The 115178-nt window shown below is 40.6% G+C and overlaps 5 protein-coding genes across 6 annotated transcripts in view; 3 read left to right on the top strand and 2 right to left on the bottom strand.

The window, feature by feature from the left end:
• Nucleotides 1-11699, top strand: part of ptprc (protein tyrosine phosphatase receptor type C) — a 24369-nt gene extending 12670 nt beyond the window's left edge. Inside the window, exons 13-32 of the mRNA XM_073476096.1 lie at nucleotides 117-325; nucleotides 431-491; nucleotides 652-760; nucleotides 1022-1059; nucleotides 1340-1449; nucleotides 1598-1688; nucleotides 2116-2192; nucleotides 2623-2659; nucleotides 2765-2862; nucleotides 3621-3746; nucleotides 3903-4060; nucleotides 4305-4440; nucleotides 6829-6978; nucleotides 7255-7345; nucleotides 7475-7611; nucleotides 7894-8028; nucleotides 8831-8950; nucleotides 9078-9238; nucleotides 9588-9723; nucleotides 10856-11699. Of these exons, the coding sequence (XP_073332197.1) occupies nucleotides 117-325; nucleotides 431-491; nucleotides 652-760; nucleotides 1022-1059; nucleotides 1340-1449; nucleotides 1598-1688; nucleotides 2116-2192; nucleotides 2623-2659; nucleotides 2765-2862; nucleotides 3621-3746; nucleotides 3903-4060; nucleotides 4305-4440; nucleotides 6829-6978; nucleotides 7255-7345; nucleotides 7475-7611; nucleotides 7894-8028; nucleotides 8831-8950; nucleotides 9078-9238; nucleotides 9588-9723; nucleotides 10856-11176 (2501 nt within the window). The 3' untranslated portion in view covers nucleotides 11177-11699. The remainder of the gene's footprint in view (nucleotides 1-116; nucleotides 326-430; nucleotides 492-651; nucleotides 761-1021; nucleotides 1060-1339; nucleotides 1450-1597; nucleotides 1689-2115; nucleotides 2193-2622; nucleotides 2660-2764; nucleotides 2863-3620; nucleotides 3747-3902; nucleotides 4061-4304; nucleotides 4441-6828; nucleotides 6979-7254; nucleotides 7346-7474; nucleotides 7612-7893; nucleotides 8029-8830; nucleotides 8951-9077; nucleotides 9239-9587; nucleotides 9724-10855) is intronic.
• Nucleotides 11700-15575: 3876 nt separating this feature from the next.
• On the bottom strand, nucleotides 15576-19492 carry abhd8b (abhydrolase domain containing 8b). The gene is made up of 4 exons (XM_073476481.1): nucleotides 18696-19492; nucleotides 18079-18249; nucleotides 17033-17249; nucleotides 15576-15836 (listed from the first exon to the last, which is right to left on the bottom strand). The coding sequence occupies exons 1-4, from the start codon at nucleotides 19490-19492 to the stop codon at nucleotides 15576-15578; spliced, it is 1446 nt and encodes a 481-aa protein (XP_073332582.1).
• A 16503-nt stretch (nucleotides 19493-35995) lies between these two features.
• On the top strand, nucleotides 35996-39996 carry dda1 (DET1 and DDB1 associated 1). Its single transcript, XM_073477311.1, has 5 exons — nucleotides 35996-36341; nucleotides 36968-37048; nucleotides 37526-37577; nucleotides 37790-37851; nucleotides 37999-39996. The coding sequence occupies exons 1-5, from the start codon at nucleotides 36333-36335 to the stop codon at nucleotides 38101-38103; spliced, it is 309 nt and encodes a 102-aa protein (XP_073333412.1). The 5' UTR covers nucleotides 35996-36332; the 3' UTR covers nucleotides 38104-39996.
• Nucleotides 39997-40569: 573 nt separating this feature from the next.
• Nucleotides 40570-89009, bottom strand: ano8b (anoctamin 8b). Its single transcript, XM_073475821.1, has 19 exons — nucleotides 88669-89009; nucleotides 65091-65201; nucleotides 62850-62982; nucleotides 56463-56601; nucleotides 56204-56300; nucleotides 55837-55953; nucleotides 55548-55675; nucleotides 55281-55442; nucleotides 55051-55203; nucleotides 53621-53747; nucleotides 53381-53436; nucleotides 53197-53271; nucleotides 49307-49554; nucleotides 48822-48981; nucleotides 48291-48695; nucleotides 47056-47247; nucleotides 46662-46793; nucleotides 44908-45018; nucleotides 40570-44460 (listed from the first exon to the last, which is right to left on the bottom strand). The coding sequence occupies exons 1-19, from the start codon at nucleotides 88823-88825 to the stop codon at nucleotides 43726-43728; spliced, it is 3438 nt and encodes a 1145-aa protein (XP_073331922.1). The 5' UTR covers nucleotides 88826-89009; the 3' UTR covers nucleotides 40570-43725.
• Nucleotides 89010-92680: 3671 nt separating this feature from the next.
• On the top strand, nucleotides 92681-114822 carry gtpbp3 (GTP binding protein 3, mitochondrial). Of its 2 annotated transcripts, none has more exons than XM_073477258.1 (11): nucleotides 92681-92987; nucleotides 93568-93836; nucleotides 94864-94950; nucleotides 95731-95813; nucleotides 96826-96945; nucleotides 102939-103011; nucleotides 104303-104446; nucleotides 107792-107957; nucleotides 110180-110310; nucleotides 111795-111969; nucleotides 112300-114822. In XM_073477258.1, the coding sequence occupies exons 1-11, from the start codon at nucleotides 92926-92928 to the stop codon at nucleotides 112529-112531; spliced, it is 1542 nt and encodes a 513-aa protein (XP_073333359.1). In that variant the 5' UTR covers nucleotides 92681-92925; the 3' UTR covers nucleotides 112532-114822. The 2 variants fall into 2 exon arrangements, with proteins under 2 accessions (XP_073333359.1, XP_073333358.1); XM_073477257.1 differs by having other exon boundaries at nucleotides 93565-93836.
• The last annotated feature ends 356 nt before the right edge of the window (nucleotides 114823-115178 follow it).

Here is a 115178-nt window from a genome sequence, read left to right as displayed (position 1 = left end):
AACACACTAAACACTGTTAAAACTTCTGTTTAAATGAAACTATAATATCACTTTAACTGTGAGTAAGCACACAGCGCTGTATCTAAAGGTAAATATGTTTTTTTTCTCTCTTACAGTACCAGATGCTGTTACTTCACTGTCGCTGTCTATTCCAGAGAATAATGAGATTAAAGTAATCTGTGTTCCTGGAGGAAGTTTTAATGGACCTCACAGGAAATACCGTGCACGTCTTTATCCTGGTGGTGACTCTAAGGAGCCGCTTGAAAGAAACAAATGTGATTTTGAATTCAAAGATCTGAGCTATTTTACCACCTACACAGTGAAGGTTTGTATAATCCAAATTTTTGGTGAAACAAAATGATCCCATCTTTATTCCTCTTCTGTCTTCAAATGCTTTAATCCCTGATAAACAGATTTTCTCTCTTTTCAGGTGACTGCTTTCAATGGAAAATATGAGAGCAGCCCAATCACAGAGATTGTTCACACAAAGTGTACGTGCAGTTTTAATTAATGCCACAAATTGTCGCACATCGTTCTGTTAAATCATTTCACACATTTGGTTCTGACCTGCAGTACACACTAACTTTTCTTTATATTGTATCTTAAACATATATGCCACCACTTTAATATTATTTTCTCATCACTTTATAGACAATGACAAAGCACTGATTGGGTTTCTGGTCTTCCTCATCATCGTCACGACTATTGCTCTGCTTGTTGTCATCTACAAGATTTACATTCTGAAGCGCAGGAAGTCCCAGTAAGGATCAGTCTGCATCTTATCTCCTGCATCAGCATGACTGTCACTTCTAGTTTTTGTTTTTCCTTGTGTTTTTGTTTTGGTCTATATACATATGCAGGTTTTGTTCTACTAATGAGGCAAATCTTCTCATTTACACTTCATGAATATATTAATTTGCATTTTACACAAAAGCATCAGTAATGTTATAAAACTCTTTTTCCATTTTGTGTTCCTCATAAGTTACATTCTTTGAAGCCAATCTTCTCTATTTTCATGCAGTGATTTGAGTGAAAACATGATGCTTATTTCGGCAGGAAGTGAGTAGACTTCATATTCATTGTTTTCTTTTTCTGGATTTAGACTTGAAATGCATGATTATTATCTTTAAACAGGCAATGATTGACAATCATGTGTTGCAGCAAATGGTATTTGTAATAATTAGAATATCCAGATGAATTTGTTTGTTTCTACAAATATTTTAAGAGAAATAATGAATAAAATCAGAGAAATATATTGAGATATTTACTCTACTGTAATTTGGGGTAATGCATAGTAACATATCAGTATTATTACAGTAATATGTTGTGTCTGTTGTAGATGATGAGGAGAACCTGCTGCCTGTTGAGCCAATCGCAGCAGAGGTCCTGCTGGAAGCCTACAAGAGAAAGCTCGCTGATGAGGGGAGACTTTTCCTGGCTGAGTTTCAGGTAAAGTTAATATGTGTTCTTTTGGGGGAATTGAACCAAGCAGGTTGGATGTGCTTCCTAGGGGCATTGGCTAATTCTACAACGAGTGTGAATGGTGATGTAGAATTGCTGTTTACTGGTAAATGACATGATTTTTCTCTGCTTTCAGAGCATCCCAAGAATTTTCTCAAGGTACTCTGTGAAAGAGGCCAAAAAGCCCTGCAATGTACCCAAGAACCGCTACGTGGACATCCTGCCATGTGAGTCGGAGCCTGTCCAACAACACATGAGGCTTTCTAGATCATAGAGATACTTACCAAAAGTGTGATGTGTATACTGTTTTGTCTAAAATCTTCAAACTAGGCTTGTACAGCCTCATAGAATATGTATGAGGGTGTACAGTAGCTGGCAGCTTATTCATCAATCTTTCTAGATGTATTAAACCATTGTGAGAATACGTTGCAAATCAATATTGCAGTATCAGCACTATTGGATTCACAGAATCTTTACATCAATGTGGAGCATTTGGCTCTTAAATTTCAGGTTATATATCCATAAACCGCTTCGTCATTGAATTTAGAGAACGTTTACTCAAACTTGTTCATTAAAGGTGTTTTAGGATTGTTAAGGTCTCCTCTGTGATGCACTTACTTGTTATTCATTCATTTGTTTTCTGTCTTGAAACAGATGATTACAACCGAGTCCAGCTGACCACCGGGAATGGAGAGACAGGATGTGACTACATCAATGCCAGCTTCATTGATGTATGAAAAACACCCACATCATACAACTAGGGCTACAACTAATGATTGTTTTCATTATCGATTTATCTGCTGATTGTCTAGAAAATGTCATAAAAGTGTGAAGAAATGCTCATCACAGTTTCCCAGACCCCAAAGTGACATCTTCTGATTGCTTATTTTGTCCAAACAACAGTCCAAAACCCGAAGACTGGGTTTTTTACATTTACTGTCATAAATAACAAAGAAATATGGCAAATCTGAGAAGCAACCGTGATTTGAAAATGATTGAAATGGTTAATCAATTACGTAACAAAATAGTTGGTAGCAAATTTTCTCATAAAGGGCTACATTTTTGCCAAACAGCAGAACTTTCCAGAGCTAAATAAACACAAAGTTCATGACCTCTTTCCGACAACATACCTTATTGAATCTGTTTATTTACCTCCTGCAGGGGTACAAGGAATCCAAAAAGTACATTGCAGCTCAAGGTAAAGCTCTCATTTTCATCACACACTCAGTCAGTGCACTAGCATTGTGTTTCTGGTTGATACTAAGTGTATCAGTACAAAATGGGTATTTTTTGTGTGTTGTAGGGCCAAAGGATGAAACTGTGAGTGACTTCTGGAGGATGGTCTGGGAGCAGCAGTCCTCTATCATTGTCATGGTAACACGCTGTGAAGAGGGAAACAGGGTGAGAAAAGGAGTCTTAACTTTTTGTCATCTTTGGTTATGACATGGCATATTATAGAGTGTTGTAAGGATGAACTGTTTTTGTAGTCTAACCCGGATTTTAGCATCGCCCTGGCTCAACGATAAAAAGCCTATGGGATTTTTGAAATGAGTCTATGATCTAGTCTAAGACACAAGTCTTCACGCACGAACACCACTTTTGTGATTTTCGAAGCGTAAATTAAATCTCTTGAAGGAAAAAGCTAATGTTAGGCTATAAACAGACTATATCACGGTCACATGACTTAAACGTCACCACCACTAAGCTTCTTACTACACAATTATTATACACTTTTTCTATAAATAAATCTACAAGTTGTAAAGTAAGAGTTAGAGAAGTCAACCTGTGAAGACGGACTAGTGAGTAGATGAGTCTCTGTGTTCAGTGTGATGATGTTTAATGTCTGTGACAACCTCTGTAACCTCTGTACCTCTGTGGTAACCACAGACCTTATTTCAGGCCTTTTAATCGAAAACCAATTCAAAAAAACCCATTGAGTTTGAAACGAGGGAGCCTGAAGTGCTAACTGATATGGGTTTTAGGACTCATTACTACAGCACTCTGTCATAGTGGAATTACTCTTTAAACCATCTCCTCTATGTGACAGCAAAAATAATTATTTTCCCCATAACTGACTGACATAAGTCCGTCTTTATCAACATCAACTGCATCTCTAACTTTTGGGTTTAGGTGTTCAATCTGAAGTGTTGCTGTTGCAGGTCAAGTGTGCGCAGTACTGGCCGTCACCACAGCGAGAGACGGAGATCTTTGAGGAGTTTATTGTGAAGCTGAACTCAGAGGACTACTGCCCGGATTACACCATCCGACATCTCAGCCTAAGTAATGTGAGTCTAAAATAGTGAAACTGTATGTGTGTCTGTGTGTAAGTGAAGGCCAGTATATCTGTCCATCTTTATCACAATAAATATTCATAATTAACTATTAATATATCTGTTTATGTGTTTGTGCATGTTTGTATAACCATCTGTGTTTGTGTGCAGAAGAGGGACAAGAACTCAGAGAGGGAGGTGACCCACATCCAGTTCATGAGTTGGCCAGACCACGGCGTCCCAGACGAGCCACATCTCCTGCTGAAACTGAGACGGCGTGTCAATGCTTTCAAGAATTTCTTCAGTGGCCCCATCGTCGTTCACTGCAGGTAAGTTTCAGTTCCCTTTCTCAGACAGCTAACATCTGCTTCTGTTTGTTCCATATGTCAAAATGAACATTTGTGTTGGCACAGAGTAAAAATCATATGTTTAATTAATGATTAACTAAAGCATGAATCATGATAATGCATTTCTTTTGCTCACCATTAACGAATGTTGAATGTCTCTAAAGTGATGCTTGTCTTCACACTTTCTCGTCACTGATTATTAACACAATGTTTTTATCTCGTGCAGCGCTGGAGTCGGCAGGACAGGCACCTACATTGGCATCGATGCCATGATGGAGGGTCTGGAGGCGGAGGGCAGAGTGGACATCTACGGCTACGTGGTCAGACTCCGCAGACAGAGATGTCTAATGGTTCAAGTTGAGGTAAAATATCTTATTATCACATTTTAGAGAGCGTGTGTGCCTGTGTGTGTGTGTGTGTGTGTGTGTGTGTGTGCGTGCGTGCATGCGTGCGTGCGTGCGTGTGTGTGTGTGTGTCATTAGAGTTAGAGTTAAGTTATTGGCTGAGTGTGTTAACACATACAAGAAATTTGTCACCACTTCTCAGTATTTGTCAGTGTGAAAAAAACAACGTACAGGAAGTAAAGCAACATGAACATGCAGATTAGAAAAGATACTAATGTGAGATAAGGACGCACAAGCATGGCTATTATGTACTAGAGATAAGCAGAAGAATGAAATAAAAATGACTAACAATCATGCCTGTATATATAAAAAAAGATTAAATTGTTACTTTGTCACCGCACAGAAGATTGTGATCTGGTTGATAACTATACAGCACAAACAGAGCGAGAATAGATTCAAGGACATTTGATTCAATACTGTTTGGAAGTGCAATAAATTACAATAGTAATAGTTAGTAATAGATATACTAGTAAGTGAAGTAACAAAAAGTGAAGTTTAAAGAAGGTTTACTACTACATAGTTAACTAAAACTAAACTAAGACTATCCTGTGAAAAAAAAACACGTTTTAGTTATTGAAATACAAATAAAAACTGCACTTTACAAAAAGAAAAACTAACAAACATTATTGTGTAATGTGACGAAAATAAAACATGAACAGGAAGTGGCTTTAGAGTTAGTTCTTGTCAATTCAGTCAGCCAACACAACAAGCATGAGGAGGCATTGGTGTAAAAGTACTGTACAGTGAGACTGGGATCTACATGACTGCCTTCACAAAGTGTTGTGTGTATTTTCATACCTATTCTGAATATCTTAATTCTTGCCCCTCACCAATATTATAATCAAAAGGATAATAAATCTAATGAATGGATGGATGGATAGATAGATAGATACTTTATTGATCCTGAGGGAAATTTTGACATCCAGCAGCTTATACAACACGTACAAAACACAAATGCAAAAATAATAAAGACCATAAAAAGAATGTAAGAGTAAAAACAGAATATAAGGATAAAAAAACACAGCAATGAACTGAGTCTGCCCACCAGAACCACTAACTGTCTTACTAGAGTATGTGCAAACTAAGAAAGCTTAACTGTAACAGGATATAACAGTGTATGCATTGCAGTTTAAAGTGATTAAAGTTTTTTGTTTAAATAAAGTTTTTGTTTAAATGTGCGAGAATAAACTAATACTGCTGATGATGGAATTTAAATGCAGATTGAGATATAAATATTAACAGAAACAAAAGCAATTTCATACTGAAATTAATAACAAAACAATAAAAACTGAACTGAAACGAACAAACCCAGTCCTGAAACTAACTGAAACTCCACTGAACTGAAAAACACAATAAAAAAAACAAACTTGACCTTTAATGATTCAGTTTTTTCCTCTTAATTCTGAGTTTATTCATGTATTATATGAAGGCAAATGTTATTGATGAATTTACAACACCTTTTTATTCATTTATGAATATACTGATATACTGCTTTATCTCTTATCAAAACGCAGCTGTCACACAACAACTTGAATGAATTACACTGCGCTATGATATAATTATTCAGGGTAACACTTTCTAATAACCAACATTAATAAATGGTAATTTTATAGTTGATTAAAGTTGAGTTAATAGTTATTTGACTGGAACAATAAATGCTTTATAAACAATTTATCAAGCAATTTTTTATTGTTAAGTTATAACTGATGTTTATGACACTTTGTAAATACTGTGTAGTTCATCTATAAACATTATTTGGATGGACATTATTAAGTTGCAAATAATGTTTATAAACCTTCACAATTTCTTAATGAATAAAGCATTAACATTGTTGAGCAGTTATATAGTGTGACCGTATACGATGTATAATACAAGAACACTGCAGGGTTGTTTTACAGAAACTGTCCTGAGACCTCACATGGCTGGTTTCACTGCTCATGAGTGTGATAGCATGTGGCAGTGTTCCTGTGTGTGGTTGTTCTGGTGCTCAGAGCGCCCACCAGAGGGCAGAAACTGAAACAGTTTGTGCACAGTGTGTGTATGACTACATGCATACATGTAGGTGTTTTGAACACTGCCGTTTATTTGTACACTGAGTGAACAGCATTTGTAGAATACTAACTCTTTTCATGAAGAATGTTAAGACGGCACAAACCAGGCAATGTTGTTCATAAAGACAACACCAATCACACATGAGGAGGCAGAGATAACAAGTTGTGGATCAGTTAAACAGAGATTTGTGACCCTGGAGAAATCTGTGTTGTGGATTGTGTGGCTTCATACCAGCTCCATCCTCAAACTGTATATCCTTTACTTATTAAGATATGTACATTTGTCCTCATGCAGGCCCAGTACATCCTGATCCACCAGGCGCTGCTGGAGCACAATCAGTTCGGAGAGACTGAGTTCAACCTGCCTGAGCTTCACAGCACACTGAGCACGCTAAAAGGGAAGAGCTCAGGCAATGAGCCCACCTTAATGGAGGATGAGTTTGAGGTAAGACACTTAATGATTTATCTATTACTTACTGAAATCAAAGGATTGTGGGGGATCGGAAGGAGCCACTGTTCTATATGTGACTGTGACGTGACGTAACATTTTGAAATGGGCTCGCTGACATAAACTAACGACCGGCTTCCAGCACAACACAGAAGTACCACAGAGCCCTTTCAAACATCACTAAAAAGAAACGAGTCTCTGATCACTTTAAAATGTATCTTAGTATCATTAAAAATTCCCTAATAACTAAAAAGTCTTCGTCTTGCAATTCAGAGACTCCCCACCTATAAAAACTGGAGGACATTCAACACTGGGATTACAGAAGACAACAAGAAAAAGAATCGCTCTTCATCCGTCATCCCATGTGAGTATCAGCTCAACAAAGGGACAAGTAACAGCTTTAGTATATAAATGTATGTGCAGGACGTTTATAGCCTACACACATTCATATGAATAAGCAAATATGCATACATAACAAACCTGCCACCCTCAGATGACTACAACCGAGTGTTGCTGAAGGTCGATGAAGGACACAGTCGGGAGAGTGACCCTGATGAGGATGAGGAGGAAGAGTCATCAGATGAGGAGGATGAGGAGTCCACTAAGTACATCAATGCCTCCCACCTAAATGTATGTTATTTTCAACGTATTTACTAACCTGCTCCTGCATAAAACTGATATAAACCTGGATGCCAGGGCAGAGAAAAACAGCGGGGATATGTTTAACAATGACAAACTGTGTTCCTGTTACCATCTCTGCTGTTGTAGCAGGTGTTATCTCATTAACTCTGAATGAATTCCCATCTTTCATGCAGCCTGCTGAATTTTAAAACAAGTGTAATTAAATTCATCACATCCTATTTGTTTGGACTGTGTACAACAATAGACGAATGTGTTTTCCTTCCCACGCAGGGTTACTGGGGCCCACGCGCCTTCATCGCATCACAAACTCCGCTGCCAGACACCATGGCTGACTTCTGGTCGATGGTTTACCAGAAGAAAGCGTCTACTATTGTCATGCTCTCAGACTGCAGTGAAGGAGATAGGGTACTTTGTAGTATCATGCACATATAATGATGTATAATGATCATATATGTACAAGGGATGAGCGAGTACGACATTAACTGTATCTGTTCAACCAATGAAATTATCTGTATACATACTTGGAAAGGGTGGGGCTTAAACCAGAAGAGGTTGGGACTAACCAGAGGTTGTTCAGTAAAGCAGCAAGGACGACGTATTGTTGGAGTTTATCAAATATCTTGGTTCCCTTGGATTTTAGATTATAGCAGAAAATAATCTCTGCAGCAAACACAAGTTTATGTTAAGATAACCTTCACAGATGAACACCACTTTCATGTTTTTTGAAGTGTAAATGCAATCACTAGAAGCTAACGTTAGGCTATAAACAGACTATAAGATGCAAAAGGCCGAACATCTGTACTGGATTGTTCAGATGATTTCATGGTGTATTATTAACACAATATTTTATTTGCTAATATCACGGTTATCGTCAATATCGAGATATTGTGACACCCCTAGCTGCTATATTATTTATTAGAAAACCATTTACAGAACAGCATCAGAACTGAGCTTCAGATCCATTTTTTAACACAAGAGTAAGAGAACTATTTAAGGAACAAGGTTTTAATAAACTTCAGTCAGCTCCCCAATGAGGAGTACAGAGGTAGACACATTTTACTAAGATGATACTCGTAAAAAGTACATTATCTGTACTGGATACTTGTTGCAACTGAGTGCTCACTCAACCCTACATATAAATTACACTTTACATGCTCTTGGAACATATATTATGTTACATAATATACATATATGTCTTTTCGTTCAGTCTGACTCTGTCTACTGGGACAAAGAAAAGAAAACGTTTGGTGAAATTGAGGTGGAGGTGGCGAGCACAGACACCTCCCCAACTCTCATCACCCGCAACATGCTGATCCGTCACGTCAAGGTAACACTACAGCAACCAACTCTGTAACAAAGTCTGACTGTTATTTCATATTTACCAGTATCGGCCTGGGATGTGACTGGTCATTTCAATGTCACAAGCTTGTTTCGCACCACTTTTCTGTCCACAGAGGAAAGAGAGTCGGCCTGTGAAACACTTCGAGTTCCTGAAGTGGTCGAGCGGAGAGCTGCCGGAGAAACCTCAGGATCTGACAGACATGATCAAGGACATCAAGCAGAGCTGTGGCAGCAGCAAATCACAGAGGAGCATTCCTGTCGTGGTCCACTGCAAGTAAGGAAACCTCACAGAAAATGTCCTCTGGAATCTTAATAGGGGCGAAAGCATGTGACCAGGGTTGGGTAGTAATGGATAACATGTAATTGGGAGAATGTGATCAGATTAAAAAGCAAAGTAACTATAATTAGTCCAAATATTCATTATATACAAGTAGGTATGAATAAGAAAATGGAAACAAGTCAAAAGTTAAGTAAAAAGTGTCACTTTTAACTGCATGATAAATACATGCTTGGATATGCTACAGCCCACTGTGACCTGGAAAAGGTGTAGTAAAAGGGATTTATTGAGAAAATGATGTGCTGTAATATCTAAACCTTTCCGTGTGTGTGCTCCCTCTCCTCAGTGATGGCTCGTCCCGTTCAGGGATCTTCTGTGCTCTGTGGAACGTGCTGGACAGCGCCGACAATGAGAAGCTGATTGATGTTTTCCAGGTGGCCAAAACTCTTCGCAAGGAGAGGCAGGGCATGGTCTCCAGCCTGGTAAGAAAGAGGAACTGAATCTGTCAGCACACAGTTTGTCAGATTTAACTTCTGATAGCGCAGAGTGAAAAGTCTGGCACTTGGCTGGTCAATTATGTTTTTATAAACCTTCTGTTTATACGTCTGCTGTGCACAACACTTAAAACTAGTTCTAACTCAGTTTTAAATGCTGCGGAAACTAATATCTTCCCTTCATTTCAGCTTCTTTGCTCACAATGTTGTTGTGTTATTGTCAAAAATCCCATGACAAGACCGAAACCAATAATGTACTAAATCAGCTGGGCATTGTAGTTTTCTGTAAACGTTGCTCAAACAGCAGTAAATAGCGCAATTGTGCTTTAGTGATCATTTACAGCAGCACAACTCCATCAACATATTTGAAATTTCCCTGAAATTACCACAGTGATTTCTTCAAAATATATTGAAAATTACCTCATCATGATTTAATAATAATATTCTGCTATTTTCCAATAAGCAGGTAGCAAATAGCTGGTACTTTCTTTAATACATTTATTTATTTTCCAACTAGTTTCTGTGTAACTTCCCCTCAGCAGGCCTCTAAATTGAAGTAAGTTGTTGCAGCTTAAGTTGAAGAAAAAAAACTTAGAGAGAAGAAGAAGTCTCTCTAAAAGGTTAGGGAGAAACTAGTTCAAAATTCAGATGGCATGATCAGTAGAGGTTAGGCAGAAACCAGTTGGAGGTTTCCTGGAAATAGCAGAATGTTATTATTAAATCATGTTGGGGTAATTTTCAACTAATTTTGAGGCAGTTATTGTGGTAACTTGGCGGTAGTTTCAAAGAAATTTAAAAATATGGTCTTTGGTAATTACCACCTTCCATCACCTAGTTTCTGGAAAACACTTGAGGTTTATGGCACAGAGGAAGCAACTGTAGTATTATGCTTTAGAAATACAGGCAATACTTGTTAACAGGATCAATTCAGTGTTGGTTTTGGTCCTTTCATGGAAGTTGTTGACAACAAGAAAAATATAGAACATCACCAGATGTATTATTTATTATTTAAACCTGTTTTCTAGTGCTCTTACTTGTGTTGTGTTGTCTACAAAGAACAGTTCAGTTTTAACAGTGATAGTTTTTAGCATCCTCTCAAATCTGCTTTTATCTCTGACAGGAACAGTACCAGTTCTTGTATGACGCACTGGAGGGGGTCTTCCCTGTCCAGAACGGGGAAGTGAAAGCACCACAGGCCTCTGCAGCCATCGAGATTGTCAATGAAACCAAAGCAGCAGAGCAGCCAGCTGAGGAGAAGGAAGAGCAGCCAGCCAGCACTACCAGCAACAGCCAGCAGGGGGCAGCAGAGAGCGCTCCTCTTGTGGCTGATGGAGAGAAGGAAGTCCAAAAAAAGGAGCCTGAAGAGTTTTCCAGCACTCCCACTGAGACTACACCACTGGAGGACACCAGCAATGGTCCCACTGTCACTGCGGAGGTCTGAGAGGGCTGATGGAGGCATGACTGTGCCTTTTATTTTGTGGAAATAAATGCTTAGCTGAATGCTTTCTTTTAATATACGTCCTGAATGTATAAACATTGTAAAGCTTTAACACAGTGTAGTTTTGAATGAGATTTGTTTAAGAATTTGATCATATGTTTTAATGTCAATTTCCAAAAAAAAAAATGATCTGAACTAAGTTATACATATTTTTATAGTATTTTTACACAAATGATAATTTCTGTGAGCAAAGTTTACTGGATGCTGCCGTCAAACTAGGGCCCTCAGATTTACTGTATAGTGAGAGACATCTAAGAGCTTCATTTTTATTATACAGGAGACAAGATGTTGTTTTATACCCCTTTATTCCTGGGTTTGTTCATGTATTAATTTCCTCGCTAAGTAAACAGATGCTATTGTCTACATTTATACATATCTGGTATAGCTGAATAATTTAGTCGTTAAGTTCAAAATTTGTTTTGTGACACTGTAACATTTCATTAAAAGAGACTTACAAAGAGAAAGACTTATGCAGAGTACTTGCTTATTAATGTTTTCATTTTTACAGCAACATTGTGCAAGTTTTTCACCTTAAAACAACAGCTTCAAAATCATTCTGATGGTACAGTGTCTTGAAACAGGGTGAATTGTGTCCACTCTGCCCCCCACCACTTGTTTCTGCACTGTGTAACTTCAGTGAGAGGGTAGGATCACAGCGTTACATACATGTTTACTTGAAGATACAAGTTTTTAACACATAACACTGTTATGATGTAATGAGTTTTGTTTGTAGTTAGCACCTACATTTCATCTGACAAACTGTTACAGACCTGGGATTAGTATCACAGTGGTGTTGCACTCAGAAACTGTAGAGGGCGCCAAATCATACAAATTTCTACATAATGTTGCTTCAAGTTTTTCATCACAGACTCCCTTTATTAGGCTGGATTTATTGAATCCATAGTTTCTTTAAATGCCCCCCCCCCCCCCCCCCCCAAAAAAAAAAATTTCTAAAGCAGCCTCTTAGTCTCCTCTCACTGGTTTGAACTGTGCACTGTGTCACGTGATATTTCCAGTCACTATTATATGATTAAGCAATATTTAAGCTAAAACCTGATGACGGTTGAGAGGCCTTTAGCTAAGTGTTACTCTAAATAAAAGACGTGGCAGGTTGCAAAACACTGCCCTAAAGGTTAAAGAGAACGATGAAGGTTGCCAGTCTGGTTCAACTCTACTGGTGGATTCTGAAAGTACCCCCATGTCCAAAAAAACATCGCAAAAGTGACCTCTTGGATGCCCCTATGGTAGATAAAACATTATAACGTGCCCTCTGGGATGCTCTTCCAGTGGACAAAACGTGGTGAAGTGCCTTCTAACATGCCCTTCCAGTTCCTTAATGCACCTTGGTGCCCCAGAGCATACAACTGGTGCCACCTTTTCTTTTCACCACTGCCCCTCAAACATCTTGAGTCTGCCACTGCTGAACACCCAGGAAACTAGCACTGAACTTTACACCAGACTGCTTTATAGACTGTGGTGCGACCGGGCAGCTCCCAGGTGTGTTAGGTGTAACTGTGTGAATGTCAAGGAAGCTGTTTCTAAATAAATGTTTAAACAAAAAGGCACAAAAGTCACTGAAAAGGACTATAAGTTAAAATAGTATGATATATAATACAAAGGACAGAGGTCAAACTGTTGAAAACTCACAATAATTTACTTTTTTAACATTTTCAAATCAGCAGTTTGTGTAGTTATTGTCAAAGGCAGTTACAAACAGTTACAAAATTTAAGACACAACAGATAAAACAAAGTCTCCATTTTCATAATTAGGACAATCATGTAAACCATCAATACAAACTGATCAAAGCTGCTACAGTTTCTGTTAAATCTCTAAATATCCATCACAAATAAAAGTGTATAAAAAAGAATAATCTATGTATAAAAACCATCAAATACTGGAGGATCAGAGAGGAGGTTTGTGCTTCTTTCACACCTTCAACAAATCAAACTTCTGATCCTTCTGTGTTGGAGGCTCAGAGAAGATTTGTGAAGGTTATACATACTGAACTACTGCAGCACTGAGAGCATGTCGGCCAATGTATGTAATGACATACGGACATTATTGTAGAAAAATGAGGATTCAACAGCTTCCTCATACTGACTGTCTGGTGTGTGGAGCTACAGCACAGATTAAGAGTTAATTGAGTTAACTGTTGGCTTTTATGTGCATTCATCAGACTCAACAATACTTGGAGACTCAAAAAACAGCTTTTGTACTAACATACATAACATATATATAACATAACAGAGCTTTACTTTACTTCTCCAGGTAAAAAAAAAAACAGCAGTATTGCAGAATAGCATAGTTTTGGTGAGAAAAAAATGCCAAATATTTATTGAACAACAAATTAATTCTAGCACAGATGGGCTTTAAAATTAAAGATGGGTTTATAAAAGGTTTATGAAATATTCAGCAGCTGCACACATGTTGCTTTTGTTGCAGGATATAGAGGAACCATTCGAACAAGTGCTTTCCAATGTCTTTTCAAATGACATCAAACATTTAGTGTAGTAAACACCACTTTTACATCTCAATACAAGCCTTCTTACTATTGTTGAGCTGCATGATTGATCGATTAATCAATTAATCTGTCAACTAATTTAAAAAACAAGTAATCGGACAAAATTCTCCAATTCCAGCTTCTTAAAGGGGCACTATGTAGTTTTGGAGAAGAGATTAAAACTCAGAATTAGATAGAAATATGTATTTTTTCTATAAGTGAATAAACAAGCTGTTCTCAGAGGAAAATAAGGTCCAGAACACTGTTTGAAGCTAGAAAGGTGGCAGGGTCCGCCACATATAAACAAAGTAAAACAGTATGAAACTGTGTTGTCCTTTAAGGTCAGTTTGTTTATTCAGTTCATTCAGTCATAAAAACAAAGAGAGTTTGGTTATTTAGTTTGTTTAGGCATTAAAAAAAATCAGCCCATATAGATCTTTCTCTTCTGATTAAAATGTAATTTCCAAAACTACAAAGTGCACCTTTAAATGCGAATATTTCAGTTTTGTTATTTACTATTCTATGACAGCAAACTGATTATCTTTGGGTTGTGGACAAAACAAGACATTTGAGGACGTCATCTTGAGGTTTTGGAAATCCTGATCGACTTTTTTACCGTTTTCTGACATTTTATATCCCAAACACAATCGGTTAACTGAGAAAATAATCAACAGATCGATCAACAATGAAAATAATTGTTAGCTGCAGCTCTACACTATTGATTTAACATCTCATTATGTACATGAGATTTGTGCAAAATCTTCGGCCCGTTCTGACCACACAAGGTTATGATTCATTGCTGAGCCTCAGCTATTGCTAGATTAAGCAGACACACTTGACTGAACACACATTTCCCTGAATTTTAAGAAGCAGCAAACTAACTTTCATTTCTGCTTTGATCAGCACTTGATCCTTCTTCACTTGTTCAGCATCACAAGTCACAACTCACTCACTCATAAAACACATTTTTCTGAAATACCAGAAGCAGCATAACTAGGGTGAGTATTAGCTGAGGCTACTTCTAAGCTTCCAAACCTCTAATGCATTGATAATACTGTGGATCACCTCTTAGAGGCGCCGAAGAACGAAGAAAATGGCCAAAATACCAAATGTACATTTAAAATCAAGAAATGCCTTCTCACCTCACCTCTACAAGAGGTGAGATTTGAAATTTATCATAGTGTGTAAAAAAAAATCCAGCTACAAACATCTCCTGATATCTACACAGATACATCAATACCTACCTCATACGTTTGGAAAATGTACCATGTAGCTGTCTGCTGTTGTTTTAAGCAGGGCAGCGTAACACAACCAGGAGCATGTTTCATGCAAACCATTTATTTTGCTTTTCTTCTCCACATTCTAGGAATGGCAAAAGTCCGACCAGTCAATGAAGTGTTATTCTCTCTAAAATGCAGCTTACAATACAGCAGGTGACACTTATAGATTTGTTTGCAAAAGTCAAAAGTTGTCACTTTTTCTGCTCGAGAATGGTTCATTTTCCCCTTTGTCCTTACCGTCATTGCTCCTTCTACCCTGGCATCGTCATCACCCTCCGCTTAAAGGCACAGCTGTATCTTCCCCAGCTCTATGATGAGGACAGGGAGCTTTAAGCATCATCCAGTACTGGAGCTCCTCTGTCACATCACATTTTCTCTTGTCCAACCTGTAACTGGACCATTTCACAAAGACTGGCTCTTTTGGCTCAGCATCAGGGTCAACAGCTGAAACCAGCTCAGATTATCAGGACCCACAAAGTGTGAGGTCATCCATGACGTACTGTGACAACCACTGGAAGCAGCAGCTTTAATCTTCAGTCATTGCTTGTCCGTGCTGTTTGCCTACTCCCCTGTGCCACCGTTTGATGAGGTTTGCCTAGCAGTCGCAGGTCGGACCTTGGAGGGCTCAGATGTAGCCTTGGTGCTGTCAGATTGGGCCTTGGCAGTCTCTGGACGTGTTTTGTTCTCTTTCTTTGGCGGCGGCGGTGCGGCCGGCTCCCAGAGGAAGAACTCATGCAGGAGTGTGTTGACAGCCTCAGGACACTCCATCATGATCATATGACTACCGTCCTGCAGGACCTTCAGGAAGCCCATGAGGAGGATCTACAGAGAGTTAAAAGCAAGATTTTGGAATCATCACGAAAACAGCACCAATGAATATTCTGTGCCAAAGTAGCGGCCTGGTTTCAGACCTCTGAATTATGGCACACATGTTTCTCCGTGATCAGTTTTGGTGTGAGACAGACAACCATGTTACACAGTTGAGACCCCTTAAAGGGTTTAAACCCCTTAAAGGGTAACTCCACCAATTTTACACATAAAAATGTGTTCACTTGTAGAGTCCTTCTTACTAGCCTTTTGTGGCTCCAGAGGAAGCTGCATGTAATCTGATTAATTGCCTCCAGTGATGTCACTCTGTGGCTACGTTGCATTGTGGGTAATGTGGGCAGGAGGATTTGAAAAGTAGTCCACTGGTCTAACATTGTCCTATAACACTGTCAGACTCATGGACAGATTAAAAACAAATCAACACAGCAGAACCAGAGATATCGTCTTTTTGTTCTTCCTTTTCAAAACCTGGTGCCTACATTACCCATAATGCAATTTTGGTCTGAGCGACATCACTGGAGGTAATTTATCAGATTACATGCAGCTTCCTCTGTTGACCATTGTTGACTAATGCAAAGCTTAATCCTGCAATAATTTTGGCAACTTGGTGGCTGCAGCAACAAGCTGTTAACACAACATTGATAAATGGTGAACTTGTGAGCAAACATTTGCCTATTTCCATAATCCTTCCGACATGGAGGAACATTAACATTCATTTGGATTCATTTTTCTGGCCACCTGGCGTCCAGTCGCTCTCCTTTTAGCTCAGTTTTGGTCTCCACCAACTCCTAAAGGAAACATCTGGTTCTTTATCAGCTAAAGCTCCACCATATTTACCAGGTAGTCAGTAAGTCTGTCTCCCTGCTGTCCTGATCACAGCTTGTTTGGTGAAAACAGCAGCCTGCTATACCTGGATTCAACATTGATCCTCAAGCCATGGGAGTGATCCAAAACAAAATCTAAACAAAAAACTGATCTGACAGATGCTTAACTGCTCCATCTAGCTGAGGTGAACTGCAGAGTAAGGTGATCATTTCCTATGGTAGTTATGTGATTCATTTTTAATATGAAAATATAAATTAGAGCTTTTTTCCATTAGTTTGATTATGGTACAAAAACTATAAACACACTGTGACACAATAGTGTTTGGTAGAGACAGTTTCCGAGTTTGAATCCTGGCCTCCTCTCACCTCTGCCATGCGCTGGTCCTCTTCAATCGGAACAAACTTGTCGTGCATGCCATGAACCAGCAGGATGGGCACTGTGAGTTCAGCGTGGTAGACCTCGTCCCCCTCAGGCCAGTACTGCCCACTCATCATGGCGCGCAGCACAAAGGACGACACATTGAAGGCATTGTTGTCTTTCAGTAGCTGCTTCTCCTTGGCACCCTGCCGTGCAAAGCCAGCCCTGTAGGGAGCAGAGCGGGGCAGATTTACCTGAATTACCAATGGCTTAAAAACAATAGGATTCTGCTGACATTAAACTGTGGGTGAACTGAACACACACAGTGCCACATGAAGGCAGAATTAGCATTAATATCACATAAGAACATAGCCAGCAAAATAAATATTTGAGTATCTCAGTTCTTGTTTATTTGATTAAAGTTTGGGAGGTTAGGATCAGATTGTCACTGTCTTCTGGCATGTTTAATGTGTCCTCATTGTGTTTGTTCATTTTTGTGCACCAAATGCAATTATTTATTTTCATATGAACTAATCCTACAATCATACAAGCTAGTGAGGAGTTTTCAGTTGCAGTTTGTCCTGCAACCTTGGCACTAGTCAGCCACTGTCGACAGCTTTTCGGGCAATTGAGCACACTGATTCGGCGTTGAAGCCTGTCCTTAAAAGAAATAACCCTGATTGGCTGTCCAGCTAAACAAAGTTAGTGCAAATTAGTTGGTGCCTTGTTATTCGCCCCTGCCTCTATGCAACTTTGTATCAGACATCAGTGGCTATATTATGTTGCCACTTATGGTGTGGAAAAAACGCTGCTTAATCGTAACAACAGCTTGTGTATCCAAAGTCCTGAGTTATGTGGTTTCCCTTTTTGAATGATGAATGCACCGGTGTCTGGGACCAGACTCTGCACATGAAATAGCATACAGTACTGATTATGCTTTTAGGAAAAAATGCATAGTAATTCATATAGGCTGGAAAAAGGGGTTTGTCATTTTCAGTCAACTGTAGACAGATCACTTTCGTCTTTGTTACTGTGGTGTTGCTCTCTGTCTTACTTGAGAAAGCTCCACGCCAGCAGCGGGGAGAGGCAGTGAAGCACACAGGTGGGCAGGTTGAAGATGGAGCAGAGACTCGGCTCCAGAGCGGTGGGACCACCTCCGTTGATCATCACCATCTTGTGGATCTGTTCCGGATACTCGTGGGCCAGGAAGGTACAGAACGACACACTAGGCAATGAGAGCAGAGGGCGTACACTTATTCTTCAGAACAAATCAAAGCACCATTACAGCACACCATAATACTGAACAGCTGCTACAGAAATAAATAAGTATTTCAGTACAGTAAGTAGCACATCTGTCAATTACTTATCACATTAATCATAAAATTCTCCACGCAAATATAACATCAAAAATGTATCAGTTCCACATTAATATCTACAGTATCTTAAGTTTGCCAGCTCAAACTAACGTTGTCCCAGATCAAGTACAGCTCTAATGGCAAAGCATTTTAATGCTTATGAGTTTAACTTTTCACTTGTAAGAGGGGGATTGTGTTATGTCTACTTTTAAACCTTACATAGTTTGACTTTGAGAAATTATATATAAAATCATATAAACTCAAAAAGCTGGACTTCATACTTCAATTCATCTGTGTGTTGTGTTCATAAATTTACCCATAAGAATGTCCTATGAGAATATTCCTCTTGCGTGCATATCTCTTGAAGATAAGTCTCATATCCTCAGCCAGAGCGTAGAAAGTGTATGCAGCAGCTATTTGTGGTGCTGAGCTGGCTCCATGACCCGCCAGGTCCACAGCAATCACCTCATAGCCCAGCCTGGAGAAGAAATCCAACTGGCTTCCCCAGATGTCCAATGAGCCTCCCACTCCATGAATGAAGAACAGAGCCACGTCTTGATGAGTCCCTTTACAGGCTGTTATCTTCCTCTCACAGTCGATCACCACAGTGCGCTTGGGTCTCCGCCTGCGCTTTCTGGGCTGCTGCGACTGGTCAGTCTGTCCACCAGCCGGTGCCTCTCCTCCTGCTCCTGCTTCAGCTGCCTCGTCTTTTCCAGCCGTGACGGACTCACGCCTGGACTCTGGGATGCTGACGGCCGGTGAGGAGTTACCACAGTCTGTCAGTTCAACCTCTACAGTGCTGTTGGGTTCTGTATCTCCATTTTGGCAGTTTTTCAGCTCTGCACTTGCCCTGTCTCCCAAGTTCTCAATGAATAGCTGCCCGTTACGATATACTGTGATCTTTCGTTTGCAGCTGACACTCCCACCCAGCCCAGTGGGCTCCTCCAACACTGGCCGGTCAGGGATGATATGTCGAACCCGCAGGACGCGGCCTGGTTTCACCTCCACAAACTCGTAGCCATCAGCTGGTTCTGAGGTTTCTACAGGAACCACAACGTTGGCTGACTTTGAGCTCAGGCAGCAGAGAAGACCCTCCATAAAGCTGGTCAGCATGGCTGCCAGTCTGTAGGGACTACAAAACATACATAAATCCAAATGTGAGTGAAACAAGGTCACAGAAAACCAAAGGCACATAGATTAGTAAAGCAACCATGTTTACAAGCAAGTTCTACTTAACATAAAAGTTAATTATATGAGATTTTGAACATGAATATAGAAGCAAACAGTGATTTGCTAAAGAAATGGCAGAGAATGAAGTCACACTCTCTCTGAATATGCTGAGATCTGAGCTTATCTGTTCTTTGTTTTCAAGTGTGCATGTGAGTCTGTCCTCCCTGCATCTGTTGTGTTAACATGGCAGCCTGGTCAGAAACTTTCTCATATTATAGCCAAACAGTACACAAAAATATGTTTCTAAAAAATGTGTGGAGCAAGAAGTGGACTAAGCAGTAACAGAAACTTAATTCATGTTTGATCAACACAGCCTAGTGTGAGAGTTTCATCTGAGTTTGCTGATTCCAATTTAAAGTTAAACACAAAACCACAAAACCCTTTTGTTTTTATGGCTAAAGGCTTCACTAAAATATAGTTCTGAAAACATTTCAAGTGAGAAAACAGGCTGTTAAGGGATCTTGACTCATATTTGCTCAGCACTGCCTAATTTCACAGTTTGATCTGAGTTGTTTTTCTATTTATTATCAACTTTGAATCTCTTTGAATCATCAACACCTTCATCCCATCAACATCCTCCAGTGATGAAGTCTATTTATTGTCTAGTGGAGCTCCACTAACTGATTTATGAGCCACTGCTGTCACACATAAAAATATAAAAATGTTTTTATTTAATACTACTGATGTTAGAATGTATATATTAAAAAACAAACACACACCATATAAACCATAAAAAAAATAGAGAACGGTGGATATTAAAAAACACATCAGCAATATACTGTATAGCATAATTTGTGAAATACACAGATGATGATGGAATCTGGCTATGACACTTTTAAAGTTCATATTTGTGCATATCTTCGTTGTAATTCTTTGATCACACAACTGGGGAGATTTTTAATCTGAGTCCTAAAAGATGCACAATCATGTGTACTGTATGCACTTATTTAAAAATAGAATATCTCTTACATTATTATCAAATGTTCTCCTAAATATCAGTGTGAGCATCAGCCCCCCAATCACTCCATTATCGCTCTATTGCTGTATTACATCATGCCATTACAAAAAACAAACTATAACAACATGTAATTATTCTTATTGATCTGCAGAACAACTTGAAATCTCAACATCAAATGAGCATCTGGGAGGCGTTCAAAGAGGTAAACAAGTCAGAAGAGCCTTTACAATCTGGCATCTAATTACAACTGAAACCCTTGAGACTTTCTGTCAGACGTAACTGAGCAGCATCCTCCCTCAGCAGCGCAGACTGTGCTGGTATTAATAGACAGGGACAGTAATAGCTCCCTGGGTTAAAGCTGTCCACCATGTGACCATTCTGCACCGGGACACGCTGCCATACTCTCTGTCAAAACCAACAAACAACAAACAGTAATGAATTGATGTTATTTTTTTGAAGAATGGCTCAGTAAATATTAATCATATTTATGAACAAAGGAGAGTTAGATTCATCTAAATTAGATTAATAGTTTGAACAAGTTACCATCAGAGAAGTTAATATCAGAAGAATGAATGAGACTAATACACACTACAGGTACAGTATATGTTAGGTTGTCAGCTGATTATCAACCATGGCAACTTATAGCCACCAAGCAGGGTCTGCAAGTCTCTCTGCTGGTGACATTATCCTAGTTTCCTGCTGCTCCCCTCCCTGCTAGAGGGGATTATACTCTCTGTCTCTCTGTCTAAGTCCACACAGCACAATCTGTCTATCTCCTCAACAGATGAAAACAGTGTGGCACCAGTGTGTGGCAACAATCTTCCCCTCTGTGTGATTTGTTGCATCTTTTTCTCCACTTTCAACCCACCAGCTACTGCTTTTCATCTGGGGATTATGGAAACAATGTAATAGGGCATTCCTGCTTTGCTGGCTATTCCCGTGCCCTTTTTCTGCTTATACTTGCACATCTTTTATCCAAACAGCAGTGTTGTACAGTGATGTGTGTGAACCGACAGGAGGAGGCAGAGCAGGCCATGCTGATATCACTGAGGGTCACATTCACCTCTAAATGTATCTTTTACTACCATAGACCAAACCAATACAAAAACCTTTTCTACTTGGCAGACGTAAGCACTCCCATCCATTCATATTTGGTTTGTGATATAACCAAATATTACACAAATAATCAGAATAATACCTCAATCGAAACAGACTGGTCAAATCTGGTCCGATCTGAATGAACTTTCAATCAGATTGAGGGGGGTGGTGTAAACCTTTGATAATCTGTTCAAGAAGAAAATATAAGTGCAAAATAACCATGTAAACGCTTCATCTGATTGTTTATCTCTGATTGGTATGAATATATTCTATCTGTGCTTGTTTGCCTTACATGGGGGCTACATTAGGTGACGCTGCGTCCTGGAAGGACAGAAAGAAGAAGAAAGAGAAATTCAGTTTTCCACTCTGTTGTTTTTTCTTTTACATACACAGGCCTGAAATGCACACACGCGCACAAACAGGGCCTGTACACATGTCAGAGTGAGGGAGCTGTCCATGTGCTTGGAGCAGTTAGGCATTCGGTGCTGTGCTCAAAGGGCACCTCGGCAGTGCTCAGGAGGTGAACCAGCACCTCTCCAGCTACCAGTCCACACTCCATATCAACTAATGTCTAGTCTACTAGACTAGACTAGACCCAGTTTATTGGAGATGTTAACATTTAAGGATCGTTGAGTGCTTCAATAAAAGTTATTCAAACAACTTTTTGAAAACATGAACTGAACCAGAAACACAAATATTGTCGGTCCATTTTGAAAATTGCATTAGCAGGCAGAGCTGATGAATGAATGAATGAATGAATGAATGAATGAATGAATGAATGAATGAATGAATGAAAGCTTCTTATCTTCTTCTGTTCTTCTTCTTGACATATTTCTGGCAGATTAGATGCTTCACAGCAGAACCACACTGTGCATGTCATAAAAGTTATATCCTGATCTTATCAAATCACTTAATTAAGTGTCCACGTAAACAGATAAGATGAAATCCCTTCTTCCCTTACCATTCTTATCCAGTCTATATACATAATTCAATGTGTAGAGCATAGACGTTGTTTGTTTTTGCATAAGGAAAAACTAGTATCATTATAAGGAGTTTAGAGGGAAAACATCAATGATGAGCAAATAACTGAGCAAAAGACTCTTCAACATGGAAATAAAGTCTGTCCAATCCATCTCTGAAGTGAGGCTGTTTAGTCTGCACTGTGCTTCATACAAGTGAATGTTATATCATGCTGCAGATTCATCACACTTCATTCAGTTTAGTGGAAAACACAGCCCTTCTTTAAACATGTCTGTGATGGTTGTGATTAGGCCTTATTTGGTGCAGCATTAAGGCACTCCATAGACAGGAGAACGCTGCCTGAGGTCTTTACAAGTCAAGTCAGTTCTATTTATAATGCCTAATATCACAAATCACAAATCACAAATTTGCCTCTCACTTTACAATCTGTACAGCATACAACACTCTCTATCCTTAGATCCTTGTATCAGATAAGCAAAAACTCGGGACAAAACGGGAAGCAACCTCAGGAATGACACTTGCCTGCCCAGTACCGCCACTGTTTCATCTGCTGGCCACTGGAGCAGTCAGGTGTTAAAGGGTAACTCCACCAATTTTACTCATCAAAGTTTGATTCCAAGTGTTGGGGAGTACTACTGCATATGTGGAAAAAGTAAGCCTTTTGTGGCTCCAGAGGAAGCTGCATATAATCTGATAAAGTGCCTCCAGTGATGTCACTCAGTGGCTCAGTTGCATTGTAGGTAATGTAGGTGCCAGGTTTGGAAAAGGAAGAAGATTGCGTGGAATAAATAAAGGTGAAATCTCTTGTCGATTTTGATCCTTTTTTTAAAAAAACTGTCCATAATGAGTCCAACAATGTAGCTTGCTTTTCAAAACCTGGCACCTACATTACCCACAATGCAACTGAGCCACTGAGTTGTCATAGTTTGAGTTTGTGGTTTTGTTATATCCTGTTTTATTTTGAAGTTCTGCCCTCATGTGTCATGTTTTGCTTTTTATTTCCTCCATTTGTGTGTTTTCCACCCTTTTTCTGTATTCACCTGTGTCCTATTAGTGCATCAGCCCTTAGTGTGTGTGCTCCCTTTCTTTGTTAGTTTGTCTGTTCAGTTTTCCGTCCTGTTCCGCTTTGTTCCTGTGTCTCCCGGTTTCATCTCTCCGTCGTGTCTCTCTGGTTTTTATTCCCCATGTCAGTCCTGGCTTGTACATTTGCCTTTTGATTTGACACTTTGCTTTTGGTTGGTATTTGCACTTTGTTTAGCTTTGGTGGTTTGCCTTTGTGTTTTGTATTTTGTACTTTCTTGGATCTGGACTTAAGATTTATTCTAAAGCTCGCTTTTTGTTCCTCACCTGCCGGTTTGTGTGTCTTGCATTTTGGTCCCAGTTCTGTGTAACCTGACATGAGTGACATCACTGGAGGTAATTTATCAGATAGCATGCAGCTTCCTCTGGAGCCACAAAAGGCTTTATACTATTTATATGCAGTAGTACTCCCCAAGACCTGTAAACACACTTTAATGCATAAAAATGGCGACGTAAGACTTTAACAGCTTTGTTAAAGGGTAACTCATGACAGTGATGAGGGAAAGGAAGTGGCTGCAATTACATTTTCTTATGCCACAGTTATTAGAGATGTTCTGATGCCAGTTTTTCTTTCCATATACCAGCTCATATGCTTGAACTTTGTGCATCAGCCAATACCAAGTATCAATCCTATATCACTGCATTGGAAATATATAAACATTATAAATACATATGACACTGTGTAGTCACCTAACTGCTTGCTCAGATTTTAAAAAAGCATTATGTCATGTGTAGAGAAAGCACTGCTCTCTTCAGTATAATCCTTGTGCTGTGATTCATTATCATACAGGTCGGCCTCCCTTTGCTTGATGTCTTCTGTTTGGACATCATTCTGTATAATGAAGCACTGCAGTGGGTTTGACGCCTCCTGCAGTCACTGCTGTAAGTGGCTTCTGTTGTGGCTACAGGAGGCTGTTATATAACGATTCACACAGGTCACACACAAGCACAGTGTGGACAGATGCCAAGAAAAGAGCTGATACTGTCATGGGGATTCAAAACAACTACAGGAGATTCACTGTTGATGGATCCTGGCCTGTCAAACTGTGTGTCAACGAACAATGAATCCTGATCCTTGCACTTGCTTGCTGTTGTGTATCATAATTTAACCAATATTGCTATTTATCTGTCTTTTGGAGACTTCACGGTAACACTGAAAGCACTACATTAGATTACTGTGGATTACACACCTCCAGACAAACATACTATCACCGCCTGCAGGTAAACACGACTAAAACTCTATAACCTTCGAAAGGGCATCCAACCACAAGTTGGTTAAGAAACACTGGACTTCTCAACAAAGTGGAATTTGTTCAAAAGCTTTTCAAATTGTATGATTATGGACATTCAGCAAAAACTTCAAGCTTATTTTAACTGTTTGAACAGTAAGAAAATAAAATGTTCAAACAGGAAACAATCTCAGGGCTTTACTGCACACTAAAGTAGCTTTGCTGCTGATGTTATTAAAATGAAGCGTATTTTACCTGTTTGTTTGTTGAGCTTACTGTCTATTGTCTGTTGAAAGGCCACTCACTCCAGTCTGATACAGCAAATGAGGCAGGTTCCAGAATATTTCACCCTCTGTAGTCTACTCTATTTGCTAAATATATTATAATTTCATAATTTTATCACATGTATTAACCCGTTTGTCTTTGTCAGCAGACACGCAACTTGGTATCGACCTAGTTGTTGCCTGTGTCCAACAATCTGAATTATAAACAATGACATAACACTATAAATAACAAAGTCAGAACAGAAATAGGCGGCAAGAAAGAAAAGTGCTTACCTTTCTTTTCTTTCTTCGTGCAATATGATCAGATTGATGTGGTTTTCTTATGAAGTATCGAGGAGGTAGGAGAGCTATAATCTGGTGCAGTCAATCCAATAATCTAATTTATCTGGATTCTGTTGTCCGGTAGGCAGCCTCCACATGGCGGACAGTAGTACAGTATCAGCATTGACAGCATATCTTCCTGTGCTTCACAGGTAAATACACATATGTGCGTCTTCCAGCTCTCCAGTTCCATGTTGGAATATCGGTGACGGCGCTTGGAGACGCGCCGGAGCTCAGCTGCATGTCAGGCCGGTTTTTAATCCATCAGCTGTAGCAGCGAGTGAAACTCAGCGACGTCCTGGTTCAGTTTGTGGATGTGGTGAGCTGCCCCCTGCTGCTGTGTGACGCCAGACAACCAGTGGATGTATTCTGATGGACAAAAACAACTTCTGAGCAGGCCCACAGCATAACAGAAGATGCAAAATGTAGCACAAGTGAATTTAGAATTGATAGATTGATTTTTTTATTTTATTTATTTATTAATTTTTTTGAAAGGCAACAATGGGAAAGCAGCTTTTGTCTTATTATTCACTAGTGCCTATTCAAATGATGACAAAATCCTCAAAAGGTCATCCACATGTTGCAGGTTCCAGACAGTCATACTAACTGTTAATTATTTTATTGGCTTTTCACAATGCAAAGTGTGTAAATCAGGGGCAGATCTAGAGAAATATTCACGGGGTGGCAGAAATACACTACTCAGAATCAGTTAGGGATATTTTAGTGTTTCACTTGACTGTTTATTCTGTGACACATCTGAATTTTAATTTTGTGTTCTGTGAATATTTTTGGTCCCCAAAAATAATGCGACACATTTCATTTGACTTTTACTGCATATCCATGCGCATGCACATATACACCCATATCCCAATATCCCTAACCCATTTTGAGTAGTGTATATAGGCTACTGTATATGCTTATTCAATCCCAAACAGTCACATACATGGATGCAGGAGCCCCTCAGCAACCCCTAAAACTTAGCTATAAGGTATGCCGAGTTTACAAGCAGGCCCAAATGACAAAAAAAATTGTCATTGACAGCGTTTCCCACGGTTTATAAAGTTTCTTCTAACTCAACAACTCAGAGAATCAAGCAATTTTGTCTCCCTGTTCATCTCCTTGCTGTTGTTGACTGTAGTTGGTGTGGCTGCTTTGACTTATAATATGTTGGTGTTCAAATTTGCCGCCTGCTGTAGTGCAAAGACTGTATCCCTGTCACACATATCAATAATTGCTTGGGAAAGCTCCCAAATAAAGATATTTTAACTCAAAAACATGACATTATTGTGGCACATGAGTACAGCATTGAAGAGAAATCAATCAGTTGTTTAATTGTCAGACATTTTTCCAGATGCATGACTTTTTGTTGAACATAAGTCCATCTGTCCCAGCCTGAAATGTGACAGGGCATTTTTAGCCACCCCATTAGGTCTGCAGATGGTGTAGATGTGTTACCTGATTAGCTGACATGTGGCTCGAGTTTGTGGGATGTGACACTCAGGGGTCTGGATGATCTGGCCTCCATCAGGGCCACAACCAACCTGAGGAGGACAAGTTGCATCATGTGTCCTTAATGACTGGAATTGTTCCTTTGACTGTTCATTTACTAAGTTTGAAGCATTTTGTAAATTGTCATTATTTTAAATTTTTATATTTGTAATATTGTCATATCTGTTTTTACACAAACCTCCTCAAGTTATCATGTAAACATTTTCCACACTAGCAACGAATATTCCCTCCATCTTATGAGCATCTCCATTCTCCAGCATCATAAGGAGCTGTTGCTGTGGCGGTTGCCATGGCTGTTGTTGTTCAGTTTAATTAATAAGATTCAGATAAAAAGTTAAAATCAGTTAAAAAAGGATGTGATGTGTTTAATTTCATATATTTCATGATGCTTCATTTGAGTAAGTTAAAAATAAGTGAGTCAAATGGCAGTACCGCCATCTACTGGCCGATTTTGGTTCAGCGGCTAGGCTTTGTCAATTTTGAATAAAACCTTTATACAGGAAGTGACAGAAAAGCAACAACAAAGAAGTTCAGAGCAGCACATTTGTCAGCTTCTAGCTATGACTAGCCACTCCAGCATACATCTTCGAGTTGCATCGTCGGTACGTGTTGTTTACATGTTAATTTACGGTTATATGCTTGAGCCTTATGTGGCAGAATATTACCGGTGCATTGTGTACTTATTTGTGTTATGTGTTTACATGTATTTAGCCTACTTTGAGTGAGCTATTTAGTTAGTCATGCTAGGCTTTGGTAAATGTTTATTTTATGGTTTATGCATCTCCATAAATGCAATATTCATGACTGTATTATTTTGTCTATCTCTTTTAGTTTCACACTTTACTTCATTAATAAAACTGGCAAAAGGAATACCCAGTGTGTTGTTTGGAGTGAAGAGTTTAGCTGCCTGTCAACACATGCATGCTACGCATTGAGGACAGAACAGTGAAACGACGGCATCTCAGCGAACAAGGTAACGCTGAGCAGGCTATCAACGGACACTTCCAAGACGCCACAACGCATCAGCTAAGCACGGCTACCACGGCAGTGTCTCACCAGAAGCTATCAACGCCATCATGTCTGCTAAATCATATAATACAAGATCTCAGGCCTCATGTTCTTCTACTGGTTCAGCAGCAGCCAAGGCAAGAGCAAGAGCGGAGGCAGCAAAGACTCGTCTAACCTTTGCTCAGAAAGAAGTAACTCTAAAACTAGAGAAGGCTCAGTTAGAGGCATCCATTGAACTCCTCCAATGTGAGAAAGAGGCAGCTACGGCCACAGCAGAAGCAGAAGTCTTAGAAGCTGCTGTTAAATCACAAAAAGATGAACAAAGCATTGGACATGTTTTAGATGATCTGCCTTCTCTCGAAAGTTCACACCGGACTGAAAAGTATATCATGGGTCAAGCCCAGTTTGTAAAGAATGAAACAACTGAAATACAAGAGCCCCCATCATTTGATAAACCTCCAGCTAATATAGTTGACCCCCCTGGTGGTACTCATCCCTCACACACCAACCCAGCAGACTGTGAACCCTCACCAGAAACAAAAATTCTTTCCAAACAACCTGTGTATAGGCACCACCTTCCAGCTCCATCTCTCTTGCCCCCCCATCCACCTCCAGATGACCGTAATAGAAAACACAATTGGACACAACAAAAATCAGGTCACAACTATGATCCCACCTGCAACTCCAGGCATTCAGGCCACGATGATGGAAACATCAGTGAATTTGTCAGATACTTTGCTCGTCGGGAAATTGTAGCAACGGGTCTCCTTCACTTCAACGATGAACCACAGAATTACAGAGCCTGGAAACGCTCTTTTGAGAACACAGTAAGGGGCTTGGATTTAACAGCAAGTGAGGAGATGGATCTGTTGTTTAAGTGGCTCGGTAAGGAATCCGCTGAGCATGTTGAACAAATCAGAGCCATACACATCAACCGTCCAGATGCTGGGATAAAGATGATCTGGGAGAGACTTGACCAATGTTATGGCTCAGCAGAGGTAGTTGAAGATGCTCTGTTTAAACGAATTGACAATTTTCCAAAGATCACAAACAGAGACTATGTGAAGCTGAGGAAATTCAGTGACATACTCATGGAGCTCCAGAGTGCCAAGGAGGAGGGAGACCTCCCTGGCCTCTCTTTCCTGGACTCTGCAAGGGGTTTGAACCCAATTGTTCAAAAACTCCCCTTCTACCTGCAAGATAAGTGGGTTTCAGTCGGTGCAAGTTACAAACGTGAATATCAGGTCTCTTTCCCCCCATTTCATGTTTTTGTAGATTTTGTTAGTCAAGAGGCCATTGTTAAAAATGACCCAAGCTTTAACTTTGCCACTCACCTTGACCCTGCACCCAGACCTGAGAAACCCTCCTGGAAATTTAACAGACAGAGAGAAGTGTCAGTGCATAAAACAGAGGTGTTTCCAAATCCCAGTCACGAGTCATATGGGAATTCAAAGAATAGAGATGACTGTAACGAACTATGCCCAGTGCACAAAAAACCTCATGCCCTCCTGAAATGCAGAGCCTTTCGTGAGAAGTCCATCGGAGAACGCAAAACGTTTCTGAAAGAGAACAATATTTGTTTTAGATGTTGTGCCTCTTCTACACATTTTGCTAAACATTGTAAGGCCAAAGTGCAATGTTCTGAATGTGGCAATGCGAATCACAACACAGCTCTTCACCCAGGCACAGCTCCCTGGAGCAAAGAAACTGACCCCGATGTAGAGCACGGCGGGGAGCAGGGTGCCGCCCTGCCGAGTGAAATCACTTCCAAATGCACTCAAGTTTGTGGTGAGAACCTCGTTGGCAGGTCATGCTCTAAAATCTGCCTTGTGAAGGTATACCCAGCAAGCCATCCAGACAAGGCGATCAAACTGTATGCAATCCATGATGAACAGAGTAACCGTTCTCTCGTCCGTTCAGAGTTTTTCGAAGTGTTCGGTGAAAACGGCCCCAGCTCTCCCTACTCACTGAGAACGTGTGCAGGCCTTAAAGAGACTATGGGAAGAAGAGCCACTGGTTATGTAGTAGAGACTCTAGATGAGACAGTCCACATCCCCCTGCCCAGTCTGATTGAGTGTAATGACATCCCCAACAACAGGGAGGAGATACCAACGCCCAGCGCCGCATGCCATCATCCCCATCTAAAGAATGTCTCACACCTCATCCCAGAACTCGACCCCAACGCCCACATACTGATGCTGCTTGGACGGGACATCGTCAGGGTTCACAAAGTCCATAAACAGATAAGTGGCCCCAACGACGCACCCTACGCACAAAAATTAGACTTGGGGTGGGTTGTAGTGGGAAATGTGTGTCTAGGTGGTGTTCATAAAACAATCACTGTGAATGCCTTCTACACAAACACAACAGAGAGAGGACGGCCTACACTTTTTCAGCCCTGCCCTAATCTGTTCAACATAAAAGAAACATCCTGTGGGATCCAAATTCCCTACCACAACACACCACAACAAAGCGACAGATCTAGTTGTGAATCAGACCACCTTGGATGTTGTGTGTTTGAACAAACCAAAAATGACAATCAAGTCTCACCTTCCATTCAAGACAATGCCTTCATGAAAATAATGGAAGAAGGAATGACAAAAAACACAAACAATCACTGGACAGCTCCGTTACCATTCAAATCACCACGTCAAAGGCTGCCCGACAACAGGCCACAGGCTATGAGTCGGCTCATGTCCCTGATCCGCCACTTTGACAGAAAACCAGAGATGAGGGACCATTTCATAGCTTTCATGGAAAAGATTTTCCAAAATGGCCACGCTGAGATCGCCCCTCCTTTAAAGGAAAATGAGGAGAGATGGTATTTGCCTCTGTTCGGGGTTTATCACCCCAAAAAGCCGAAACAAATCAGAGTTGTGTTCGACAGCAGTGCTCAGTACAATGGACTGTCACTTAATGATGTCTTACTAAAGGGCCCAGACCTCAACAACTCACTCCTTGGCGTCCTCATGCGCTTCAGGAAAGAAGCAGTAGCTTTCACAGCGGACATCGAGCAGATGTTTTACTGTTTCTACGTGCGGGAAGAGGACAGGAACTTTCTCCGTTTTTTGTGGTTCCGTGACAACAACCTCTGCAATGACATCACAGAGTATCGGATGAGAGTCCACGTTTTTGGTAACAGTCCCTCTCCGGCAGTAGCAATATTTGGCCTACATCAGTCTGTCCAGTGCTCTGAGGTGGACTTCGACGCTGACGTCAAGCAGTTTGTGACACGTGATTTTTACGTAGATGACGGCCTTAAATCTCTTCCCACTGTAGAAATGGCCGTGACTCTCCTGCGGAAGACACGAGATATCCTCGCCAAGTCGAACTTGAGGTTGCACAAGATCGCAGCTAACAGAAAAGAGATCCTGGAAGCTTTTCCATCTCAAGACCACGCAAAAGATCTCAAAGACTTAGATCTTGAAGCAGAAGCACTGCCCATGCAACGGAGCCTGGGTCTCCTTTGGGACCTCAAGAAAGACTGTTTCACCTTCAATGTGGCTGATGAGACAAAAGCCTTCACACGACGTGGTGTCTTATCCACCATAAACAGTCTCTATGACCCGCTAGGCTTTGTAGCGCCCGTCACAATCCACGGCAAATCCATCCTCAGAGAGCTCACTGCAGATAATGGTGACTGGGACGCTCCGCTGCCCCAAGGGATGGAGGAGTCATGGGTTCTCTGGAGAGAGTCACTGAGTGCGCTGTCTAATATCTCGATCACCAGAACATACACTAACATCTCACCTTCAGAAGCGACGTGCAGAGAATTGTGCATCTTCTGTGATGCATCAACCAAAGCCATTGCAGCAGTGGTTTATGTGAAGGTAACTGATGCAGACGGGAACTGTGAAATTGGCTTTGTCATGGGGAAAGCAAAGCTGACGCCACGTCCTGATCAAACTATCCCCAGACTAGAACTGTGTGCTGCTGTGCTAGCAGTTGAGGTCGCTGATCTGGTCTCAGGAGAGCTGGACATTCAGCTGAACAACACACATTTCTTCACAGACAGTAAAGTTGTTCTGGGATATATTTGCAACGAGACCAGACGCTTTTATGTCTATGTTAGCAATCGGGTGACTCGGATTAGGAGGTCTTCACAAGCAAGTCAGTGGCATTACGTGCCTACTAACCAGAACCCCGCGGATCTTGCAACACGGTCTGTTCCTGCACATCAGCTCATGCACACTAACTGGTTCACTGGCCCCAAATTCCTGCTCAAAGACAATCAAAGCTCCATCCACGACACTTATGACCTTGTTGAACCCAGTTCAGACACTGACATCAGACCACAGGTCTCCGTCCTGAAAACTACAGCCAGTGTGAAGCTGCTTGGTTCTGAAAGATTCACCAAGTTTTCCCACTGGAGCTCCCTGCTGCGTGCCATTGCTCGTCTGTTGCATGTTGTTCACGCCTTCAAACAAACCACCAATAGAGACAGTTCTTGTAAGGGCTGGCACTATTGTGAAATGGGAGTCACAGTGGAAGAGTTTGAGCAAGCTAAAAACATTGTCATCCGATCAGTACAAGAGGAAGTGTACGCTGGAGAGATCAAGTGCATTAAAGAGCAACAGGAAATTCATAAGAGCAGTCCAATCAAAAATCTGGATCCCTTCTTAGACAACTATGGTCTGCTTAGGGTGGGCGGACGCATCAGCGAGGCAGATCTAAGTCAAACAGAAAAGAACCCACTCATTGTTCCTGGCCAACATCACATTGCAGGCCTCATCGTGAAACATCACCATGAACAGACGCGCCATCAAGGTCGGCTGTTCACAGAAGGAGCTGTTCGGACAGCAGGTTGGTGGATGGTTGGTGGCAAAAAGAAGGTCAGCTGTATTATCCATCATTGTGTAAGATGTAGAAGGTTGAGAGCTCCCCTCAGTGTTCAAAAAATGGCCAGTCTCCCAGCACAACGTCTCTCAACTGACCCCCCATTTACAAACGTGGGCTTAGATGTGTTTGGCCCCTGGAGTGTTTCTGCTCAACGCACAAGAGGAGGCATTATACACAACAAAAGATGGGCTGTCATCTTCACGTGTTTGAGCATGAGGGCAGTTCATATCGAAGTGATCGAGTCACTTGACACGTCGAGTTTCATCAACTCACTCAGACGGTTCTTGGCTATCAGGGGTCCGGTGAAGAGTATCCATTCAGATCGTGGCACTAATTTTGTTGGTGCTTGCAAAGAACTCCAGATACCCTCAAACATAAACAATACAGCAGTCAAAACTTACCTGTCAGAACAAGGATGTTCATGGACTTTCAATCCCCCACACGCCTCTCATTTTGGCGGTGCGTGGGAGAGGATGGTGGGCTTGGCCAGGAGAATTCTTGACACCATGTTCTTTGAGCTCAAAACCACAAAACTCACTCACGAGGTTCTCGTCACCCTCATGGCGGAGGTGTCAGCTATAATAAATGCACGCCCCCTCATTCCAGTGTCGACGGACCCTACTGACCCTTTCATATTGTCTCCTGCCGTTCTCCTCACACAGAAAGTCTACCCTCTCTCAGCTCCAGCCGGTGACTTTGCTGTCTCTGATCTCTATAGACACCAGTGGCGTGCAGTCCAACATCTTGCTAATGTTTTCTGGGACAAGTGGAGACGTCAGTTTCTCTCAACACTTCAAACTCGGCGCAAATGGCAGTCTAGTCATCCAAATGTGAACCCAGGGACTGTTGTTGTTCTGAAAGACATTCAGCTTCCAAGAAATGAGTGGCCGCTTGGACTCGTGACCAAGGTGTTTCCCAGCACCGATGGCAAGGTGCGCTCTGTGGAGATAAAGGTGGCTGGGCCACAGGGAACCAAGCTCTTTACCAGGCCCATCTCACAAATAGCAGTTCTTGTTCCCCCAGAGCCATAAAAATGAATAAGAATGTTGTTTTATGTGTCATTAGAGAGTGGCGTTAATTAACGCCAGGCGGGGAGTGTTCAGTTTAATTAATAAGATTCAGATAAAAAGTTAAAATCAGTTAAAAAAGGATGTGATGTGTTTAATTTCATATATTTCATGATGCTTCATTTGAGTAAGTTAAAAATAAGTGAGTCAAATGGCAGTACCGCCATCTACTGGCCGATTTTGGTTCAGCGGCTAGGCTTTGTCAATTTTGAATAAAACCTTTATACAGGAAGTGACAGAAAAGCAACAACAAAGAAGTTCAGAGCAGCACATTTGTCAGCTTCTAGCTATGACTAGCCACTCCAGCATACATCTTCGAGTTGCATCGTCGGTACGTGTTGTTTACATGTTAATTTACGGTTATATGCTTGAGCCTTATGTGGCAGAATATTACCGGTGCATTGTGTACTTATTTGTGTTATGTGTTTACATGTATTTAGCCTACTTTGAGTGAGCTATTTAGTTAGTCATGCTAGGCTTTGGTAAATGTTTATTTTATGGTTTATGCATCTCCATAAATGCAATATTCATGACTGTATTATTTTGTCTATCTCTTTTAGTTTCACACTTTACTTCATTAATAAAACTGGCAAAAGGAATACCCAGTGTGTTGTTTGGAGTGAAGAGTTTAGCTGCCTGTCAACACATGCATGCTACGCATTGAGGACAGAACAGTTGTTGCTAGGAGTCCAGGAGGCAGGTGCCAGTGAGGTGAGACAGGACCACAGAAACCAAGACCCAGTAAACACACCAAATGAACCAGTAGGAATTTAAGTTAATTCAAAGTTTATTTGTTGTGATGGTCATAAAACAGGATATATTGATGTAAGTAATATTATATTATATTCTATACTATACTATATTATATATATATTGTGTTATAGAATGGGATAGGTGTGAAGAGCAAATATTCTTAAACTCACTTTTATAGCCTTGCTTTTATGTGAAGTCACCCTTTTAAACTGATTTTTCACCTTTCTATCTTTTTATTCCTTTTACTGCTCTTAGTCTATTTATCTGTTTTTAGTGCCTCTCATGTGATGTCTTTTTTCTTACCGTCCTTTACCGCTTTTATTTGTTTATCTTTAGTGTTTTTATTATCCTTTATTCTTTTTACTGCTCTTAATCTTTTTATCTGTTCTTAATTCCTCTGATGTGATGTCGTCTTCTTATCGTCCTTTATTGATTTTATTCATGTATTTATCTCTACTTTTCCTCTCTCTTTCCTTTTCTGTGGTTTTGCCTGTTTTATGGCTTTTATTCCTTTTTACTTGGAATGACTCATATTGTCTATTTGGGTTTTACATTTGGTCTGCCTTCTTATTTTAACTCACTGTAGACTCGGCTTCCTTGTGTTTGGCTCGACTGTTGAGTGTTTATTCTGTAATATTGTCTTCCTGAGTTTCCTGCTTTTGCTTGTTTGTCAAAGCGCTTTGTAAACTCTGCTTTTAAATGTGCTATATAAATAAAGTTTCGTTTTTGACTGTCATGCTCCCTCACAAGATGTCCCACACCCATTTTAAGATAACATATGTCTTAATGTGGAGAAACAGGAGATGTCATTACTTAATTATGATAAAGAAGCCCAAAATTGTATTCAACTCCAGTTTTGACAGAACAGAATAATATAATCTAATATTTGTATATCCTAGTTGTGAGACTGTGTTGTATACTCTGGTCCTGAGATAAATTACATTTCATTCATCATAGGCTATTTTATAGCTGACAAACAAACTTAGACTAGAAAAAGCCCTGTTAACTTTCTGATGAGTGTACAGATAAATATCAGTTCATACAGGAAGCATTAGCACTGAATGCTTTTCAGCCTGTTGTGTCAGTAGATGGGGATGTTTCTAATAATCAAGCTCATCATGTGGGAGAGCCACAGTGCAGAGCCAATGTTTTAGGGAGGGGTTAAGACATTTTACGTCTACTGATTGGCTGTCAGAGCAAGCTTCTAACACGTGGGAGTGCGGCTCGGCCAATGGGCGCTATTGGGGGGCGTGGCCAAAGAAGCGTCGCTACCATCGAGCCATCATGCTAGCTGAAGAATTCCTGTGTAACTAGCTTTGCTAACTCGTGCAATGACAAATTGGATTGTTTTTTCTTAGTGTAGTATCGTTTTTTCATGGACACTTGGATCTAGGATGAAAACAACGACTTGTGTGTGAAGGTCGTTGTTTTCCGTGCCAAGAAGACACGAAAAGACCGCTGTCTCGGATAAGTAGCCACCAAGCTAGCGCGGCTAGTCGTAACATACTCACACTGCCTGCCATCACTAGCAGCACAACAGACAGCAAGCTCAGTCCACAAGTCGGCGTGGCGACGTTGGAAATTCATAGCATTATCATGGAGAAGGTAATTATCCCACATGACCTAGACTTATAACGTTAGCTGCTTTACAGTTGTCAGAGGGCATATGGTAATACCGAGCTAGCTAACTGTGGGTAACAGATAGCTGCTAGCCACACCTGCTTCTCTTGTTGGCATTCATTCACCAAGGCCAAGCCGGCATCGTTTAGTGCTCTGAGCTGCTCAGCTCTGACGTGCTCATTTGAAACCACTTGCTGTACATTCTGCTGTACACTATCTGATATCATCGCCTCAAGGTGGGAGGTTACAGAGAGAGCAGCAGGCCCGGTAGCGTGCACGGGTTGTTGAGATGAGGGAACGCCCAGCACTGACTCAGTGACTGGTATCCTGTATCTTCAGTCATTTGCAGAGACTCCTCATCGGTGCTTTTCGCCGCCATCCACCTGTCTAACACCTGTACTTGATAACCCTTCACACGTACACTGTTACCAGTTGGTAATTAGGAGCTATGAAATGCCACAGGTGAATAAGTCTGCTTGCTTAAAATAGATGGAAAGATATATTGGGGCTTGCTGTGTTGGGGTCGGATTAAATGCAGGATGAAAGAAAATACATGCACTTAACCCGAGCTTTCTATGGCTTATAATCATCACCTCACTCTCTTCCCACAGGCTGATTTCTTGAAAGGACTTCCTGTCTACAATAAGAGCAACTTCAGCAGGTTTCATGCAGACTCTGTTTGTAAAGCATCTGTAAGTCCTCTATGATGATATTTATCACCTCATTATAATGCCTAATGAATATTTATCTGCAATTTATCAGTTGTCTAAAATATTTGCTCATACACAAAACAAGTCATATAGAAACAAAACTTCTGCTTCTGCTTCAACGTATCATTATGAAGTAAATGTTGAATGCACAATGTAATGGTTATAGAATAATGAAACCATCTGCATTTAAATTGATTACCTATAAAATTCCTGATCACTATACAGTATTGTCTGCCACCAGGCATATGGTCACCTGGGAAAAGGAAGGTTAACTGGCGATACATTTATTCTAGACTAGATGATTGAATAAATCCAGTTTTTGTCCTGTGCTGTTATTTGCGACTGAGGAAAACGGATAAGATCCAGTTGTCTGTTGCCATTTTATGTTAGTGATATGCAACAATGTATAATGAGAATGCTTATCTGTAATTTATGACCTCTTTCTGTCCTGTCTTACAGAATCGGAGGCCCTCTGTGTACCTCCCAACACGTGAATACCCCTCTGAACAGAGTACGTACCAAACCTACACTGTAGAGCTCAAGGTCAAAACTGAGGGGAGAAAAAAGTCTTACGCTTAAAAATTTATATAAATTATACACAAGTGTAAGAAATTATTGTTGTTGTAGTTTATCATTGACGTGTTTTCACTGAATGCTTGTTAACCAAGAATAAAATTACGTCATTTTGCTGTCAGTAATATGCTGACTGTGTTTACCCCACAGTTATTGTAACAGAGAAAACCAACATCCTCCTGCGCTACCTCCATCAGCAGTGGGACAAAAAGGTGAGCATGTGCAGGTCTTTCAGGTTAAATTCCTAAACCTGAATTCATCCATTGACGGTAATTTTCTGAGTCTCTGGCAGCTGGATTGTTATGAAAAAGAAACTGTGTGGTTTTACTGACTGCTGTATAATCCTTTGTGTCACACAGAACGCAGCAAAGAAAAGGGAACAGGAACAAGGTGAGGGTGACAGCCCAGCACCCCCGAGGAAGATTGCCAGGACAGACAGCCAAGAGATGAATGAGGACTCATAAGAGTGTGTGTTTACTTGTGCGTGAAAGAGTGTGTGAGTGTTTGTGTATACTGGGTATAGCCAGTGTAAACGAACAACAAACACAACAGAGAATAATCCTGACTGAATAAAGACTCATGGTCATTCTGCGCTGTGGCAGAGCAAGATGACTTTCATGGCATGAAATTGAGAATTTACCATAGAGAAGCAGCCATTTATAATGTGGTGTAAAGAAGAGCGTGAAAATGATGTCACCAGAAAAGATCTCAACGTGACTCTTAGTCACTGACTGAACAGAGTTGTTGTCAGGAGGGAACTTTATACTGGTGTTTCTTTTTATTTATGTTGGCTATTCCCTGTGTGAGTTAGTAGACGTGTAAATGTTTGTATGCATGCTGAGCTGTGAGTGTGTATTGTGCTGTACTGTATGTGTGAGGTGAGTGAATGGTTGAAAAAGTGTCAGATTAGATTCAAGATCAGAGATGGACTTGACAGATGAAGTCAGACACTACCCTTAAAAACAGTCTCATAACTGGTACATTACTTGTGTAGCCTTCAGTCACCTGGAGAGACTGTCCTGATTTGTGCAAAGACAACATTTTGTTACTGTTTTAATTTTATTATAAGTATTATTGTTTATGTATGGCAATGAGCTTCCTGCCAGCCACAGTGCCCACCCTCTCAGTTTCACTGCCCACTCTGCAACCACATGGGGGCACTGCGACATTTCTCCCCACTGTTTGAATCAACAGAACCAAGAATGCACTGTGAAGAACAGCACAAAGTAGGAGCAACTCTTCCAGAATCTCCCTTAGATGTGTGTTTATGGTGAATATGCATATCTTCATTCTATTCTGGGACTTGTGCTCGTAGGATAAATGTTGTGTTGGTGTTTCTGAGAAATATTTTTACATCTAGCACCACCTTCTGGCTAATGGATTCTAGTAAAAATGGCGTTTTTCTCTGAGTTTTAGCTGTAATCCCATTCAAGGATTTAAAAGAAAAAGAAGTAAGAAGTAAATTGTAACATCAGATTTTCTGTTGCACAACAAAGTAACAGCACAGATGGTGAAGAAACTCTGTATAGGAATGTCTGGAAAAGGGAAAAAGAATACATTAAGATGTGTGTAAATAATTGCCAGTACCACAATTCGTTTATCCAATGGAGTATCTTTGTGTCTGCCTTTTGTAAAATAAAACATGCCCATGGATATGATAGAAAATGACCCTTGTGAAAGTAAGGAACCCCTGTGTCCAGTGAATGTTGCCACGCCTTGCATGTTGATGGCTGGGTATTCCTGGAGCAGTAATAAAACATAAGGGGTGTTGGAGTTGCGGTGTTATCTTGTGTGACTGTGGAAGGTATTAGCCTATAGGCCTTACAAAATGTCATCATGGTTTGGACCCTCTTCTAACCCCCCGGCTCAGTGCTGTCCCTTTTGCTCTGTCTTTGTGACAACCCTGGATGTTTTCTGTCTGAGAGCTGGGGGTGTGTTTAAAGAGGAGTTATATTTTCAGCCATAGAATGCACAATAAGCATGCACAGCAGAGTGCAGTCGCCATCCTGCCTTGTTCCTGAGATTCAGTTTGTATTGGTGTCCCATACTGTACAACACTGAATAAAGCTTCATCTTTTTTCTTTTAAATGTTCTTATCACTGCCCAGCAGAGTCGCATCGAAGCCTCCTGTCCTTCCTGTCTGTTTTTTCAGTCGATGCTGCAGTGTGGGTTGACAGTGTGATCAGTCATCTCCCTACCTACAGTGTACATACCGTCTGTTTCTGAAGTGTAAAACCACGTTATGCTTCTGCTCAAATAGACTGTTCTACAACACCCTAAGCCTTGCCCCATCTCATGTGTGTTAGGTCAGATATGTTTCTTTTTAGCTTTGCTGAAATAAAACTGGATTGAAACTGGGTATTCGTCATGTGGTGCTTTGAATAGATTGTTAGAAGTCCTTGATTTAAAGGGAAACGCCACCAATTTTACCCATTATAGTGTGTTTACAGGTCTTGTGGAGCACTCCTGCATACAATACAGTGACTGCATGTGGAAAAAGTAGTTTAGAGTAAAAAAGTTTAAAGGCTACAGAAGAAGCTACACATAATCCGATAAATTGCCTCTTGACTGTAGCTAATGTTAGCTTTTTAGCTCAGTTAGCCGTGCAGCTATCCAGACAACCAGGCAACTGTTGGTGTTTGCATTACTAACAGAGAAGCTTTGGACTGCTGGTTTTCAGGCCTGGGGCTAGCTGGTTAGCATGCTAACTTCAGTGGATATATTTTCAATAGATGTCTTTAACATAAGGTCAGAATTGTTATTTCTTTACATTCTGTTGATAATTCTTATATATTGCACCTTTCATGTGTAAAATTGGTGAAGTTACCCTTTAAGGAGATTCTGATTCCCGCAACTGAAATAAACATTTGTGAGGAAAAAATGTTGATTGTCATGATTTTGTAGAAACAAGTTTGTCACAACACATGAAATGCATTTGAAATAGTTTTATTAACTATTTTTCAGGTCTTACAAAAATATGACAAAATAAATTAAAAGAAATAAATAATCCCATTTCCCAGTATTTCTCTTTAAAAGATCTTTTTTTTTTGTACAGTGGTACATTGGAAGAGCATATGATGTTCAGTAAGTGAGGCTTCCATGAAGATGTCTTATCTAAAACTCTGAGGTTAGAGTCAAATTTTAATGTAGCTGTGGTGAGAATCTCACCTGTTCAAATCCATTCTTAAAATCCAGAAGACAGAACATTTACTAAATTCAGTCCTTCCCTACTGGTTTCACATTAGACTGACGGTGCTTGTAAAGTCGAGAATAAGCCCAAATCCTTAAAAGAACCGCTGTTGCTTTGATAGTACAGACAGCTGATGAGTCTTGGCTGTCTGAGCTGCTGTCCTCATGCGAGGGACGCCTGTGCTTGGCCCGAGAAAACAGTGATGGAGCTGTTTCTGGCATGGGATGCCTCTTGATGAAGCTTTCAGTGATACCTCAAAAAACTGTCCAAGATCTGTTATCAATGCTTATTTAAAGACCTCCAAAAAAACCACATGCAGAATTTGATGCTGCTGCCAAGAGTGCAAGGATGAAAGAAGTGATAAGTTGGTTAATGCTATCAATTTCTATTACAAGAAGTTCTACTGTGAGTTTTCCCTGAAAAAGGAGGAACTACATATACGTAGGCATGACCTAAACTCCACTGTGATGCAAATGCCCTTATCACCGCCTCTCACTTGGGTCACCTCCGCCCTCAAAACTGGCTTCTTATTTTCACACAAACTTTCACAGACTTTCAAATGATGAAATATGGACTCTATTGCATCATCCCTGAAATCCAAATGCTGCAAGAACAAAGGTTTTGATGAGACTGTGCTCAGCTACGCTTCCCACCCTGATCTCTATCATCCAGCCTGTGAGACTGACACATATTACATTTCTCTCTTCCTTGCACTTGTCATTTTACATTTATGATGAACATTAACTTCCAAATATAAAAAGAACAAACTGTAGATTGACAATAAAATGATTCTGTGACCACACAAATTGACCTCCTGTCTATTTCCTTATTGCATTTAATGTTAGTAAGATCTTTTTCGCCCGTCAGCAGGAAGTACATTTTTGTATTTTCTTCTGGCGTGTGACTTAACGGTGGACTATACTTATTGTAAAGTTGTTACAGACACACTAAATGGCGTCAAGCTATGTCATCATTTCCTGGACAAATTCTGTAACCACAAAGCAGAAGATGGATGAGATTATTGTTATTAGTTTGAGCCGGCTCTCACACTCAATATGAGAAAGGAGGGAGCTGAGAGCTGACTGTGACAGTTGAGGGCTCACAAAGGAAAGATGCATAGAGTCTGGTTGGGGATGGTGCAGTAGGGCAGGTGCTTACATGTAACTCTCCCACAGCTCAGTGTTATTGCAAATAACCATGCCAGAGGTGACGACGTGAAAATGCATAGTTAATGTTTCAGTCTCTCAGCCTACTGTGTGATGGCACTCAGGAACTTTTTCTCAGCGTGTACCTCATCTGATGTCAATACATATTTCTCACAAAGTGCTCTTAAACTGCAGCCTGACACCCCTGCTGTACGCTGACGACTAAAGAAGTCCATAGTGATTCAGTTTGCAACGCGAATATACTCTGGCACCACCTCCTGGAGACCTCGCAGAAGTGAAATACCGTTTAATGGTAGGTGATGGGCATGCTTACTGTACTCAAGGACGTGTATCATAAACCGTGTTGATGTTAACAGAACATACAGTACATACATCTCGGGTGAACAGTATAATCCGAAAAATACCGCTTTGGTTAAAAAAGTAAAATTCCCATCATCAGTGCTGCAATAAAGCAATGCAGCAAATGCATATAAAAAAGATACAGAGCTCAACGTAAATTGGAGCAACTATTGTAAAAAAAAAATCTGAATATTTAGGGAGCAGGGACAGGTGAGTAGATAGCATGTACTGTGTGAGAGAAGGAAATCAAAAACGATCCAGCTTTTGCATAATGTTGTGAGGCAGGCTGGTGTTGGTCCTCTCCTGCAGAGGGAGAGGCGGGTTCTATGCAGGGCGTAGGGGTTTTAGTGCAAATGTTACTTCTTTAACTCTGCGCTCGTTTGCCAAGTCTGGTTAGATTGTGTGGAATGGAGTACCATCTGTGTTTACAAGGCGCTCTACGGGCTTGGACGGAGAACAGCACGCAACAGGCTTCCATGCTCCATTTTCTCAAAATCACCTTCGTCTACCTCTGCGTTTTTTTCATGTTTTTCTCTTCCTCTTGCTCTCTTGGGGAAAATACTGGTGTGTGACAGCTCGACTCACTCAAGTCTTTTCTCCCTTTTCAAACAAATCAGCTCCTGTCACAGGATGGGAAGAAGTGTACAAAGCTCGGCGACCACCTATGCTTTGAAAATAAAGCTGGTGATACATCAGGGATGCTTATTAAGGGAGGGTTTTCTGTGATAATCGATAAGAATTATTAAAACACTGATTGATATTGCTTTTCCATTTTTCCACTTCAATATAAAAGTCAAGGGCCCACAAATTCCTCACAGTTCAAAATGAGACGATATCTAATGATCACTTGTGTTGTGACAGCTAAAATCACCCTCAGTAGTTATTTGATGTACAATCTGTGATCCTTTCATACCACTGTATACGTTTTTTAATCTTTGTCCTCCACAACAGGCTCTTTTGTCCGACTGGGAGATGTTTACAATTTATGACTAGAAGAAATCAAGAAACACAGCTCTCTGCTTTAAAGGCTTAAAAATATTAGAAACGCAGCTCATGCATTTCTTTATGTATTGCAGACAAGGAAGGATTTTTATGTTTGTGTGTGTGTGTGTGTGTGTGTGCGTGCGTGTGTGTGTGTGTGTGTGTGTGTTTATTCTTCATGATAGGAGAGCTTATGTCTTTCTTCTAAAGCCTGTTTTTTTGTCTCTCAGCCAAAAAACCAAACAAGAAGTCATCTCTCATCAGTTTCACCTTTTCCTCTCTCTCTGCTTCAAGTACCTCTGCACAGAGCCTGTGACGACACAGAAGGCAGGTCAGGCCTTTCCTCACAGTAAACACATCACTTCTTCAGTTGAGATGTAACCAACGACTATTTGTTCCCATCGGAGCTACTAGACTTTAGAGCCAGCCGGGTCCAAGTCTGTTGAATGTCCGTTCTCTGACCCTTCCCCTCCAGGCGAGGGGATTTCATCTGGAACGCCGTTCAAGTCAGACCTGGATGCTTGTCTTTCTGAGGCCTGCGAGGATGATCCTTCCCCTGATCTGGGCAGCGGAGCCCCGTTCACACATGTCCCCCCGTCAGATTTCCCAAAATTAAACAGTTTCCCAGGGTTGAAGGCTTTGCTGGGTGACTGAGAACGCTCCTGAGAGCTGCTACCTGATGATGACGATGATGATGATGATGCTGTCGATGTGGCGTTAGTTGTCGTGGTGGCGGCCGCAGAAGCCACACCTTCCTTCTTATTCTCAGGTGACTTGAGGAATTTGAAGCTCAGGAAACCGGGCAGCTTTGGCTCATTCCCAGTGGGTGACTGAGGGGAGCGGGCACCACCCGAGGAGAACTTACTCTGCAGTGGGATGATCTGTTTCAGCTTCATCACGTTATTGTTGGCTAACAGAGAGCTGGGCCTCTTGGGCTTGTCCGACCCGCTGCCGCCTCCACTCCCGGGACGTGATTTGCTGCCGTGACTTTTGTCGTGGTGGTGATCCCCAGAGGAGTCACCTTTGCTCTCGTCCCGCTCCCTTTCCCTGCGGGCCATGTGCTCCGCCTGCCTCTGCCTCTCCTCCTCCTCCCTCTTCCTCCTCTGCAGCTGCTGGTAATGCTGCTGCGCCTGACGCTCATGCTTCTGCAGAGGAAGGGAAACATTCCCACAATGTATTTACTAGAATCAGCACTATGCCAGCTAACCATTACAATACTGCAGTGATACCCATCGAACAAGTGCCTTGCTAGGAGTCCTGAGTTATGCAGGGGCCACTACAGCCTATGTTATACAAATTGTTTTCCTCAGAAGTACCGTTGCTAAAATATCACAAGAAGTTTAAAACAAGCAAATTATCTCCAAAAAGAAAGCTGCAGTGCTGCAGTACAGCATTCTTGCAGCAGAAACTTTGGCTCCTGTGGTGGCTACAGCTACAGATCTTTATTATATTACAGTACTCTGCACATAAGGAGGAAGCCTTTTCAGAGCTTGTTCAAAGGGCCTGAAAAATTCTTGACTTAACCGTCTCCTGCAACTTTTCAACAAGACATAAAACGTCTTGTGCTGTCTCATCATTTTAAATTCATTCACCTTAAAGGCCTCCCTGCGCTGATAATCCAGTTTAGCCATCTCCTCTCGGACCCATGTAGGAATGTCAGGTATGGCCACATGGATGACGTACTTCAGGAGGATGGCAAAGTGCTGCAGGGACAAACAAACAAAAAAAGAATTACATGAAAGCACAATCCGGTTTAGGGCACAATCCTTGCGAATATTCTTTGAGGGCATGTTACTTGAACTAATTCTTGCACAACATCATCTGGGCCGTGAAATTCTCCTCCTGATAGGCATGACTTCTTTATCAGGCCAAGACAGAGCTGCAGGCTGTTTACCTTGTTCCAAATTTAGGCAGTGACAGAGTGCAGAGCGAAGTATGTTACAAGTAAGAGGAGAAACATGAAGAGAACTTCAATTCATCTGGTCATGCAACGATTAGCTTGTTGGAAACCCAGGAAACTCACTTTATAGAGCATTTATATCATGCTTCTTTCAGTCACTTAGGATAAGACATTATTGTTGTGAGACACCTTCTTATAATACATGTGATATATGCAGGGCCGGGGATGTCTGAGGCTCAGAGAGCGAGCGAGCAAGCAAGATGCGTTGTCTGCTCAATTTGATTATGTACTAGTAGGGTCGAAATTTAAATGTATATCTCAGAAGGCTGTCTGCCACAGGTGGGTAAATATTTGTACCAAAGTTGTCATCTAATAAAAATCTATGCTAAGAGTCTCTGCCGCATTTTGGTGTCATTTCTGGGTGAGCTGTCTCTCTCTTTTGCTGGCTGTGTTGGAGTTTGACACAAACACACACACACACACACACACACAGGGACTTCAGAATTTAATGGTGCATTCAGGTGCACCTCGTAAACTCTGAAATCGATGCTTCATTGGCCATGAAGGTTGTTAAAAAGGGAAAGTTTAACTATTTATTTTAAGAAACTATTTTTTTTCTTATTTTCATTTGTTGAAATACATACATATATGTTGCCATTACTTTCTTGTTCTTTCAATACAAAATTAATTAATTAATTATTTTTAATATTTAGATGTTTAGATATTCTTGCACAACAAGTACCTCTTTGACAGTGTATTGATATATTTTCTTTGCGATATGAGAATGTAAATCATCTCACTCTCGTTATGTCTTGGTTTTAAAGGCTGCATTACAGTGATCGTACTAGACTGTTCTACTTGTTCTCATACTTGTCTTTATCCACTTAGTCATCATATCCACATTACTGATGATTATGTATCAAAACTCTTATTGTGTTAATATTTTGTCTATTATCAATAGTCATCACTCCAATATTGTCGCAATGTTGATATCCAGGTATTTGGTCAAAAATATTGTGATTTTGTCGACCAGTCATAGCATATTTTATGAAGTGCTTTTGAGGAGATTTCGAGATATTTATTGTGTATCATGATAAAGCCTAAAAATATTGGTATATTATTTTGAGGCCATACCTCCCAGCCCTACTCTGTGATGATTTCCCAGTTGTTTTACTGCACCATAATTAAATACTTAAGTCATACCCAATATGCATTATGGAGGGTATTCTGTGTGAGTTAGACATCTACATCAACATACTGAATAGTCTCTGCAGGTAAAAAAACAATCACTCAGTAGTAAACCTTTTTGCAGCCTAACTACCTGGCACATTTTCTGATTAGCATACAGTTTGTTCCCGGTCACAAACTGCTGCTGCCCTGAGAAAAAGTTTGAAAAAGCACTACTCTAAGCACTCCAGCGACACTAGCTGGATCGCGCTGTGGTACCTCGAGGATGACGATGGAGATGATGGCCATCTCAGGGCTGAGCCACGGGAAGAGTCGCTGCAGCTGACCGCACTGACCAATCAGGTAACAGTTCACGATGATGGCAATCAGGCCCATGGCTTCCATCGCAGTCTGTGAAGGAGAAAAAATGAAATCACTTTGCTGTCGACTTTGTTTAATTTAGCTTAGTTCTGTTCTGTTCAGTTATTCCAGCCACACAGTGGTAACTGATCAGTAGCTACACAGTTATATTTACATGAAAGTCAACTTCCAAAATGGATATGAAGCCAGTGTTTATCACACATGGCAACATCACTGTAATTGTCTTAATCCCCACTGTGTTTTGGTGAAACCTCCTGTGTCTGTGTTAACTTTCACATGGTGTATTTCTGACCTGCCACTGGCCGATGCTCTCCACTCTGATTCCAAAGGGTCTCTGCAGACCGGTGCAGAGCTTAAAGGCATCGCTGCGGATCTCAATGATGTTGTTGATGAGAGCGCACATGGCCGCCAGAGGGAAGGCCGAGGAGAAGAGCACCACGTAGCCAAACTGGACGAACATCTCTTGGTAGTCCTGGAAGGTGTCCTGACAGGGGCGAGGTGGAGCATTAAAAAACACAGCTCTAGCAAGAAACTACAGGCTGAATGCTACTATGGCAGCTTGAAGACAAAACTACACTTCTTGAGACCAAATGACGTTGTTAGCTGTGTTTTACTGTCATATAGTCGTGTATGACCTTTCAAAACATGTTTACATCACATCTGTGGGACACCTGTGGGGTGTCATGTAACTGTGAAGGCCGAGGTTTTCTGTTGGATTCATGTTGCAGTGCTTCTCTGCCACATGTATGAAACCTGACCCAAGTATGAGGAGAATGAGTCAAGTGTTGTTTACCCACTATTATATAACATTTTACAGTTATTTTCTATGTATTTTAAATGGAACTAATATCTTCCAACTGTAAATTAATGTTATGTGTATCTATAGGGGAATATTCCACAATCTTAGTTTCATGAAGCATCTTAAAAAGTAATTCTGTTTTTTGTCTATTACGATGATCAGTCTCCTTTTTTTACACCTTTTATTAGTTATGACTATTTGTGATGTCACAGATCATGCTCATGGGACCGCCTCTTAAAACCATATTGTCAGTGAGCACAGAGAAAATTCACATTTTAAACAATGAATGTGAAAACAGCCTTTTGGTGTCGAACTCTTCCTGGTAAACTTTACTCCTGCCTTACCTGCTGTAGTCATGGACTTTTTTTAACAGCAGTGCAAGGTCGTGGCTTGATTTCAATGTATCTTGTGTGCATGCTAAGGAGGTTGTAGCTAATGATGGATAACGCTTGTTTAACAAGTTTAAGAACTGCAAAAATAAATCAACAACGCACATATCCTGCAGATCTTTGCCTGTCACTATATAATAAAGAGATGCTCCAGGTGGCTAATTGCTTTGCAAGCTCAAAGATGTGTTGTTTGGAAAGCTGTAGGAGCCTCCTTGTTCCAATCTGCGTCATTCTTGCTTGAGGTTGTGCTTCCCAAATCCCTTCAACAGATTGTGGCATGTGGGATGTAAAACTGCCATCCCTGTGCAGAGCTTACAGAATAACTTTATTCTTTCTTACAGCATAAGTCTGCATGCAGCTCTCCATCTCAGCCTGAGTGAGCGTGTTGCTCTCTCTCTCCTCAGGAGGGTCCATCCACGATTCCCTTTTCGTCTTGGGCTCAGGTCTCTCTGCGCTCCTGCCCCGTCTTCTGTGTCGCAGTGACGTGCTGCTCTCAGAGCCAGAAGGCAGCGGGGCAGCACTGGCGGCGGCAGCAGCGGCACCAGCAGCTGCATTAATTCCCTCAGCCCCACTGGCCCCTCCCCCACCCTGCTCCTTCACGTCATGGATGCCATTATCATCTTCGTCGTCACACATTTCAAATACAGAGGCAGGGTCCATTCCTTTCTCAACCATGGTGGGGCTCCCCTCCTCCAGGAAACTGTTGTCCATGGGGGGCCCAGTGCAGGCTGGCCGTCTGTCCACCTTAACAACGACACCAAACAACACAATAATAATGATAAAACTGTTGTTACTATATTTGCACACCTTTTTAATATATGATCAACAAATAAAATACATCATACATTTATGCAATCACACAGCTTTTACCTTCTCTATGAAGCTGACTTTTCTCAGCTTCAAACCGCAGTCGATCAGACTCTCCTCCTCTGTCTCTCCCTCACTGAACCTCCCGCTGTCAGCCTCGTCCCTCTCACCTCCCTCCTCCTCATCAGGCACCCCGCATCCCCCGTTCAAACACTTCTTCTCCCTGAGAGGAGTTGAACAGACAGATAGACTTCAGACAAATGTGTGTGTTACTCACTCACAGTGGTGTTCTGGCCGTTTCCTCAGTGTCCGACTGGCATGAATCATAACTGTGGCAGCGTGCAGCAGACAGTGGCAAGTGCAGATAAGGTGGGTTTTAATTTGAACCAAAGTGAGTCTGTTTGTAGTGACGAATACTTTGAGCAGTGGTGTGAGTGACTGCTGTAAACGCATGAATGTCATTTTTCATCACACAGTGGTAGGATTCATTTAAACTCTATTTTGACTCTATGTACCTACTGAATAAGAGTTTAAATAATGAGTTTGACCTTCTTTCTGACGGTCCCAGCCCGGGCCTGGTGCCCCTCAGTCCAGGTCCTGGCATGGCGTGGTCGGTGGGAGAGACCTGGGCTTTTCCAGCTGCCAGTCGGGCGTATTTTAGCAGCACTGAGAGCAGCAGGTCCCACACAGCTCGCAGCGTGAGCTCACCCAGCTTGTGGCGCTCATACAGGTAAGGTTGCAGCACCTCCTTCACATTTTGAAGGAACTGGCGTATGATGAGCAGAGTGGCCAGCATCTGACAAGGACAGAGAGAAACAGTCACACAGCATACTGTGAGTATACTGTCTATCTAATCAGAACATTTGAAAGAAACACTTCCATGGGAAAATGCAGACAGCTTGGGATGCAAGAGGTTAGAAATGGGTGGATGGAGAGATGACCGGCGGGAGACAAGAGAGGACGTAATAACAGGCTGAGAAAGCAGCAGGACACACCCTCATGGAACAAATGCAACAAATCAATCAAAAAACAATTATGTATGCAGACTGTGTCCACGAGCAAATCACATCAGTCAAAAATCTGCTGCTGAACAGTTCCCTATACATTAAAAAATGTCCCTGATTGGGTTGTTTTCTAAAGTGCAACAACAGGAAGCAGTGCAGCTGCAGTTTTCTGGACAATGTGATTTACCGTGGATGACGTGCCCTTTAAAATCATTGACACAACATTTCAATGACATATGATGCACTGAGGCGAATGACTGATGAACAGCGACACTCAGAACCTCTCAGCAATACTCACAGCTGAACAAATGCAAATCACACATAACAGGAAGTTAAAAAAAAAGCTTAAGTTGAACTCTAATTCAGGTTTATTGCAAATTGAATCTATTTCATGGTTTTGGCCTTCATTACTATTTGTAGTAACAGTGTACTCAATAGGCTTGGGCAATATCCACAATTTTATATCACGATGTTGTCCCTCTCAAATATCAGGATAGACAATATTATCATCTTACACCAAAGACAACATGTAGTCTCCCATTGTAAACCTGAAATATTGCCAAACTGGCGATTGGGCGTTCTTCTTAGAAACCAAGTCCTCTATGTCTGTATGTTATAGTGGTGCATGCATGCCGCTACATCAGTAACTTCCACCAGCCCGGCTTCATTCCCTAAGAGCTGTTTGATTTGAAAAAAATCGCATGACGGCAAATATTGCGATATTTGATAATATCCAATATTGACTGGTATCCAACGGTTTAATTACAAAAGTGTGAGATCATAGTAAAGCCTGACAGGACAGGTACTGTCAGCAGTCAGACTTTCTTTCACATTTTAAATAAACTCCCGTGACAGCAAAACTTGAAAAACAAGTTACATTATTGTCCCTGCCACCTTTCTAGCTTCAAACAGGTTTCTGGGGAACTTATTTTCCTCTGAGAACAGCTTGTTTATCAGTTATGGAAATATGCAAAGAATTTGTAGTCTGAACTTATTAATATTGTAAACATTACCTTTCCGAATTTTCTGAGAATTTCTTTTCCAAAACTACACGGCACCTTTAACATTTCATCAATTACTTGCAAAGCACTTTGAATTGCATTTAATTTGTTGAGGTGCTATATAAATATAATTTGATTGATTGTTTCCAGATCTCAGCAGTTACTCAGGCAATCAAAATATTGTCAAAACTGATAGAAATGTTGGCCAAAACGATGAAACCAGAACCCAAGGTGAAACAAAACTAGAATCATCCTTTAGCAGCCCAGCAGTGAGCATGTCTTCAGCCCTTTAATATACACCCAGAGGGTATACATACTAAGAGCTGCAGCATCACAAAGCTTACTATCCGGTATTGGCTTTAATCTAAAAGAAATTGTTTCCAAGTCAAATAATGCTGATGCACGATATAAAATAGCTCCTAGCTACAGCACAGACTGCAATCACAAAGCCACAATAAATTCCCAACAAAGACGAGGACAGAATGTTATTTTCAGTGAATGAGGAGAGACCTCCGAAATGGAGAAAAGGAGATACTGTTCTCTCCCACTGCTACCTACAGGAACACTCAGCACAGATACGTCAGAGTCAGACACTGGCAGAGTCAGACTGACAACACCAGATGGTTTTCATTTCAGACGCTTAAAGGACTACGCCAGAGATTTTTCATGTTTGAGCCAGGTTTTTCATACCTTTGGGACAGTTACTGGTTTCCGTTCAATCCACTGCAGTATGAAAATCAACTGAGAAAAAAATCCTGTCTGCTTTTATGTTTCAACATTATTTCACTTGCGTTGTAATGCAGCGGCGAGGGGATTTATTATCTTGGCAAAAAAAGTAAATAAACTGTGACAAATTTTCTCGGAGCTGCTGCGATGTTCCGGGTGGTAATCAGACATGAGAAAACTATAAAGTCAGGCGATGCTCACAGATTGTGACAAGCCCAATGAGGTGGCACTCCGGCTGAGAGTGTAACAGAAACTGACAGACAGAGTGAGAAATTGAGGTATGGGTGGTGAGAGGGGTATCGGAAAAGCAATTTACACAAACTGCACGCAAGGAAAAGGCACGTGAAAAAATCCACATCGCCTCCACACATCGAAGAGAAATAATGGCAAAATCACTCAACTACCAGACATGATGCTTATATATGCAGGTGAGGTGGTAAAGTGGAATGAAGATTGAGGGAGGTGTAGCGAGTTTCAATCAGTCTAAATAAAAAACACTCAATCATTTGAACATTTTCTTCTGACAGATAGTTTAATTTTCCACCACATCTTTGCCAAGTGTCTCTAAGAATAGTTTCTAAGAAGCAAGAAAAAAGAATTATATTTGATGTGATGACAATGAATCAAGTAATGTAATCCTTCAAGAAGAATATGGCAAGAATTTGAAGCAGCTTCAAAAACATCAGGGGCAACATATCATCATATAACAGAGTAACAGACAACTGATGCTCTTTGCCAGCTATCCATGGCCGTAGCCAGTCAGACATCAGTAGAGGGTGAAGACGGCATGTAGAGCCGTGAAATCTTCTCATCGTACTCGGTGAATTGAGGATTTATTTTGACCAAACCAAGACTGTGTTGGCAAATTTCATTTAGTTGATGTTTTGTTTGAATGAAGTGTGTTTTACGATGAGTTAACGAGGCAAGCTCATCTTAGTTCGGTGACAAAAAATTTAATTCAGCCGGTGAATGGTTGAATTTTTCTGTTTAGTAAGGAAAATTATTATTATAGGAGATTATTTCATCTTTCGACATCTTATGAGTTTATTTTGGTAATGTATTACTCTAACAGCTGGCACATATCTACCAGCTGAAACTTTGGGGGCTATCGGTCTATTCCCTCTCGTGGTACAAAGTGGTATTAAGAGACAGGGCGGGCCATGACTACCTGGTTATCATGCTAACTCCAGCAGACATCTCTGCAACACAATACATAGATGTCAACAATGTTTCTTCAAAAATGAAACAAAAACGCTCAAGTGCCAGGGTTCTCACTAGACAAATACAATCAAGAAGCAGGTTGGTAGTTCAAGTAGATGTCGTTTTCATCACAGAGCATGCGAGTTAACACAGAGGTAGTGGTCAGAAATGGACCTTCATCCTCTCGTGCATGTACAGGGATCATACTTTGGACCTGAGTAAAGCCCTGAAGCACCAGGGAACAGAGACCACAAGCATCTGGATCTTGAAGATGACGTAAGGCATCAGATTGACCCGGACCTGCCGCTGCAGACTCTTTAACAGAGACAACACCACCAACATCTTCCACAGACAGACACATGGGCGGATGTGAGGATGGGTGGTTACAGAAATCAATTCATGTAAGCAGAGGGAGCAAATGATTTCAGGAAGGGAGTTTGCAACAGCAAGCCAAATTAATGAGTGAGGCTGATGTGAGACAGATGAAACGATCGAGATGCTTCTTACCTCTTTCAGCCGCTCCATGTCTTTGAGGTAGAATCCAATGTAAAAAAGGCTGAGATAAGAATTTACAAACTGAAACTGCAAGACAAAGACATGCCAGGTGTCATTAAGAAGAAAGGGACACTTTTAAAAATATCTCCTGGATCACATGGGCTGTCTGAATATGATGTAATGAAAAGCCACTCACAAGAACCATTTTGATGATGAGATTTTTCTCATAGGCACTCTGGAGTCTATAGTTTTCTGTGGAAAAACAACATGAGTCATCTGTTAATATACCTGCTGAACCGCTCATAAACATTTTAATATACTGGAAAATTTTAATTAATTAGAGTTTAAAAGGATCAACTTTATTAAAATTATCTTCTAATAAGAGTCAATCCGCTCTGGATGTATGTCTGGAAAAATCTGGACGTTTGACTCTCACCCATGTCATTGAGCCAGCAGGCAATTTTCCTGTACACCTCGTCACATGCAGTCACAGTGATAGCTAGCATGATTTTGGGGATGAAGCGAGCTAGCCGGGGCATCTCCTTGATCCCCATCACAAACTCCTGCAGAGACACAACCGCAGCTTTTTACTCCACGCTCGAGAGAAAACAACATCCAGGGTGTGTAAGCAGTTTTGTTCACCCTTGGACAAACAAACAAGGAGAAGGAATCCTACAAAACAGATGCTAATGGAGAATATCAAACTCAACCTCATGGAAAGCGTTTGGATGCTAGAGACTGAGCAGATACAGTATTTTATCACACCTGTTCAGAAGTCTGTCCACTTGTTTCAGGCCTCTCAAAAGATTTATACAGAATTAGAGACTAATATATAATAATGTATATATCTGTAATAAAAACTACTTCTAATTGGGACAAACTCCATTTTTGGGCTTCTACATTTAACAGCTACAGATATTTAAACAAAATACCTATTTGGAATAGTGAGTGTGGCTGCTAGAAAAGCAATTACAAAGAAATGGTTTAAAGGACAAGTTCACCCAAAAATGAAAACGTAGTCATTATCTACTTACCTGTCTGTGAAGTTCCAAAGTCTCCAAAGTATTAATGGAGTTTTAGAGCAAAACAGCGTTGCAGCATTCTCCTACACAACTGAAGTATTAAAATCTAAAGCATCCTAAAAACAAACATTAAATGACTCCATACAGCTCATCAGGCCTAATCCCAAACTCTGGAAGCCCAGTGATCCCAAATTGATTTCAAAAGAAGATATTTATACCTTTGTCATACGGTCAAGCTTGTGCACCCACTTACACACAAGAGTGTAAATAACGTCTTGTCAGGTCAATTTGTGATCTCTGGGCTTCTGGAGACTTGGAATACATTTTAAAACAAGTCCCCATCTACTTCAGTTGTTTAGGAGAATGGTGCAACGCTGTGTTGCTGTGACGCTCCACAAATGTTTTTTTGCGGATTTTGAGATTTTACCCGACTTTCCATCTGCATAGGGGTGAGTAAATAATGACTGAATTTTCCTTTAAGGCAAACGTATCCTTTAAGGCAGACATCCCATCTATAGAGGATTGGTATGAAATCTTCGTAATGGAAAGAATCACCTTCTCCATGAGGTTTCAGGACATTGAATTTGAAGAAATTTGGGAGAAGAGGAAGATATATTTCCATGAGTCATCCATCTTTTGCTTAATTCTTTTTTTTCTCTTTATTTATATCTCAAATGAAATGTTCTTTTCTTTTGTCTTAAAATAACTCTTTTTAAACAGCTAAAAAGATCAATCACTCTTTAAAGCTTTCTCACAAAAGATGACTGTGCAGCTGTTACGTGATTCCAAATAAATGGAATAATGTTTTTTAAAAAAAGCAGATGCTAATTGACAACTGACTGACCTGCAGCTCAAAGCAGATGAGCATGACCAGGAAGACAAAGCAAAGACAGAGGATACAGATGGGCAGGCTGACCAACCACCTGAATAAACGCCTCCGCCACGGAGGATAGTAGAACTCCTCACATCCTGTGATGGGACTGCAGCGCTTCACTCCCTGCCGAGAGACAGAACAAGTGTGAAAGAGCCTGAAATAGAAGATGGGAAGATGGAAAGATTTTGAGCTTCTCTCACCCTGAACTGAGGCCGTGGTTCCTCCAGGGATTCAGACGGCGTGTCCAGCGTTCCCCACTTGTACGCCAGCTCAGCCCCTCTCCTCTTCCACCGCTCCAGAAACAGAGTGGCCCACACCACGTTGAACAGTGCAAACACCACACAGCAGATGTCACGGCTCGTCTGTAACAACACAAGCACAGACACGCTTCAGACTGCGATCAGACGATGATCATTTCTCAGCTGGTGCTTCCAGCTGTTTTAGGCTGTGATAGCTTCTCTCCTCACCTGATCTGACTCGGTGAGCATCCACAGCACAAAGCCAATCACAGCAGGATATAACATAGAGGTGGTGTAAAATCCTAGCCAGGCAAAATACATGGCAATCTTCACCCCAAAGTAGTCACAGATATCATCTGTAAATGACAAATTAAAGGGGAAAACGTGACAGTTATTGTGAGCAAGTTGATTCACACTGTGTCAAAAGTAGTTTTTCATGTCTTGTAGTTGTACAAGTTATGTTATGTACATTTTAGTGATGCGTGAGTAAGTATGTCAAGTATCTTGTTCTGCTGACCTAAGGGCTGCTTCTCACAAACAGCCTGAACCCAGGACTTCATCAGCTGACTGAGGATCCTCTGCTCATGGAGAGGAAAAACCTGCTGGATAACACCCCGCGCACTCAGCTCCGGGACTGCAGAGGATAATGAAGCAAGTTGAAATTACAGTACATTTAATTTGTTAGAGAGGGAGACACAGAGAGAGGAAGAGAATATAAAGATAAAACTGAAACTATCTACATCAGCGTCTTATAATTTTATACCCAAAGCAACTGAGGGATTACTTCCAAAGCCTGCCAACGAGCTGCTCTCTTTTTAATAAAGACAGATATCACAGACGGTCTAGAAACACAGTCCTGATAAAGGTAAAGGTGATAAACTTACTGATTGGCTGGCCCTCCAGGAAGTTGATATTATGGAGCACCTCCCCAGGTTTGGCACGTAGATTGTCCATCCAGTATTTAATGATGCTCTGCCTCTCCTGCAGGGAACAAGAAGGAGGGGGCGGCGTACTCAGGTAAAGCCTCGACAGCATATTCACTTCTGTGTGTGTGTGTGTGTGTGTGTGTGTGTGTGTGTGTGTGTGTGTGTGTGTCTGTGTGTCTGTGTGTCTGTGTGTCTGTGTGTCCACGCTGACACCGACCTGTGAAGTAAAGAAGCACAGCTCGCTCTCAATGTTCTCGTAGATGTAGTCCTCCTCACAGGAGAAGCTTCGGGTTCCTCCGCCGAACTCCGGCTTCACCGCCTTCCTCAGTCCCATCTCCTCAGCACCTCGCAACAAACTGCAAGACAATGAAGACGGACCATAAACTCCTTCCTCTGATAGTGTTGAGTAGCCTCATATGTAAGCGGTGATAACGGCACTGTAACTAAGCAAGAGAGCATCAGATCACTCATTATTCAGATCATCACGTTGCTGCTGACAGTAAAGAGGTTGGTACCGCTGCCTCTTCAACAATTATTCTAAGTACAAAGTATGACTGTTTGATTTGGTGCAAAATGGTCAATTTTCAATAAACTTTGAGACCTAAAACCTGACATGTCAATGTTTATTATCATTTGTTAAGTGAAAACGCCAAATATTCTCCAGCTCCAACTCAAATGTGAGGATTTGCTGCTGCTTTTCTCCATTTTAAAACATTGGGAATTCGTTCTATTTAGCCTTTGGACTGTTGGTTGGACAATACAAGCAATTTGCATTTGTCCCGTTGTGCTTTAATGGATATTTTTAGGGCAGCAAGATATGCAAAAAGAATCATATTTTGCAGATCTTGGGACTGCGATATGAGTCACGATTTAAGTGGGAATGGTACATTTTGCATGTCATTTTCATTGAAAAACATTTTTAAAAATAATGATGTGATTTGTTTTCTGGTTTGGCTTCTCAAAGTGGGGCCTGCAGACTAAAGTCGGCTCACCAAAAGGTTTCATTTGGCCTCCCAGATGTTAGTGAAAAAAAAACATTTCCAGCAAAGATATTATAACCATATAAATCAGTGTTCATGCTTTTTTTACTTGAGGTAAATGATACTTCTTCATTATGTAGGATTCCAAATTATTAAACATTTTTCATAATCTGAGTAAGCAGAGTGAACAGTGAACTGGGATCCATCTTAACAATAAAATACTTGTTTGCTTTGCTTTTTCAGTTTTGGTCGTCCAGGGAAGAAAGTTTGAGCACCCCTGAAAATATTCATGAATAATGAAAACAAATATTAGTGAGTTTTTTATGGTTTTAAATTTGATACTTATTTCAATTTATTTTGTTTTTATCATGGCCCTATATTCTTTTTATCTGTATGACATTTTACTGTTATTATTATTATTATTGTACCCTACTTTATTAGCTTTTTTAAATCAACGTCTACATGCAATCATTTATTTTTTTTATCTTTTATTTTATTGCTAGTTTTTTAATCTTGTATTATTTTAACTCTTCATTTTCTTGCACTTGGTGTGCATTAGTCTCTAAACTGTTTTTGTTTTCTTAACATGTTTTTCAGTCACTTGTTAAGCACTTTGAATTGCATTTTGATTTGTTTGAAAGGTGCTATATAAATGAAGTTTGATTGATTGATTGATTGATTGATTGATTGATTGATTGATTGATTGACTGAGTTGCAGTCCTACTGTGATAGGTGAATGCATTCCTACAAAACTCAATTTCAGCCGAGTTGAAAACACTTCACTGTAAATTACTTTGTGTATTTGACCAGTTTTTCACGGGATTAAGAAAACCAACAACAAACAGCGAGTTAACAGAGACGAATTGTCCTTCACTGTGTTGAAGTCATCTGAACTCTCCTCTGTTGCCTTAACCTCATCACTCTCCCTCATCATCTCATCTCCCATCAACCCCTCCTCCATGTCCCCTCCTCTCTCCAGCCATCCTGTCGCCTCTATGTGCATCCTCCTTTCTCTCTTGCCTCCCATCCACTCTTCATCCTTTTATCTCCCACAGTCCCCTTTGTCTCATTCTCACCCCCTCCTCCTTCATCCCATCATCCCTTTCTCCTCTCCTTCTGCCCTTCCCGGCGGCTTTGTACTACAATTGCAGTAATAATGCAGCACCACACCCTCTGTTACCTCCAGGCTGACAGCTCACCTCTCGCTCTCTCTCTCTCTCTCATGTGTATATATAGTTTACACATACACACATACACACATACACACACACACACACACACACACACACACACACAGGACCATAGCATAGGTGGGCCTGTAACATCCATCCATCATGCAGCTCCAGACACTTGGAGGAGCAGCACAGTGAAGTCTGCTCAGCACCATGATGGATTACAGCAGAAATGTGAGTTGTAAGCTTCTGTATCACCGCTGAATACTGCTTAGTGCGCAGCACCGTCACAATAAAGGTCCTTGCCTGAGAAAAGAAAGGCTGTATCTGTTTAAACCAACTGTTTAGTAATCCAAGCCAATAACTGCAAGGCCCTTCAGAGGTGTGCGGCTCCTGCTACTGCCAGGAATCTTAATGAGATTCCCCCTTTTCTTATTTAATCAAAAACTTGATCGCCTTTTACACTCTCTCTCCCTAAATACAAACAGTCTTAATTTGGAGACACACTCCAAGGGAATGTGTGGACAGGGCTGACCTTGTAAAAGAGCATAATACTGCTGAGGGAAACACAGCACACAAGGTTTATGCTAATGTGGCAAATATCCATCAGACGTAATGTAGAAACGCAGCAGAACAGGATGGCAAACTGTAAATCGCCCAGTCAGATCTGAGGAATGAGTAATGGATGGTATGTCAGCTGCCGTGAGAGGGGGAGGAGGAGGACATTTACTGCATGTCAAACTGAGTGTTCGTTGCTAAAATTGTTTTCTTTCTGCTACAGTTTTTAAACAGTGTTGTAAAAAGTTGTCATGGTTTGGGTTTTTGGTTCAGTAATTTCCTGTTTTATTTTGTAAGGTCTCTTCATGTTTTGTTTTACACTTCCTGTCTTTGTCTTTTCCCTGCCTTTTTTCCTGTTCACCTGTGTTTTAATTGTTAATCAGTCCCTGTGTATTTAAGCCTGTGTTTTTCCCAGATGGTATGTGTCCACCAGAGAGAGTCACGACAATGGAAGTTCAAAATGCAGATGGTCACGTGGTTCATGGAGACTTCATCCAGGAAGTTCTAAGCAGCCAATTTTAATGATTGAATGATTAAATGACCGATTTACATTGTGTGCCCTCTCGTCAAACGGCAGATCCTGTAGACACGTACCATTATTCTTTGTTAGTTTGTCTGTTTTTGTCCTGATGTCAGTTTGTTTGCATTTCCCGTGTCTGCAGTTGCTCCTGGGATGTTCTCTGCCTGCCTTTTCGTCACCTGCCTTCTTTTTTGCCAGCATTTTGACTTTTTTTTTTTTCTATTCCGCCTTTGTTAATAAAACTCACTTGCCTCTGTGTCTGCATTTGGGTCCTCAACTTTTTGAAAACCTTCACAAAAGTGCCCAGGGGAAGTCATCCATACAATTAGTTCTTGAGCAAAAGTTTCTAACAGTAAATGTACTTAATTATCAAAAGTCATTTGCTTGCAATAGATGTATTTTAGTATCAAAAGTACAAGTAAAAGCAAATATTTAAATGTATATGTACATATAAACTGTATAGTATGGGTCCACTGATTATCAGCCTGGCTGACTATTGAATCGGATGTTCAACAGGTGTTTTTTAATTATTTTTTTATCTAATTACCAATAAAACAAATTAATTTAAAAATGTGCTATCAGCTCTGATGCAGCATGCAATTTGCAAGATAGCTAGTGACCTCGTAAATGTCGTGGAGTGGAAGTAGAAAGTAGCAGAAAATGAAAATAACCAAGTACAGTACTTGAGTAGGTGTACTTAGTTACATTACATCACAGTTTTCAAAGCAATAGATGGATCCTTCTGAAAATAACACACACAACAGACTGAACCTGTGGCCTAAGCTGTTTTAATGCTGATCTCATAACCAAGAATTCAAGAATTTCTAGTCTTACAACCGCTCGCTTTCAAAACAAACATGTAAGAGAAAGAGCAACGTCATTTCAGTTAAACAAGTCTATATAACATAGCAAACACACCCGGAGCTCTTATCTGCTGTTCTCACATCTAACAGGAGTACAGAAAAGGAAATTCTCCGTGCTTTAGCGTGCAAAGAGAATGACGATTCAAGGTGAGATCCAGAGGATGAAACACTTTCTGGGTTATCTTTTCTATCTCATGAAATGTAGGTCAACCTATGTAGAAGCAGGTGTGTGTGTGTAGACAAAGAGGAGAGTGCACGTCGTGTCACACAGCAATCATTTTCCCGGACCATTTTTCATCTAAAACCCGCTGGCACACTTTCAGAAAGCTCTCCCTCCATCCTCCTACCACATCACCCTCCCTGTTCTCTTCTCTTCCTCTCATGTTCTCTCTTTGCATCCGTCTCCATTGGTCCCTCTCTTTCTTCCTTCCTTCTGGCCATCTGTCTATTCCTATTCCATTCATGGGTAAAAGGTTTGGTTGAGACTGTCAGGGTATTTTTTCGAGAGGCCACGTTGAATGCACAGTCAGCAGAGAGAGCTTAACATTTATCAAGAGGTGAAATGCAGTATGGAACAGCGAGTGCCACCCTCATCCCTCGGATTGTGTTTCTCAGTATTTATACACCAAAGTCAATGCTGAGATTAAAATGACCCTGAGCTCATCCTTTGTTCCCCTGGGGATTTTCTTTCAAAACAAGAGACTGTGTGTGAGCAGTGTAATCAGAGCAAATACAATCCATGCTGTTTAGCCTGACCCTAACCTTCTGCGAAACTTTAAATAACCTGCAGCAGAGCAGGCATCAGGGCAGCTTCACTAACGATTCACTGTGCAGGAGCTAAACCATGGTGCCTACTATAGCTGCAGCTGAATATCAAATCACAGTAAACGAAGATACGACTCTACTGCACAGAACAGCTCGGATATTTTTGTCTTTAACATCTTAACTCCAGTAGTAGCATTTAAAAATAACTAAACTTCAAGCTACTAAAAGAAGCAGTGATACATATTCTATTATTCATGTGGCAGTTCGTTTTCTGTCTCTTCTGAGAAAAGTTACTGTTGTAGCTTCTTGCCTGTATTCTGTCATGGTGATTGATTCACTCAGCTACAGTTAGAGCACCACTGTACCTGTCACAGGTCATGAAATCACACAGAGGGCTGTTTTCAGATTTGATCATCAACAAGGTGGGAATATTTTTCAGCAAAAGAAAGTATTTTTATGAGCCTGGAAATATTTTAATCAATCTAAAGGAATAGGAATATTTACTTTTGCCAGTAAGATGAGAGGAGTAATATATACCTCTCTCGTATCTGCACACTAAATATGAAAGGACAGTCAGGAGAAGGTTAGCTTAGCTTAGCATAAAGCGCAGCACAAGCTGGAAGCTCAACTGGGAGTTTTGCCACAGATTAAACAATCTAGACATAACATTTTCACTGGTGAGGTTCAGAGGTGCTGAAAGGAAGAGGCAGGCTAGCTGATTCCCTTCGTTTCCAGTGCTTATGCTATGCTAAGCTAAGCTAACCGTCTAGTGACTGTAGCTCCATATTTACCGTACAGACATGAGTGGTGTCGATTTACTCATCTAAAATCGGCAAGAAAGAGATAACTCATGCTTCCCAAGATGTCAAACTGTTCCCCTTAAGCATATTAAATTATTTAAAACATTTAGAAAGCTTAATTTTAGTTGCATACAAATCCAAGCTAATGTAGCAATTTTTCAACTTCACTTCATACTCTATATCATTTTGTTGTATTCAATCACATAGTTGTAATCAACATCAATTTGTACTAAAAATATAACTGTAAGTACATGCCAACCTCTGTTGACTGTAAAATAGAGATGAAGTAATTTATCAATGAATCAGTCGACAGAAAATTTGCTGGCAACAATTTTGATGAATTAATCATTGATTTAAATCATAAATATTCCTTTTCTATGTGCAGAAAAGGAATATAATATTCACAATTAAGTTTTCATCAGTATTGAATCCCCTGAAACTGAAAATCTTTGGACAAACGGACAAACCAAACACTGGTTCTGGGGAGGGCCTTTCAGTTTTTTGGGCTTTTAGGGACAAGTGAGACAAATGGTATTTCATTGGTTGTAATCTGTAGCCTCACTGCTAGATGCCAATCACTCCTAAACACTGGACCTTTAATTCATTTATCAAGTAAAAATGACAAACATTTATATGATGTAGCTTCCCCAGTGTAAGAGTTTGGTGTTGCTGACAGCTGATCAGATACAACAAGACAAGACAGTGAATATGGCACATTGTTTTCTGGGAAACTGTGATAAACTTTTTCATTTTTTTCTGACTGATTTTATAGATTATTTGAAAAAAGAAAAAAAATGTATTAATCAAAAAACGTCTGACAGAATAATCAATAATGACAATAGCTGAAGATAATAGTTGCAAATAAACTATAAAGACAAAACACATAAGAAATGAATGACTAAATACACTCATGCACAAATGTGTTGCCTCAGCAGAGAGTCCTTACTTTTCATATGTAGCGGTGACGAAGAAAGCGTAGACTCGTGTGTGCTTATGATGTCGGATTTGGATGATGAGCTCTGGGATTCCCAGCCGGATGTGGTTCAGTAGCCATAGCAACGTGTGGTCATCTGTAGTGTCTGTGGCAGGAAATGAAAAATAGAAAATACATTTCAACCGTACCCACGCATCAGTGTACACGGGAGCTGCCGAGCGTACTCCCACAGTCTTGTGCTATTTATTGCTGAGCAGCAGCTGGAGGTTAAATGTCGTACTAACAAACACTTGAGGACTCTTCTCTGCTTTCTTAGCTGGTTCAGGCTGCGACAAGGAAAGCTTTGTGATGTAGTATCATCAACATAAAAGTCATGATCCTCATCTGTATTAGGGCTGCACGATATTGGAAAATGTCTGCGTTTTCTGTGATATGTGTTGTGATGTGAGAACTACAAGAATATTCACCAAATAACTTGAAAAGCTCTGTTTGGAAAGAATTAATCATGACAAAATGATTGAGGTGATTTTGCAGATGGTTTGATCTAGATGTGTTAGATAAATTGATCAAGAATGATTGTGATTGGTGGTTCACTGTGTTTGCAGACCCTGCATGTCACTCTTAAAGGGTAACTCCACCTATTTTCTCACATTAAAGTGTGTTTACAGGTTTTGGGGAGTACTACTGCATATGTGAAAAAAGTAGTATAAAGCCTTTCGCAGCTCCAGAGAAAGCTACGTGTAATCTGATAAATTGCCTCTGGTGATGTCACTCAGTGGCTAAGATGCACTGTGGGTAATGTAGGCACCAGGTTTTGAAAAAAAAAGAGGAATATGTGGAATAACAAAAGGTGATTAAAGGTGTGGCTGTCCTGCATTAATTTGTTTTAAATCTGTTCATTATGATTCCAACAGTGTTATAGGCGGCAATCCTAGCCCAGTGGACTGCATTCCTAAACATGGTGCCTACATTACCCACAGTGCACTGAGTGACATTACTGGAGGCAATGTATCATATCACATGCAGCTTCCTCTGGAGCCACAAAAGGTTTAATATTACTTTTTTCATGCAGTAGTAGTCACCAAGACCTGTAAACGCATTTTAATGTGTGAAATTCATGGAGTTACCCTTTACGCAACAAACTCCCATGTATCTAGGAACTCTTGAATTGGACTAAATTAGACAGAGTTAGATTAGTCATGGAAAATAAGAACTGTGCGAGTTTTGCTTTTGTATCAAGTAGCAATAAAGTTGTAGCAGGACATGTTTGAGTTAATTTGTCACAGTTGACATTACACGTCCTACAATGTGACAATGTCGATGCTGAAAATGATATATTGTGCAGCCCTAATCTGTATTATCAACATGATATAACAGTATTGATTCCAACTACTTCAGATAATAGTTAACATCCTCCGCTGCTCAGTGTTAGGTTTGGATCTTTGTGCTCTTTAGGAGAAACATAATCATCTAAAATGAATTTAAATGGGAGAAATTAAAGGAATAAAAGCATATTGTTTTCTTCCTTGCCTGAAGCAAGGGAAGGTAAATATGCAGCTTTATATTCATGACAAACTGGAAAATGTGTGTTAAACTGTATAATGCAATTTTGTCTGTGTAGAAATGTGTGTTCTTGTACTTCTATATTTGTGAGGACCAATTTTTAGATCTTAAGAGCGAAGACACCTCTTCAAAGAGGGTTAAAATTGGTGTTAATGGTTTATTAAAGGTGAACGGTTAGCAAATCTAATCTGCAACAATTAATCCATTAATCAATAAAGTGTCAGCTATATATTTAGTTTTTTTTTTACCCCTCTAGTAAACTGAGTATCTTAAGGTTGTAGACAAAACAAGACCACTGAGGACACCATTTTAAGCACCGATCGACAATTTTCCCCATTTTCTGAATAATCAATTAATTGAGAAAATAATCCACAGATTGATCAACAATGAAAAAAGGCATTAGTTGCAGCCTTGTGGCACATTAGACAGGAAATTATTTGACAACTAGGTTTTGAACTGTTAGTTGGACAAAACAAACTTTTCCCAGAGAACTTGGACTCAATTCTTAATAATTGGAAGATTTATAGATGATCAAATTAACTGTTAGTTGTCTCTAGGCTGAGGTGAGGCTAAAGGTTGACCATAGGCATGTTGTTGTGACAGTTAAGGTTGGGGGTGCATTATGTCAGTGCAGCGAGGGTCCTCACGGGAATAGAAATACAGACATATGAGCGCGTGAGAATGTCTGACCTGCAAATGTCATGAGGACATCACAGTTCTCTGTGGGCACCGTTTTCATCCAAGACTTATGAGACATGATGTGTCTCCCAGCCTGCAGCAGCCGCTTTCCAAACAACTTATCTGAGAGCGAGACAGACAGACAGAGAGACGGACAGACAGACAGAGAGAGACAGAGGAAGGGGGTGAGAGACAGGCAGAAAAAGAGAGACATACAGTGGGGGAGAAAAAGGGAGAGAGTCACCTTTTCAAAGTGAAAAAGTATAAGGAGCAATGACATTTCTAACATTTTCAGCAAACCCCCTCAAAAACCCCTGCTGCCCCATCACACACACACACACACACACACAGACACACAGACACACAGACACACAGAGAGAGAATCGTCCTCCTCGACGGGACAGATTTAAATGTCACGCCGCTTTGCCTCACAACACGAGATGGACAAAACTAATCCTGCCCTGCCAAGACCAGAGGCCACACATTGTCCACACGCTCTGAACTGTCACATACACACACAGACACTTGGCTCAATCAACTCAACACATGTAAGTGCAGCTGTTTCTCAGTGTTGTGACGTGTCCCGAGTCCCAGGAATACCCACAAAAAAAGCCTTAAATAATAAAAGAGCCCTCTTCAAGGTCCTCTGCACGAAAAACTTCAACGATTCTGAATTTGAAGCCAGTACAGTGGATTCAGCTCCTGTGTAGAATTACCTTGTCTCTATTCCAGAAGTCAACACCAAAAATAGCTCTTCTGTAGCCCCACAGTAATGTCACATTATTACACAGTCGCCCTTATTGCAGCAGTCTGAGAGAAAATAATGCACAGCACATATTTCTTCTAACTCTTACGTCATGGAAGAATTTGCATTTTTAAAAAAACAACTGCAGCATTTGTGTCCAGGCTCAAATGAACTTTATCTTCGCCCTGACACCTCATTCATCTGTCACCGATCCTCTGAAGTCTCACATTCCCACCGATATGTTCTGCAGAGAGGCGGCTGTGCCAATAGTTTAAAGAGGACTAAGTGATTCTGTAACCAGTGTAACCTCAGACCCTGCTCAGCTGTCAGAGAACAGTTTGTGAAAACCATTTCCTGGGTCCTGAATAATAATGACAGCAGCCTGGAGAGAATGCCCGTCCCACAAGAGCCAAGTGATCAGTGAGGCATGGAGCGTCAGAGGAGGCAGAAAGTGGGGCACTTTCAACAGATCACACACGGGCACGCTTAGTATCACATCCAGCCATCCAAGACTATACTAATTGTTTTAGTAGAAAATGTTAGATCTCTATAAGTGCAAACAAACTACAGCTACAAATCATCTTACACATGAAGCTCCTGTACATCCTATACCTGGTTGCTTACGTGCTTACACAAGTGAATGCGCACTCACAAAGGTCAAGGCCATGTCAGGCTGTAAATTTAACCATGATGTCACCTCTACTAGCATGACGCTGTAAATCACACAGTATCTCCGCCTGCTCTGTGGATCCAATAAACACCTGTCTCATGAAACCATCATTGTGCTGATGCTCAGGGTGTCCCTCTACTTCCTGGAAGAGAGCATTGACAGAGAGGCGCACACCGTGGGGCTTCCCATAATCAAGCCTGATGGTCTTTTCAGAGAATAAATTTGTTTTCAGTGTTTACAGTACAGTATGTATGCATGAAAACATTGCAGCAACATGCAGCCGAAAGCTGCAGCACAAACCACATCACTATGCCCTTTTCAAAAGGCTGCAAGTACATTTTCTGCTGTCATAGTCTCTGTTTTTTAAAGTTCAACTAATCAATATTTTCACATAACCAATGAGGCAAATTACTGCGTGTAACTGAGAGGGGTCACTAGGAGTGAAGAACCAACATAAAATCACTCAACCTTGAAGTAACCTTCAACCCTGCGGAGGTTTAAGGTGTATCTGATATTCCATGTTTGTGTTGCTCCAGGACCATCATTGAAACTGACCAATCATGCTGACGATGTTGGGGATAGACGGATTATCGGTCTGGCTGATTATCCAGGCGGATATTCAGCATCTTTCTGTTAATCAGTATTGGTGATTTTCTGGCTGATTGTCGATGAAATAAAATAATTTAAAAATGTGCTACTTTGGCTCTGATGCAGCATCCTTTCACACGATGTCCCGCCCACAACACTATCTGATTGGCAACATGTCACAGTTGACCTGTAACCTGTAAGCCTATAAACAATAAAATAATATTAATCTGCAAAATAACTAGTAAGTAAATTTATCAAATACATGTAGTGGGGAGGAAGTAGAAAGTAGCAGAAAAATTAAATACCTATGTAAAGTACCTGAAAATTGTACTTGAGTTCAAAAAGTCTTACTTTTATAATCATATCTGAACATTACTTTGTTTAAATATTGCCTTTTTTTATCTCCTTATCTTGTTGTTCTTTTTGTTCCTCTCTGGAAAGCACCACTGTTCTCACCTAAAAAGTGCTATATAAATAAAGTAAAACAATAATGGCTGCCATTAGAGACACAAAAACGACAAGCTTTACCCAGTAAATCAAAGAATTCGTCTTCCTTTTCTTAAAAATTCAACATGACATATAGTATTTTACTGAAGATGATATTTTCTGTCAAGATAAATCAAAACATGTCACAGTAACAAACTTGTACCTGCAAACAGAACTCGACTTCGAGGTAGCATTTGGATCCCTCTTCAGTACTTACAAAGAGGTTGTGACAGCTTAATCTGGTTCCATACAGCTCTTCCCCTCTGAAGAACATTTTCAAACATTGCAACCAGCCGAACAGGAAACAGAGCGAGGTATATTTGACTTTTTAGTCTTGAGAGGTGCTCCTAGCTACAGAAATGTGACTGGCCGCTCCACTGTGCTTTAGATGAAATGCTGCAGGCAGAGCTGCGACATGACAGCAATTCTAATGAGTCCTGTATTCATCGCTGAGGGCAACACACACAGCGCACACACACACTCCTGGAACAGCAGATAGATTGGTTTCAATGCTTCAATTTATCAGCCCCAACGCTGAGCGTGGGTTTAGGTGGTTTGCATGAATTTACGTGTTTGTTACTTGGTTGAACATGATGAGCGATTCAAATACATCACCCATCAAAGCATCACTTCACATGTGGTTTTGCACGACACAAACAAACCATCTCTCATCTCTCACACCTGAGATCAATGGCCAGCTGAGCAGAATATTGAGTATCGAGGATCAACAGGGCTTTTCAGGGTCACAATTAACACACCGACATTAAATATTAAGGTTTACTACAAATCTCAAGATGCGTTTCCTACATTTAAGCTACATGCAGTTCACTGAATACACAAAACATCAGCTTCACCTTCTTGATTTTGAGTCATTATTGAGCCGTTATCTACAATCCTTTGTTAAAACTCGATTGCCTCTCATTATCTCCATCTCCCTCCCTGTGATTGATTTTACGAGAGTAATTAATTTGCATTGATGGCTTTTACCTCATCAGTGTTCTTCATGAGTAGCGTGATTGCCACAGATGTTTTGCACATGCAGTGTGTGATGGGTTATACACTGGAAAACATTTGTGTTTAAAAGTTTGGAGTTAAAGTTCGATACAGCCCAGCCCTGTATATACTGTACTAGTAGTTACATAGAAAAGGGATCCCAAATGTCTTTTAATGCTGGCAAAGTAAGTGCATTTCTAAGTTTGAAAGCCCCCTTTGGCCCTGTAACAGAAACCAGGTCGCTGTTGAGCAGGTTGGCCCATGACTAGCAGTGATACAGATAAAGCCTGTATTACTCACGGCCTTCACAGCGAGACGACTGTTCCAGGGCTAATGCTTATCAGACAGCAGCCAGGCAGGCGTAACAAGCAGGGCGTCTCTCTGTGATCCGAGTCGCTCTCTGAAGCATTTCTGTGGGCTGTTTATGTGTATGTGAAAGTGTGTGTGTCCGCGCAGGTGCTTGTCTATGTGCCTGCGTGTATGAGCCTGAGATATAAAGTGCCAGATTAATAGGGTGTAAGTCAGTTATGAAACTCAGGCGAAGCTCTAAAAATGAAGGTCACAGACACTTAGGGAAAGATTTGATGATGCATTCACTGTCTTCACTGGCTGTACTTCATAACTCTCTGGTGTTTATGCCTCGCTGGAGCAGCTTCGGGTCAACTTTGAAGATTTTACTAAGTCAAGTAGGGGATATCTGAAGTTTGGGCTCAGTCTTTAGCAGCTGGAACAACAGTTTGGATTGGGTCAAAAGAAAACATACTATAATTGTGAATGTCAATCAGGTCACTGTGTATTTCTAGTTAAACAAAGCAGATAGTCCGGCTTGAAAATACTGAAAACACACCCACACTCACAGACCAACAAAGATGCTTTTTACGTATTTTGTCCCCTTATGTCAACTTAAATCAAACAGTGACCTCATTCATGTCTGTAGCTCTGGACGTGGCAGCAGCCGTTCGAGCAATGACTTGAATATCAACGTTTTTAGAAAAAGATTGTTTCATTTGACTCCTCCATAAAAGGAACAAAGGACACAATGCTTTCACTTTTTCTTTGTTATGTGAAAACAAAGAGATAATTCAGCAATGGGTCGGGAGAGGGCAAGTTGTTGTTCCTCAGCTATGGCGCTGACTAAATCGGCAGAACAATTTTAGAAGAATTTTATGATGTTACATTGAAGTTGACCATCACGTCATCATTTTATCCTATTTGTGACATTTGTGTAAATCTTTGTCCTCATTAGCATACGATTTGTCGAGTAATGGCCAAAAATGTGTTTTGTGAGGTCACAGTGACCTTTAACCTTTAAACCACCAAATTCTAATGAGTTCATCCTGAGACATCACGTTCAGAAGAACGGGACAGACGGACGACAGGAAAAACATGACGCCTGGTGCACAAAGAAAACGTGTCAGTTAAAGTATTTCACCTGAAAGATTCTTGTTTTTCTGCCAACCACTTTGTTGATTAGGAGTAACTGCTTTAGTGTGTTGCACAGGGGCCTCTCTCTAACGCTCACTGCAGCTTCATACTGTGTATTTCATTTGCCTTAATCCAAACAAGCTGTTGCTGGAGTTAAACACATCGCATTCAACAGAACAGAACTCATGATATTAACAGTATCAGGATAATAAAAGATAAAGAAATGAGAGTATTATATGCACCTAGTTCTTTATTAAATATTATACATGGGGAAAATCCTGTTATCATTCTGGCTGAAATTAGACTAGGCATAAAGTCCTCTTGTTTGTTTAACCAAGTATCCAATCATGACATGGCAACTTATTTGCTGAGTCACCATTGGTCTACAGGTTAATCAGGTGTCCACTTTACCTGATGAGGCCTTTCTTAGTCGCTGTATGCAAAGTTAAACAAAAAAATCACACCTGAGAGCAGAAAAGCAGTACGAGGGTAAAACAGCAAACGTGGAAATGCTTTTTACTTCAACTTCGGTTCACATCCTAAAATCCCAAAAAATCCTAAATCCTTTGCTGTGTGAGGACCAGCTGTTAACAGTGGCACATTAATGCCTACATACAGTACAGTTGGCATCATTAGGAGACAAAATGTTCCCCCTTTTCTGATTGTCTGAGGCCTGCAGCGCAGATTTACCGCACTGATACGATGCTGAGGATTTACTCTGTCAGATGCACCTCTAGTAACAGATGCCTTTGCTTAGTATGCCTTGCAACATTGTGTTTTTTCCTAGGAGGCTGGAGACTAGGGCAGGGTTTATATCTTCTCAGCAGTGAGTCATTTTGAAGTTCAACTCTTATTCAGCCAGTCTAATAGAGACAGACACAAACACACAGATATAATGTAATAAAGGCAGAGAGACTGACAGAACTCCCAACAGACGCAAAGGGAGGAGAGCTAACAATAAGACAGGCAGAAAACATTCCTACTGTCACATCCACTGAGTGTGTGAATGAAACAAAAGACCCTATTAGAACGATTACATCAGTAAGTGGGACAGAGAACCTAATCAGGTTCAAACACCCAACAATTGACTTAATTAGAGTCATCTCCTTCTCTGACTCTCTGTGCATCGCCAACCAGCACTGACAGGTTGCCGCCCAGCCACAATGGACCATCAGGCAACACTAAAGACAGACAGGGCCCTTTAAACATCACATCACTGTATTTTTAAATTTTTTTTTTTTTTTTTTTTTTTACAGTAAATTGCTCTAAAATAATATAGCAATATTTTTAGCCTACATCATGATACACTTTTATTTTGGGATTTCATCAAAAGGACTTCATAAATGCCAGGACTGGGTGACAACATCAGATATCAAGATCATTTTGTGTCAGTGATTTTTGATAATCATCAGTAACGTGGAAAGAATAATTAAGGCCTCATTCAGACCAAATCTGCCGTTGTGGCAAAAATGCAGGTCCCCCATTCATTTTAATGAGAGTAGTGTGTTTGGACTGCGGCTTATATCCTCATGTGTCATGTTTCAGTTTCCACTTCCTCAATCTGTCTGTTTTCCCGCCCTTTTTCTGTGTACACCTGCGTCTTATTAGTTGTTCACCCCCAGTGTTTTTCCCTCACTCTTCGTTTTGCATTTGCTTCCTGATTCCTCGTGTTATTTCTGGTTTGTACTTTTTGGATCCTGAGCAGGAAAGCAGGAACTAAAAGCAGGACTATCAGCTCTCATTAAAGCTCGCCTTTTGTTGTCAATCTGCCTGCCTTCGTGTCTGCATTTGGGTCCCCTTTGTGTAATACACTCAATTTGGCCTTGTGCACCAGTTTAAAACACTTTTTTTCACCTGTGCAGAAAATCACTGTAGGACCAACATGAGCCTACAATGGCAGAGGAATGCTAGTAGCAGAGCAACATAGCAGCTTTTTCTTTTGGCAAACTGGTTGGGGTTCAAGTTCACAACATGATGTCACACAAACATGCCATGAAATGACCCTCCCACACCGCTGCAATGCCGGATTCTGTCTGAATGCGGCCTAAGTGGGTAAAGGCAAGCATCAGAACAAGGAGAACAGTCTGTTAAGTTCAGAAAATGACATCACATTACAGTAAAGCAGCCTTTAAAACCAGGACTAGACAACACTTATGCCATATCACAATATAATGATCTCCTTTAAGAGCCTATATAGTCTCATATCACGCTAACATTAAAATATTGATAAATGCCCAGCCCTACGTGCACACGGAGGCACAACAACAACCTAAATACTGAGTCATCAAGTCATGCAGCTGAAATGTCTGAAATAAAAACCAAATCAGACAGTTTCACCTGTGATCAAGCTGTGGTTTCTACAACTGCAGCCTACATGTGTCACAGCAAACCATAACCCACCTCACCTCTTATCTGTCCCTTTTCTCGTTCTCTCCCTCCTCCTTTCTCCAACCAACCAACACTCACTTCAGCGCTTGTCGCAACGGCCACCTCACTGCACCCTCTCAATGCAAAAGGTACACAGTGTGCATACATTTTGGTACCAAACACTCCCAATTCCACATTGCATCTTTCTTTCACACTGGCAGGTGCACACACAGATGTGCTTTAGATGAAATGAAAGCCCTCTCTTCCTGGTGCAGCAGAGCTCTCCTCCTGTCTTTTTTTTAAACTGTCTTTCACCTCCAGTCTGCTCCTCTCTCCCACACCATGGACCTCTCAGTCTCTCTCTCTCCTTTATATCTTTTAGTTGCTACCATCCCTGCCTCTCTCCCTCATCCAAATCCTCTCTCTTAGCCCCCCCTGGGCAGAATCTCTAAGTCCCTCCTTCACTGCATGCTTTCTTTTTATCTCCTTCTTTCTCTCAGCTCTCCTGCCTTCACTCTCACTCAGGCCATCTCAAGAGGTATTTGTCATCATCGTGCACATGGAGCTCCTATGGATGATGCCTTGAAACGACGCACAGGGAAACAACAAGGGGGAAAGCTTGATAGTGATACAAATAAACCTGGATTTAACAAAGAGCAGATGCTTCGATTGCCAAGCACTAACACAACAGTGTCTTTTGCAAAGCTTCCTCTCTGCTATTAGCATTACCAAAAATATCTCTTATCACTCAGTTGAAAGACATCGAAAGGACTCAGGGTACATGAAGAAGACCATCCTTTAAGATTCTGACAAATGACAGCCAGCGAGGCTCAACGTCAGCTGCGTTTTGAGAAAGCATGTAATCACAACTGGTTTCCTGTAGGTTACAGTCTGCAAGCAATTAGACCCGTAGCTAATTAACAAACATCTTCCTCCAGCCATTAATAAATACTGCTGACATAGTCCCAGCATCACATGTACACCAATTATAACAGACTCAGGACAGCTATGGAGTATTATTCAAAAATAAAAACTAAATTTAGAACAGTAAAATAATGAGAACGGCCACGCCAGCAGCTCTGTAATGACGTACTGATGGATAGGTGTGCTCTGAGATAAATGCTAACATCAGCACGCTAACATGCTCACAATGAAAATGTTATTTAGCCCATATAATGTTTAGCATGTTCATCATCTTAGTCTAGTGTGTTAGCCTCGTAACCTTTGTAATTAGCATGAATACAACATTCACATAATATTGGCACAACAGGAAAAACAGAAAAACTCTCTGACTCTGACTTAAAGACATTCATCTATTATTCCATTATGGTGAGTCACACTAACAGCTTTGTAGTAATTCCAGATGAATATCCCAAATTAGCTTCTTTTGTTCTGTTACATATTTGTAGCATAGAAGAAGAAGAAGGAGGAGAAGAAGAAGACAGAGAAGAAGAAGAAGGAGAAGAAGGAGAAGAAGACGGAGAAGAATAAGAAGAAGAAGTAGAACAACAACAACAACAATAGTTGACAATTTAGTTGTCCAGAAATGGTGGTAAAAAAAGACAAGTCAGCAACTTTAACAACTTTAACTTCTAGGGTCCATGAATGGCAGTCCATCAGTTATTTCAGTGTGAACCAAAGTGGTGGACCAAACTAGAGTACACGCCACGCTGCTAGAGTGGCTAAAACGTGACTAGAGAGACGTGTTCAGAGATAAAAGAACCTGTATATGATGGAGTTGAGATTAGGGCTGTCTTTCTTCGGGAACGAGACAGGAGATATCTGTTCCACCTTTGTGACAAATGGCGGATGTCAGAACTCTGGTTTCCTCATTAACAGGAGCAGGTAGTATAATAGGGACTCGTCCTTGGCTTCAAAATAACAATGATTACATGCGACACCGGAGCCACCGATGGCTACGGGCCAAACGAAAGACGAAGCAAGACCACGTCGGAAGAAAAGAGCCGCCGTGCTCACACAGCAGAATAGTTGAGGTATCACTTTTCCCCATCCCGTCTTCTTCCTCTCCTTTACATCACTTTTTGTCTCCGCTCCTCACTTAGCCTCACTAAATATGCTTCCTTCGTCTCCCACACGCTCTCTTTTTCTGCCAAGTAGGCTAATCAGCAGTTCATTCTAGGTTAGCTGGTTAATTTGGATGTGAGCTACCTCAGTGAAGAAGCATAGAAACAGGGATTGAGCCGTCATATCTGTTATAAAGCTGGGGTTACATGAGGAAAATGATGCAGTCTACTATTCAGTCAAGTAACAATCATGAACCAAAGCCAGCGTTGAATCCCTTTCATGCCCAGTCGATGCAGACTACTCCTTCAGACAACCACGTACTGGTTATCTAACTGGCTGAATGGAGCATTGTCAATGTGGAGATTACGAATTATGAATAAGCGAGTGGTAATGATGAATATAGTGGAGTGAATAGCAGCCTTTGTGAAGCAAACAGACCTCGTTATTGAGTAGTGGGCAACTGCCAAAGTGGAAGAAGGGTTTTCTGATTAACACACAGAACCAAAGGAGACCGATTACACAGCAACAATGTGGACGCACGCAAGTTGTCATTTCTGTGTTATATGGAGCAGCTTCAAGGGTCAACGCAGCACCATGACATTTTTGGAAGATATAAGGCTCGATATTCTGATACAGCACGGACAAATACCTGCAAAATCTTTTCCTTTTTTTGGCCTTTTCATTCAACAGGAAAGCCGAAGAGTGACAGGACATGGGATGAGAGCGAGGGGGGAGGATGACATGCAGAAAAGGGCCACAGGTCAAATTCAAACCAGGGGTAGACCAAATTTTTTTGGCCAATCATCAGGGCCAATATTCAGCATTTCCCAATTATCGGTATCAGCCATTTTTCTGTCAGACTGCCGATAAAATAAATTAATTTAAAAATGTGCTACTTTGGCTCTGATGCAACATCCTCTCACATAATCTCCCACCAGCAACACTATCTGATGGGTAACACGTCACAATTAATAGCCTATTAACACTGAATAATCTGAATCTGCAAAGTAAATAGCAATTAAATTCATCAAATAAATGTAGTGTAGAGGAAGTATAAAGTAGCAGAAAATGGAAATACTAGAATAAAGTCCCTCACAATTGTACTTAAGAACAGTGCTTGAATAAATTGGACAAAGGCGTATTTAATCACTGCTTGTTCAAAATTTTGACACAAAGAGATTCATTTTAACTATGAATGAAAAAATGTTTTTCAGTCTCCTTGATTTCTAATAATCAGTATCAGCCCTGAAAAAGCCATATCAGTCAACCCCTTATTCAAACTCTGGACTGCTGCAGCGAGGACACGCCATCTGTACATGGGCCACACGCTCTTCCTACTGAGCTACTGGGGCGCCCCAATACCTTGAAAATATTACAGAATTAAGACGCAGTTGCTGACATAATCTCAAGAAATATGCGTATATATCGTTTTCTTGCCTCATATCTGTTGGTTCAATATGAAGCCATTGCTTAGCTTAGCTTCAAGATCATTTTGATGATCCTGTCTATATTTATTCTTTTGAATCAGTCGAAGGAAGTTATAGTTTAAGAGGTCTGTTTATCATTGAAACCTGCAAAGTGAGAACTAATATAAAATACAGATATGTTTCAGTTTCTTTCCGCTGAATTAAAATGTGAAATGACTAAAAAGTAAAATAATTGACGGTTACACTTTAGAGGTATATTGATTTTTTTCATTCTTTGATTTCACTGATATTCTGATTTATTTGATGGATGGCACAGGATGGGCAAAAATAAGTCTCGGGTTTCAGCCTATTCCTTTTTGGTTATTGATTGTGACTTTTTTTAAAATGTAGTTTATTATAATTTATGTCACTGGAATAAATATTATTCATTCATTAATTAAAAGTTTTACCTACAGGCAAGGGGAGGGCCTGCTGCACAACAATTCAAATTTAATCACAAACGTTTTTGTTATTCAGAGCGTGCAGAAGGTCATATGGAGGACCAAACAACTCAGGGGTTCAGAGAAAACAGACTCATACATTTTTAACAAGCTTTAACAGAAGGTATTAGTATCTAATGCAGGCCTATTACTCTGTTACATCTGACTGACTGTAGCAGACTTATATCTGGAAACCTTCTATCTGGGAACGTTGTCACAACTATTTAGCGGAGGTTAATTGAATTATCAGAAGAAATATAGAAATGAGATTGCTTTCATCAAAATTGAGGGGAATCAGTTTGTGCCAGAGTCTCAGGAGGTCGTCCATAATTATAATCATTATATTCATTAGATGATCAGGCACTCTAATGTAGTGGGACATTCCAATAGACTTCAGGCCAACTGGGTATTTCTGTGCACGTCAGAAATTATGCTGGGCACTTAGGCAAAGGAAGAAGAAAGGATAATAGAGAAGCAATGAGTCAGTCAGTCGGATGGCTGTGGACTTACCAGTGTGTATGATGGTACGATATTCTATTCCTGGACAGGAAAGATGGGAGGGAGTGAGATCAATATGCAGAGAAACCAGTGATTATTGTACATTACTACACCATTCCTCTCACTTCCTGCTCAATGAGAAGCAGAGGAAGACATCTTCAATGACTTAGCCAGCTTTGATTTCTCATGCCTTTCAAAAAGGGAGCATGAGGAAGATCTATACAGCATTTCGTCCTGATTTATTTAGCTCCAGTTTCTACGGAGGGATGGTAGGAAGGTCAGTAACACTATTATAGATGTGACAAAATGGAAATTTTTTAAGCAGAAGAAGCACTGCAGAAGCAGGATAGTAAGGTTAACACAGTTGTTTTATTCAAATGTATTATTCTGAAGCAGGACTGAGCAACTATTTTTATAGTTTTTAAAAAATGATTGCATCTTTAAGTCTGTGCAGCCTTCTCAGTTAAAAAAAAAAAAAAAGAGGCAAATGAAATTAAATTTGTCTTTGTGAGTGGAGACAGTCAAACTCATAGAGCCTCACACAAACACCAGGCTGTTGACTCTAATGCATCAACAAACACCGATCAGGAGCAAAGTGAAAAAAATCGAGATAGTTCACTCTCAAATGCAAATACAGATGTTACAGCAGTGGCAGTGCGCTTTATTTTCCTTGACAGCCAATTTCTTCGGCCATCATCAGAAACACGGCACAATCGCAGCCTTGTCGTGGCCCTTTGCGAGGGGAAATGACAGGGGTGAAAGCTGCAGTGAGCATAACACAGAGCACCAGGTTCATGATTCTCTGACCATCTGACAAACAGGTGTGTAGCCAACAAAAGAGGCATGTTGCTGCAGATGACGCACAGACTACATGTTCTTTTATACCTGACGGTGTGGAGTAAACGAAAAAAGGCAAGAACAAAGAAGACAACAGAGGGGTAAAGGCAGAAGAACTACATGAGAAGCGAGCTCAATAAAAGCCTGTACTTTACTGTTGTAGGCTGCCATCAGTCAACATTGACGATGTGCAAATATATGAGCTGGAACACAATGTTCCCCCACAGCTGTAGGAAGACTTCACCACATTCGAATTCTTATTAAAGATAGCGGCCAGAGTCCCACGAGGCTTCTCAGACAAGGAACAAAAGATGCAAACCAAAACTTCACAAAAAGGAGACGAGTGAAAACATCAGTGCTAATTACACACTCCAACCTCCTCAACCCCGCTGACCCTTCAGCGGACGAGTCAGTACAAACTCACGCTGAGCAGCCGAGCTTTGTTTAAACAGAGCCGCTTCATTTAAAATTCTAGTGGAGATCCCAAAGCTCCCAAAGATACCGAAGATGTCAGGCTGAATTATAAGAGACTGTATCACAAGGACGCACATGGAAATAAGAATATTTCCATTTCATGGAAACGGTGCAGCCATAAAACCATGGAGTCTTGGGTTTAAAAATGTAATTCAGTGCAGACATGAAGTGGCTTCAATAAACAGCTGATACAGAATATATGTAATGTTGTTAAATCAGTGAGGAGTTAGATATTTTTCCAACCTGAAAGCTACTTAGGAAAAGCTGGAAGCTTTAAGGTGCTGATCTAAAGTGTAACAGACTCCTTTAATCTTTGAGCAACATCACTTATGTCCGTCAAGTCAACGTGTAATAAATGTCTTCATTTTGTATTATAAAGTGGCCTTACTCTCATAATAACCACATATCAAATGACAATGTGAAAGTGGTCGCTCACACTGATGAAGTGACTGAGAGTTATTTCCAGAATCTTCAGCTTTCCTCAGCTTAACAGTCCGAGCTCATTGTTTAGCTGTCCAGCCACACTTTTACTGTTTTGGTTCACTCTCGCTGCTTAATTTTATTTTTCAGGCACAGCAGGCAGCTGTTTTTATTAATAAAAAAGCTCTAAAACAGAAATATAGACTATCTGTTCAGCACCAAACAAAACAGTTAGCGACCAGCTGGTGAACATAGTGGAGCAGTTAGCAGCTAAAGAGCCACTGGAGACAGGTCTGGCTGCACAAATTCTCATTTTGGTATAGGGGGAAAAAACATCCTTTTAAGCAAGACTTGCCACTCGGTGGTCATCTTGGCATGCCCATTTTCAGTTTGTAGGCTTCTAGCTTGGAGGTTGCAGTTTCCTGTATTGAAAGGGATTTTGGAAACAGTAACACACAGAAAGCGTAAGGACACGATCTGAAACAGGCGCCCGATGGCAGGCTTATACCAGCAATTTACATAAAAGGAAGAAATGTTTGACTTCTATTTGCAAGCCAGAAACATGACTCAGAATAAATGATAATTTAACTGCTGGATGTGTGAAAACACATCTGTTTGCAAACAAGTTAACCATATGACCATGCTGCATTTAGGGTCCTCGGATGCATTTGCGTTAAGTCAGAATGTGGGAGCAACATGGATGCCAAGAAGAAGTCGTTTTGCATTTATCGCTCAGAGCCTTAAAACAATGCAATGACAGCTATTTATAGGATTCGAGTGACAAGAAAGTACAAATGAAAAGGATCAAGTAAGCCAAATATAATTAATTTCAACTTAATATGCATGTTAGTCATCACAATGTCTGTATTTGCTCAAAAATATGGTGCAAGTCCAGCATGATTCAGCACCTTATACCGTCAACTTGTCAACTCCTGTACCATCATTTTGTCTGACTATCTGAGATGTTGTTCACGTGACTTTTCCGAAACGGAAAAACATTTTTCCAATTATTCCGACACCACGTAAGCGCACAGTTAAAAGTTGATGTTTCCACTGTTCATCAGTTATTGCGCATTTAAGGAAAAGGTAAAATTTTGTAAGTTGTTGACACTGTTGATGCAGTTTTCCCAATAAACAAGTCTGAGCAACAATATAATTCATAGTAGTAGATCACAAAAAACCAGTGTGTTCACTTACACTACCTAAACATATGCGTTTCTTATGGCTGTTATCATGTTGTGTTGCTTTGCTTAGGACTTTTAAAAACATTTCATATCTTGATAACATTTTCTGTGATCTGTATACTTGATTTAATATGATGCTTGGTCCTTGGCTTGACTTTTTGAAGGTTAACAGCGCTGGCATCATAGAGAGTCTAAAAAAATGACGCGTGCCATGCTGACAGATGTTGCTTCTGGCGAGCGTAAAAAGAACTTCAACATAAACAAGGAGAAGAGATTAAAAAAGAAACGGCCAGAAAAAGGGAAAATGCTTAATTGTAACAGGAGATTTATTGAGGTGAAATCTCAGGGGAGAACCCTCTGCCAGGCTCTTATCTGTCATCTACAGCTGTGGGCTTTATGCTAATGTGCGAACAGAAAGTGCTTTTTTCCCCATTACAGTTACTGTCTCTAAACACTTCAGTCGGATATAAAGGGCGGAGGCTGATGAGCTCTGATTCTGCACTAAACAAGCTCCGTTCCTGCCCTACGCCATTACCAAACAAGATTCACACACAGAGTTATGTGGGATAAAAAGACGAACATTAGCTGGAAGAGAAAAGCAATAGAAGAGTGACTCCTGAGTGATAAAGTCATCATCACAGGAAGCCTGAGTGTGCTGCAGCATTTCTGAGTGTGCATTACTTCCAACAAACTGATTATGCTGCTTTCTACTAAGGTTTAACTTTCGCAATCTGCCTGCTACAGAACGTGATGAGGAGAGGTTGATGAGGATTGATTGCGCCTCTCTACCTACCAAACAGAAGTAAAAGTACTGTAGAGGGGCTAAACAGAACAAGTCAGAGAAGGATTTTAAAGGGAAACAAGGATGAGAGATGATACAGACCTACATTACAGACTGGATGTGCTTTAAAACTCCCTTGCTTGTCATTGACTGGCTCTGTGCTCACACTGACATGGATAATATGTCTATTGTCATCTATTGTCTAGCTGGAGGAGAAGGAGCTTTTCTCCCCCATGTGTTGTACGTTACACTTTCATAGCCCTTTAGTCTTCTCTGGAGGCTGCAGAGTGGCTAATGTGGAGCAGTTCCCCATGACTGAGGCTAAAAACAGCATTCTTCACCATGGTCATTGTATCTCTCCTGGCTTTGCTTAGCAACTACCCAAAAAAAAGCAAGAAATCAAATCCAGGCCTCGTCAGTACAGTCACAGAGGATGAAGGACAAGGTGACCGTATGCACTTCACTTCCAGTTTTCCTTCAGGAATGCAATATGAGTTACACACCGGAGGAGGCTGGTTATTGACCCAGCTTTGATCGCAGAGAATGAAGGCTAAACTCTCCGATAAGGTCTCTGGCTGCGACATGTTACTGCAGCAGGCAGCCCACACCAGCAGCACTCTCACTCTCCGTGTGCGTGCAATGCATTAAGCTCTGGAGTGTGCATTATGATTTTCTGCTTACAGTCTGATAATCTTCATGGCTATAAATGGAAAAGTGTAAATTTCCAGAGAGCATGAATGGGGATTTAGAAGTTGGTGTGCTAGAAGCAAAGAAGCATTATGTTGATATGATTAAACCATTTAAAACTTGAGAATCTAGGCCAAGTGAATCACCACTGGCAAGACAGATGGTTTATCACAACTCAGGGAAAGTGTTTGGAACTTCCTGAAATGCACCCGCAGCTAATGGCTCTGGATATAGGTGTCCGCCAGGGCTGTAGAGGGCTAACACACATAAACTCAGTTTACTCATCTTCTTCAAAGGAAACACAAGGTTTACTCACCTTTTTACATAACTTACCCAGCTGTTTATCCAGCAAACGCTTAAAGTTTACCCACTTTGCTGGTATCTACAGAGCAGAGCAGACCCCTAACTGTATCTGACAGTGCTGGTGAGACAAGAGTTGCGATGATTAGTCTGTTTTTTAGTCAATCAATTAATCGTTTCAGTCATTTTTCTAGCAAAAATTATCAAACATTGCCTGGTTCAAGCATCTTAAATGTAAGGACTTCCTGCTTCTCTCCCTCATTAATGATAGTAAATGAAGAATCTTTGGGTTTTTGTGATGTTAGCTGGACAAAAGAAGCAATTCAAAGACGTCGATTTGGGCTCAGAGAAATTGTGATGAAATTGTTTTTATGTTCTTTTTTATCTTCATTAATCATGAAGATAACAGGCACATCAACTGAGCTCCAAGTGGGATCATCTCTACATTTTGAAATACGAGCCGTCAGGAATCAGGTGACAAAAAAGGCAGTTGTTGGCGGGATGTTGCGGCCACACTGATCCGCCAATGAACGGATCTAAATTCAACGGAGCGTGCTGCTCTTGGTTTGTTTAAGGATATATTTCAATGCAAGAAACACTTCTTTGAATCTACCAACGCCCTGAAAATGTCCACAAATCTAGCAAATAAGGAAGCAACATCAGCCCTGTGCAGCCAACAGACCTTCCTCACCTCAGGCATAACAGCTCGGTGTGGCCACAGCTTTTCAGTGTAACCAAGGTCATCTAGCTTTATCTGGAAATATATCCACATTTCTTCCTCCTGACATGACTTGCCTGGATATATATAATGCCATATTGGATTAGACTTGTTTGAATTAAAGGGGACCTTGGTGGAGGTATGCGCTCTACTGAGTGGCATTTTAGATTTATTTCTGTTTTGACAGGCCTACCGATGATCCGACTCAGGATACCGGCGGAGATACAGTGCTGTTTTTTCCTATGCTAAAACTCTGAATATGTTAGGACGGGGATTGCTGTGACACTAAAAACTGACTCAACAGCCCACTGTGACTGAATGACTCCAACTGATTGCACAAAAACTAAATTTTGACATTGATGAAACTTTCCTTAATGTGGATCTGTTACACCAAGGCCGATTTATGATCTGCTTAATAAGGTCAGTCTTTGTGTCGATATCAATCCGGCGTGTCGGATTGGTTCATCCCTAATCCTCACAGAAACACGAGGTGATGAATCTTAGTTTCTTGCAGCAGAGAGACAAATTTGGGGCGTTTGGATGAGCAGATACAGCCACACAAACTAACATCATCAAGAGAAAATCTATTAAAATGATTGCGGCACAAACTGCTGTGTTTACCACCAGCTGACCATTACCTACTTCACTGTAATGATCTCAATTTAAGGCAAGCTGCTCCCATTAAATATGAAGTGTTATCACAGTAAAGAGCTGTAAATGTCTAGAGTCATCCTGATGGTCTGCTTAATTCCACCATGACATTTCTTCCCCCATTAACAGCCGTTCCCCCCCCCCCCAGTGATCTGTCACATGTGTTTGACCGATCAGGTAAGGTTAATTAAGCTCTAACATCACTAGCATCAAGGTCACCCCACACAGAGGCGATTTTCCTCGATTGCTAATGCAGCTAATGTGCAGCTCAGCACTCACTCTAGAAGGGGAGAGGGGCAGGAGAACAGGAAGTATATCTCTGTGGAGCATGCGATGAATAAGAGTGAGATGGGCAAAGAGATGTAGAAAGAGAGGCATTAAGTTCGGAGTCATTAGGCACAACACACTGCTGTCATTATATCATACTGCATTACTCTCATCAGCCCCTTCATTTAGGAAGCTGTGGGAGGGCACAAAACCAATGGCTCAGTCCGTCTACTGCTGTGAAAAGCAGCCCGTCTTCCTGGAGGTTCAGTGTCATGCTTTTTCCTCTCGATACGGCCCTGCTTTATTTAAAGCAACCTGTGTGACACTGAACCTGCCTAAATCTGTCTGAGGCGAAGCTGAGGTATTCTGCTTGCTCAAGAGGCAGAGAGAGCGTGAGAGAAGAGCTCCGGCCAAGAGTCTATGGATGAGTGCGGATCCCTGCTTAATACATTTTTCTCATGCATTTTGCAGACTGTAAAGTGCATGTATTAATGCCGGGCATCAAGGACGGAGTTAAATAAGTTTACATAGCTGAAAATGGACCCTGCAGATCTCGCCACTGCCTCAGAAAAGACGTGCGCTATCAGATCAGAACATGGGTGAGATTTTTCATTTTAGATCGACTTTACTTGCTAAATCTGCACACTTCTCTATATTTTATAAAGTGAAAACATATTTATATAGTGCAGCAGTTTAAATAAAGGAAAGAAATGGGACCGTAACAAATTTTCAGCATGACCGGCAATGACCGGCGACCAGCCAGTGTCAGATACGTCCGATTCTGTGCCGATCACATTTACACACATGCCGTCCGCCCCCACTAACAGAAACGCCTGCCAGAACTGAAAGAATGAAACTACATATTTTATGTTATTTACCCAGAATATGTGTGAAAGTCTTGACTGCAATTTTCCGTCATTTATAGTCGTGCTTTCTAACGCCTTCCTCCTCTCTGCTGCCAGTGTTTCACAGGGACATTACTTGAGTTGATGACAGTAGGTGTTGTGATCTGTTGCACCTGTTTTCTTTTGGTAAATCATTGTAGCTGAGGGATATGAACTGCACATTTACTGTGAGAATAAGGAGCCGTTGACTGAACCAGAGCAGCAAACTTTTTTTTTCCGCTTCTCCCACAGATTCTTTCCGTGTTTACCTTTCACAATAAGAGTCCCGGATCTACAAGTATACACTGTGTAGGGTTTATGAGAGGGAGATAAAACTTCAGTAACAACCCATTAAAATAGCTTACAACGTGTTATTTTCATTAGTAATGTAATAGTCAGTGTTTAATCAGGAACATACAATTGAATTTTACATTCGTATACAATTCGTTTAAAAAGAGTGTCTTCGACTTTTCTTCTAATTCTTTTTATATCGCCGTGTGTCCCTATCATCTCTAACAAACTTCATTTGAGTTCAGAAAGCATTCCTACCTTTTCATTTGTTGGTTTATGATGCAGCCTGTTCTGTAGCAGTGTGACAAAAATCTTAATTCCTGCATATTTTGAAATGGGCAATTAAGAGCTAGTGTCCTAAATGTGCTGAAGAATGCCCGGGCATGTGGTTACAATACATTCATTAGTGAAGTATTTTGGTCAGAGAGAAACTATTCAGCTGTCATCTACACACAATCTCATTAAACCACGAGTTTCTGCGGCCCTCAACAAAGAACACTCACTGTGAATAAAACCTGAGGATAATAAATAAAAGTAAAAGGTCATTTGTTTTATAACGGAGTGAGTTCAAATCACACAGATTTTCATATCAGAGACACATTTATCGTCTTTTTCCAAAGTGAGAATGAATCTATCCTAACAAATGTCCTACATCCTAAACCTCTGCGTCTGCTGATTGGGCAACCACAAATTACATGACCTGATTTCCATAACACAGAATCTTATCAACACCGGCCTCAGAGGGAACACAAACTAATTGGTGAGACTTTTACGATGCTTTTTTTCTAATGATGGGCGCTTAATTAATCTTTGAAACGCCAGCTTGTGAGTGTTGGAGCTACAAAGGAAGATGGCTGAGAGGATCAAAGTCATTCCAGTCTACTGTGTGGAGGGATTAGAGGAAATGTGGTGGAGGCACGGAGACAATCGAGCATCCGAGCCTCCAGTGAGGAAAATCCGTCCGGGCTGCAACCAAAACCTCAACCGGAGAAATCACCCTGACTCTCTGCTGTGCTCGCTGACTGACACTGACACATGTGAGGGCGGTTATGTGATATCATGGTAATCCCACTGAAGTCCCCAATCCCTCTCTCTCATGACCCAGGCAAGGAAATGTTCAGGCAAGTAAGGGCCGGAGGTTTCAAGAGCTGTCACTGCTCCTAACATTTCTACTTTACATATCCTACCTTTGATCGCTTTCAACAATAAAATGGGATGTAGTGTTTTACCACCTCTAAGGCAGTAGTTCACTCATTCCCTGTGAGTAATGATATTCTACAAAAAACAAAACAAACAGGGAGGAGACGCCACTTGTATTTGACAGCAATTTAGCACAAAGCAGGTGGTCCTGATGCTGTAAATTCTGTCCCCAGAAAAGGGAACGGATTATCCCAAAAAACATAGTATCTGCATGACTTTTTTCCTCTCTCTTTATCTTCTTGTTTATTACCTCCACCAAGGAGGTTGTGTTTTCATCCGTGTCGGTTTGTTGGTTTCTCAGCAGGATTACACAAAGACTACTGAACAGATTTCCACTGAACTTGGATGGAGGATGGGTCTCGGCCCAGAATAGACCCCATTAACGTTTGGTGTGGATCCAGATAAAAAGGGACAGATGCAGGGATTTTTTCTCACTTTCTTTAACATCGTGCAATAGGCCATTTTTCAACATTTTCACTAATTTCTCAGGGAATACTGCATGGGGTTCTCTTACTTGTGTATTGTTTCAAGAAAACCTATATGAATATAAACGTTCATCAGTGTTATCTGTGACAAGGTGTTCATTCATTCATTCATTCATTCAATCTTGAAGATGTCCAATCTACTTATCAGGCAAATCGGTCCTCCTACTTGTGTTTCCAAATTATTTTCCACATTACCATATTGACTGACAGATCCACACTATGCGAACAAAAAAACGTGAGTGTAAGTAGCAGATTAAAAATAAAAATACTAGAGGAAAGACAAAACGTATTTTAAATTACATTTCAGTTACAGTGCTTTCATCCAAAATTCTGCAGTATTTTGATAATTGTTTTATGTTTTAAAATTACCTCAACTTATTTCTTTTTCAAAATTCACCTCTGGGATTCCTCCACGTGCCACCAAAAGGAGCTCACATACCACAGTTTGAGAATAGAGGCATTAAAGAAAACCAGTCACTGTTAATGGTGCAAAAGGAGAAAGTCATTGGCTATATCAGGCTTCCGTCTAGAGGGGATTTCAAAATAAAGAAAAAAGATTGCAAATTAGTTAGTGAGTCATGATTTTGATAAATAGGCTGTGACATTATATTTCGGGCAGATCGCCCGCCCCTGCAATAAAAGCTTTTTAAGTTTGTTCCTTTAAGAAGGCAGTGTGCCACAAGTTTTCTTGGAATATTCTTTCCATCTGCTGTCGACATAAAATTCCAAACTGATCGGCTAAAACCGTCTCATATATTCTCCATGTCAAAGAAACCCAAAAAGAAACATTTCAACAGTCACGATTTGAAACTCTCTAAGACTACAACTGATATAATCACAATCCCAAACAGGTTTCTGTGCTGACAGTCAAATAAAAACTCATCAATCTCCTGCTGGACAAAAGAGGTCAAATCCTTTCATGTCTAAACACATGCAGTCATAGAAGACCACTGCCTACATACAGCTGGCACCAACTTCAATTATCTCTGCCAAGTTAGAGCCACTCAGAGGGCAAAGATCATCCTGGCAGACCCTCAACACCCTCTCCATTCAGAGTTTAGACTCCTGCCATCAGGGAGGAGGAACACTTTCCCTGGGAGAGACAAGTCAAACAGATATCAGACATCATGTGTCTCCTCAGCTGTTAGGCCTCCTTACTATTGCACACGATGGACTGATGGACTCTTAGTGCTTTTATAACTCACTGCAACTTTAATGTGATGGCATCTACAGTATGTTTATTATGAGTATTTACTGTATGTTCTTTATATTAATTTGTATGATGTGTACCGGTTGTGTTGCACCTTAATGGAGACTCTCGAATCCAGTCCCATAAAAGTGGCAAACTTGTGATATCAAATCAGAAACTATCTGATCAAACAATAAGCAAACAAGATGAAGAATCTGACCAGGCATTCGATGGCAGCTGTCAGTAAGCTACTGGACAGCTTTGGATACTTGCGGCTACATTTCGGTCAGTTACAATACACCATCGAGTATCGAGGCTCTACACGTTTTAGACCACTGAACCTAAAATCTGTGAAAATGTTTACTCTCTGCCTCTACCCTCACAGGAGTAGACCTCCATCCCTTCTCTTTACTCCCAGCTAATGAAGTGACTGTAAAACTGAACTAATCTCCACATTGCTGACCCTCAAACCCTCCTGTAACCCACTCGAGGGCCCGATGAGGCTCAGCTGGGTGCCACCTTCTCAGCAGGATGACATCGGGCTGCTTTTCCAGGTAGCAGCCACCCGCTCAGGTTACCTCGACCAAGTGTGGAGAGGAGCGCTCATCCGCTCACAGCCCACTGCTCCACTGCATCACTCTGCAGCAGGAGTCGCAGGAAGCAGCACACAGCACACAGTCTCTGCACCCGCATACAGGAAAAACAAGCCTGGCTCGGCGGCAGCTGAGACTCTACACAGCCTAATATTGTGGTGTGTTCCAAAAATAGCCTCACTTGCTATTCTCGCTATGATATTCAAATCCACTATCAGTGTCATGGAGAGCAAACAGAAGGCATGTTTGTTCTGCGTACCTCTGTCTGAAAATGGCAAATAACACCAACAAATCAACAAATCATGGGAATATTATTGTGAGAGGGGCAGCCTTTATGATCCAAACCTCTTAAAATCACTAAAACAAACATGGGAACTCATACTGGAAACAGACAGCAGCAGTCTGTAGTAGAAGTCTAGCCAGGCTAGTTTAGAAATCCCCGGATGACATCATGAAGTTAACAAACATTTGGTTACCTGGAGGAGAGACGAGCAGACAAAAACAACTAGCAGCCAATCATAGCCCACTAGCAGCCTGCAAGGATGCTGTGGAGGAAACTATAGCAGCAATTACTACAAGCACCTACAGGAATACTGTGGAGACAGGCTCACCCTGACAGGAGGGAGGTGTATTCAATAAGGTCAAAACCAGACACCGGGATGAGCCAAAATGTAGCCATTTTCCCAAAGAGAGGGTATAAATGGGCTAATTTATGAAAGTCGCTGCTGTGTGAGCATGCGGGACAGTCAGAGCCTTTATTTACAGGCCTGCAGTCTGATCAATTGGTCATTTTGGGACGCCTCGTGGAGACAAAAGAACTGTGCCGATGGTGCGGCGCTCGTCTGGCTCCCCAACATCACGTCCACCTGTCCTCTCCTCCTTCCTCACCCACATCGTCCAAAGCGAAAGAGGCGCACTCGACTCACCCAGTACACCGGAGGAGGCTTGCGGCGGCGCAGCGCCCGGCTCCGGCCTCTCCGCGTCCCCCTGCTGCGCTCGGTGTCGGTGCCGGGAACTCTCGGTGCCGTCGCCGGCGGTGGTCGCACCGCTGGCGGCCGCAGCGCCTGTCCCCGCGTCGGGCATGCTCTCTATCAGCGAGGCGCGACGGAAGATGAAGATATTCTCCGGGAAATTGTGCAGTGGTGTCGCATGTCAGGAGGAGGGCAGAGCATGGGTGTAGCGCGGCGGCCGGCGGGGGTCCGAGGGAAGGGTTAAATGAGTGTGAAAGTGAAGTGAAGGTTGTCGGTGTGGGTGCAGCGGCGGATCATCCTGGTGGTGCTCTGGAGCAGGATGCGCGGCTAGATGGAGAGAGCGCTCCTCCGACGACTATAGAGGAGGGACAAAGAGAGGGAGGGCGGGGGGAGGGGGGCTGGGTGACACACAAACATGCACACACACACACACACACACACACACACACACACACCTTACAACAACTCACAACCCTGATGACTGTATGAGTAGACTCTCAGATTGTCCAAGCAAAGGAAATCCTTCATCAGACATTAAAATCTGTCAACTTGTGAAACTGTTACAAACTCACTTTAAGAGTTTAAAATACTGTAAACACATTTTACAATAAGCAAATAGTCTGATTTGGATTCTTTATGTTTGCTGTCCACTCAGAGAAATGTATTTTTCATCGCCCCACAGTGACCTCTGCCAGCAGCCAGCCTTCAAATTGGTGCCAGAAATAGAATCCGCTCGGCTATTTTAAGGCAAAACCCAGACAAACAAATGCCTGGCCTACTACTATCACTACTGCTAATATGATCAACAAACTGCAGTTATATCGTGTGCTCTCTCTGAGCTCTCTGTACCTACCTTTGAGGCTGCAGGTGTTCTCTGCAGTCCAGCAGGTAGACACACTATTGCTCCTCTGTGAGTGTACCCTGGAAGATTAAATAGACTATGATTTATTTATTAATGCAAAAATATCCTCATAGATTAAATTTTTAGTGACACTCGGGTCTAGGGACAAGTCACAGCTCTTCACTTCACTGGACACTGTATAATACACACTGTGTGTGCAGCAGCTGGAGGATTTGAAATACATGTTTATCACATAAACTGCTGCTTTGTCAGTTCATCACTGTATATTTAAAGGTGCACTGCATAGTTTTGGGGAAGACATTTTAATCAGAAGAGAAAGATCTTCATGGACTGATTTTAATGCCTAAACAAACTCTCTTTGTTTTCATGACTGAATAAACTGAATAAACAAACTGAACTTAAAGGACAACACAATTTATACTGTTTTACTTTGTTTATATGTGGCGGACCCTGCCAACTTTCCAGCTTCAAACAGTGTTCTGGGGACCTTATTTTCCTCTGAGAACAGCTTGTTTATCAGTTTTGGAACAGATTGATATTTCTGAGATTGTATTATTACTTCATTAATATTGCAAATATTAAAATTCTGACCTTGAATTTCTTCTCCAAAACTACATAATGCCCCTTTAAGAGACCATACTTTATTTTAAAATTTGGCAAACAATCAAGTCAAACAAGGCGGCCTGTGCCAAAGCAAGCCTACACCCAAACACATCCTTCAAAACAAACACAGGTGGTGCAGACTGAGTCAGTTGATTCTCTGGAAAAATCTGTCATAAATAACCTTAATGTGCAGCTTTACAACCAGTGGAGGCATTTAAGTGTGTGTGAGTTGTGTATGTAAGTTGGTCCTAAAAAAGAGAATGTATTTTCTCTAATCAGATCCATCGTCTGATTCACAGGAGTCTTTGTGGTCAGAAGAGACGAAGATGTTTGTGTACTGACTGTGCTCAACAGTTGCGAGGTGGTAGCTGTCATGCTTTGTGCACAAACAGAGCCGCCAATAAATTATTGAGATCCCAGGTTAAGGATTGCTCCCTGGGCCTCAGGCCATGCCTCTTTGACATGTACACAATCCAGCTCCCTGGCCAGCGCTCCTGGATGCTGTTTCACTGTAAAACCATACAAGCAGGCAGTCAGGCAGGCAGGCAGGCATGCAGCCCTCCCCCTCGTATGGCTCCCTGCTCAGAAGTAGCTCGTCTTCAAGCAGAAATTCTGCTTACTCACCACCCTCTGGGCTGACAGCTGCAAGGAGCTGCAGTGGGGCACACACACCAGTGTACATGTAGCCTTTACTGTGTGTTTATACATGAAGCCTATAAAGAACTATACAGACCACACGACCAACAATGTTTAGTATAAGACACAAAAACTTATTCTACGCCACCCACACCAAAACAGTGACTGAAAATTAACATGAAGACAGAGTTGATTTACGGTAAAAAAAAAAAAAAAAAAGATTACACAGACACATTTAGCTAGAACTAATGCACTCTATGTCAACAGCAATGAATCAATAAATCCTTCCCTAAAGGCTATAAAGTTCAGTTGTTGAAATGGTTTAAAAGTGGTGTTGATTCAACTCTATGATCATTTTAGAGTCTTTGGAACAATTGAATTGTTGTTAAACTGAGAGGTGTTTTCTTATATTCACTTTACCTTCACTGATATATGTGGAATGGGAAAATGTCAAAAACACCTTTGTGTGTTTACTAAAACAAGTCAAACTAAATCTTTATTAAAATAGACACTTTGCTATATTCAAACTGACAAATGTGTCTTTGAAGAAGCACATTTGTCATTTTTGTGCCATTTTTGTCCCTCGTTCTTTGATCTAAATGTATTTGTCTATTATTTGTCACTTTCTATTTTGCAGCCACCATCTCTTTTGCCCCAGAGTGAGTCACTTTCCATGATCTGTCACAAGGTTTTCCCCAACTATCTATGATAAAAATGAACAGATCTACTTCCATGTTAAGAAACAGGTTGATTGTAATGTATTTTACAACCTAATTTATCTGCAACTCCCCATGGAGTAATCACAAATGAACGAGATACTGAGATAGATAGATGTATCAAAAAACAGGCAGACATATGTATTTCAGCAGCAGCAGATACATGATGTGTTATTGTGCAAATCATTCAAGTTTTCTTTTGTGCTAAATTAATAAATAGTAAATTAAATGCCAGTGGGATGGCATCACTGTCAAGTGTGTAGCCCAAGCCTCTTTCCAGATATATCCAAAGACAAGACAGTAGGGAGCACAGTGAATAAACTGAAAAATACCACATCATAGATCTAAGTTTGGACATCTGATGTAGGTTGTGTCCTGATGTCTATTGTGTTATGTGTATTTTATTGTATTTCCATATCTATTGTGTACTGTGTTTTTATGATAGCGACCATTGAAAGCTGTAGGCTATATTTTAATTACGTTGTACATGTAAAAGCACAACTACTGACAAGAGTTAAAAATGAGCAACAGCAATAAACTGTCTGTGCAGCACATCAGCTTCATACTCTATACTTATAAAATAAAAAATAATACAATTGTAATGTAGGCCTATACACTATATTTAACATTAACATATATTTAATCAAATAAACAAAGAGAAAACAATCAAAGTTAAATAAATTAGTCATGAACTCTTCATAAAACAGTAAGTAGCACTCATTCTTTGTTTGTAGTCTTAGTGAATGCATGTATATAGCATCAGTTAAATTCTAAAACAGCTATATCAGTGAATGTATGTATAATATTTAGCCTACAAAAACACGAAGACGTAGCAATCTCACTTTCAAATGAAGTTATATTGCCCTTTGGCACATTACAACAGAATGCCTTATTTAAAATAAAAATAATCGATGGACTCTTTTTTAATTGATCCAATGTGCTTCAGATAGATAGATAGATAGCAGTTGAAGAGCAGCGGTAGCTACACGGACCGAATTCAGCGGCGCACAGTGGGCGGGACTTAATGTAGATTGACAGCTCCTGAACAAATAGAATTGTAGAACCGGCCGCTGTTGTGAATGACGCAGACCAATCACGGTCAACAGAGGGAGCAACAGAGCCGTCGTTGTAGATGTGAACATTAGAGCAGGAGTTTGTTCAGGACGCTTTGATAGAAAACGTCCACGGTTATGAGTGATGAACTGAATATTTAGCAGCTGACGTTTCATTCACAGGTTACTCTGACATTAGCTTACAGTACAATGAGGGAAACGTGATGATTTTGTCAAGGACAGAGCATTTTCTGTTATGTCAGTCTGTAAAATCCTCCACACGTGAAACAGCACGTACATGAGACGTTTCCGTACGTAACGTTAGTATTTTCTGATAATAATCATGCTGTCATCCATTTATCGTGGGGTATGGAGAGCTGCGGCTGTTCACACACTTAGGACAAGGTTTGTAACACATTTCAGCCAATTCCTGGAAATCTGGTTAAGTCAGCAAATATTATTAAAACTGATTTAATGTAAGATTTAAAACTAAACTGTGGAGCCCCAAAACCTACAGAATGCACTTAAAGACTATCAGATGAGTCAAACATTTAACTGAATACATCAATAAATAATAGTGATTGTTTAGGAATTAGAAGGGAATGTAAAAATAAAGATAAGCTTGTTATTGTTCCTTTCCCACTAATGAGTTGATTCAATATATTTATTATATTTTACTTTTCATTATATGATTTATCAGCTCTTTTTACTTTTCAACCACTCAGTTTTTTCATATTTTTTTAGTTTATCTCTTCCCTAAGTTCCTTCTTCAACTCCATTTATAATTATTTAACTCACAGTACTAACAGTATTATTATTATTTATGTATTTATTTACTTTTTTTAACCTAAATGACAATCTTCGATTATCCTCCAGAATATACATGTTTGTCTCTACATAATACAACGTACAGCATGCATATGTAACAACATATTAGACTATTATAGACTTGGTTACAGTGTGCCTTATCATTTATTTCCAGCAGAGGAACTCCAGCCTGCAGATTCCTGTCTACCTGCCATGGACTCCCAGTTGGGCTGGTTGACGCTGAGACCATCTTTGCCTTATCATCTGGCCATGGCAGGTGTGGAGTGGCAGTGATACGAGCCAGTGGTCCAGCCTCAGCTTCAGCTCTGAGGTGTATGGCTGGACTCACGTGTGGCCTGCCTCCTCCTCGCACTGCCCTGTTACGTAGCATCACAGACCCCCAAACCAAAGAAGTGCTGGACCGCGGACTTGTCCTCTGGTTCCCAGGTTTGTTCACTTTGTTGTGTGGATGTACAGTAGTCCTTTTTTTACACAACATAGGCTGCTTCCCTTCTCCTGCCAAAGATTTATCAACTAAAGACAATATGATACAATACAATGTAAGTTAATGCTAATGTAGAGGAAAAAAAAGTGTCTTGCATCAGATATTTAGGTGTGAAAGTAAAACAGAAATGTTCAACATTATCAGTTTCAAGCAAGTTTCAAGTGTTTGCGAGTTGATTTTTATACCACTCTGAATGTAATAGTAATATAAAGCATGATTGATAAGTGGTAAATGGGCTAAAACAGGTAAGAAAATGACTGAATTCCCCCTAAAGCTTTGGTACTTTAACATCTAAATAGACACCCCCCTTCAAATAGCATGAAATGAGCACCTGGTCCAGTAAAATCTTTAACCTACATGAGCTCTTCTGTCTGACTTGTCATCAATTAGGTATCTCTTGGTGTTAAGTAAAGATATACCAGCTTGGTTGCTAAATCCCATCTCTCTCAAAAATATTTTCTCCTGCTGCCATTTGTATTCACTAACCTACCAACTAGAGCTGCACTGTTCTTGTGTCATCACAGTATTGAGTTCTATCAGTATCATCACCTTGTTTGGAAAAGATGAGAAGTTTTGTTGTCAACAAAACATTTCTGGAGCTTCACATCAAAACAGTGTTACACCATTCTCCTAAACAACTGAAAAAGCAATCAAAAAATACATAACATAGCTCCATACAGCTCATCTGGCATAATCCAAGTCTCTGGAAGCCCCTGAATTTTAACAAGCCCCCATCTACTTCAGTTGTTTAGGAGAATGCTGCAACGCTGTCTTTCTGTGAAGCTCCAGAAATCTTTTATGGACTACGAAATGACCCTGATTTTCCATCAGCATTGGGGTGAGTAGATAATGACAGGTAAACGTATCTTTTAATGAAGGTATGCCTTAGCATTTAGCTCCCTGTGTATATTTAAATGACTAAAGGATATTAAGACCACGTTGTTGTCTCTCATGTGTTCGCTTCATCAGCTCCTCACAGTTTCACGGGAGAAGACAGTGTGGAGTTCCACATCCACGGTGGTTCTGCAGTCATCACTGCTGTCCTACAGGCTCTAGGTAACATACAATGTTATACAGCTTTATAAAAACGGTGCAAATATACAGTGTCATATATTGCACCATCGCTTTGCAGGGCTGTTATGGTATGTGTGTCTTTGTAAGCTGTGAGCCTTCATGAAAATTCTAATCTCAGTAAGTGGACGAGTCATGCGGCTGTCCATCACTGTAACTTAAAAGGGAAAACTGATGCATGCATTTCTATTTCTAAGATACTTAATATTATGTGCCTTGGCAAGCGTGGCAATCCTTCTGTGACTGACAAGCTATAATTTACTGCAGTTCACCCATTGGCCTTACAGAGGGCAGTGTTGTATAAATCAGAAATGTTAATGAAAGCTTGTGGCCAGTTAATGCAAAATGATCACTGATCAGGAATTATTAGATAGGGAAACCATTACAGTGCTGCAAGCGGCATTGCTGTATACCTCTTATTTTTAAAAAAGTTAAAGGTAGTGACAGTGTTGGTAAGATGATACCCATTCAGTAGAATATTTTCCTCCAGTTAACGGATCATGACCTCCATTTGATGAATGGTTTTAAGCTGCTGTCTCTAACTGCTGTCTCCTCCTGATGAGACTTGAAAAATGGTTGTGAAAACAACAAAAATGTCACCTCTTTAACCTGCACAGTTGTGCCTGTTTACCTTGCAAATGAACCTTGAGTGACACATTGACCCTGTGGTCGATCCTCCTCTGCTTGTATGTGTATGTGTGTGCATGCCCACCTTGTGCCTCACGTGTTTCTTCATGTTTGTATGTCATTGTGTGTGTTTCTCAGGAAGCGTGCCTGGCATGAGGCCTGCTGAAGCTGGAGAGTTCACGCGGAGAGCCTTTCAAGCAGGGAAACTGGGTTTAACAGAGGTAGGTCAAGAAGCACAAGTAAAAATGCACTGAGACAGATCTGTGCAGATTTGCATATCAAACGTCATTTAACAGTGTTCATGTGGAATAAACAGGGTTGGAAAGGAGCAGGGATTTCAAGTCAATGAAATGTCAACAGTGAAAATGTCCCCTTTTACATATTTTGCCCATTGAAAACTTCTTTTACTGGGTTGTCAAACATTTACGCATGAATAAAGCTACTGGACTTCTGTAGATTGTGATTTTTCTCAAAAAGTATGTGCAGCCTTAAAGGGGCTCTATGTAACCATTTGTAGCAATTTACATGTATTAATCACTTACTTATTGGCCATATGTGAGCAAATTATAGTGTGACGTGAAAAATGAAACCTTCCCCGGCTCTCTCTCTGTTGTCTGTAAAAGCCTGTGGACAATGTGTTTAAGTTGTTTAATTTTGCTGAATTGTGGATTTCTTTGCAAAAATTTGGGTTGAATTTTCCGTGACAGTCCAAAGGATGTGACTTCATGCAGGTTCTCGAGTGCCTCGTCTCAGTGCCTCTCTCCGCTCCACTAACAGAGAGCAACAGTAGCTAACTTTAGTTTAGAACTGCCCCTTTAATGATTAATAAGGGGCTGCTTTGTATATCCTCTTTACAGTATATTATGATTCAGATTAAAACTGGGCTGTATTCAGTAAACCGAGTATGGTATATCAACGGGCAATGCAAATGTGTTTTTATGATTCAACAAAATAGCTCCTGAAAATGAAACAAAATGCCTCTTAATGTCCCATCATGGATGCAAAAGAGAATAAATATACTTTAGACAACTTTGTCACCAGTATACTGTACATCTGACACACAGCAACACATTCTTATAATGCCATATAACTCGTCATTATCATACACGTAATGGGGGGAAATGTTTGAATCGTACAATTAGAATTTAAACATTAGAGCAAGAAATTGATAAATAAATGTAGATATTCCAATAAATGAATATACGGTAATCATGATTATAATGCTCCTTGAAGGTGGAGGGACTCGGAGATCTGATCCATGCTGAGACGGAGGCTCAGAGGAGGCAGGCTCTCAGGCAGATGTCAGGAGAGCTGGGACGCCTTTACCAGGACTGGAGCCACAGACTGAAACGGGTAGGTGGAGCAGTGGTACAGATACTGGTGGTGTGGACTGAGGTTTCAGCCATAATCATGCAAAACACATTTTCCATTTCCATTTTTCCATTTTATGTGGAAGAAACTTGAAAGATCTACTAATACAGACAGTATAATAAGTCGATGGAGCTCCTGTGTGAAGCAAAACCAATGAGGAAGTGACTTAAATCTACATTTTTTTTCTGACAGCCAGCAGGGGGCGACTTCATTGTTCTGATTGTGTGTAAACTTTTAAGAAAATGACCCTACTTCTCACTTGATTTATTTACTCAGTCAACAGTTTCCCAATGAGTTTATGGTCTTAATCGCTAGTTTCAAGTCTTCTTCAATACAGATTGATGTGTATTTTGTAAATTATGGTCTCATTTAGAGTGAAATAGATGATAAAGCAGGATATACTTTAGACTGTAGCTGCCTTGTGATTGATAATTAACTACCACGGTATGTCCTCTGGTTCTCAGTCAGACCCAATCATGATATCCTCCCCAGCTCCGCCCACTCGTCTGAATATGGTCACTTCTAAACACTTACGCTGTGTTCAGACCAAACGCAAAGAAAATATTTGCGTTGTGTTACTTGTGCGATTTTGATCGCAGGGTTATACATTTTTAATCGTGCCACAAACATGATCGGTATGAACTCTGTGATCTGACTGGAAAAAATGGATCAGAAAGACCATAACAATAATAACAACATCATAACAAAATAACAACATCATAATGCCGCCTAAAAAAGCCTGAATTCATGCTTCGTCAGTCTGTTGGCCAGACGACAAGCAAACAACTTTTAAAATACTTGTTCCCTGAATGGAGTTTGGATCGATAAGAGCTATGCTGTGCTGTGCTGAGACATATTTCCAAAACCTACCAGGTAGTCTTACTTTCTAGCTCACTTCCCTCCACGGCAGCTCCTTATTTGTCCTGTCTCGGTACGATTAGATGTGTTATCGTACAGCTCTGGGTGTCCGCAAACGGCCATGATGATTGATTATTATCCTCTCCTCCATTGTTGTTCATGAATGTCTGGATATCAGTGACGTGGACGTCATGACGTCAGTGTGAACATTGACGCCGATAGGCTTTCGCGACACAGCGTCACGTGAAGATTTTGCACAAGTTCAGTATTTTCAACTCACGTGAATACTCGCTTGATGCGAAATTTCGCACTGCCCGGAATTCGAATTTGCGTCTAATCCAAGAGTTCAATGTATTTATTATTCTATTCATTGCAAAAATTCACAATACGAGACAATATGGAGTCATGAAGCAGTGAAGTTGATTTTGTGCTCCTCTCACCACTTGAAAAAAGAAAAAGGACAGTTTCACCTGCTGATAAAGGAGCTGTGGCATTACAATAATCGCTTTGGATCAAGATTATACATTTCTGTTTCTCAGACACTGTGCTTGGTGAAGTCAGACTTGATTTGCTTTGGTTTCAAATACCCCTTTTCCACCAAGGTGGTTCAGGTGCTGGTGCGGAGCCAGTGCCTTCTCTGGAACCAGTGCCTACTCTGGAACCAGTTCTTTGCATTTCGCCAGCAAAAGAACTGGCTCTCAGTCAGAAAGACTGGTTCTGGAGCAGCACCAACACTTTGCTGGTCTAGAACAAAGAACCACTTACATCAGGGGTTGGCATCGGGGTTATCATGACCAAGGACCAACTAAAACCGCCTGTGTTTGCCATTTTTAACAACCACAGCTAGGTAGAGTGTTCTGACTTATCCATGGGAGAATGAACAAAAGATTTGAACTGTTTTCACTTGATCTCAACCACCTGTGGACCTCGTAGTGACTCAAACCCAGCAAGATCTTGTCTTTGAAGTGTCATGTAAACGGGGGCCATTAGAAATTCCTCCTTCTAGAACCCTGACTCCGAAAATTTGGGACACTGTGTAATACATTTATTAACATTTGATGAGTCTTTTTGTGACATATACTCAACTGAAAACAGCACAAAGACCATATATTTAATGTTTTATATCATCAACTTCATTGATATTTCAAACAAGTTAGGACACGGGCAACAAAAGACTGGGAAAGTTATGTTCAAGAAAACATGTTTGGATCGCTCCACATGTCAACTGGCAACACAAACAACAGTAGCAAGGAGAGACGGGGACACCTGGTGCCGAGGTGGAGGGGTTATCATACAGGTGATACTATCATGATTGGGTATGAAAGGGGCGGCCTCGAGAAGGCTCAGTCATTCACGAGCAAGGGCGTGGCAAGGTTCACCCCACTTTGTGAAACACATGATTGTATAGAGGATTTTGGGACATGGGCTCAGGAGCACTTTGGTAAACAAAGTTTGTTTGCGAATGATTTGCATTATGTTTTTATTTATGTTTTACACAACAGCACAATTTGTGGAGTCGGGCGTGTATCTAATTAACTTGACAGCAGAAACAAGCTGAACTCCTGGAGCTCTCCCCAGAGAGTCCATATTCATGTCTGACATTTCCCAGAAAACAGTGTTCTGGAAAGAACCTATCTGTTCCATGCTGTAGGTCAGGCCTCAGTTGTTTCACACCCAACAATGTTTTTCTTTCTTTTTGTTTTTTGTGTCCTTACAGCTGCTTTGGCAACACACACGGTAGATGGATTAATTTATGGGACTATTAGGCTTCCTGTTTTTATATCGCTGTTGTACGTGCAGTACATGTGTTTTTTTTCAATACCCAGAATCAAAATACTAAGCGGTATGGCACATGTAGATATTTATCTTTCATTGTAGCCAGGATTGGAAAATAAGGGGAAAACCATCATGGAGTGCAGGTATATCGATTGATGATATTGATGCGTAAAGTGTTAATAAACATCAAAAATATAATACAATGAAAATATAATGTTGTGTGAAGTACTCTATTCAACCAACCTAACAATTTAAACTAGTTAAGCTTGTAGTGATTGATCATATATTTAATAATGTTATGGTAAACCCGTTCAAGTAAACCTGAAAATCATTTATTTCAGCAGAGCAAGTTGGTTTTTTTTTCATTTTTTTTAACACAGCCATAATGTTATTCACAGAAGTACTGATAAACAAAAGTTTTACATTTCTTTATATGTGAATACAGTTCATATGCTGTAATTACTTTTATGTAATGACTGAAGTGTTACCACAACATTTCCTCTGGTCCGCCCTGTGACTCTGTTTGGAAAATATTTGTGAATACAAACAAGTGTTCTGTGTAATGCAGCCCTTCTCTGGCTCCAGAACTGAGTCAGTGCTGCTTAGAGACATCACTGAGCTGTTAATTTGGACTTTCCTGAGGAAAACCACTACTAGGCATTCAAGGGCACGTCTCTATTTTTGATTTTTGACCTTCTTAGAAGAAGTTGTTTTAAAATAGCAGCTTCTGTTCTATAATGTGCTGTTGTTCCATCTTCACTACAGTGGATTTAATGTTTGTTTTCCATCACAGTACATCTGGCTTTGTATTGTATTGGATGGATTTTAGATAAATTATACAAACGCAGCTGTATGTCTGTCACTTGAGACAGGCACACAATAAAGACATTGATATATGCTGTGCAGCAGTATTGTTTTTCTTATCTATACAGTATCCTGTACTGTATACTGCATGTATGAATAAGGTTCAGAGAGTCAGGCTTGAAGTTAAGATAAATTAGAGAGGAGGAAGAATGAAACTTATTCTCCGTACTGAATTGCTGATTTGCAAGATTTTATGTGTGTGTGTGGCTTTTTTGCTTTAATTGGATAGCTGACAGTTGGACGCTGACAGGAAATGAGGAGAGAGAGAGAGAGAGAGAGGGAGAGAGAGAGATGACATGATGACAGTTATATGATATGCGCTTTTACTGTTTGTCGGGACAGAATATTTTGTAAAATATGATAAAGCAACACTTGATAATAACTGATTTTCTGAGATGGTTATTGTTCAGTGAAAATCTCATACCATTGCAACCTCAGTCATGGCAGAGTGGAAGAAGCGTGGCTTCATTTCATGAAGAAAGAAGACAGCAGTGCTAGTTGTATTGTTAGTAAAATTATCTTTTCAAATCAAGGTGGAAACAATATGAAGAAAACACCAAACTACACAACATGGGCTTAAATTCTAGACATGGAGGGCAAATATCCTATGTTATAATAACATTCACACCATACAGAGCATTTATTAGGAATCAATAAACAATCGGACTGATTAGCTGAAATGATAAAAACATTGGTCCAAATAAATTCTTATCAATTCCCATCCCTACACACTCAGTTGTCATGCTCTGTTTTATACTTGAGCCAACTGTCCAAACAGAGCAGAAACTAAAGATAGATAAAATAAAAAACAGCAATAAAGAAAATAGCAATGTTGTTCCAGCTGCAGACGTCCAAAGCCCTGTCTTTATATTGTGTTACCATTCTGCATTCAGGTCATATTTAAAAGACACCTGACTTGCAGTACACTGTTTACATGGTTGACTTCCAGATAACTTTATTACTTATTATTACCCCCATTCTTATTTCTTTTTTACATCTAATCCTGAAAGATTTTTTTCTCTCACATCTCATTGAGGCAGTTCAGAGCAGCAGGTCACTGACCGCAGATGAACACTTGAACTTGCTGGATGAAAGCCAACCTGTGAGCCATCCTGTGAAGTGTTTTGAAGAATACTGACCAATGATCTGACGAGCTGGTCCAGGTGGTCTCCCTTGAGAAACTGCTTGTCGGTTCTTAGAACCCGTTCTAATGAGCCATTATTCTGGACTCATACTTCTGGGAATCCCAGTAATCAGAAGTATACCATCTGTATGATGTGAGGGGTCAAACTGTCATTTGACACCAAAACAATGCCGTTTTTTTAACTGTTGGCTTCCCACTTTTGTGAATGGATTAAAGTATGGGAATCTGACGCTTCCTGTTTTTGTCTAGCTATATTACTATTGTGTTTATGTTCTGCAGTGTCAATCAAGATACTGATCAGTGCTATGGTGGGAATACTGAGCTGATGTTTTCTAGTTCAAATGTATCTCAAATATGTGATATAAAGTAGCAAAATGTATTTAATTTACTGCACCTGATTTATTATTTGAATTTTAAAGGATAGTGTCTAATTTTTATATACTGATTTTTATACAAAACAAAATGTTGCCCAATCCGTTGAGATGATCACAGCAGGAACATAAAAGATGAAAAGATGAAACAATGAATCAATTAGACAACAGAAAATTAATATTGGCCAATTTTCTCAATTATCACAATTGTTAAAGCCAGTGGTTCTAAGCAAAAAGGGGAATAACTTATTTTCACTATACAGAAAGTCCACCCACAAGTAACACAATGACAGAATGTTTGTCTATTGTGGTCATTAATTTCTTACACTTTCTGTAATAAAACATTTACAAGAATTCTTATCAAAATAGGGTAAGGGTCTGTGGTCTAATTTGTGGTAATCTAGAGGTCCTTGACAGAAGAAAGTTGAGAACCACTGGTTCAAGCCATTCATTCAGTATAAATAAATATTTGCTTGCTTCTTAAATCTGGGGATCATTGTAAGTTTTAAATCTTTGCTTTCTGGACTTTTGGTTGGACAGAATCAGTAACTTGATAATGTAATCTTGATTGACATGTTTTACTATTTTCAGAAATTTTAAAGGCTAAATAATTAAGCAATTAATCTGAAAAATAATATCCAGCGATTCCAAATAATCAGCAATCAGCATAGACTGCAATGTCTTGATTATGCTCTGTTTCTGCATCGATGCAGGGTCTTCCACGTTCGCATCGAGATGCATCTAATAACCATGTAGCATTGACTCATGAGGGATATAAGAAATGTTACTGAAAATATTTTAAACCAAGTTTGAAAAAGTAAAGATTTAAGTATGTTGTGACAACTGGCTGCTTTCACCATTTCAACATGTATATATTTTTTGAGACCCCCAACTTTGGATTAAGATGTTTTCAGGTCTGAGGCCACACTGATTCTCTCCTTTCTGTTTTGTGTTTTGCACAGTGTCTGGCTCATGTCGAGGCCTTCATAGACTTCAGTGAGGATGAGCTCATCGAGGACGGGGTCTTAAACCAAGGTATGAATACACTTTGTCCTCTGTGCAGAAGAAAAATAAGAGAACGGTCATCCCATGGGCCTTCAGAGGGAGGTGATTGGGGGGTCACAGGGCTCTGTTTCTCTCGGAGGAGAGAGGAGTACGGCTGCCTTTCCTGTTTGGATCTTCAGCTGGCCATCGTGTGCTTTTGCTGCTCTGCAGGGAGAAGCCATAGACATCAAACTGCTCAAAAGTCAATTTCCTTTAGGAAGTGTGGAAAGAAGGCCAGGGGGGACAGTAGAGGCATTTGTCTTACCTTCAAAGCCAACATGCCATGTCGCTCACAGGAATAGTGCTGTCAGCAGCAACGTACAGTCCAACTGTTCTCTCTGTGTCCAGGTTTCCCATGCTAACAGTGTGTGTGTGAGCGTGTGTGTGTGCGTGTCTGTGCGTGCGCGCGTGCGTGTGTGTGTGTGTGTGTTCTCTATGATAGGTAGACGTCACTGAAGGATGCAAGTCCCCTCTTGGCAATTTCTTTAAAAAAAATTAAAAGAACACATTTGAAGTAATATTATGGTAAAAGTCCTGAAAATAAGCTTGTCTATTCAATTTTGGTTTTTCAAAATGACCAGAAACAGGTCCCCTCTTAGATAGTGGAGAAATTTAGTGCCCTGTTAGCAATATTGACGTGTATGTGTGTATTTGTGTGTGTGTGTGTGTGTGTGTGTGTGTGTGTGTGTGTGTGTGTGTGTGGATGGATGTCCCCCCCTGAGTCTGTCGCCTGCTGTCTGGCACTGGCAGAGCTCTTCAGAAGCCTCAGATGTTGTGATGTTTCGACACAACAAAGCCTGGGAAATAGTGTTTGTTTTGGTGGCACGGAATGTGGGCTCACGCCTCAAAGTGGTAGTAATAATAGACTTGTTTCCAAAAATAGAAATCCTGGCATAAATACTTTCCATTGCCACCTGCAGACTTACAGCATGTTTTATTGTATATCTGAAGTTTCAGTTTTATCTGAAGTCAGCCCAGGTTGGATGAATTAATGTGCTTGATTCAATCAATATTCTCAAGAGATTTAAAGTTGTCAACGTTAAGAAAAATGGCGTGCTGTTGGTGCATTGTATTATAAATTTCCTCTTTAGTCGCATGCGGAAAGAGACATGTCCATGACCCATTTCTCAACCAGACGAAGGGTGTCAGACACCGGAGGACAGGCCTTTTTCCTTCAAAGGACAGAAATTCCTTTTACAAGGCCATGAAAGTGAAGTTGAACTCAAAACCTTTGTCACGTCCTGTCCCCTTCTCTGTCTTTATCCCCCCCCAACCCACACAGTGGACAGATCAGTGTGTGATCTGCAAGAAGAGATGGAGCGACACCTGAAGGATGAGAGGAGGGGTGAACGGCTACGCAGCGGAGTCCAGGTGGTCATTGCAGGAGCCACCAATGCAGGGAAAAGTAGCCTCCTGAACACACTCTGTAAGAGAACCAAGTAAACCAGTGCACACACACACATCGTGTAGGGATTAAGATTTGAATATGACTTACTATCTTCTAAATACCTTGCTGTTGAATCGTACCGCTGTCAGCCATGGTTTGGGAGGGGAAGATGGCAACATCTGTCAAACTGTAGCAGCATGGACTCACAAAATGCAGTGAAATGTGTGTTATTCATTAAAATGCAAAAACTGTCCTCCATCCACAGAAAGTTAGAGAAATATATGGAGGATTTTGTGATTTGTGAAGACAAATCTAGAGGCAAGCAGCAGTCTGACTTTGAAAGCATATAAAGTGACCTTCAACTCCTCCATCCAGGGTTCACTTTAAGATGATGAGGAAAAAATGTAAGGGTTGTTATATTTAGAGCCCAACTGATACTCCATTTTTTTGGGCCGTTGTTGAAATAAGAGAGTTAAAAATTCTGATATTGATATATAATGGAGGCAGCATATTTGACATTTTAACAGTAGACTTTATGGTCTAAAATGACTTCAGTGCACTGAAACAGTAAACCTCACTGGAAATATGAAAATTATAAACTCCACGCATCTTTTTCTCCATTATAATCTGTTCAAAAAATAAGGTTTCATAGTGGCGCTTATCAGACGACATATAAACCGATATCGACGATATATCTGTGATAGGCCAATATCTGACAATAATAACAGCTAGTTGATACATCGGTCGGGCCTAGATATTTTCATCAAAGGATTTAACAAAATTTGTTCACAAAACAATCTCTCTACAAAGTCTGTTACGACAACCCAGACCTGCCAAAAAGTCGGGACGCTGTGTAAAACATAAGTAAGAACAGAATGCAACCATCTGTAAACAAACTGCGTTTCAAATCACACAATCTTCCTCTTCAGATGAAGCTTGCCCAGTTGTCATGGAATTGTAGCTGAATTTATAGATGAATTTCCATTTTTCTTAGCCTTTCTTGTGTTAAATGAATGAAAACTAAAGCTGCTGAACTACTAACAGATCTTATAATGTGGTTGTTTTTTCAACTAATGTTCTCAGATATTTTCCTGTTACTGTTAAAGGAGCCAACTTTTTCATATGAAAGACAGGAAGGTCAAAGAAATCTACCCAATTTGTGGTACAACATTATTTTCTCATAATCACCACAGCACACCATCTGTGAACAGTAGGCCTGCTTTCAGCACACATGAATTACAGTATTTTTTGGTGATAGCCAGGACCGGAGGCATTATGTTTACAGGTTGTCCGTACGTCTGCCTGGGCCATTCTTGTGAACGCAGTATCTCAAGAACGCTTTGACAATTGTCCACTCCGACTCAAGGATGAACTGATTACATTTTGGAGATCAAAGGTCAAGGTCACTGTGACCTCAAATGTTGTGGGGACAATATTTCAAGAATGCATTGAGCGATTTTTGTCAAATTTAGCACAAACTTACACTTGGACTCAAGGGTGAACTGATTGGATTTTGGAGGTCAAAGGTCACTGCATCCTTACATATTGTGAGGTTGCAGTGACCTTGTACCATATTGTAGCTTCTTTAAAGTGGAGGCATATAACTGCCATGTAGTAGTTCTAGTGTACTGAAGATTTTATAGCTTCCGATTTTTATTCAGATGTCCTCCAAACAATATTGGAGTCATAGTCTATAAAAAAAATTGCAACTGATTCCGTATCAGTGTTCATAAACACTCAATATTTTCCACCTGAAACAAAGTTCTTTAGCATTTTAGTTCTCATTCTAAATCAGTACTTCAGTTGTGTATCCAGGTTTGTTGTCAGCCTAATGAAACCCTGGTTGTTTATGGTGAAAGGTTGCATGTTTGTTCAGGATATTGTTTCCTTTAATCATTTAGAATCACTTTATATAAACTACCCAGAGAGGAGGCTTGGCAGGGTCTCCTCACAGCTTCCTATCAGAATAATAGGTGATACATCAAACTTGAGATTAGATCCTGTTATCATTTCCTGGTCTGATTAGTCTTCCCTGTGGCCCGGGCTCACACCCAGTCAGCACAGACAAGTTATAACGAGCTGGCATCATTATTTGACGTGGGATACATGGGGATGGTCCGACTGCCAAGTTCCAGAGTGTAGACCGAAGAAAAGAAGACTGAAAATATCTTCTATTGTGTTTGGACGGTGCAGACTTTTCTACTGTAAAATGAGACTAATAAGTAGAGTGCAACTGATACATCAAATGCTTGATATTCAAAATCAATATTTGATTATCACATAAAACTAAAAATCAGGTGATATGCAGGTGCTTTTTCTGTTTTGAGACCAGCTTTTAGAAATATCATTTCACCAACGAACTTCATTGGGTAAAGAATAAACCAAATGATATCAGTACCTTATAGCTACTGAGCTGATCTGTAATATTGTAAAAAGTCTAGTGATATTTTTCTTATTGTCAACAATTCATATGAAATGAGCAAAACCAACAATAAATGATGAACTTTGTTGGCAGTCTGGCCAAAAAATGTATTTAATTGCAATCACGATCCACTATTTTTAAATTTCAGTCTTTTTTCTTCATTCTGAAATACCCTGAAAACGATAGCCAGACTTGAAATATCCTATGATATTTCATAACATACACACATATATGTACGTCTTTTGCTTGCAAACTCCTGTTTATTTTAAACATTGTCTGTGAGTAAAGGGACTCTGTTGTTCATGACAGTTGAGTAGCTTTTTCCTGAAGAAATCAACAGGCTTCTCTTGGTGTTCTGGATGTGTAGTCTCCAAGTAGCATCTTAACTTTTTGTCTAATAAGCTAATATTTTGAAGCTAATATCTCTTCATTATCCATTGTTGTACTGGTGAAGCCAAGGGCGAGATATGCCTCGTCATATTTTCTTGTCTTCATTTTGGCTGTCTGGTAGCCTTTCGGCGCCCTCCCTGGACACCCCACTTTGGGAACTACTGTGCTCGTCAATGAGGTTATGTGAAGTTTGGAAGTAGAAGTTAAACGGCATTAAATACCACAATCTCTATTATTTGCCTAAGAAGTAGATTGTGGATGCTTTTGAGATCAAGCTTGATATTAAATTGTAATATCCACCGGCCCATATCATTGTTGATACTACATAAACCATTAAATGTATCAATCTGCGGCTGAAAATAGTTCCCAACCATTACACTCTACTGTTCTGGTAATGTTTGTAAAAAGCTACAGTGCCCAGCTGTAATTATGGCAGGCAGGCGGGCAGACGGATGGATGGATAAACGCACACATACACACAGTGTAATGTGTAAAGTTAGAGGACAGAGACAGACAAACACAAGAGAAAAGAAAAATGTATAATCCTTATGATTTAACGTTTTTATATCCAGGCCAGAGACCTGCGGCCATCGTCTCTCCCATTGCTGGCACCACCAGGGACGTAGTAGAGACGGCACTGGACATCGGTGGATTCCCGGTCCTCTTGAGTGACACAGCCGGCCTCAGAGAGAGCCCGGACCTGGTGGAGAGAGAGGGGGTCCGCAGAGCTCGGGAAAGGTAGGGCAGGAAGTCATTTTTATATTAATTACTCTGAAAAAAAAATAATGTACCTCAGTTTTCCTGATTTCTGACGACGCAGTCCACAAATCTTGAGAAATGAGTGGTGGTATTTGGAAGGTTTGGCTTCAGCTACAGAACTGCAGTACACGTGTAGAAGTACATGCTGCTTCAGCAACTGTTCTCATGTACATAACACGTGTGTAGAAAACAACTGATCAGCCAGGGGACCAAAGAAACAAAGAAGGGAAGAAATAAGTCATTGCTTTTCCCCTCTGCAACATGTTATATTTTTGTGATGTCTGTGTAACCTCCAGAGTTTATATTATTGCTGAGCCAGTTATAAATAAATGGGACAAACACTCTCAGGAGGTTGCATAATGAAGAGCCTCCTTTCCTTGTTTTAGAGTATTTACTATTAAGACATTCCTCATGTGTGGTGTTGAGAATGGACATATATGGCCATTCACTGAGCGCTGCTTCCACTGTTTACACCAGAGAAGAATAGCAGTACTTGTTGCACATTGTCATCGCCACTTTATCATATACAAACAGGCAGACAGACGACCAGAAGAACGGACACACAGGCACATACACACTATATTAATCAGCTTTATATGCACAGACATGTAGAGTGACATGTTTGATCACGTGTTTGGTTTTAGAGAGCAGGAGAAAAGCATTAGTATAACAACACGCCCCCACATTCATTAATAAGTGATTAATAGGTGAAAGTCAAGTTCCGTCTTTGTATGATAATAGCAAAATATATACAGTAAATACAAGTAATGCTGTATATACATTTAAGTGTTTAACCAATACATTGTGTAGCTGACACGCCTGACAGTTATTGAAAGACTTCTGCAGAATCTACATTATTTGAGCCTAACACTCAGTATAAAATGTGACCATTTTCATGCCAGAAAAGACAAATGGTTTCCCCAAGTACTTCTGTTCCTGGCAGGGGGATAAAGCTCCTGACACAGCAATTAGGTGTTAAATTACTGCATGGATATTGAGAACAATACAAATGAAATGTGTGAAGTGGTAGAAGATTTAAAGGGATTTGCTACTATCAGATAAATCTTCATTAAATAAACGTATTTATGAGGATTGTTTGCTGACTTAAAATCTGACAATAAACATCAGTGAAAATCCAAATGAAGATGTGACTGCGAAATACCTTTTCCAGTGCAAACACTCTGTAATTCTCGTATTATTTGTTTAAGTTATTTGGGCGACCTGGTGGCTCTGTAGGAAGGGTGGGCAGTTTTGTTCAATAGGGAACTTTCTGCACAGGGAGCAGGTCAGAGGCTCGTGACCTGGGTCACTACAGGAAGGACGTGGTAAGTACAAGCATCCGCTGCTGCTGCAGCTGCTGCCTCACTGTGGGACCGAGATGCAGGAGAGCTCTAGAGCTGCGGCGATTAGTTGATTGATCAATTAGTCGATCAAAAGAAAATTCATTGCATGCTATTTTGATAATCTATTAATTGTTTGCGTCATTTTTTGTCAAACATTTGTTGAATCCAGCTTCCTAAATGCTAAGACAAACCAGTAAGTTGTAAAAAAAACAAAAAAATTCATCAATAATGAAAATAATAGTTAGTTGCTGCCCTAGAGTGCACATTTAGAGTATTTAAAGCTGATACCATTGACACATGTCGAATAAAAATATCACTATTATTCACAGTATTTGTGGTGCATATCGTAATGTTTTCGGAAACAAAACAACAGAGACCTCAGGCCTCTACTCTGAGGTGTCTTACAGATGATGAAAAACGGATTACAGTATTTCTCAGGACTTGTCTTCCACTAGAGCTTGGTATTATAGTGATGCATGATATGGAATTTTTAATTGCAGATACTAACCTGCTTCTAATTCTGATACGGATAAGATAACCAGTAGAACGTGTAAATGCACACCTGATGGTTCTCCTCCTGCTGCTGCTGCTTCTTCTTCTTCTTCTTAGCTATGACAGGTGAATGAGTTCAGAAAACTCACTCTAATATACTGCAGCCTTTTGAACACGACTGATGTGTGAGAATATAACAATAATCCAAATTTAAGATAACTAGTCTCATATCATGAGTACACTATCTCCTGTGTCTAGATTGGTGCTGTTTGATCTCAAAAGTGTCGATCCAGGAGTTAGAAAAATATAAACATTTTTTTGACAAAATCATTTCAGGTGAACTGAGTCTGCTTTCTTTTTTACCAGAGTGGAGCAGGCAGATCTGACTCTGGTGGTTGTGGACTGTGCTCATCTCCCCACTGAGGCACAGCAGGCTGCAGCCTTCCTTCAGGGACACCTCAGGACTGTCCTGCCCACACAGGAGCAGCCAGAGACAGGTATGATCTTATCTGCTCCCGCTTCAGCTGGACTGTCAGTGGTGCTCGCAGCCGTAATTTGAAAGCACTTCAGGCACAATAAAGTAAATAAGCAAATTAAAGGTTACACTCACATATTCCTTCACATTAATATGCTCAGTTGTTTGCTTTACAGCTCGAGAAGGCTCCGTCCTGCATTATTAAACAGCTCGGGAGTAATTCAAGTGCTTTTTTTTTTTCTTGAGAACTTTATTTATAAAGTTTTTAAGTTTAAACCACATATAGAACAACAGAGACAATATACAATAAAACAAAAAGAAAAGGACAAAACAGAACAAAACAAACTGCCAGATCACAAAGATATAAACACGTACAAGTTAAAGTTATGCATGTCAGCACACACACTGAATCAAAAAAGATTATTGAGTCCAGGAGAGAGTCCAGAAAGTCCAAAGAGCCAGGTCCAAATGAAGACAGGGAGACTGGATGCTTGGCTGTGCAAAGCACAATGTAGACAGTTCAAAACAGAATGAGACAGAATAACAGTGTCCAGTGTAACTAGTCCGGAGAACGATGTCTGTCATTTTGAATATACTCAATAAAGAGTCCCCAGACATCAAGGAATTTGTGATGAGTGTCTGACAGAGTATACCGAATTTCTTCCAGGTAGATACAAGAGACCATGTCGTTCAACCATTTCTTAAAACAGGGAGGAGAAACTGATTTCCAATCTCTAAGAATAACTCGTTTTGCTACAACCAAACCAAACATAAGGGCTTGTTGAAAAGATGAGGGAAGAGTGAGAGAGAAGTTGGAACAGCCCAATAATATCAGATGACAGTCAGGGATCAACTGTTTACTGTATATAACACTATACAAATGAAAAATGTCTTCCCAAAAGTTCTGAAGCTTAGGGCAGGACCAGAAAAGATGACCTAGAGTCCCGTCATGTGATTTACATTTATCACAGGTAGCAGAAACAGAAGGAAAGATCCGGTTCAGTTTAGTCTTGGAGAAATGCAAACGATGAATGACTTTAAATTGAATAAGTTGAAGTTTGGCATTGATAGAGCAAGATTTGATCCTCTTAAGACCCTGGGCCCACAGCTCATCTGAGATCTCAACCCCAGTGTCCGATACCCAGGCTGCTTTAATATGGAGAGAAGGGGCTGCCAAACTAAAAAGATTAACAAACTGAGAGATCAAATGTTTGGAGGTGGGAGGTTTGGTCATAAGCTCATAGAAGCTATGCTGCTCAGGTAACGTTTCAAAGTGAGGGATCGATTGCCTAACAAAATTTCTGACTTGCAAATATCGGAAAAAATGGGTGGAGGGGAGACCAAATTTTTCCAATTCAAGTGCTTTTTAATCTATGGGAGAAATCAAGCAGTCATCTAGAGTGAACAGGGTAGAAAGAAAGTAAAGAGCAATCAAAAAGAAATCTCCACCATTACTATTGATCAACTTTTGTCTCCCTTCCTTTCTCGCCACGGTACTTCCTGCAGACAGGTGTCTCCTGGTGCTGAATAAAATGGACCTGTTGCCTCAGGAGCAGAGGCAGAAGCTGGTCAGAGAGTTGAGACGGGTCTCTGGACTCCCTCCTGTTTCATTGATCTCTTGCCACACTGATGAAGGACTGCAGGACTTCCTCACAGTGCTGCACAGCAGTGTCAAGACTCTGTGAGTTGCTGTAATTTATGACGTTTTGTTGTGCCAAAGCTAAGACATGACATGTTGTTGTATCAGAAAGATTGATGTCTTCTGTGGGACCTGTGATTCATTCATACACAATTCAGGTCAGCATCTCACCAAAATCAGAAATGTTCGAATCCAACTTGAAATCCAAGTTTAGATTTAAAATAAATTAAACAAAAAGGCAGTGTTTTTGCTGCATTTTTTTAAGCCTGATTTGCCCTTTTTAATGTTGTTTTCACCATTTCTTAACCAAAAATACAAAATAATGACTGTTTGATTGCTCTGGTTCATTTTGTTCTCTAACTTCCTCTCTAGGTGTGGCGACCCTCTGTCTGGTGCCCCTACCCTGACCCAGGCCCGCCACAGGGCCCACCTGCAGCAGTGTTTTACAGCCCTGGCTCAATACCAGCGGTACCGTGACATCGACCTGGCTCTGGCAGCTGAGGGTGTCCGGTTGGCTCTCACCAGCCTGGGCCGGATAACTGGACGGGTCGGGGCAGAGGAGATCCTGGATATCATCTTCAAAGACTTCTGCATTGGGAAATAGTTGGATGAGTAGCAGTAAAAACATAAAATACATGTTATATCAGCCTGCTCAGGGAGGAAGGCTGTGTTCTTGTTGGTCCCAAGGTATCAGTAAAGCCACAGCCTTGGCATTGCACCAGGCTTCGAGGCACAGCAGGAGTAGAAAGAATGAAATTCACGTTATTGGCTGCAGGATCACTCTGCTCCCAAGACACAGAAATGTTTTCTGTTGATGCTTTTTAACAGACTGAAATTGTTTTAGTGTGATGACAGGTGCCTCAGAGGCCCCATATGCTGGACAAGTATTTGGAAATTCTTGAGTCGCAATTTAAAAATAGTTTTTGAAAGCCTTTGATGGGTGAAGATTGGGCTCTTGGGTCACAACATAACAGCCAAGATCATTTAAAATATAGCCAGCTGCAGACCTCTGCAAGGTCAGGGACTCAGAGTTTGGATGTTTACTTGTACTACAGGACAATGAAAAATATTTTTTGGGGGTGTGGGTGGATCATTTCAGCTGTACCCTTTTGTCTGTGTCCTTCCACATATTCCACACAGATATATATTTACACATTGACACCTGAAACTTTTGGCCATTACTCAAAAAGGTTGGTGAGAAATGTTATTACTTTAAATGTATTATTTATTGTGTTACAAGTTATGTGTCTTTCTATGCATGCTTATGCGCTCTGGATACAGGCTATCATTTACAAGAGCAGGTAATGATTATTTTTCATAGCGTACACAAATGTGCGAAAAGATTTTCTTAATATTTGTGTATAAGAACATTGACTTTCTGATATAATTGTAATATATATTTATTATTTTTCTAATGAGTTGTAATATAAGTGTAATTTTTGCAACAAACACAATATTTAGGCAAATTCCTTTTTCCTGTTTCTATCACATTTAAAAACAGAATACAACATTTATTTAATCAGCAAAATAATTGAATGAATCCTTGTTACATGGAATCTTTGATGTGGAATAAATGGGATAATGTGTGTTTTTGTAACAAATCAAATTTATCTTATGAATCAAACAGACCACAGACCAAATTTTAGGAATAAAAAACAGGGCATTAACATGATCATCATCTTGTAGTCGTTATGAAAGATATGTTAGCGTTACTCGCCTAATTAAACATCTAACAGAGCAATATTATCTGGCCTCACTCTTGTTATAGATCAGTTTCTGTCTCGTAAATCATGAAGGAATTGTCTGGTTTAGCTGCTAAATGCATCACCACTAATTATTCACCAGTTGGTCACTAACTTCATCTGACTGGAGCAATGCAGGTACCATAGAGAGAAATCAAGAAGTATAGAAAGTAAACCAAAACAGTAAAGTTGTCGTCCATAAACCCAAAATAATGAGCTGAAAGATGAGTCTGTAATATCTCACACATTTGATCCATTGCTATTGTTTAAAAATACTGAATAGTGCAGCTTTAAATTACAGGGTACAATACCTGTTTTTTTCATGTAATTACATGTTAAAGTTTCCATAAAAGTGCATTAAGCACTTGAATGCTTGATTAAATGCGCTTTCATGGTGTCGAACATACCAGACTATCCACCCAACATGTTCAAAATACCCTCATCACATGAAAGTTTTTTCCCCAATACAAAATATTACCTGTTCTGACAAAGATTGAATTAGTGAGGTCAGATTTTTCCTATACCGTTGCTGTCGTCAAGCTACGTTTTTAGTCCAGCTCCCGCCATAAAGCACAACATAACAGACATACAGTACGTAAAGAGTGACCCAGCTCCCCTCTCTGCTCTGTGGGAAAGGGAGGCGATGCTCCCTGTGCCTTTTGTTCCCCTGTCAATCTGGCCTCGATCAAATATTTATGTTTCCTTGTTGAACTCCTCACCCTTCTTCCCCAGTTGGTTTCTTCTCTCCCAGTCTCTGACGACATTCGCCCCGCTGTACACCATCATAACTGCCCGTCTGTCTTTCAGCCTTTTTGTCTCTCCCCGCTCTGTCTTTGCCACCTGACCTTTCCTTTTTCCGTGCTGCTCTGTCAGCCTTTTCGTCCTCTTTCATGTTCTCCCTGATAAATTACAACATGGGGATGTTCAAGCTAAAAGTGGGACTAAAATCTGTCATACAAATTAGAGGCAGTAAATTTTGGAGGCTTGTTTGTCTTTGAAGTTGTGCCTGTGTATGATTTCCCTTGGATGTTTGCTTTTTTTTTGTAACCTTACATGGAGAGAAAACATGTTTTGACTCAAGACAGCAACTTTGGACTTTTGGAACTTGATTTAATGAAATATCTCAATAAAAATGGAATGGATGCCATGAAAATATAGTACTGAAATGCATGCACCCTCTTTGGTGTCCCTTAATTTTGAACAATCCTACAGAACTACAGAATACTCAATAATTGTTTTGTTTTTTTATGTAAAGATACTTAAAGTGACTTTGATATTTTGTTGATTTTAGAGGCCCCTGTGGACAAAAGTGGTGGTGGTTCACTGTCAAAACCACGAAATATAATGTAAAAAATATGGTTAACTAAAGAAGAATCTCCTCCTGCTTCTTTTTAACTGACTAACGTCCTACTCAGTGTATCTTTGCCTGTGAAAATGTAAACACAGGCTCTTCCAGTCTGCACACAGACCCGGTGGCAGGTGTCAGGAAAGACTTATAGAAATAGTTAA

The sequence above is a fragment of the Pagrus major genome, chromosome 11 (genome assembly GCF_040436345.1).
Source record: "Pagrus major chromosome 11, Pma_NU_1.0".
In the NCBI taxonomy this organism is placed as follows: Eukaryota; Metazoa; Chordata; class Actinopteri; order Spariformes; family Sparidae; genus Pagrus; species Pagrus major.
The sequence above is the reverse complement of the archived record's forward strand: the minus strand, read 5'-3'. Positions and strand labels throughout refer to the sequence as shown.

Coding starts and splice junctions, on each gene's coding strand:
- abhd8b (XM_073476481.1), bottom strand. CDS start 19,492: ATGCTGACCAGCTTTATGGAGGGTCTTCTCTGCTGCCTGAGCTCAAAG. Junction 17,250..18,078: donor CTGGCGTGGAGCTTTCTCAA/GTAAGACAGAGA, acceptor TGCTCCCTACAG/GGCTGGCTTTGCACGGCAGG. Junction 15,837..17,032: donor AGGACCAGCGCATGGCAGAG/GTGAGAGGAGGC, acceptor AACTCTCTGTAG/ATCCTCCTCATGGGCTTCCT.
- dda1 (XM_073477311.1), top strand. Junction 37,049..37,525: donor ACTCTGTTTGTAAAGCATCT/GTAAGTCCTCTA, acceptor CCTGTCTTACAG/AATCGGAGGCCCTCTGTGTA. Junction 37,578..37,789: donor TGAATACCCCTCTGAACAGA/GTACGTACCAAA, acceptor TTTACCCCACAG/TTATTGTAACAGAGAAAACC.
- ano8b (XM_073475821.1), bottom strand. CDS start 88,825: ATGCCCGACGCGGGGACAGGCGCTGCGGCCGCCAGCGGTGCGACCACC. Junction 56,301..56,462: donor TGTGCTTCTTTACTTCACAG/GTCGGTGTCAGC, acceptor TGTTCCCTGCAG/GAGAGGCAGAGCATCATTAA. Junction 49,555..53,196: donor ACATGGAGCGGCTGAAAGAG/GTAAGAAGCATC, acceptor TGTCCTTGTCAG/ATGCTGGCCACTCTGCTCAT.
- gtpbp3 (XM_073477257.1), top strand. CDS start 92,926: ATGCTGTCATCCATTTATCGTGGGGTATGGAGAGCTGCGGCTGTTCAC. Junction 96,946..102,938: donor GGAGCCACAGACTGAAACGG/GTAGGTGGAGCA, acceptor TGTTTTGCACAG/TGTCTGGCTCATGTCGAGGC. Junction 104,447..107,791: donor TAGCCTCCTGAACACACTCT/GTAAGAGAACCA, acceptor TTTTATATCCAG/GCCAGAGACCTGCGGCCATC.